This window comes from Martes martes (genome assembly GCF_963455335.1).
Source record: "Martes martes genome assembly, chromosome: 1".
Taxonomy (NCBI): Eukaryota; Metazoa; Chordata; class Mammalia; order Carnivora; family Mustelidae; genus Martes; species Martes martes.
Window position 1 is genome coordinate 140,715,257 of NC_137888.1, and position 144,179 is coordinate 140,859,435.

The 144,179-nt window shown below is 42.1% G+C and overlaps 1 protein-coding gene across 1 annotated transcript; it reads left to right on the top strand.

Annotated features, from left to right (window-relative positions):
• The first annotated feature begins 31,159 nt into the window (after positions 1-31,159).
• Positions 31,160-120,269, top strand: LRRC3B (leucine rich repeat containing 3B). The gene is made up of 2 exons (XM_080821320.1): positions 31,160-31,479; positions 119,013-120,269. Exon 2 carries the CDS (start codon positions 119,177-119,179, stop codon positions 119,954-119,956), a length of 780 nt encoding a protein of 259 aa, XP_080677446.1. The 5' UTR covers positions 31,160-31,479; positions 119,013-119,176; the 3' UTR covers positions 119,957-120,269.
• The last annotated feature ends 23,910 nt before the right edge of the window (positions 120,270-144,179 follow it).

Here is a 144,179-nt window from a genome sequence, read left to right on the forward strand (position 1 = left end):
GCCAGAACATCCATGAAGGTATGGGTACGACAGCTCCTGCCTCAAGGCCTCCGATACTGTGAAGATCTAAGAAGCCTGGCTCTTGCCCCTGCTTCCTACCCAAAAGTTTGCAACTCTGGCTTTTCCCCGTGGATAACCATAAAGACTCCTCCCCTCATCTCTACGACCTCTCTCAAAACCAGCATCTTGGCCTTTCTCTTTCGTGGGCCCTGCTTTTAGTTCCTACTACCCAGGAACATAACCAGGAGGCATTCTGTTGGAAAATATTTATCACTATCTCCTCTGTAGCTAGAAATAAGTGAGTGATACCTACATAGAGCTTGGTACTCTTAGTACTTACTTGTACTTGGTACTCTCTTGGGCACTTTGCAGACTTTAACTCATTTATTTAATTCTCATAATGATCATGAGGAGTAATTTCTTTTTTTTTTTAATTTTTAAAATTTCTTTTCAGTGTACCAGAATTCATGCACCACACCCACTGCTCCATGCAATACACGCCCTCCATAATACCCACCACCAGGCTCATCCAACTTCCCACCCCTCACCCCTTCAAAACCCTCAGATTGTTTTTCAGAGTCCACAGTTTCTCATGATTCATCTCCCCCTCCACTTTCCCCCAACTCCCTTCTCCTCTCCATCTCCCCATGTCCTCTGTGTTATTTCTTATGCTCCACAATTAAGTGAAACCATATCATAAGTGACTCTCTCTGCTTGACTTATTTCACTCAGCATAATCTCTTCCAGTCCCATCCATGTTGATACAAAAGTTGGGTATTCATCCTTTCTGATGGAGGCACAATACTCCATAGTGTATATGGACCACATCTTCCTTATCCATTCGTCCATTGAAGGGCATCTTGGTTCTTTCCACAGTTTGGCAACAGTGGCCATTGCTGCTATAAACATTGGGGTACAGATGGTCCTTCCTTTCACTACATCTGTATCTTTGGGGTAAATACCCAGTAGTGCAATTGCAGGGTCATAGGGAAGCTCTATTTTTAATTTCTTAAGGAGTAATTTCTAATAGTATCCCCATTTTACGGATGAGGAAACAGGCATCCAGAGTCACTTACCTAGCCACAGCTAGTAAGTGGCAGAACTGGGATCCAAACCCAAGCCCATGCCTGCAACCTCTAAGCCACACCCCTTTACTGGACAGACAGATGGAAAGTCAGTTACACAAGTCATTATGCATTATATCCATATTACATTACATGCATGTAAGGAATGATTTAAACTCTCTTTGAGACTCAGCTGCAGTACCACTTCCCCTTAGAAACTTCTCCATCCTCTCTCCTAAACTGAATTGGGTACCTCTTCTTTTCTTTCTCCCCTTATCATTCCAGACCCACCATAATCCTGACCCTCCAGAATACCATGCGCTCCGGAGAACAGACAACTTATTTTACTGACCTTTGCCACACCAGTGTCCAGTACAATGTCTGACACAGTAATATCTGGTCAGTGAATGAGTAAGTGATTGAAGATATGTCTTTCTATTAAATCTATGGGAATCAATTGATATTCTACCTCTGGAAGGCAGACCCTGCACCCCTTATATTTTAATATTCCCCCAAATACTTAGTAGCCATCTCATAATAAAGACCACCTACATGCTAGTTGAAAGAGTGAATAACCAATTCTTTTCTAGAACCCCCTGACAAAATCTGCCCCTGCCTCTGCCCTGAGTCTCTCTTGCCTGATGCTTTAGCCCCCACAGGCTGCATCTGTGTAGCTTATTCATGTTTTAAAAATGAAGGTGACACTCTACTATTGCAGAAATACTCTCCACTCAGATTGCTAATTTTAGAAGGGGGCAAGAGCAGTTGTAGCCACAGCTCTATGCAAGGAGCAGCAGGAGTTTATCATCTGTTGGTGCTGGGAAGTGTAGCCAACATTTATGGCTCATTTCTCCCCTTCTCTTCCCATCAGGTTTTCTTAGTTTCTGAGCTAGATTGTGTCCTGCCATGTTCTGAGAAAAAACAGCACTAAAGCTGACGGGGAATCTGTGTCCAGAAAGACTATAAAAGTAAACCCCATTCCTCCCCCTTTCCATTTCTCATCAAAAAATGTGTGTGCCTATCTTGAAAAGGGTGAACTACCCTCAACATATCATGCCCGATGTTTTCAAGGCACTGGTGAAGGATGTAAAAATATAGGTTTATGTCGTTTTCTTCTTTCCCTTTGTTCCTGATCGCTCTATCGAGGAGAAGATGCCTAGAAAAGCCTTCCCCTACCTTCTCCATGCTGATGGGTGGCTGGGAGGGAGACCATCAGCCAAGGGGGCTGTTGAGTTCTTTGCAAGTGATAACATCAAACTCTGCTGGGCAATCCTGTCCAGTCTCCAAGGTGGCGCACCACAGTCCTGGTCACCTGGAAGTTAACACACTTAGGCGGTGCCCTCCACATTCTCCTAGGGTTGTTCTCTGTGACCAATAGCATTTTATGGGAAAAGAGATGACATGTTGCTTCTGAGATTGGGTTAGATACCTCCTAGAACATATATCTGGGGAGCAATTCTCTCTTGGGTCATTCACTCTGGGGAAGCCAGCTGTCTTATTGTAAGCAGTACTATGGACAGGACTACATGCTTCCTGCCAACATCCGTGGGAGCAAGTTTGGATCTTATATTCCAGCAAAGCACTGGGATGACTGCAACCCCAGGCAACGTCATGACTACAGCTTTAATACAGACTTCAATCTGAAACACTCCTCTGAGATGCTCCCTGATTCTTGCCACCAAGAAGCTGAGTGAGATCATCAGTGTTTGTTATTGTAAAATGCTACATTTTGGGATAATTTGTTATAAAGAAATAATTAACTAGTATAGCTTTTCAGTTCGATCAGGGAATTGAAATCAGACTGGGAACGGCTTTGGCATTTTTTAGCTGTGTGACCTCTGTGGGTTCCTTACCTCTCTGAGCCCCATCCCCAGTTTCTCCCCTAAAAATGTCAACTTCATTTCATGATTCCTACCTCATTGAGATATGATTAGATGGAAAAAAATTCTTATTTAATTTAAAGAAACATCTGATGTAAAACCATTTTTAAAAACATGCCTTTTGGGGCACCTGGGTGGCTCAGTGGGTTAAAGCCTCTGCCTTCGGCTCAGGTCATGATCTCAGGGTCCTGGGATCGAGCCCTGCCTCGGGCTCTCTGCTCAGCAGGGAGCCTGCTTCTCCTCTCTCTCTCTGCCTGCCTCTCTGCCTACCTGTGATCTGTCTGTCAAATAAATAAATAAAATCTTAAAAAAAAAAAACATGCCTTTTATCTGTATTTGGTGTGCAACTAGTTTCTAAATGAAAGCAGTTAGAGAAAACACATTTACCAGTGAGAATCCAATGAGCAGGATGGAAAAGAGGGTAAAAATGAGAGGAGGGTAAAAATGTTGGTTGTCTGGTGGTCCTAAATGGGTCCTAGGACCTTTCATTTGCATATTGTTCATTAACTTTTATTCTAATCCCAGTATGGTTAAGATACAGTGTTATATTAGTTTCCAGTGTACAATATAGTGATTCAACAGTTCTATGCATTACTCAGTGCTCATCAGGAAAGTGTACTCTTAATCCCCATCACCTGTTTCACCTATGCCCCCACCCACTTCCCTTCTGGTAACCACCGGTTTGTTCTCTATAGTTAAGAGTCTGTTTCTTGGCTGGCCTCTTTCTTTCTTTCTTCACTCTTCTGTTTTGTTTCTTAAATTCTGCACAGGAGTGAGATCATATGGTATTTGTCTTTCTCTGATTGACTGATGCCACTTAGCATCATACCTTCTAGCTGCATCCATGTGGTTGAAAATTTGCAAATTCATGTAAATCCCCAGAGAGATTTTGTCTTGCCAGAAGGATCTGGAAATTTTTTGCATGATGGTTTTTACCCTAGTGGGATGTCCTGCATGGATAGAATCAAACAGCATCTTCTCTCCTTTAAAAAAAGAGGCTGTGTTATAAATTTTTAAAACTTCGTATTTTCTTGCTACCTCAACAGATCCACAAACAAGCAGTGAACATTTTACCCACGTGACCAGATGAACTGTGTGATCTGGCTGGTCCCTGTCACGAGTTCCTCTTTTTGTCCTCCTCTGATTGTGAGCTACCAACATCAGAACACACCGATGAAATCCCTCAAACCTTTGGCTTGTGCACTCCACTCTGACCCCCAACAAAGGCACTTGCCCACAGTTGCTCAGTCTCTCTTGGCTCCCCACCTAAATTTGGTTGAGCCTATTCCCTGGGCCCTCCTCTCATCTGGCCCCCTCCCTGTGTGGCCTGCCGCGCCTCTCTCTTCTAGGACTTGTGAGTGTCATAGATCTCTTTCCCTCTCATGTATCTCTCTGGTGGCATCTTGTGTCTGCACTTGACAGATCACCAAAAAACACTATCTTAAGTAACATAATCGTGACTTTCAACAAGATGGTTGGATCAACCCTTGGAGAATTCCTATTGGATGAAGAAATGATTTCCCGTTTTACAGATGGAAATACTGAAACTCGGAGCATTTACCCCCTTGCCAGAGGTCCCTGGCTAGACGTGCTTGGGAATAGAACCACTCTCTTGCTCTCTACCTCTGAGTCTCTTCCCTCATCTCTGAGCGGTAAGAACATATCCCAGGGCAACTGAGACACGGTCAGTCCTTTATTCTTGCTTCACTGGAAGGAGTGAGGCTATGAAGCTGAGCATAGCAATTTGAGTCCGATACTTGTTAAGTAAAATTCAGGCTGAACGTGTTGCCTGGGAACCCTGCCCAGCGCTCTGCTCCTTGTTCTCCACAGGCAATGCGGTGTATGCAGAGCTCCAGCTGCAACAAACACCCTCAACCTAACTGACCCTCAGGTGGTCCAAATGCAGTCTTTGGCCGACTTGAGACCAGCTTTGTCATTCTGAGGTCACCACTGACCTCCTGATGCTTCTGTGCTGTTGGGGACACTGCAGATCTCCTCTGTAGCCCTGTGATGCCACGGAGGCTGCTGAACTTGCCCCCGTTCCCCGGGGCTGGAGACGCTACTATCTCCCGACAGGAGCAGGGGGCTGGAAAACACCCCCCCCATGCAGATGGTCCAGCAGCCCCCATTTCTCAAAGATCATGTTACACCACTTCGCATTTACAAAAGAACTACATTAGAACCTGGTTTGGGCAACCAAGAGAAATCTGGAAAGGATTTTTGCTTTTATGAAAAAAAAAAAAGGCAAAAAGAGAAAACAGTGTTCAGTATTTGTTTTGCAGTGAGCCCTGAGAGAAGAAGCAGACACCCCTTCTAGCGGCAAGGCACCCTCCCCCCATTCCTTCCCAGGGAACTACACTCCAGCATCCCAGTGTCAGGCCAACAATAGCTTTAAACTCTGTCTCTGAGCATCTGTGCTTTATTTCAATTTATCTTGTGCATCCATTAGTAAGATGTGTCCTATGGTATCAGAAAAAGCCCAAGAGGTTATTTTTGGAGGGGGTCTGGGAACGCTCAACAACTTTTCCTTAGGAAAGAATGGTAATTGCTTCACTTTGTGCCATTTTGGCTTATGAAAGGGTTCATAGGTCCCTTCTACTTTCTGTTAGTGGGGGAGACCTGTAGTGGGCTGGCCTTGCCAGCTCTGCACTCACCCTCTGCATAGCGAATGTTCCTTCCTGATTACAGCCCTAATGGGAGCCGGGGAGTCTGCAGAATTAGCAGGCTTTGCAGAGTGGTTTTTTTGAGATGCCAGTTTTGTGAAAGCTTCCTGCGCTTTTTTCTCAGGTTTCCTGAACTGGGATTCCAGATAAGAGGAACGAATAGATGGCAAGCAGCTTATGGAGATGATGAAAAAGTTTTCCTCAATTCTCTTAGGGTCTCTAGTTGGGTCTGAAAATGGAACTGACAAAGAATAATTAGCAAGAGAAAAAGCATATCCATTTCCTTGAATTTTTGCATGCAAATGAGAAGCTTCACAAGAGAATGAAGACCCAAAGTTGCCGGAGCAGGAAGCTTTTATTTTTTAAGACTTTTTTTTTCTTTTTTCTTTTCTTTTTTCTTTCTTTTTTGAGAGAAAGAGTGAGAGCAGGAGCAGGAGGGGCAGTAGGAGGGAGGGAGAGAGAGAATCAATCAGATTCCACACTGAGCACAGAGCCCAACATGGGGCTCGATCTCAGGATTCTGACATCAGGACCTGAGCTGAAACCTAGAGTCAGATGCTTAACCGACTGTGCCACCCAGGCACCCCAAGCAGGAAGCTTTTATATCTTTCAGATAAGTAGAAAATAAATTTGTAAAGAATTGACAAGACAGGGCATTTGGATTAGGGATATTACATGCTGAAAAAGTAACCGGGAAGATAAGAGTGAGTTTAACAAGGTATGTGCTGATTTCTCAGTCCTCAATCTCCCATCTCTGGTGAGAAGAATATCTCCCTCCCTCCAGCTTCAGGTAGGGTAGCTTTCACATGAGGAGATTTATCTCCTGCTTTCAGGGAAGAAGGGCAAGGAGTCAGGGGTTTTGCTTCTGCCATTTTTTAAAAAAAGAAAATCCTTCAGCTTAAGGTATTTAATATGCCAAGGTGCCGTATTTGAGAGTAGCATGTCCTGATCTCCTAACTTACAAGCGCATGTTCAGAATCAGGGCCGACTAAGTACCTTTCCTTTTTACTGGACTGAAGCACATCCTACTTCTTCGAAAGGGCCATAGTCATGAAGTGCAAGCCATTGGTCTGGCCACCAGAGCAGTGCTTACCAAAGCGTGTTCCTTGGAACCCCAAAGTGTGCTACTGTCCTGAGTTGTTCCTTTGTGGTCTACACTCTCATTTCTCTAAGTCTTGACCCAGATGTAATCTTCTCAGAGAAACCTTTCCTAGTCACTATATCTAAAAAAATGCAATGATTCCCGTAATATTTCTACCCTAACTTGCTTTCTTTTTCCTCTTAGGACTTAATAACCTTTAGCAAAGTAAATATTTACTTAATTTGGTTACACTAGCATGCGTGGCAAGAAATTGTTTGTTTTATTTACCTGTGTCCTCAGAGCCTACAAAAGAGTCTGGCACATCATATGTACACCATAAATATTTATTACATTAGTTAATATTGGCAGAATTAAAAGAAGACACACACACCCCTGCTTTGCAATATTGCAGTGTCCCTACTATGTTATTGCTTCTTTAATATTTGCAAAATCTTTTCCTACGTCTTGCTCTGCGATGATCCTCACCTGAGGCTAACGTAGCCAGCAGTGCTATTATTCTCCTTTGTGAAAAGTCAGGCTCAGAGTGGTGAAGCGATTTCCATAAATTCACAGTCAAGAAGTGCCATAGCCCCGACCTGAACCAGGCATCCCACTGTAACATGATTTGACTCTTTAGGGCTTTCTTTCCACTGATGTGGCTAGTGATTTAGGAGTGACTTAGAGAAGAATTCTGAAAACCGAAGGCTTTGATGTTTTCTTGAAGAACAAACCTAACTCTCTTCCTCCTTGCTGTGGAAAGACAATACATTCATCAAGTGCCAGCTATTCTACTAGGATCAAGGATCAACAACATGCAAGAAGCAAATTCTTATTAAGCAATTTCACATTTTAGAAAACATCCAGGTGAAAGCATGGGGTAGCTTCAGGCTACACAGTGGCTTGGGGGTTTCCTCCAACCATACATCATTGGGTTTGTGTCTTTGCTGGACAAGGTTGCAGGTGGCATTTCCAGGCTTGTTCCTTCAGAGAATCAGTCGGGCTGCTGAATGCAAACAGGGACCGCCAGGAGGATTTTTGCTCTTCAGTAGGTAAAGTGCATTGGCTGCAAACGGACATGAGTTCTGATGTCAGCCTTGTCTGTGCAACTTTTGGCAAGTTTACTAACCTTTCTGAGCCTAGGTTCCTTATATGAAAAATAGCATCAATTTTTGTGCGAAGCTGCCTGACCTGGCTCCTCTGCTAACCAGTCGTGTGACCTGGGCAAGGTAATCAGTGTTTCATGCCTTGCCTTCCTCATCTACAATTGGGGATAATATTAGTACTCAGATCACTATGGTGATGTGAAAATGAAATGAGTAAATATGTGGGGCAGCCAGTAGAGGGCATGATCTCTATCAGGGTCCTGCTGCGGGACACTGGCCCTTCTGGAGCTCAGGAGACAGGGCAGAGCGCCTTTGAATCATCTCTGTACAGGGGCACGAATGCTGGGTGGTGTTTATCTACCGAGCCCGTGCCAGGCACACTCTCTGCTTCTCTCCCCAGCCATGAGGAACCATGGTTGCCAATATCTCTCCGTCTTGTCATATTTCAGTGCCTGGTCACTAATGACTAGAGCTCTGGTTTACCCAGGTTAGGAATTAGAAGATAATGAATTTTGTCAGTTCTTAGCCACGTATCTTCTGTTGTTGCAGAAAACAGTTGATGCAAGTTCTAGAAAAGGACGGTGCTCTCGGGCCATACTACCAGCAACTTGTTTGCCTGACCCTGTCTGGCCCTATGCTGACACCTCTGGGACCCAGACAGAGTGTGCCCCAGGCTCTCAGGATGAACAGCCTGCCCTCTGTTTGTCTCTCCTTTGCACTGTTGCAAGCAAACATCCGTGGGGCAAGCACATCTTGGACACTAGAAGTCCAGTTGCTAATGTCAAACACATTTCCAGGAATGCTTCAGAGTGGAGTCTCCCTGGGAGTGACTTCAGTGAGTGAAACTTGGGGCTGACATTTCTGGTGAGCTCAGCATAAAACTGGTGGGAGCAGGATATAGGGGCTGCCCTTGGGCTGGGGCACACTCACTTGGGTGGGAACAAGAAGCTCTCAATTCAGCCCATCACCGTTACCCTCTGGAAACTTGTTATCATAGGATGGTCTTGGCTCAGCTGTTTTAGAAAGACCTAGGCATGGCATCATCTTCTCAGCATTTACTCTTCCTTCAAAAAGTCCTAATAAATTAAATAATAATAATAATATAATAATAATAATACCTATTCCTACATACTCCTTTTCTATGCCTGGACCTTGTGCTCAAGCCACTCTAGTTTGGAGGCAACCCATGGAAAGTCACCATATATCCCCACCACTGAGTTTTGGCCTGTGCCTTCCTCCACCTGGATCTCCTTATCCCCAGAGAATGCTACGGCACAACCTACTTCCCAATGGTGGAAATGAAGATGAATGCATGAATGCATGGACTTGGACTTCACTTTGACGTAGACCGAACAGTACCCGCTGACCCCTCACTGCAACCCAATCCATCAGTGAACCATGTTCTATCCCACGTCATCCCACCTCATACACAGTAGATCTTCCCTTTCTAAACCCGCCCTCTTCCAGCGACACCCAACCCTGGATGGTTCCAAGTGGAGCATATTCCTCATAACTGCCTCTCAAGACCCTTCCCATCCTTCAGGACCAGTCAAATCCTATCCTTTCCCCAAAGGCTCCCAAATCCTCCACCAGAATTTCGCTTTGCCTATATTCCCTTTGTACTTTATTTATAGCCATCATGACATCTGCTTTAAATTGGAGATATTAATTTGATATTTTTGTCAGTCTAGGTGTTAATATTCAACTGCATTATCTACCCTGATGCTGCTTTAGATCCAGTAGGCACGAAATAAGTGTTACTTACTCTGCACTGAATTCAGCTGAATACCATAAAGGGCTGAAGTCCAGTTTTTCAGCTTGGGAAAACTCATCCAGAATGATGCTATCCTGAAGATGGCAATAATGATGCTGATAACTGTGATGCTAATGACTATATTAATGGTATTGAACATAGCTACTATTTTACTGAGTGCATATAATAATAATAATAATAATAATAACAATGATGATAATATCCTGGACTCTTTGCTAAGCATCTTATACATTTCATCCTGACACCAATCCTATGACACAAGATTTATGAGCATTCCCATCCTCTAGATGAGAAAGCTGAGGGGTAGATAGATTAAGTAAGACACTCAAAATCATCCAGATTGTGGGGCAAAGAAAGGACTTAAACCCAATGCCTTTACTTTTAGAGCTCCAGGAAAGATCACTATGATGGTCACACAGAAGATTGGGCGTAGGGAGATGGGAATGGAAGCAAAAAAAAAAAAAAAAAAAAAGACTTTGCAAGAGTTCTAGTGAGAAATGGTAAGTATGAACGCATGCACAATGGAGACAAGAGGATGAATTTGAGACATATTTATAAGGTAACACTGATGGCAGCTGATGACTGATTGAATACAGTGAGCGAGACAGAAGTAGTTGAAGATCATGTCAAAGTTTTTGTTTATCCAAGGCCGTTGGATAGTCATTGGTGGCATCAATAACCTTCATGGAGAAAGCAAGACTTTGCAAAGAAAAACAGTTGGACATACCATGGTCTGATGTGTTAGCACTGAGATGGCTGTGAGGCATCAGTCCTGCTATAACACTCATTTTGAAACCTTGACTTGGTTCCCCTGATAGTAATGTAGGAAAGAACAATTTGAGCCTAACACGAATTTTGTGTTTGCTCATGTGTGATTCCTTCCCCAAGAAGCACTCTGGGAATGCCGAAAACTCTACCCCACTGAACCACGCCACACAGGGATATCAACCTGCCCCCCACACACACCTCCCACATCTACCAGCCACTGTGGGCTACACCACATGTGTCCCGAGTCACACAGCCACACCTGGTATTACAACTTCCTGAGTGATCCCACAATCCTCTTTCTACCACTTCGTAATAATTCACAAAGGACAGAGGTTCCAAAGTACGTTTCTACAGGCAAACTTTAAGTATTTTTCAATATTTCTGTAGTACTTGTGTATTTATTAACCATTTAACATGTGTCAATTGTGACATAATTTTTATTACGTTCCTGTCTTTTGCTGTGTCACTGATGTTTTTGACTCTTGTTCTCCTAACTCCATTTTTCCCCATAAGCTTCGTTGCTTTTATTTTGTAATTTTGTGTAATGTTGCATGACAGCACCCTTGATCGGAGATCAGCAGACAATGGCCCAAGGCCCAAATCTGGACCATCACCTTCTTCTTCTTCTTTTTTTCTTTCTTTTTTTTTTTTTTCAAATATAACATTATTGGAACAGAGACATGTCAATTTCTTTACATACAGTCTATGGCTGCTTTGGAATGACAGTGACAGAATTGATGATCTGTGACTGAGACCCACCCCATGGCCCACAGAGCCTAATCTATTTACTATCTAGCCCTTTAAATAAAAAGTCTGCAGGTGTCTTCCCTAGATCCAAAGGAACATGGAGGGTACAAATGAAGGAATCTAACCAGGCTTAGAAGAGTAAAGTGAAGTTTTCCAATCCAGGGTCAAGGTCAAGATCACTGATTAAATATCAAGACATTTGCAAGAGGATGGAAACAGTTATCTGTACGAGATCCAGAGTAGCCAAGCTAAACATGGGGAAAATATTTGGTAAAAAATATGATATTAGATGTTTCAGAAAAAGGCATGAATGTATTCATCATGGGGAAAAAATAGGACTTTCTTGGGGTTTCCTAAATTTCATATTTTTATATCACTTTAATTTGAATTGCGTATGGTGTATGGTAACAACTCTTCTATGTTTAGGCCCTCTAAGGTCTTAATTTAAGAAAGAAGTTTGTGCCTTCAGGACTGGTCTTCAGAGGTGACTCAACAAAGGGTTGGCAACATATTCTGGCTGTGCTTCTTTGTGTGTCCCCCTCCTCAAACCACCAACTGTCTTTGTAGATGCTGACCTGGCTCTTCTACTTTCCAACATATCTTTTCAGTATAAATTCCAACACCACCATTTTCTGTTCTTTGGGGGAAATTGCTTCACCTTTTCCTTCTACTTCTCATCTATAAATTGAGTTCAGAAGATAATCTGTATAAACTTCTTAGAATACTATCTGGTACACATGTAAGCATTCAAAAAAGGTCTGTTTTTGTAAGTGCCTGCTTAAATTTCCAGTATATTTTCCCCAAAGAATATTCAGTAAAAACTGAAAGAGGACAAGTAGGAATGATATATTTTCCAGTTAGGAGGAATTAAGATTTTTTTTTTCTCTCTCTCAAACTGAGATCTTTGGAGTGCAACCATACTCCCTATCCTAATTCTTATGAAGTGATCCTTTTATGGCTCTTCTACCCATAAGAATGCGAAAATATTTTTTAATTAATTATTTATTTATTAGAGAGAGAGAGAGAGAGAAAGGAGGCAGAAAAGTGGAGGGAGAGAGTCTCAAGCAGGCTCTGAGCTAAGCTCATAGTGGGATCCCAGGGGCGGGGTGGGGGGAGCTCGGGGGCTTGATCTCATGACAGGTAGACCATGACCTGAGCCAAAACCAAGAGGCAGAGGCTTAACCCACTGAGCCACCCAGATGCCCCTCAAAAACATTTTTAAAGTTTTTAGTCCAGAAGGAAAGGAAGAGAGCTGCATACACAGTGGCCAGTGTGTTGGGTTCTGTGCCACACTGCTGTGTTCACTGAAATCATTATGGCAGTCCCATGAGCTTTGTATTTTTCTCAATTCACATACAATTAAACCAAGATTTAGGATAACTTTCTAAAAAACTTGCTCAAGACACATAGTCTGTGGCCCTGCCGTGATTCCAAAGATTATCCTGAGTTTCTTTGGCTTTACCAATGGTTCTCAAGCAGGGGCAATTTTGTCCCCAGGGGACATTTGGCAATGTGAGGGGTCGAAGGGGATCAGGGCTACCACTGACATCCAGTAGGTAGAGGCTAGGATGCTGGTAAACGTCTTACAATTCTCAGAAGAGCCCCAGATTCTCTGTCCCAACACATAAATAGTGCTAAGATGGAGAATCCTGAACCAGATCATGCTGCTTCAGAGATATTTTTGTTTGTTTGTTTAAGGAAAACAAGTGAATCAGGGCACCTGGGTGGCTCAGTCAGTTAAGTGTCTGCCTTCAGCTCAGGTCATGATCCCATGGTCCTGGGATCGAGCCCCTCGTCAGGCTCCCTGCCCAGTGGGGAGCCTGCTTCTCCCTCTCCCTCTGCCCCCCTCATGTTCTCTCTCTCTCAAATAAAGAAAATCTTTTTTAAAAAAGGACAACAAGGGAAAAGAAGATGTATGCGACGCTTGCTGCAATGGCTTCAGTTGATTATTACTCAAAGTTGCGGATAAAATGAGCTTCATTTTCAAATCTTTAAGTTAGATGTTTTCACGTCTATTAACCTCTTCCACTGTTCTCTGAGACTTATTAATATGGCTCTTTGTAAGATGCTTGGAACATTTCAAGGAGAAAAGGAGATGTTTGTTATTCGGCATTGCAAATACCATGTCGCCATTGCCCGACATTAGCCGAGTTCCCTCAGAAGACACTCAAGATGCCAGACGTGATTCTCAAGGCCACTATGAATAATGCTGTGCCAGGCATGATACTTAGAGAAAGTGCTTTGGGGTTTTTTTTTTTTTTTTTTTTGTAAACTGTGATTCATGTCTCTATTGGACTCTAGCAGACATAAAGCAAATGCTGTTGGTGTCTCATCTAAATCCCCTTCACGGGATAGGGGCCCCCCACTAGCAGCCTCTGTGCTCAGGGTGCACAGCTGCCCCCAAACTGGGGTCATACCCCATCCTATTGAGCAGTCAAAGGCCCAAGACTGACTGACAAAGAGCTATGAAAAGCAGGTCTCCTGGCCCCAGGGGGACCAACTCCTTCGTACACTTTGTATTCCAGATCTTCCCAGGGGATCAGGCTGAAGCTAAATCCCAGCAAAAAATCACCTCCTTGCTTAGATTTCTTCCCCTAATTTGTCCCGTTTCCTATACTGCCCTTCTCCAGAGAGGAGTCTCCAATAAGACACTTGCACAGAGATACCCACCGGGGCTCTGTGTCTATGGAACATGGCCCAAAACACACGGGGTCAACAATTTCAAATGCAATGAGTGTTACGGGTACTTCCTTTTTGCTACTTGCCTATTGTTCCTAGCCAGGAGGCTCACGGAGACCCCTGGGCAAGTCAGAGCTCAGAAAGATATCAGAGAGGAAGCTGAGTTCTGCCTACTGATCAAAGGGCTGTCTCTCCAAACTCATCCTTTTCCCTGAGAGGAGCAGTTTGTTTCCTGGGCCTGAAACTAGGCTTCAGGGCAATCACAGTTTTGCCAGATGCCGAGTTCCCGTCAAAGTTAATGGGAGAAGAATTCCTTTTCACCATTCTTGTTGAATATACATGTTTAAGAATGTCAGCACAAAATAGCCCATCAAACTTTGCATGTCTTAAAAAGACTCTCAGATATCACAGACTCTCAGACTCTCAGATTCACAAGATAACTCCTGTGAATAGATTTTTTTTTTAAAGATTTTATTTATTTGATAGGGAGAGACAGTGAGAGAGGGAACACAGGCAAAGGGAGTGGGAAAGTCAGAAGCAGGCTTCCCGCCGAGCAGGGAGCCTGACGTGGGGCTTGATCCCAGGACCTCGGGATCATGACCAGAGCTGAAGGCTGACGCTTAATGACTAAGCCAACCAGGCGCCCTTCTTCCCTGATTTCTGAAGTTTTTGAGAAATAGCTTGACTTATTTATACTACTCGGTCCACAAAAACAGATTATGGTGACCAAATAATTAACAATTAAGACTGTTTCCTAAGTCTAATTTTCTAAGCAGTCCTTGGTGAATGCAGGGTTGTCTGTTTGTTTTCTAGCATTGTTAGGTTAAAAATACATATACATATACATACATATATATGTATGTATACACACACACACCCACACACACACACACAGAGCTGTCAGGGCACCTGGGTGGCTCAGTGGGTTAAGCCTCTGCCTTCGGCTCAGGTCATGATCTCAGGGTCCTGGGATCGAGCCCAGAATGGGGCTCTCTGCTCAGCAGGGAGCCTGCTTCCCCTCTCTCTCTGCCTGCCTTTCTACCTACTTGTGATCTCTCTCTCTGTCAAATAAATAAATAAAAATCTTAAAAAATATATATATACAGCTACCAAATTAAAGGAAAATTGAGGATTATTCTCTCTATTCTGATCACACATTTCCAGAGGGATAATTTTCAGGCTAAGTAAAGACATGCCTTCATTTATTCATTTCTCAGGCATTGTCTAATCCCTTCTGTGTGCCAGGTGCTGTTCTAGGCACTGCAGATACAAAGATGAGCAAAACCGACAAAAACCCCTCTCCTCTTGGACCCTGCTTTCTAAAGGAGAGACAGTTAAGAGACAGAATACACCAAAAAATACATGTTATAAAATGGCATCAGATACTGATAAATGAGAGGAAGAAACATCGATTAGAATAGCACCTCACCTTAATGAAGATGATGCTAATTTAGATAAGAGGGAGATGTACTGTTTCTCTGATCAGATGACAACTTAGCTGAGACCTGAATGAAGCGAGGGTCGGGGGGTGGGGGGACATCCGTCCAGATATGTGTGGCAGAGTTTTGGGGACAGGGAGCAACCGGTGCCGGATCCCTGAGAATGAAACATGCCTGGCACTTTCAAAGAACATGAAATAACACCGGCTGGAGCACAGAGAGCAAGCAGGAGAGCTGGGTGGGCTGTGAGGCCACCACACCCTATCAGAGGTCCTCAACAGCTTGGGCAAGTCAGTTCTTGACAATCCTTCCTATCACTGGGGGATACATTTCCCGATGCGTTTCCGGCCCCCCACGCCCGCCAGGTGATGAAGTTTTAGGACGTAAGTGAGGTTTGGTGAGGTGACTTCCGGAGCCAAAGACCAAGAAAGAATTCTTGAGACGTCTTTGGTGCAAAATGGTGGTTTATAAAAGCACAGAGACAGGACCTGTGGACAGAAAGACCGGCTGCACCGGAGTTGTGAAGAGTGGCTGATTATATACGATGGGGTTGGGAGAGGTAAGGAAAAGGAAGGGTTTGAAAGAACTTTCATGTATTAAAGAAGACACTCAGGATATCAAAGGCTTTGCTATTTGTCTAGTTAAGGTTGTTTTTCTTTTAGTAAGGTATTAACCTGAGAGTTAGTTGAGAGCATCGTGGAGGAATGTCACACTCCTGCTACCACACGTCCTTATCAATGAGCTTTAGGTTTGGAAGAAATTTAACTTTATTTAAGTTAAATTTCAGCCTCCCTCAGTTTTATGGAGGGGAAGGTGATGTTAGGGCTTCAGGAACTGAGTTATGGTTCTTTGGAAGTTAAGCTATTGAAAGCCTCTTCCTTGTAAATCACTAGGACATTTTAAACTGAGGGAGATTCAGGTCTTGCAGGATTGCGATCTCTACAAGTTAACAAGTTAACTATTTGTTTTTCCTTTAGGGCAGCCAGGAGTAATATAGTGACACTATATTACTTAGTGTCACATATATCCCGGGGGTGGGGGATGCGGGGTGTCAGGTTCTGCTCTGTCCTCAACTTGCCTTCTGTTCCCTCATCATAGGTACTAAAGTCTAGTAGCTCCCCACTTATTATGACAACCACAAATATGCCCTACTCATTTCCAACAGCAGGCTGGGATATGGGACTCGTCCCGGTGGAGCCCAAGCTTTACACAAAGAAGGAACAGGATCAGGTTTACTTAAAGGTCACGGTGACTGCTGATAGAAAACATTGAACAGGTGGAGAGCTGAAGATTAACCATTTAGAACGTTGCAGTGGTCCAGGAAAAAGAGAGTGATGGCCAGGGCTGGGAGGTGTCTGTGGAGGTAGCCCAAATCAGCTGTTTTGACACTATTATTTGAAAGAGGAGCTGACAGGGTGCGCTGGTGCTGGAAGTGAAATAAGTAAAAGAGAAGTGTTATGGAAGACTTGAAGGTTTTCTGTTGTCCTTACTGTTGCCATTTTGCTTATAAACAAGTGTTAAACATAATGTAGCTATCTTATCTTCTTCTCGTCATTTTCATGTTTAATGCGTATGTGTGCACAGGCATGCATGTATGCAAATATCATTTATATTTTTTTTAAAGATTTTATTTATTTATTTGACAGAGAAAGACACAGCAAGAGAGGGAACACAAGCAAGGGGAGTGGGAGAGGGAGCAGCAGGCTTCCCGCTGAGCTTGAAGCCCAGTGCAGGGCTCGATCCCAGAACTCTGGGATCATGAGCTGAGCTGAAGGCAGATGCTTAACATCTGAGCCACCCAGGCACCCCTGCAAATATCATTTAAATGCTACTTCTATCCCTGGGTTTCTTAGCCTCATCACTATTATGCCGAGGAACTGTTTTGTGCACTAAAGGATGTTTAGGAGCATTCCTGGCCCTGACTCATTAGATGTAAGTAGTACCTTTTTCCTAGTGTGACGACCAGAAATGTATCCAGATATTCTTCAGTGTCTCTTAGCGGAGCAAAATTACCACCAGTTCAGTACCACTGCTCTAAAAGGGGTAATGAGGCTGTGGCCCTAGTTTTGCCTCTAATGAGTGACCTTGGGCAAGCCACTAACTGCTCAGGGCTCTCTTTCTTGCTGTGCATTTATCATAAGTGTAAGTAAGATGTCTGTTAACTCAAATTGGAAACTCTATAAATTGGTTAACCAACTCCTTTCTGGGGAATTCACTTCCACTGAATTCCAAATGAATAGTGTCTCAAGAAATCTTATTAATATAAACACAAAATTAGTTTTTCTTCTGGGAGTGAAAAAATGTCCCCAACAATTATAAGACTGATTTTCTCAATCCAGGCCATAATTTGAATAGGCAAAAAATTGCTAATAAGCATTCCCAGATTCTGAAATAGTTTCTGCAATTTTCCTATTTGCAAAGTCAATTGAGGACTTAAAACCACAGCTGTCCGTGTGTGGTGTTCTGCGGGCTTTATTGGGCAATTTGGTCCAATAAGGTTTAGCTTTCAGTTGACAATATTGAATTACGGCAGACACTGCTAGGGATTATTTTGCTACATCACGTCTGCTCCTTTGCCCAATTAGAACTGTCAGTAAATAAATGAAATTGTTGGAACAGACGGAATTCAGTGCAACCTCTTCTAAATTATCTCATATAATTTCCATGAATTTTGTGAAACTATTTCCTGTAAATCAGTGTATGGTTTTTCTGATCCACCCTAAAATTCGAGATTGAGGAGTGTTCTTAGTCAAAAGGATAGCCATTCATTTGAACAAAGAGACTGGGATAGGCTCACCTCTCACGGTTAACCAGTGTGGAGTTGGGACCAGATCCTGTCTCTTCCCCTTGGGTTTTGCTCACCACACCTACAGTGCCTGCTGTTTTGCCAGACACCGAGCGAGTAGACCAGCATGCAGACACATAGTGGGCTGTGAAAGTGTGTTTACAAAATCATGGATAAAACAGAAAGTCAAACCCCACTGCTATGTATTTGTGTCGGTGTTGTAAGATGACTAAACGCGCGTCTGTGTCCTCTATTTGGATGACCTATATGCAGGGTTCCTACTTTACGAGATCTATCAATGCTTTTTATTAAATGAAAAAGATAAATCAACTTTCTATATTTATCCCCACATTCTAGCTTCTCCAAGCTTGGCCACTTCCAGAGCCTTTTAAGGAAAGCAGAGTCAGCTGAATGTGCCTGCCTCTTTTTTTGGCTTTTCCTTGAATTCTGGATGGCCAGAAACTTCCTTCCTGGCCATATTCAGTGGTCAATGCTTGCAGCTAATTGGTGAATTAATTTGTGGCATTGATTACTTTAAATTAATCAGTGTATGGTGGCACCTAGGTGGCTCAAGGGCTTAAGCCTCTGCCTTCAGCTCAGGTCCTGATCTCAGGGTCCTGGGATCGAGCCCCATACTGTGCTCTCTGCTCTGCAGGGAGCCTGCTTCCCCTTCTTTCTCGGCCTGCCTCTCTGCCTACTTGTGATCTCTCTCTGTCTGTGTCAATAAATAAATAAAATCTTTTAAAACATTTTTAAAAATTAATCTGTATATGGATAGAGTGGTCCCAAGAGGGCTGGATCTGGTGACTCGGACCAGGGCAACCCTGAGATGACTTTCATTATTCTGGTGACAATCAGGCAATTAAGCTTTAGGAAGATGGCAAGCATGTTACCCGCCATGGAGAAGACCCAAGATTTATTGAGTGTTTTGCCTCTGAAAACCTCTGTTGAGCAACACTCTGCCTGGAAAAATGGTTGGATAAGAAAGCAGAATACATTTATTGCCCAAGGCAGATCAGGAACATACCTTTGAGTATATTATAGCTACCTATAGGAGGTTCCAAAATTCTCATTGGCCAGAGGAATTACAAAAATCCATTACTCCTTTTATTCTTTCATTCAACAAACATTTTAGTATTTGTTTTGGTAGAGCTTAATGCAGGGCAGAAAGGAGAATTGAAAGGTCCGTAGGATGTTGGGCCCACTTTTAAGGAATTCATGAAGTTTTATGGGTCAGATTGCTACAGGTAGTTCTAACTATACTACATGTAGGTGACAAAATAAACGCACACCGTGATAGACAGGTGGTCAAATACTGTGGGATAACAGGAGAACGTACAATTCATTCCAGCTATAAAAGGAGCTGTATGTAGTGAGTATATTACTTAGGATGCCTCAAAGGAAGGTAACATAATACTCATTTAAAAGTGGCTTAAACTGAAGCTGGGGATTTTATTAAGATGCAGATTTTGAGTCAGATTTTCTGGAAGAGTGTCCAAGATTCTGCCGTTTTTGTTTTTTTTTTTTAAGATTTTATTTATTTATTTGACAGAGAGAGAGAGATCACAAGTAGGCAGAGAGGCAGGCAGAGAGAGAGGGGGAGGCAGGCTCCCCGCTGAGCAGAGAGCCCGATGCGGGGCTCGATCCCAGGACCCTGAGATCAGGACCTGAGCTGAAAGCAGAGGCTTAACCCACTGAGCCACCCAGGCGCCCCCAAGATTCTGCCGTTTTAACAAGTTCCAGTTTACGTTGATAGATTTGGTCCACTGACCGCCCTTCGAGTAGCAAGAATTTTTAAAAGCAAGGCTTTGTAGTGTTTCATAGAACAAAAGTTTGGAGCTACATGGTTTCAGGGTGGGTTTAAAAGTTCAGATGACATCAATAAGGATCGAGTTCTTTCCATTCTTCTTCTCTGATCCTCAGCATAATGGCTTCTGTCTTCACACTTTTCTCTCATGGTCTCAAGATGACTACCACGTTTCAAGGCATCACACATAGGCAGGACAAGGGGCATGCCCCTTGTCATTTAATAAAAAGATAAAGATAATTTAATAATTATTTAATAATTTTTAATTAAAATTTAATAATTCTATTATAAATATTTTATAATAAAAATTTAATAATTTTAATTAAAGATAATTTAGTACAAAGACAAAGATAGTACAAACAGAAGAAAGATACTGGTCCTCTTGTGACTCTGTATAAAGAGAAAGGCCTCTACTAAAAAAGTCCTGGCAGCAAGCTTTGCCTCAATTTTCACTGACTGCAGTCATGTCTGATGCCCACCCTTCACTGTAAAGTCTGCTGGGAAAAGCAGGTTTTCAGCTTCTATAGAGAGGTAAGTCCTCCACTGTAAGAATGGTGGGGAAGAGAAGGGACATTTGGTTGGGCAGCCAACTGTATTTGTCAAAATGGGGCTGGGGTTCTATTGGCCATAGAAATCTTGATAGGCTAGGAATACCCCACTTAGTTAGCATGTGGAAGGGGAAATTGGCATCCATCATACAATGTGTCATGTAGATAACATCAGATGCCTTAATTTACCTTAGAATTATCTACGTCTTCCCATCCACCCTCCTGTTGTCTTGATTCTAAGCACTAACATTTCTCACCTTGATTATTGTTCTAGAGTCCTAAATGCTCTCATTATCCCCACTCCTCTATTTATACCCCCCATCCATCTCGCATACAGCAGTCAGACTGCTGGCCTGCAAATGTGACTGTGAGATACTTGTTCAAAACTCTTCAGTGGTTCCTGATAAAATATTAACTCCATAATATAGTCTTCAAGTCTTGTTATAATTTCCTGTCTGCTACTTGTCTTGCTTCACCTCCCAACACGCCCCCTAAAAGTCAGTCTTCGATGCTAAGGAGAATAAGAGAATAATTTTGCTGGAAGCTATGATTAAATCCTATAGGTATAAAGTCATCTACTTAAGAATTCCTTTTAATATCTCTACAGATCGTGAGAAATGATTACGGTGTTCCCATCTACATTTTCTGATCCACTCCAAATGCTAGATGCTTGATAATCACAACAATCCTCAAATACGCCCACAGGCATTAATAGTGAGAACTCCAGGGGCCTTCCACTCACCGAGGGAGTGGGAGTCCTTTGGAGTCAAAGTTCTAATTTCCTTAATAATACCCTTAATTTGTTTTTCCTTCCATGATTTATTAAATTTTACCCAAGACTCAAGGACTTTCAGGCTTATTGTCTTTTCAATATGCATGATTTATTATTATTAATATCTCTGCCCATCTTCTTATTATTTTTATCACTCTCCCAGATGTAAATCAGAGGCTGCTTACTTTCCCTTCCTATCCTGTACTTCCCCAAAGTCAAACATGGAGCCTATTATATCTTAGGGGCTTAGAAAAATGGCTCTTTGCATTCTCATCCTAAAACATTTATTGAGTACTTCTTATCTGGTGTGGTGAGAGGGAGTAGAAGGTCTACCACGTGGTCTTAGCCTTTAGATGATCACACTTGAATTCTCCCTGAAAATGCTAAGTTTGATTATAGCCATATTGAAAGTATGTACATGGAACACTGGAAATGAGAAGGAAGTAGTCCTTGGTGAGTTAGGACAGGCAACTTGGGGAGGATGTTGGTGAGAGACACATAAAAGGTAAGGAGAACCTGGAAGCAGGAGATGGGAGATGCCGACCATAACCCACCGAGAGGTACGCAAGTACGGTGAATTTGGGAGAACCGTGAAGAGCTAAGTTTGGGTGGATCCTTTAAAAAAAAAGGAAAGGCCAGAGGGTGAGGCTAGTGAAATTGGCAGACAGATTACAGTGAGACTTCTAGGCTGTATGATGAAGTTCAGGTTTGATTGGGAACCATTGAAGAATTCTGAGCAAGGCACGTGACCAACACTTTCGCAGGCTAGGGGATCGCTCCTGTTGCTGAGCGGGGAGTGTAGGGAGGCTGGGAGCAGAGCTGAGGACAGTGATACCTTTAGGAGGGTAGTACAGTACCTGGGTGAGAAATGATAACGTTCTGAATCAAGACAGCACTGGAGGAGGGATTGATAGTGTGGTGTGGACCATTAGAGATATATTTAGGGGGCACACATAGTTCTCTTTGGTGATGCATAAGGAGGCTGAAGGTGAATATGTGGTGAGTGGACAGAAGAATAGGACTTTTGGTTTCCTTCATTTTGCAAAGCCCCTCCACTCCCCTTGCTGGAATTGTTGCGTGACTCCTTGCACCCGGAAGTGTGTGGCAGATTCACCCAACAACCTAGAAATGTAACTCAATCTTGATTCCTACTAAATGTTAGCAGTGTCTCTCTCCATGTAACTCTTGAGGAATTGAGGGCTGTGGCTCAAAGAACTTTGGCTGTGTGTGAGTACTGCCCCTCTCCTCTTGGGTATGATCTCTATTTTTATTGAACAACTGTCAGTAGCCCATGCAGCATTACCAACAACACTCCAAAAATAGAATGAAGGCAATTACCTCAGCAAAGATTAATGCAGAAAGTAAAATTGCACTTATGTAATAATCCTTTTCCAGGCACTGAGGCCAGCCTTCCGTTGCTTTCTCTGTGTTTCGGAATCGTAACAGAAAGCCACCGTCCCCATACATGTTGGAGGCATCCACTGTCTCCACAATTCCCTCTTCCTGTGTTCTGTAAATCTGTTCTCAGAGCAGACACCAGAACAGAGGGCTGCTCCCAGCAATGATTTCCCATCAAGACGCTGCAAACAGATGAGAGATAATATTAGCTAACAACATATCAGCACTCGTCTAGTGTTTGGCAACTACTTGTCAGTAAACTTCAGGAAAATGGCTTGCGTTGTGGAGAATGTCAGTCCTAGGAGGAACTAAGAGTTACAGAAGAGATGATTTAGGCCAATCCTCTCATTTTATAAAGGAGACACTGACGCCTGGAGAATTAAATGGCTTGTCTGAGGCTTCCTTTGTCCCTTAAATCTAGAGAAAGGACAGAAACCCCAGCCTCCACTACAACAAGGGCATTTCCCCCCGCGCCCTTGGCTTCTTACAAAGAAACAGGGACCTTAGGGAAGGCTTCCTTGTCACATCCCTAACACCCCCAGTGGGTGGAGAAAACTTTAATACAAAAGAAGAAAATCAACCCCATAATTAGATACAGAACTGACTCCAGACCAGCCAGCAGAAATATTGTGCTGGCTTCCATAAGTGCTACAGAAGGAGGAAAGGAAAGCCTGCATCAGCAACTTGAGGCTTACATGTGGGTCTGATGGAATGATACCATTTCACAAAACACAAGTAACAACAAAAATAGCTATGATGGGAGGCAAAAGGAACAAGAACAACTAATTGCTAAGGCGGGCCACTTTGGCATCCATTGTCAATGTCACCCAGCTTCTCTGCTCCCCCCACCCCCAAATCTTTGGCATTGCAGAATGAGTTGGCTCATTATACCTGTTAAGTTGTAGTAATGAGAATGTTTACCTCTGATCACACCTTGTCAGGCCAGACCTCTTATCTGAAAAGTAACAGGGAGATAGGAGGATAATGGAGATATTGGGGGGAAATGGGATGCCTGAGACACACTGACAATTCTGCCTTATGCTCCTAGGTCTCGATTTTAGTTAGAAAGAGAGAGAGGTTATTTGCCAGATATAGTAGTGTTATAGACACTATCTCAGTTGATTTATGAGATGATTATCATAGTACTCTTCTCCCTTAAGTTAGGGAAACTGAGTCAGAGAAGTTTTGGAACCTTTCCAAGTTTAGACCCAATTTTAAAAACTGTTTATTTTGAAATGGTTTAACTTCTATAAAAGAGTACAGAGCATTCTCATATACCTTTACCTAGTCTCCCCTCATGTCAGTATTTTGCATCACGGTCTGGACCTAACTTTGAGAGCTTTGTTGAGATATAATTTACATACCAAACAATTCACCTATTTAAAGTGTACCTTTCGATGGTTTTTAGTATATGAAGAGATATGGGCAACCACATCACTCTACTCAATTTTAGAACATTCCGATGGCCTCAGAAAGAAACCCCACACCCTTCAACTGTCTCCTCCCTTCCCCACTCCCCTCCTCACACCCTAGACCTAAGCAACCACTAATATGTTTTATGTCTCTGCAGAACTCCTAGCCATTGCATATGAGTGGAATCATATGATATATGATAATTTGTGACTGTACTTTTTACTTACCATAATGTTCTCAAGATCTATCTATGTTGTAACAAATATGAATATTTCATGCCTTTTAAAAGTCAAATAATATTCTGTTCTGTGGCTATAACATATTTTCTCTATCCATTCATCAGTTGATGTTTATTTGGGTTGTTTCCACATGTTGGCTGTGGGATTAAGAACAGTAATGCCAAAGGGTTGCAGTGAAGCACCAGTAGCTATCAGGGCTTGGGGGTGTAATGAAGTTCCCTTATGGGAAGACAGGGGGAATAAGAGGAGAGCCTCCATTCTGATCATGAGACTTTCTAAAGAGATTTTGGAGTACTGGAGGCGGCACTGTGGACATGTACTTATTCGTCTATAAAATGAGGACTTAGTCTGTGTTCACTAAATCCTTGATAATTAGAGCTGGAATTATATATAAAGCAATACTCCAGTCCAACACTATCCCCTTTAAGTTTATTGCTCCAGAAGAAATCTCTGCCCTATATGTTAATATGTGAGTGTGGTATGTTAGAGAGAGCACACATTTTGGAGACTTATGCTCCTGAGTTCAAATCTTGACCCTCAGCATATAGAATCTGCATGCAAACTGGACAAACTGTTTAATCTCAGGACAAGTTCTCTTCATCCCTAGTGGCCTCCCAACTCCACTCCAAGGTCTGGTAATAAACTAAATGACGGGTCTGATGAGAACAGTGACTAGTTTATAGGGTGAATTCAATAAGTAATAATTTTTCATATTTCTACTAGGAGTGAGGAAGAGATACAACAAATAAATGCATTAGCTCACTCAACAAATATATATCAAACCCCTTATTTCTACAGAATTCTATTCTGGTTATCAGTGTACAGTGGTAAAAAATCCAAATTTGTACTCTCACGAAGCCTACATGCTAGTAAATCACAAACACTGGGATCCTGCTTTTACATGACATATCCTATTTTTATTATCTGGAAAAACAGGGTTCCAATTCTATTATTCACTGGGCTTTTAACTTTTCAAAATATAAGGCTCACCTCAAAGTGTCCCCAAGTGCTCTCTCTCCAAACTTTTAATCAAACATACTCTGAGAAACATTTTTCAAATCTTTCTTTAATATTGCATTTGTTGGAATTTTTTTTTTGGTCCCAAGTGATGGGAACTAAATTTGAACTAGTTTAAGCAAAAAGGTGATTTCTTGAAAAGAGAGGATGAATAAAAGAGAGGATGAATAAAGGCAGAGAAAAGCAGAGACATTCTGAACTCCCAAATGGCTGGACCCAGGGACTCAGACCCTACAAGGACTCACTCTGCCTCTCACCTCTGTCCCTTTGTGGCAGCTTCATCATTCACGATGCAGTGTGGCCTGCTCCACATGGCAGATGTCATGCTTGGTCATGTCTCCGATGGTTCACTTCTTGCAGTGTTAGCCATCAGAGAGATGAGCCCAGTCTTCCCAGTTGTCTTTCCCAAAATTCCCAGGAACAGACTGATAGCTCCATCTGCTAGGATTTCTCTATTGGATCACTCAGCTTTGTAGTTACCAGACATTTCCCACAGAAATTATATGGCTAGGGGACTAAGCATGCAATCCTAGAATTTCCTAAGTACCCATACTACATATCAAGATGTAGAACCTCCAGAAGGCTGATTGTCATATCATGGGTACCTTTCTGGCAGGAAGCACATGTAATAGCAGTTCCGAAAGCTAGAGAAATGAACAAACAACAGAGCCAAAAGAGGCCACATCTTATTCAGTCCACACAAGGTGTCCATTAATAGAAATAAGCCAACAATGCATTACTTCTTGCAAATTTGTTGAGCATATTCAAAACAAACACATTAAAATGGATTATTTGCCATTTATGTGTCAGGGAAGTAATAATAATGTCTTTATTACACATATTAATGTTCTTGAGTGCTTCCAAAGTACTGTGGAACTTCAAAACATTTTCTAGTTTCAGAGAATTAATTAGCTCCCCTGTGGAGCAGCTCACGAGCAATATTGCCATTTTGGAGATAGAATGATTGAATTGGAAAGGCAAGGGGTGTTGAATTATTCATCTTTTCAATAAATACGTATAAGCACCCACTCCTTGCATGGCTTGGCTGACAGTTGTGGGGGCATATGCTGATTGGAATAAAGTCTCTGCTCTCAAGGAACTTTAGTGCCCTACTATAAGTCTACTAAGAGGGGCGAACTTGTCAATAGCTAGCCCGAATATGAGTCAACATCAGGCCCAGATGAGATGGATAAACGTAAGAAATTAGAGGAAGCTATGAGATAGAGCTAGAAAGAAAGTTTAATTGCAGAGGCCCATGAAAATCATGATAGGGAAATTGGTCTTTATTATGTGGAACCATCATTAAATACACACACACACACACACACACACACGCAGAGAGAAGTTATTTTGAATTTATAAATGGCTAGTCCTCCAATCCCTTTATTTTTATTAAACAATAAACCCATTTCTCCCATCTCCCCCAACCCTCAGCTCTGGCAACCACCAATCTTAGGTACAATGGTACCTAAGGTTTTTTGGTTTTTGGTTTTTGATTTTGTTTTGTTCCTTTAGATTCTACATAGAAGTGAAATTATACAGTGTTTGTCTTTCTCTAGCATAATACCTTCAAGTTCCACCCATGTTGTCACAAATGGCAGGATTTCCTTCTTTTTATGGCTCAATAATATTCCAGTGTGTGTGTGTGTGTGTGTGTGTGTATGTGTGTGTGTGTGTGTGTGTGTGTGTGTGTGTGTGTGTGTGTTTCTTTATTCATTCATCCATCAGTAGACATTTAGGTTATTTCCAAGTCTTGGCTATTAGAAATAATGCTACAATAACATGAGGGTACAGCTATATTTTGAGATAGTGATTTTGTTTCCTTTGGATAAATACCCAGAAGTAGAATTGGTAGATCATGCAATAGTTCTATTTTTATTTTTTTTTTAGTAATCTCTATATTGTTTCCCATAGTGGGTGTACTAATTCACATTCCAAATGATCTCAGTAAATGGAAGAAAAATTGATCCATTTACCTAAATCATCCAAAGGATGAGTTAAATTCACTGGTTTACATTGCCCAGTGAATTCTGGATTAATATTTATAATATTGTATAAAAACTAGATTGTTTGTGTAATGGGCAATGCTTAACCGTTCAGGTTTTCACTATCCAGGCAAGTTCTGATTCCTATTAGGCTCTCTCTGTGAACTTTAATGCCACGAAGTGAGGAAATCTATGAGAAACTATGGAGAGATGCGCATGGAGTGACCGTGTGTAAACCGAGGTCCTTGACCCTCAGCTCCTGTTGAACAGCAACAGCCAGCAGAGACTGCTGGGCGTGTGAATGAGTCATTCGGGAAGCGAATCATCTAGTTCTGAATCCAGTGGCCCTAAGCTGACACTGAGAGGGCCCGAAGTAAGACTTCCTTCCTGAGCCTTGTCCTAATTCCAGATTCAGGCCAATAAAAGATTGTTGTTTTTTAAGCTAAGAAATTCTAGGGTGGTTTGTTATGAAGAATAGTTCACTGGAACATGTTCCACAAAGGATTCAGGATATTAACGTCTTCTTGCCTTGATCCCATTCATTTAAGGTGCCCCAACTACTCGGATTTCAGAAAATCAACTCAGGTGCTCAGAGAAATGTATTTTTAATTTCTCTAGAGAGTTTCAAATGGAGAATTCAATTCAAAATTCAAGGGATTTCCTTTATATGCAAACTTACTGGATTATATTGATTTTAAAACAATGCTTACTCCTATTTCTAATGATAGTTAAACTGAAAACACATGCAAATGATATTTTCCTGCACATTTTTGCAACATTTGTGACACACACAGTAAGTTTTACTAAAGCTCCACCTCTGGCCCAGAGGGGTCACTGCTATGGATGTGAAGGTCATTGAATCCCATGGCCCTTCAATGTTAGGTTTCCTTCTTAATTCACTAATTAATTTACAAATATAGCTTCTGATACCTCCTCTCTTCTCTTCTTCTTCTTCTTCTTCTTTTTTTTTTTTTTTTAATGGGCTGTCAACACAAGTCAGGGATAACAACCAATCAGCTCCTGGTATTAAACAGCATATTTTGCTGAGCTGGATTTGACTCCTGGTTGCTACAAAACAAATCTAAGTTTATATCAGAGGTGACAAACTCCATGCCCTGTCGTTTATCCTTTTTATAGCATGGGCGACACCAATGGTCAGCAACTCTTGTTGATGATTATGTGAGTCAACTAGAGCAGAAAGCATCCAAGTCTAGAGGTTTCCTGTGTCAATAGTTAGAAATCATTTGTTTTTAACTAAAAGAAAACTGAATTAAGAACAAATTCCTTTGCTTTTGATTATCCTATATTATTTAAAAGATACCTGTATTGCCTGTATTAACAGGGATATGCACTGTTAATACTGGAATGTATATTGCCTTCGATAAGAGCCTAAATATATATAGGTATTTATATTATACATTTAACGAGTGCCAAGAGAAAAACATATTGAGATTTTACCATGTAATAGGCACTGTAGTGTTTCACAAATACTATTTCTTGTAAAACACAACACCATGAGCTGAGTAACATCAACCAGTCACACAGTTGAGGAATTTGAAGCTCAAGCCTAAGATCACATAGCTATCAAGAAGAAACGTCTAGCTCCACACCTACATCTGTTGACTCCAGATATTAATTTTTATTATTGCATCTCTCATCTTGTGCATCTGATTTTTTTTTGCATCTAAAAGTGTAACTGTCATTGTTGACAATATTCACTCATTCACTTACAACTATGGTTTAACGTCTGACCAGTATCCCACTATTTCATCATTCCTATCCTGTTAGACATTTCCATTTGGTTTTGTGTGTTTTCAGTTTTTCACTAGAATAAACAACACTGCAATGAATAACTTTGTAGATAAATCTTACCGGAGATCCTTATTTATCCCTAATGATGAATTTCTAGGAGTAGAGTCTTAGGGACAGTGGCATGCAAAAATTTCATGCTTTCAAGAATAACATCATATTTCCCTTCAGAAAAATTATACCAAATTACATACCTGCCATCCATATGTACCTGTGTCTGGGTCCTAAAACTTCACTTAAAAAACAAAATTAATAAGCAAAACTTAAGCTACAAAAAACCACAAACTTTCCAATCACAGTATCACCTTAGAAACATAGCAGTCATTTTCTCTGATTTCCTACCCATTCTGGACCCTTTTCATAAAGCATCCCTGATCTAGGGTATCCATCCTACAATGGTTAGGAAGGGGGGCCCCCAAATTAAGAACAATTTAAAATATCCCTAAACTCCACAGCACATTTTTCACCTCTCAACAATGAAATACTGTCCAAACTATTCTAAAATGCATCCACAAGGAGACCCTCATTGGAAATGAAGACACCTTGACAGGCTTTCAACATACTTGACACAGGTCTTGAAATGATCAAAAAGGTTTTGGTCATTCTCCACCTGGAAGGGGTTTGCTCTAGGTGTTGGCAGCTGAGTACGAATCTCTTGCTCTATGCATTTGTCCAACAGCTTATTTCCCCTTGCTTCTGGGAATTCAGCAAACAGAGGTGGGCTTGTAAGTTGGAGAAGAAAATTGTTTAGAAACACAAATGAATTACATAGTTTTACATTTCTAGGTCAGGAGAGCTGTGAGTAGAACTCTGTATGTGTCCTCCCCTGCCCCAAACTCTTAAAAATTTCATTACCCAAGTTCCTTTAATTCTGGAGACACTGGGATTTAGCTGTGTTTAAAGGAGAAAACAACCGTCAACTGGTTAAGCTTTCCTTGAGTACCCATTAGCTACACACAAAACAAGGCTGGATGTTGCAGGGGAATCCTGAAAAAGGAGGGAAAAAAAGGTGAGTAAAGCAATAGTAGTCTATAAAAAATCTATAGTATGTGAATTCTGCAAGTGATTGGCAAGGAGAATAGTGACAGCAAAGAGAAGGGGAGAAGTAATTCTGCCTAGAGTAAGAGGTTAGGGCTGTAGAAACGGGCTGCCAAAGAAGATGGTATCTGTAGATGCCGGAAAACAGGTTCATCTGGCCCTAATTTCTTGTTTGTTTGTTGTTTGTTTGTTTATTCATTTATTTATTTAGGAGCAGATCTGATGAATAATTTAAATCATGACATAAAACTTCTAAAAGCAGTAATTTGCTTTAATCTTAACAAACACGCACACACAAACATATACTTTCTTAGGGTCTATCTACACTATACACTCCATTTTGGCTGTACATTCAGAGTCATCCCTGCAATGGGAAGGCAAATTCAGTTCTCCTAGCACTTTCTGCTTTAAGAAACTGGACTGGTTGGGGGTGGGGATGAGGGGCCACAACTCATCCCCAAAACTTTGGGCTTCAGGAGCTGCAGGGGATCATTCTGGTATTCGATCATAGAGCCTTGGAGAGGGATATCTCACTTTATTCAGCTTATCCCAGAACAGCCTAGTACAGTACTCGGCACCCAGTAGACAATCATTTGTCAAATGGATTTTAAGCATCCGCCTTTTCCCCATTAGAGGACAATCAACCCATCACCATGTTATGCAGCTTCTGCCAGTTTTATTCAGCTCTGATCTCAGTAGTTAGAAAAACAGGAGAAAGAATGGGGCCATAGCTTCCTGAGAGTGGAGCTATGCACCGGCGAGGCGGGCGGGGTAGAGGGGGGGTTGTTGGTTGCGAGGAAGGCAGGCAAGGGAGGCGGAGGGAGCGAATACTCCCACCTCAGCTCATCTCCTCCAGCAGTAAACGCTCAGCCCCCGCCCTCCCTCTCCGTTCTGGACCCTCCACCGGGGTGGCCACAGGGCAGCGCGGGCGAGGCGGCGGCAGGTCTCCGACTGTCACGTTCATCCCCTGCTGCTTTTCCAGTCCCCTGCCTCCTCGCCCCTCCTCCCTCATCCCCAGCCCGGGTTTGGAGGCGATTCCCCTCTAGTGACTGAGACGATCGCATCTGGGCGAGCGGCGCTTCGCCTCCCTCGCGTCTTTGTCTCCTCCTCCTGCGAGGCTCCGGGGCCGGGCGCAGGGTCTGCAGCAGCCGCCGCAGAAGCGGGAGCCCAGCGGTGCTCTGCACGGCCGCCCGGGGCCGCACCCTCGCTCGGCAAAGGCGCCGGAGGACGCCAGCTAGCCACGCACTGCCCGCGTCCCGCGCTCCAGCAGCCGCGCACTAACGCCGCCGCCGCGACCCGGAACGAGCCCTCCCGGCCGGCCGGGTTCGGGGTGGGCAGCCCGGCTAGCAGCGGGGTGGGAAGAGCGGCCGCTGCAGTTCTGGCAGCGCACACCCCCAGGCATACGCATCCAACGCCTCCTCCCTGCGCCACGAGGATGGAGCAGCCACCCCGGCCCGGGACTGGCGCAAGGTAAGGTGCAGCCGCCTGTTGCTTTTCGCAAAGCGCGGTGTCGTCCCTCTGCCCGGGTGCCTAGGCCCTCCCTTCCGTAACAAGTAGAGGAGAACTATCACTCTAGGTCAGAGCCATGTCCAAACCCCCGGTCCCCTTGGCGCCGACCCTGGAAGAGAGCCCTCCTGACGAGGGGGGAGTCGACCCTCTGTTCGCGTGCAGCCGGCTGCGGTGCAATAGTCTGCAAACTTTTGTGCCCCCCTCCCTGCACGGTGCTCACCCGGTGCTGTGCAAGTTGCACGTCTAGTTCTCGCGTGCGCCCTTCCCCCAGTCCTCCCCCACTACCACCCCCTGACGTTTGCATCTGCCCATTTCTCTCTCGGTGTTCTTGCTAGTCGACTTTTCACTCTCTGCAGCTCCCGCTAGAGAGGCGAGGGTTTGGGACCCAGCAGTGCTCATCCTGCCTGTGGGGGTTGGATAGGACCAGAGATAATGAAATAGGAGGGGTGGGAAGTGGGGGTAGGAAGAAGGCTGCGGTTACCCTTGGGGCTCAGTCTAGCACGGCAGGAGCCGGTCCATCCTTGCGAATGCCATCCCCAACTCGGTAATGAAACCCTTGGAGTGGCTTGCGGCTGTGTGCCGCGGGAACGGCAAGTGCAGATCCGGGTGGGTTTAAGTAAGTCATCTGGGGAGGGAAATGTTGCTGGAGGGGTGGGGGAGGAAACCGAGGGTCGGGGGTAGATCGGGTTGAAAGGGTACCAAAGAGCTCTGCTTTTAAAGTGGGCGAGGGGCCAGCCCCGAGCCGTCACCTGACGTGCAGGAAAAGGGATTTGAGTCTGGAGGGCTCTGGCTCGGGTGTGTAAATACAGATGGGGGAGGAGCTGGGCACCTGGGGAGGCGCAGAGAGCCAGAATGGAGCCCTGGAATGCCAGGGCCCGAGGGGGACTTGGGAAAGCAGGCTTCTGGGTGCCTGGGATGGGGCGATCTTCCTCTCCAGGAGAAACAAACCTCCAGGCGAGATTCTGAATGCGTTGGCATCTTAGGCGGTGACTGAGTGGTCGGATCACGGACCAGGGTTGCCTTTCCTGGCTCTAAGAGGACTGTCGTCCCCTCCTTTCTCCGGCACCCACTTATACACCCTTCCACCTCCGCAGCCGGGTCCGTAGACCCACACCCATCTTCCCTGCCCGGCGCTTGGAGTCAAAGAGGTCTGCACAGCCGCAGCGTGGGAAGGGGATTCCTGGCCCCCAGGGGAGGCGTGTGTGCGGGGTAGGGGGGAGTCCCCATAGCCTGGCAAGTAGACAGGGGTTCGAACCGTTTGGAGGAGAGCGCAGGGGCGGAGGCTGCAGTGAGAGCCACCTCCCCCCCGCCCCGCCCCTCCGCAAATCGCACCTGGGCGGAGCGAGGGAGTGGGGGAGTCCCACGCTGCTCCCGGAGGTTCCAGAGCGCAGAGCTGGAGGGTGTGCGGGGCAGGCAAGGGGGTGTGGGCATCAGGTGAGGGAAGACTTGGCTTCAGGCTCGGGCCCTCGGGCCGCGGTGGGTCTGTCCACCTTTGGACACTACGTAGATCCTTCTGGTTGTTCCAGACGCTTTGGTGGATGCGGGAAGGCGAGGCTCTTTTCCTCCTTTGTACCCCAGCAATCTGGAATGGAAGACCATCTGCGGGAGGGGACCTAGATTGCTGTTGCAAAGAACGGGCAGTCCCCGGGCTCCGTTTGTCCAGCTGGGGAACAGACTGGGCTACCAAAGGCCTGGAAGCACCTCTTTTAACCCTTCTCTCTCTGGGGAGGTGCACGCCCCTCTCCAAGCAGCGCCTTTGGCTGAGAGTCTGGTTCCCGGTTCCTACTGGCCCATAGAAGAATTTGGAGGTTGCGTGGGTTCTGGAGCTGTTGAAAACCCTCTGGCCCTGCCTGCTCGGGCCTCCCACGTGCAGGCATTTAGGGGCACAGCCTTCTCTGCGGTCGCCCCGTATAAGTCTGCTGCTCTCCGGTAACCAGCGGGGAGAGAGCAGAGCTCAGCGCAGTCCCCTTTTCTGGGCCCCGCGCCTTGGCCAGACTCTTCCGGAAGAGACGTCGACTCGTCAGGGCTCCGCGGAGGAATCCTGAGGTCGGTCACTCCCCTTCTGGGGCACCCCTGGAGCAGCGAGCTCCCAGTCTCCCCGCGGCAAGCTTCAGAACCCCAAGGAGCGGGAACGGGGATTCCCTCAGCGCAGACTCCGGGTGCAGCTCCTGAGCACAAAGACCACACCCTCACAGGCCAGGCATCGCGGGGGATAGAGCATTGGCTTCTGCCGAAATACCTGGATACCTGAGGTAGGATCCCAGAACTAACTCCCTCATCACGGGAGAGTTAGCTTCGGACACCCCAGGGTCCATTTCTTTCCGGATGTTTATTACCTGGGTTTGTGCTCAGACCACTTCCCTTTGCCCATAGAAACAGGTTGGAGCAGGTCCTTCTTGTAACTCTTGAAGGGAGACTTGGACTCCTCACCAAAGTGTCCCTGCTCGCCCCCTCCACCGCTGCTGCGCTACCCGAGACAGGTAGCAGTCATAATCAGCGCTAAATTTATTGAGCTCTTACTCTGTGCCAGGCACGATTTGTGATATTTTGCGTGAACTTTTTTTGGTTTTAGTCTTACAACAACCCTGGACGGCAAAGTCATTTTTTTCCCGTTTTGTGGGGAAGAAAACTAAGCTACGGAGAAATTAAGTTATTTGCTCCTTGTCGTCCAGCCAATAAGTGGTGAAACTGGTTAGTTCTTGTGGGTAGAGAACACTGGGTGTGCCCCCAAGCTCTCAACCCCATTTGGTACTAAAGTTCTTTTGTCCATGAGACAGTATGGGTGAGGGCTCCAGCCCTTTACTCCAAACCCCTGGAGCATACTGTGTAAGTGTCTGTCCTTGCCTGTGACAATGGGGAGACTGATGGTGCATATTTGATCCTCTGGAGTCTGTTGAGGTGCATCTTGGTAGGATGAGATCCTGGTACTGGAAGTAAATTTAGGGAATTGTCTACTGGCAATGGACTTCTTTTCTGGAACTTTTGGTAGACATTCCCTTTTTAAATATGAAGAGAAATGGCAAGATGGGAGATATTCAAAGTTGTGGGGAGATTCTGTAGTCACAAACTGTAGGCATTTTGGGGGGGCAAATGAACCCCTTTTTAGTGATTGAATCACAGAATATTAGAGCTAACGGGACCTCAGAGAGCACTGCTCCCAGTCTCAAGGCAGGAGATTCAGTGATGTGCTCAAGGCTACTCAGTGTGTTCCCAGCATAACTAGTACTAGAAGCATTGTCTTCTGATTCTTGGGCAAAATAAACTATATTGATGCAAAAATAGATTATATCCACTGCTGTTGTTTTTCATTATCTTAAAATTAATTAGGGAAAAACTTGTCTATTAAAAAAGTTCACTTCTCTATTTTTCATAAATGCCTCAGTCTGCATAAGCAGGAAAAGTAACGATCATATAATGGATAAACCATCACAAATGGGCCTCATTTGCAAAAAATTGTAACCCAATACTTATACACCTTCAGATTAACAGAATCTAACTAACCATGCAAACCTTTAGACGACTCCAAATAAAATTAAGTGGATTTTCAATCATTTTAGCAGTCTTTTTTGTCAAATTGAATAGCTCTGTCTGGCCTCACGCCCAAGTATTTGAGAAAACCAGAGAAATCCTCCTGAATACAATGAAATGATTCGGGATTATTTCTTCTGGATTTCTGACTCTCGCGTCAAACCTCAGGCTGATGCAAATCTGAGGCAAAACAGTATCTTTCTAGTGGATATACTTGGGGCTCAGAAAGGGGAAAAATAGTTCATTGCCGCTTCCTCACCCACTGAGCCCCTATAACAAGGGGACCCTCTCCAACAGCTTAGGGATTCCATATACCTCTAGGCATTCTTGTAGGACAGAACTGTGGTTTCTAAGAACATCCCCCGTCTTCTCTCTGTAGTAATAGTATCAGGATGTCCTGCCCCTGGAGACAAATCAAGAAAAAGTCAGCTGGAGTAAACAGAGAGGGGGACTGGGAAAAGCCTGTTTCTCAGAATCACATGAGGGGTAAGAGTTACAGGCAGACAGATGGTGGAAAGTTGGTGCCTTTTATGTCGCCTGGAATAGGATTTCCATCCCTGATGTTGTGGCAAGCCAAGACAGAAGCCCAAAGGCAGGGAATGCTGGTGGAGGAGGAAAAGCTGGGGGTGGGGGAACGGTGCTGCCAAGAACCTGGGATGGGGGTCTATGGAGGTTTGGCTGATAAAGGGCTTTGGGGTAACAGGAATGGCCATGGACAGCCTGCACTGAGATGCTCTTCTGCCCTCTTCCCCGCCTACCCACCACCTCAGTTTGCCATCTGTGTTGGGTTGACCGATCTAAATCCCAGAATCCCTAGTTATCTCAAGCGAAGCATTCACTTTCTAGAGAATTTATTAGAAATGAATATTGTCTTATGTAAGTCAGAAAAAAAAATATGCATAGTTACCCTAAGCTTCAGGGAGAACCATGAAAAATCAAATTATCCCAGAAGAGTAGCCTTCTGAAAGTGGAGATGCTGGTTTAGTTAGATTATAGCAACGTGAGAGGAAAAAAGATGTAACATTGAAATCAGGTATGACAAAATCCAAAAGAAATGGTCTCTCTTTTAGGAACCACAGGAAGAAGAATCCTTTTTGATCTGGGCAGACATCCTGGTTCCCAACACATAGCTTTTCAGGGATGATAGGAGACTTAGCTGGAGTCTCATCCTGTTTATGTGTGGGCACTGCAGGCATCCTCCCTACCCAGTTTACTGTGGCTTCTGTGCGGTGTGGTTTTAAAGGGTCCCCGCATCACTTCTGCTGGGACAATTCCTTCTGCGTGTATTTATCTTAAATCGTATAAACTGATGTCAATTTGTTGGCAAAATCACAATTACGTGTTAAACAACATATTCTGGGGGAAAGGTTATGAAAAAAACGAAGCTCTTTTATTCAGAACACAATGAATAAACTCGTTGATGCAATACATAGCATGAATTAAAATTCTCAGTCTGGGTTAGATATTTGAAAATAAGAACATAATCAAGGACCAGAAAATCTGACCTAGTTTTTAGTAACAAGAGAAGCCACATAATAAGTTTCTGTGGAGTTTGAAAAAGATGTTGACGGGGGAAAAAAAGTATCCCTAAGAAGAACCGGAGAAGTTTCACCCTCATAGATTTTATTTTAAATAAATATCTGAAATCTTAATTTATATTTAAGTTTGAATATTCCATATGATCAATAAATTTAATATTTTATCTTCAGATTGTGGCTTTGAGGAGCTTTATTCTACAAGTGGTTGAGAACTATGAGGAACTAAGAGCTAACAGGTTTGGAACATATGATTTTCTCAAAAGGGAAGAGTTCATCGTAAGGGTGGTATAGTTCATTTAAAATAAATAAATGAACAAATATGGAAAAAGAACAACCCTGATAAAAATAGATTTTCTTTCTTTAAGAGGATCAAAGAACAGATTAGTGAAGTTTATAAAATTTGTGGTTTCAATTTATCCTAAATACTCTGAGCTGCTTTTTATGTTAGCAACTGTCCAATGAAGTGTCACTACACTCTCAGGTTTGTTTTTGTTTTTTTTTTAAGATTTGTGTCTTTTCTTAGAAATAAAATAGAAACAAATACAAAAAAAAACCAAAATATTGTGAGCCTGGTTCAAACACAGAATAAGTAATAAATAATAAAAAATAAATAAACACAGAATAATAATAAGTAATAAAAATAAGCATATTTTCAAATGCAGATTAGGTTCTTTTTTTCTTTCCTTTATTTCTTTCCTTTTTTTTTTTCTTTCTTCCTTTCTTTTTTAGGCCATTGATAGGATTTTCAGTCTACATGTGAGTATTCAATACCTTGCTGGGAGAGTTGGCTGTTTCAGGACAAATATTTCCCCTGGTGAGGGCAGGGAGGAGGTACGTTGCTCTTGTATGTTTGTCCAGAGCTAAAGCGCAAAGGTCATGAAGTCATCCTGGCTTTTCCCCTGGTCTAACCTCATCACTTCTGATTTAGAAAAGCGATGCTGGTCTAGGCCTGCTTACAGAGGGCTCACCCTGTTAGCAGTGACTAAGCAGTATACTTTCCTTTTGCTACTCTGGGAATTTATGCCCTGAGAAGACTCCTTGTCCAGTCTGCTGACCTTCCTTAGGCATCTGGTCATCAGGGATTATCAATTATAATTATATTTAAGCTTGGGTTGGCAAAGATAGGATATCCCCTTACCATGGAATGTTTTGTTGCCCTTTGCCCAGGTGGTCAGTCTGTTTTTTGGTTGCATCTTAGAAACACACCCTGTAGACAAAATTATTTCCCTTCCCTAATGCAAGGAATAGTGTAGACTCTTGGTGCCCAAAGCATGTACTGCAAAACCCAAGAAGGAGGGATGACTGATAGCCAGCCAGGTCAGGAGGGCCAAGAGAGAGGTAACTGAGATGCGACAGAGAGTAGGCAGAGGAGAGAAAGAGGGGAAGGGAGGAAGACCAAGAGGGAAAACAGACCGCCTAAAGGAAGAGAACGCAGCCATTGGACAGAAAGACCAAATGAGATTTGATAGTAAGCCAAACCTAAAGGATAAGATTAAAAGGGCATAGCAGTCAGGGGCTAAAGAAAGGGAATGGGAGTGATAAAGAGCTTTATCTTCTGATAAAGAAGTGTACAAGGAAAAATAATGTGCCCAAATAATTCCTCAAGGTCTAGGTTAACACAAAGGCAGGCCAGCTAACTGCTCAGACAGAGGGCATGGTCTCGTACCTTGTTAATGTGGCTCCTCACTTACCAGGCCAAGGGCTCTTCATCTCATTGATGCCTTGCAGCCCTTTGGCAGTCCGCCAAGCCTAGGGACCCCGGAATGATGTGTTTAAATGCTTAAAAAGCAATGCAGACGATTATAACACTACACACACACATACACACCCCCCACCGTGACCTGCTAATGCATGTGTAACAACGAGATCTATTGATGGGATGGATGGCTACCATCTCTCCTAAGTAGGGATCAGCAGCAAAGCTGCCTCGAGTTAACGGCAACAGCTGTGTTCTGATATGAAAATATCTGATTTATATCAGTGGCGAAATCGCTAGTTCTGCTACTACATGTCAGGTTTGCAGCCTGTATTCGTAATGGAATGAAATACTAAATTGTAGTTCAATGTTAGTAAACAAAGTTGTGACTTTTTTCCCATTCAAGTTTGTGGATCGCTGGAATTCTATTGATAGATGCCCCAGACGTCTGTGACCCCCAAGTACCCCGAACCCATATGCTTCAACGTCTGCAGCTAATACTGTACGTGTGCATTGGAACAGATGTGGGCAAATTGTAACAGGGTCCTCCTAGCTCCTTTTACCTCTCTGGACTAATTTTCACTTTTCTGGCCCAGGAAACTGGCTTTACCTGCCCTATTCCCAGGGATGTGGTTGCATGGCTATTGGCAAATAAGAACACCTTTAGCAGAAAGTCATAGGTCTGGGGCACAGGCAGGCTCTGGGATGCCTTTGTAAGAACTAGAAAACGAGCTTCCTTGGAGCAGCAGCAGCCTCTGGCTCCTGGCTAGATGAATACTGGCCTGGATTTCAGTTCCCAATGGCTGCCTTGGCTCCGTGCCCTGTAGCCTTGGCTAGTTTCACCTGAAGTGAGGTTGAATTATCAGACTGCATTGCATTTCAGCTGAAAGTTTTACGTTCTCCCCTCCGACGAATTTTTTTTTTCCCCTCAAAGCAGCGCTGCCACAATGGCTTTGAAAGGTTCGCTTCCTTTCCCTTCCGGTTTCCTGATTATCAGGAAATGGCCTCAGTGCAGTCAAGTAGATGGAGATCCACGGGAAAGGTCCAGATCTGGAGAATTCTTAAGCTGGATAATAAGGCCGGCAGTGATAGAGAGGGGACTGTGGTCATGGAGTGTTTTCTAAACAGATGGCTCATGTTGTCCTACGTGGTGAGAAGATGACAGGATGTCCCTGATCCTGGAGATCACCCTGTTTCTGCCTGTTCTCTTTGGTGAAGTAGAACATGCTCATGGGAAAAGCTCTCCTAAAAAAACCTTTGACTTTGCAGGGGGCAGCAACATTTCAGAAAACATCCTCTTGATATGCAGGTAGAGTCTGTAACTGGGAACCAGGAAACGTCATTCTGGTTCTAGCTTTGACCTTAACCAGCCTGATGTCTTTGGTCTGGTTAAGTTGGCTGTCCTCGGCTCTACTTGCCCAGTAAACTCGAGGCTTTCTAGAGCCCCTACCAGCTCTGTGGTCTTTAATGTCAAAGGCACATCCGACATGGTTTTATTTATACTCCCTATCACGGCTTTTCTGTTCAGCTGGTTCAGGCTCACTTCTTTGCTTAGGCCTTCTGGCCCTGACATGCCACAGAACCAGTAGTGATAGGTAGACACTCTGCAGTCTGAGAGACTGGTGATGTTCAGAGCACTTCTAGGAGCCCAGAAGAAGGGGATGGTGGTGGTTGTCAGGAGTAGTGGTAAAAAGAAGTGTAGCTGATGGGAAGTAGAACAGAGTAAGGAAAAGGGTAGAATAGTTGATAAGTTTCCTTGCGGCCATAACTGTCAGTCAGGGAAGTTGTAGGAAGGATGAAGGAGGGGGTCCTGAAGTTTTGACTGTGTGCCCGTCTTCATAACCATGTGATGTGTGTCACTTCCTGCTTAAAACTTGAGAATCACTCCTTGTTGCCCAGAGAAAGTTACATCCTTAGTATGGTTTAACAGCTCCAGCCTCACCTGGTCTAGCCTGTCTCATCCTTGGTCACTTTCCTGGGCATGTCCTGTCCCCTCGTGTGTTCCAGCTGAGGGGCTGGTACTGGGGAGTTCCACCAACTGGTCACATTTCCTCCTTCCAACTGTACATTCAGTGATACCATGTTGGTAGCCCGAAATCCCCTCTGGTAGGATTATTGACACCACAGAAACTCACAGACACTACAAGGCAGGGCTTTTATTGCCAGAGAACCTGTTGTTAAAATTTGCCAGCACACACAGCTGCCCCTGCCCCCGGCAGCCTTGTAGTTCCTGCCACAGAAGGTTCACCTGCCTGGTTCTCCCTCCCTCCCTCTCCCTTTCTTTTCTTCTGTCTCTCCCTTCCTTCCGGCTTTCCATTCACCCATCTGTCCAGAGGTAGCCAGACTCGGTTCCAATTCCTCTTCTGCCACTTAACAGCAAGCTGAGTGACCCGAAGAAAATGCCTCAAACTTTCAGAGGCCTCCATTTTCTCCATGTGAAAGCGTTGTGAGGCTTAAATGAGTTCCGATATATAAGGGGCTTGGAACAGCGTCCGGCACATGGTAGGTACTACTTACTTCTTTGCTTTTATTATTGATCAACACATTGTTGACTGCCTACCGTGGTCCAACACTGAATATGCACAGATGAAGCCAGGTGTCGTCAAATAAACACAAGAAAATATTCAAGAGCCCTGAACAAAGGCCAGTGAGTTCTTCCAGGGATACAAGGAACTGACTTCATGGAGCCAGAGGCCTTTGAATTGAATTCTGAAAGATGGCTCACCTACCCCCTCCGAACTGGCGAGACAGACGGACGCATCCCGGAAGAGGGAAGTCACGTGAGCATAGGCATGGGCGCGGGAATAGCGTGAGAGGCTAGCGGGAGCAGCTGAGGTGAGCCCATAGAGGGAGAGGGAGTCTTTGATCATGTTTTGGTCGTGGGTTATCCACAGGGAAGTGAGCTATAGTCTCCGCTTAGCTCCACTCCTCGGTTGCCTGTGTTGAGGATAGATCAGAGCTTGATTTTCCCAAAAAAGTCAGAAATCCCAATTTAGGTGAAAGCTCCTGATGTTTAATGGTTGAACTAATTCAATTAAAAGCAGGACAAAACAAAACAAAACAAAATGCAGAACACATCCGCAGGCTGTAGCCAGCCTCCTGCAGAAGAATGGAGTTCTAGTTCCCAAGCTTGTGTGACGATGATAAAATCTGCACTTGGAATTCCTGATTTTGAATAGGATTCTGCCAGTAACTGTGTGACCAAAGGCAAGAGTCCCTTCAACTCTCTGAGCCTCAGGTTTCTACGAAATGGCTGTCATATTTCTCGTCCCATGTAACTTGCTGTGAGGATCCTTCTGGACTATGGAGATAAAAGCCCCTGCAAAGAACCAGACGTGCATTAGAATTATTCCCAGATCCTGAATGTGTGGCAGAGCCACACATTCGCACAGCTCCAAGTGTGGGTTAAGTCACCCAAAGATCCCTGAATGTCCTCACCTGCCTTTTAATTTTGACACTAGATGGGGGAAGAGAAATGTAGGAGTGCTTTTTCCCCTTCATTCTGTGAAAAACATGAAGGAACTTGACATTCCATTCTGGAAGTCTGTATGTCAGAGACCCAGCTGAAAGTTATCGATTGCTTCTGCATAGACTCAGGACCCTGGGGAAAGGCACGTTCAGCCTCTGTGGTTTGTTCTGGTTGTTTCTTTGAGGCAGCAGAGGATCGTCGGAAAGGAAGTCAGCTGCACAAAGTTTTAGTCAGAGTCAAAGCCTGCACTTGGATTTCTGGAATTTCTCCTCTTTGATCCTGTCTGTTCCAGGCTGGCTTTGATCATATGGGCTTTTAAGGAAATGATCCAGGCTTGAAAGAGTCAAAGCATTTCTAGTCGAGGGGCCGGGCTGGTGGATGTTGGCTTTCCCATAGCGGAGGGGTGAGTATTGCAGCTGGCCGACTTCCTCAGGTCTGGTTAAAAGGGCTCCGGAATGGCAGCTTTATGAAAACCTCAGGCCTATTATCATACATTGAATCTTGCTGTTACTCTGATTTTGTGTTATTTTTATTTGTTTTGCTGTATTGCCTGATTGAACTCGACCATGAGGAGCTTCAAAGAGGCAGGCAGGCCTTGAAGTAAGGACACCTGATTTTTAGAAGCCTATCATTTCTGGATTTTTTACCTCACTGCAAGAGATCTTATGTTTTCTGCTTTAGATGCTGACCTGAGTTTGTGTCACCCTCCTCTAAACCCCAAACCACCTGGGTCCTCAGGACTGAGGTGTCTGGTGCTGCTGTAGCTCTCACCCTCTGTTGGTGTCTGGGCCCTCACCCCTCACCACAGCGACAGCCAATTCGCAGAAGAACCACAGTCCTACTCTTCTGAGATGGATTTGAAACCGCTAAGTCTACTGAATTGACATTGTAGGTGATAGCATATTTGATATTAAAGAAGTATTGAAGCCCTAACCCCTGACATGACTGTATTTGGAGATGGGGCATCTGGGAGATAATTAGGTTTAGGTGAGGTCATGAGGGTGGCCCCCTCATCGTGAGATTAGTGCCCTTATAGGAAGAGATACCAGAAAGAGGGCCCCCTCTCTTTCCTCCCATACCCATTGAGGAATGGTCTTGTGAGGATACAGCATACATAATGTATCTGTATACAGATACATTAAGAACAAGGCCATCTACAGCCCAAGGAGGGATCCTTCAAAAGACATTGGCCATGCTGTTTCCTTGGCTGTAGTATTTTGTTACTGCAGCCCGAGATGATCAATACGGGAGGTTACTCTAGGTTAGTCCATCCAGGACCTACCCACCTTGTGAAACATTTCTTTGAGTAAAGACATGCCTGTGTTTAGACCTCTGAATGTGATGTTCTCCACCAGTCAGACACATAGTAGGCCTTCATTAATAGCTTGTCGAATGAATGAACACTAATGAATGGACTGACAGGCCTCCATTTTAGAAACAAACATTTGGAAGAAAACTCATTTGAGTATTGGGGATTTTCTGCAGTCATGGTTTGAAATGAAGGAAAAATAAACTCTTTCAGCGTATACTGTGTGTGGGGTGTGTGTGTATGTATATACCAAGCTGTTAACAGCTTGCACTTTTTTACTAGCCCACCCCATGGAGACATAATGATAGTAAAATAAACATAGTCAGCATGCTTTCCTATTTACCCAGCATGTGAGCAAGTGACTATTTCCAAGCATTTCCAATTTCATCAAGGTCTCCTCGAACCATTCTCCATAAAGAAATACTGAGTTGGGCTGCTGACCTACCAAAACCTAATTACCCAAAATTTAGTAAAATAAAAAAGAAAAGGCATTTAAAGAAAAGTCACAGAACCTCAATATTAGAAAGGACTTCTGAGATCCCTTTGGATTTCAAATCCCTGGTGGGCAAGTTGCCATGGAAGGATGTGATTTTCCTGACAAAATGGTGGCTTCAGGATTCTTTCTTGTTCCTCCGAGAAATCCCTCAGGTACTGTGAGGTGTTTGCTCTATGGCTTTTGCCATTGGAGAATGGAGAAGCTATTTCCTCAAGATGTTATTCATCTTTATTCATATCTGGGTGCAGATGAGTTCAGAATGTGTGGGTGTGGGATTTGAAGAGTGAAGTGCTTAGGTAACAGTTGGTGTGCCAGTTGTGTAATGAAGAAAATGTATTGACAATATTAAATTGTGGGTTGAAGCTGGCTTTTGGTGTTATAAAAAAAAAAAAAAAAGAAGAAGAACAAAATTTCCAAAAGTGACAGCATTGTTTTTACGCCAGGGGTTTCTAAATGTTGGGACAACAGTGCTGAGAAATACGGGTCTTCAATGTACGTCACTTTCCTCTGCCTCGCCTGGTTTTACCCTATAAGCCCCACATCGCTTTCTTTTAAATTGGAAGGTGTTGCAGTGTTTCTAAATATACATTCATATTGTACTTAACTGAGGGAAATAGATTCAGTAATAACAGGCAAGGTTTTAATTCACTTTGCATATTGCAGGTGGAAGAGCCAACTGGTTTCTAGAAAAATTAATGGTAATTTATTGAGTCACTAAGAAGTTACTGTTCACTTCCCAAGCTCCAGAACCTCTAACGCATCTTAAACTTCTCGGGTTTTAACAGGTGAAATTGTGCATCTTTACTTCTTTTTAAAAAATCGTGTTTTCTCTACTTCACCTTTTTTTGGTGGTGCTAACAGTAGAAACTAATACAGAGAAACCTTTCTTCTCGGTGTGGGTGGAGTGGGTGGGGGGAGGTGAATATGACTGTGACCAGTGCCAGGTAACATTTGTGGATTCCACCTGTAGCAGATGTTTATAATAAATACACATGGGTGTTCAGGGTCCTGGATTAGTCATGCACTGCCTAGTTCACGGGGTTTTAACCATTTTCTCTAGCTATGTATCCTTTTGGAAGTCTGGTTAAACCTATGTACTCTTTCTTATTTTTTTTAATGTAAAATTAACATATTTTGTTAGTTTAAATTAAATTTAAAAATATTTTAAATGTAAAAATTAAAATATGTAAGATTACAAAGAACCATAACAACAACAAAAATACCCATAAAACACTGATTCTCAGAGATTCTTGGAATTTCTGTCAGACTGAACTTATAATATTATGCATGACCTATATCACTGCCAAATCTGTCATTACTATTAAAAAAATAACACACTTCAGTAGTCCACTTCACCATCAGATATGTTTGAACTTGCCTGATCTAGACTTGTAGCCCACATACCTGTCATATTTCAGAAGACAGTGCTAACTTATGAGAATTAAACATTCTCATTTGGACTGTCCAGTTTTGCAAAACTATAACAAATAAATTAAATGGTTGATTTCTTTCTATTTAGCCATGAAGAATAAATAAGCATAGATAGGGACAGCCATTAAGCAACCTAGGTGTCTGGATCACTGAGTGAGGAGATGCTCCTTTCCCTTTTATGGCTGCATGACTACCAGGTGAGAAGTTGACCAGTAATTGTCTCTCTATATTAGGAGGTGCTTTGGTCAGGAGAAATTAATTATTATGACTTTGAAGTTGTGATATGCATAAATGATATTTCAAGATTTCTGAACAACTGTGTTGCTATATATAAAAAAACAAAAACTGTGATTTTTAGTGGTGACGTCACAGGCCCTGGTGACAGTCGTGTAGTCTGTTGTTTGTCTTTAAAACTGAAGAAAATAACAAATTCTGGTTGTTGACCAGTGGGGGAAAACAAAATCAGAAAAGACCTCCCGCAGTTGTGTATTCCCTGCACTATGGGAATACACCCATATGGGGGTGTATTCTCAATGGGGGACCATGGACCCCAGGGGACTGTGGACCCCTGGAGACGGAGGACCTCATCCTCTGTCTAAACATGTGAGTCAATGCCTGGTAACATGCAAAATAACAATGAGAGCAGTTTTCAGACAGATGAAACCCACAGAAGGGGTTTGTAAAGAATGTCGCTGTCTGGTAATTTGTTTAACAAGCATGCTAGAATTCGACCTAAAGAGTGTGGTTGGCTTACTTATTAGTCTCTCTGGAGAGAGATGCTGTTGCCTTTATGCAGTAGAGCATTGAGTCTTCTTTGAGAGCCGGTGGCATAATGTTGTGAATAGTCTCATCAGAGAGAATTCTTAGACTGTTTAAAGGTGGGTCTGGTGTTTTGAAATAAGCCAAAGTCATTTGAAGTAAAGCTGCTAAAGGCAGAGGGTGATCAGGTGTGTAAACAACAGCCTGGACCTTGAAAATTCTGAGGGTTCTTTTCAGCAGGGACTCATTAGCTATCTTGGAAGCCACTCCACCATCGGGGAGGCAGGAGGGATGAGATCTGGAAAAGATTGAGTTTCCAAAATGATAGCATCCTTGGAATCTGCCTGCAGTCCCCGGGGTGACTAATTTATAAAGGAACAGTCATTTCCCTCTATAAAGTAATGTTCCAAGATGGTTTCATAATATTTAATGACAATATTCAATAGTCACATTCTATACCATCTTGAATGGAATTGTGTTCTCCAATAGAAATATAATGCTATCTACTTACAGAATTTAAAAATTTCCAGTAGCCATATGAAATGTAAAAAGAAAAAGGTAAAATTGAGTTTAATAACATTTTTTACTTAACCCAATATATCCAAATTGTCATTTTGACATATGCTCGAGTTAAACTTTATTGATTTTTTTTTCATAGCAAGTATGAAACTAGTAGGTATTTTATACAGCACATTGCACTTTGGACACTGAATTTTCATCAGAAACATCTGACCTATGTTCAGATTTCACAAAACTGACAATTGAAAAAGCAGGTTCACATATCCATGTTGTTTCAAATATACTTGAATGTTTTCCAATAACTGACATATTGGGTTTTAAATATAAATTAATCACAAATAAAATTAAACATTTAGCTCCTCAATCATGGGAGTCACACTTCAGGTGCTCAGTAGCCACGGCGACTAGTGGTTGCTGTATTGAGTGGTGTGGGTCTAGATTACGTAGGGAGAAAATGGGAGCAGGATCCGTAAGCATCGTGTGGATGCTGCAGTTCTGGAAAACTTGGGAGATGCTCATCCTTCCAGTTTTTTGGTCCTTTCTATGAAACAGTTCTTTTGGTCTTTTTGTTAATCCAGTATTTTCCCAAAAGGTCCCCATCTTCTCTGTAGAATCCATTTTTACGACCCTCCAAAGGGTCTTTCCTTATGAGTATTTACCATTACATCCTGGGGCACCGTATGGTCTGTGCGTCATAGATGGAGGTTCGGGAAGGAATGGCAATGATTGAATGAATATATGAACTTAATACCCCTGCTCCAGGTTCTTATGACTAAGCACTTTAACCACAGGAGTAAAGGTTCCTGACTCTAAGCCCCACAGGATGCACCTCTGATTCTGACTCTTATTCTGATTCTGAAGACTTGGGGTAAGGCTCCGGAAACCACATTTTTATCAAGATTTCCTTACTCTCCCTACCTCCCCCTCCCAGGTGATTCAGCCCAGCCTAATCTAGTAACCACTGCCCTGAGCGCCCCTTTCCCCAGTCTATTATTTTTGCTAGTGGTTCATAAAGTGTGTTGCTAGGACCCCCATCATCAGAATTCACCCTGTGTTTTGTTGAACTGAAGCATTCTAGGCCTGCCCCAAGCCAGCCAAGTCAGAATTGCTGCATCTGTAGAACTAACAATCCGCGTTTTTAACAAGCTCCTTAAGTTATCCCTGTGCCTAGTGACTTTAAAAATCACTGCTTCATGCAGACCCCTCCCCAGCTTGGACATATATTCTTGGATCCCACGGTTTCTCATTCATTCTCTTTCCCCTTGTCTGATGTTTTAAAATCCGCTGTCCCATTTATTCCACCTCCCCTGTGTTCAGGTCATTTAACAAATACGTATTTGTTCCAGGGACCAGGGATACAACGATATAGATTGTGAGATTCTGTCTTTGACCCCTGAGGACTTGTGGGTGTAAGAGGGAGAGACAGGTCTATGGAGAACTGAGCTCATAAAGAAAGCATTACAGGCAGAATGCAACATGTATGTGCCGGGAGCAATGAGGTCACAGAGAAAAGAGTCGTATATTCTTGGACTGTGAGTTGGTAAGAATGGTTCAAAGGGGCTTTAGAGACCCTGGATGGATTGAGGGAAAGATCAAACTGATATTGCACCTGACAGAGAGGAGGGGCAGAAGACCTAGAGATCTATTATGAATTAGGATATGAACAAGGAAGCAGAGCTATCATGAATGAGGGATTTACTGTCTGGAGCATCCCAAACAGTTTTTGTTTATGTGGATTATATTATCCTTATTTACTGTATTAGAAATTAAAACTGAAAATTAATAAAATGATTACCATTTCATTAAAATAATAATAAACCCATTACCCGTTAACATAAAAGTGCATATTTATGAAAAATAATTTATTTTCCAGAAAGAAAATCCAATGAGAATAGTGACATCCTTATACATTTCTATACATCTCTAACATCTTGCTTAATAGAAGACAGTCCGATTCTCATATCTGCTCCTGGTTTCACTCTGTTGTGATATCCCATGTCAGAAAACCTTTGGTCCCCAGTATAGTCGTGATAGAATAAGCATAGAAAAGGCAAGTCATATATTTGATATTATATCTATAGTGTTATGAAAATAGAATACATAGTGTCTATAGTCAAATCATGTCTACAGTATCATGGAAAGAGTCGTGTCTTCATGTAAGGTCTCAGAGACCCCCAGAGTCCCTGGACCACACTGTGAGAGCCATTGGTGTAGAAGGCAGCTTGGTGGGCAGGCAGTGGGCAGGGATATGGCGGGCGGGGGGAGGGGACATTCTAACAACGTAGGGGAGGAAGATGAGGGAGTGCACCAAGGCGTATCAGTGGGGAAGAAGAGCGAATAGAGGAGACAGACTCTGGGGAGAACTTAGTAACCAATCGGATGTTGGGATGAAAGAGAGGGGAGAGCCCCTGAAAGCATCCAGGGCCAATGGATATGGTTATCTACCAGCTGCCAGTACAGGTGTGAGATTTCCCCCCACCTATCCCTGAGCCACCCAGGCCTTCTGCTCCACAAGGCCTTGACCTGAGGTAGAAAGGAGGTGGAAAGTCTAGCCCTAGAATATTTTTCTGGAGGTCTAATGCTGAGTTTCACAGTATGATTATACACTGGACGAAATTGGGATTGGTAGAACTACTAGAAGGATTTGAGTGCGGGCTGGCCTAGGCTACATGTTTCACATATGAAAGGCCACAGGGAAAGATGATTATTTTGTGAGTAGCCAAGATGACAGGGGTGAGGTTCAGAGAACGGCCTTTTCATGGGGGCTGGGAACATTTGTGGTTAGAAGAACTCTTAGGAGGGATTCAGGAAGCAAGAATGTGTGTGCGTGTGTGTGTGTGTGTGTGTGTTTATATGTATATGCATGTGGTTATATATGTGTGTGTATATATATGTGTGTATAAATATGGTTTTATATGTGTAATGGTGTATATATGTATGGTTTTTATATATTTCACAACAACAACAACAAAACTGTATTGGCTCAGGCCTCAACACGAGGTATAGAATGAACTGGCCCTGGGGATCTGAAGTTGTAGATGAAGTTCCTTATTTGCCATCAACGGCAATGTGACCTTGGACAACCCACCCAGCATCTCTGGGCCTCAGTCTCCTTCTGGGAGGCACAGAGGGGTATGAAACATCAGGAATTCTGTGATCCACTATGCATATTTCATGGGCCACAAAGAGTGATCTTCTGGAGGACACAGTGATTCCTTCCTTAGTGTCTAAATTTGCCTGAGTAGCATTTTGCTGAGCCTGTTTTCGATCTTGCCTATTGAGGGCCTGGGAAATGAATAGAGAAGCAATCAATCTGGTGTCAGGGGACTGGAGATAGCAGCTGTGCCTCTCAGGAACTGCAGGACTTGTCATTTATTTGGATGTTGTTCCTGGCTTGGCCCGACAGTCTTGGCATCTTCTCGTTTCCTTAGTTCTTGAGAAGGTCTTTTATGCCAACTCTGTGTACACACACATGCACAACACACACACAGCAATATGACTACACTCTACTCAGTATTTCCCCAAGAATCCCATTGTGGGACCGGAAGTCATTTTAGATGTGCATAAGTTTGCTTTGGGTATTTTTATGTACTTTGATAGGTATTAGAAAAATAGAGCACGCATAGCAAAACCATTTTTATGGAAATTATTCCTTAGGATGATAGTTTAAATAAATAGACTGAATTAAAGCAAAAAATAGCACACATGCTAACACATATCAAACCTGGGCATAACAAAATTCTTGAAGGCGGTATGTGTGAGAATGATATGTGGGAAATACTAACTTGATTGCATTTATGAGGCTTTTAACAGATGGAGAAGGCTCTTCTATCAGGTGAGATCTGGTACCTATGTCAGAAGTGTTCTTATTCTTCATTGGTTTGGTGTTTCAGCCTAAATATTCCTCTTGGGAACCATAATTATTTCACATCTACTTTATATTGGTTACGTTAGGTTCTTCCAACAAGAGACTTTAACCTGGATATAATTAGAGGAAACGATCAGGTGATTTAAAATGAAAGGAAATTCTGGAAAACAGCTGGCCCAGGACTCTACACAAATGTCAGTGTCGTCAAGGACCCGAAATAAACAAGCAAACATGGCTGGGGAACCATTCCAGATTAAAGGAGACTCCAGCAAGAGGACAACTAAATATAATGGGTGACACATGATTGGACCCTGGATCAAAAATAAGTTATAAGGGACATTTGGGGACATTTAAGGGATTTGAAAACCAACTGCTTATTAGAAAACCATATAGTTATAAATTTTATATTTCCTGAGTGTGATAATTGCAATAGAGACGACTATTCTTGGTCTAAGGAGATTTATGCTGAAGTATTTAGGGATGAAGTACATCAATGTCTGCAATGAACTCTCAAATATCAAGCCAAATATACATAGATACTCACTTGTGCACCTAATGCCCATGTATATGTAGACACAGATGTATACACATACCACACATGTGTAGGTGCGTACACATAGACACTCATGCACACATCCACACAAGCAGACTCACATATGTACAAGAAGAAAGAAAATAAATGTGACAGAATATTTATTTATGTTTTAAAAAGATTTATTTATTTATATGGGAGAGAGAGAGAGAGCAGGGAGGGGGCAGAGGGAGAGGAAGAAGCAGACTCCCTGCTGTATGTGCAGTCCAATGCAGGCCTCGATCTCATGACCCTGAGCAGAAACCAAGAGTCTGTTGCTTAACCAACTGAGACCTCAGGTGCTCCGAGACAGAGTATTTAACAGCTGGGCAGTCTACAGTGTTCATTGTGCAATTCTTGCACCCGTTCTGAAGGCTTCGACCTTAAGATTTTTCAAGATAAAAAGTTGCAGAAAGATCCTAGACTTTTGGAGGTAGAGAAGTCTCAGAGATAATGGACAATTTTCATTGTGCAGCTCAAGAAGTAGGTGTTGAAGAGTTGGATGACATTTTCCTTGAGCTTACTTTGGTGTGGAGAACCAAAACTGCCCTGCACCTGTCCCACAACAAAGGTTCCCTCCCCCAAGGAACTGTTAGACATACAGCCAATCTCTTATCAGCAGATGGTTCATGGTGACTGCCTGGATTCTTGCTTGCATAGGCTTCATGGTTACAACTGATAAAACAACATGCTTGCACACAGAACAGCCTCTGATTTTGTATAATGAGATTTGTGTGAAGTCCACAGTCTTTCAGTTCATATTATTGAGTGTCTACTATGCTCCAGGCATTATTCTTAGAGGCTGGTGGAGGGTGGTTAAAATTCTACTTCTCGTAGAGATCATGTCCCATCTCGTAGGATGGGAGGGATGGAAGTAGCAAGTCAAGTAATGAAAATTAACTGGGTGATTTCAAAACTTGTTTCATCTTATAAAGAAAAAGAAAATTATGAGGGTAACATGACAGGGAGTGATGAAGCGGGGGTGGGGGTGGGGGAAATGGGATGGTCCTGGAAGACTTCTCTGAAGGGATGGCCTATCATTAAGATCATGAGGGAGAGTACTTTACTTTAATGTCTATGCTATTTATTCCTAATTATCCCGGCCTTTTAGTTGGCTGTCAAGGTCTAGGGTCTTTTGAAACCCTGCTGTCCCCCCCCACCCCACCCCACCCCGGCTGCTGTGTTTCTGACGTTGGTCCATGCCAAGTGACCAGAATGGAGCCAACGCGTGGATGCGCCCTTGGTCTCACGTGTGTCCTCATTCTCTGGTCGGTGGGTGCAGATGTTCTCTGTGCACTTTTCATCCGTATGGTGGGCTTCTTAAAAGGGTAATCCAAAAGCCACAGGGAACCCATCGGCTCATACAGACACATGGTGATGAAAATGAATTATTGTCCCCAAATAATCCTGCAGAGGAAGCCTTCCAGCCAACAATTTTCAATAATGCCACATTGGCACCCCTCTGAATTACTATCTTCTTTTGCTAATTCAATATGACAGGTTTCTAAAGCAATTTGAGCTCAGGTAAAAGCAGTGTCAGAGAGAGTATTCAAACTTGCTTAAAGGAAGGTGGTAGAAATAACTTATATTGGATCCTCCTCGCAACACTAATCAAAATCCATTTGGATTCATTTCCTAGAGGCATTAAATATGCTTTATTTTTTTTTTCTTTTCCAGTCACCTTTTTAGTTTCATCTGATAACTATACTCTATCTTCAGTGCTTGAATTTGCCTCAGAGTGTAGAGACAGTCAGCTGATTCTTTTTTTTTTTTTTAAGATTGTATTCATTTATCTGACAGACAGAGATCACAAATAGGCAGAGAGGCAGGCAGAGAGTCCATGGAGGGGGGGAAGCAGGCTCCCAGCTGAGCAGAGAGCCTGATGCGGGCCTGATCCTAGGACCCTGAGACCATGACCCGAGCTGAAGGCACAGGCTTAACCCACTGAGCCACCCAGGCACCCCACAGTCAGCTGATTCTTTAGACCGGAGGCTGCCGAAGATAGGAAGTGAAGACAGTATTCTTTTGCATTTAGAGAAATGGCAACTTTTAAAATTTGGGCCAAAATTGTGCCCCTCCTAGGAAATCACTCAGGACATAGGCCAGCAGGTAAAAAGGATCCTGTGTGGGATTCAGAATATTATTTTTTTCCTTCCCTTTCTCGTTTCCACCTGGGTGAACCAAAGCTGGCCTTCCAGATGGCTGGGTGTAGGCCAGGCAGCATGGCGTGGTATAAGACATACAGGATTTGGCCTCAGCGAACCTGGTGTGAGTCCCAGCACCCAACACTTACGACTGTGAACTGGGCTCAAAGCCTAGCCCGTAGTAAACAATAAATAGGAGCCCCGTTTTTTCCTCCTCCTCCACCTCGTTTCTTTATACATGGTCATGTACTTCCCAGGAGGGAGACCCTTCCCACCTCCCCAAACCACCTCTTACCATTCTCTCCAAAGCTCACATCCGTCGTGCTGGCCTTCCTGCTGTTTGTAGGACATGGCAAGCAGGTCCCAGCTTCAAAGTTGCTGCACTTCCTTCCATTTGACACGACCCTCCCTCAGATCCCCCCATCGCTTGCTACTCGCTTCTTTCAGTTCTCAGCTTGAGCATCACCCCCAAGAACAGCCTCCTTATCTCTAACACATGGCCCTCCTGGATTCTCTTCATGGCTTCTCTCACTATCTTACGTTATCTAGGTGATTCATTTGTGTTTGATGTTGATTTATCTGCCTCTCACGCTCAGCCCTGAGCTCCAGGGGAGCAAAGGCCTTGACTACCATGGGTCTGGTATGCACTGGTGGCTCAATATGTGTTTATTTTATGAAACTCACCGGAGACTCCCTGAGAGGTGGAACGGCCTCACAGGGTTATTCTGCAGATGGGATGGTCCAGGTTTCTGAGAGTCCTTTAGAAACTTAACCCCATGCAAATAACATTACTAATATTAAGCCTTCTCCACCTCATCCATGAAGTATCCCTTCCATTGCCCCAGCCTTAAGTATCCTTTTCATATTCTTAGTAGCCTTCTCTGTTAAGATCTTGTGCTTGTGACATTGGCAAGAGTTTCGCATAAAACCTAGAGGAATTCAAAGCAAGAGAAAAAAAAAAAATTCCTCCAGCTTGGAAATTGGTACTCAGTGAACAGTTTACAGGTGTAAGCTTCAATCCTCTAGAGTGCACTGAGTGTGCAGCATTCAAACAAAGGCCAGCGTCAGAGGAAGACTGTATCAGGAACTCCAGCTACACACAGCCTCCTGGGCCAAGTTCAGCTTCAAGAAAATGGCTTCATACACCTGGTTCTGAGGAGTCAGGATAATGCAGAGTCTTCAGCTTGGAGGCAAGCCCAGTGGGGTCCCAGACCCTCTTTGTTCCTTGCATTCTTTCACAATGTCAGTGCAGTGATGGAGGAGGACAGTGTTGATAATGAGCTGCTGAGTACATCTTGCCTGTGTATCAATGGTATAAGGAGTTTTTTGTTGTTGTTCATCTACCTACCTTTGTGGAAAATTTTCAACCTTTACTATTTATAACCTTTACAGGCTTCAATCAAGATGTAGTATGTTGGCTTTGAAAGAGCTTGATTTAAATTGTGGAGGGAAAGGAAGGGGTTTCAGAAATCTCCATCCATTATTCATGATGTTTAGAAAGACGGGTTTTTGTAAGTGTGAAAACCATCCTGATGGAGACTGAATCAGGCAGGGAACGATGTTGATTTCATGGTAAAAACCCCTCTCTCTCTCTGCCACCTTGTAGACACCGTTTACAGGGCTGCTTGCCTTTCCCCTCCCGATTCTCTCCGCATTTCCCCAGGAAATTAAAAGGGCTTCTTTATGTTTCAGTGGAAATTGAAATCTCTAGTTTAAGAAACTGAAACCAAATTTTGAAAAATGTTGGGAAAAATGACTTCACCTGTGGCTCTCAAAATGGGTGTTCTACTCCCTGTTTCTCAAAGTGCAAGGATTTTGATAAACTGACTCAGAAAAGGGGATTGAATATCCAGTCTGTTTCTTCCTCTCCTTTCCCCAGAAGGTCAGAATCCTGCCCTCATCTCCTAGGATATGAGCATTTTTTCCTCCCAAGAGAAACCCTCACACAAATGCTCATGTCTACTGAAAAAAAAATTTTTTTTGGTAGCACAAGGACTTTGATGCTTGATGCAAAATATTTCAATTATATTATTTTGAATTTGAGTGACTTGAAGAATGGACATGAAATTTGTAGTATGGACCATACCTTAAATTCAGAAAATTATTTATAATGAAGACCAATATACCAACTGTCTAGACTCTCTTAAATTTGCATCTCTCCCTTAAGACAGCTCACAAATGAGAGTGAGACATTTTTCTCTTTTGAAGAGCTGAAGATTTCTTGTAGGGAGCTTTATTTAAAGAGGAGAGGTGAATTAGCACAGGAGAAATCACAAATTAAATGCAGCCCTGAAATAGAGCTCATTTGGAGGATTAATTTTGGTGTGTGTGTGTGTGTGTGTGTATGTGTTTATAATCGAAGCCACTTACGTTTTCAAGAAAAGAATTAGAAATAGAAGGTAGATCTTACATTTCTGAAGGGTTTCATATTATATCAGCTGACTTAAGGCTGGTCTGTCCCAAGTGGGGCCAACCACCAGACAGAATTTTATCGGAGTTTCATGCAAATGATTCTTTTGTTTGTTTGCTTGTGTTTGAGGATGGAAAGCTTCTGCTGATTTTTGTGGAGAAACTAACGTTTGAGCTCTAGTGTTCAAAAAGAACTCTTTGCCCCTCTGACTTTTCTATATTGTTCCTGTGGGAATGTAGCTCAGAATCTTTAGCTCTGATTACCATGTCAGCAAATATAAGGGAATTTGACTAGATGCCAATTGTGTGACTATTTTCCCCAGACCCGTATCTTCATGTTCCCCAAATTAAAATTTAATACAAACTCTGAGTTTTCATTTTGTGATGTTTGACTCTTTGTCTAATGTCATATATTCCATTATATTTGAAGGAGAATTTCCTCAAAGTCTTTTATCACTTCATGCCTGCATCCAAATTTGCTCCTTCTTTACCCCCTTCCTTTACCTCAGTCCTTCATATTACTTCATATCATCGCCAGATTCATTTTCCTAAAATACCACTTTGATGTGGTTACTGCCTTGCTTAAAGCATGTGGTGACCCTTGGCTGTCAATAAAGTCAAACTCCTTAACCTGGCTTTCAAGGTCACCCTTGGCCCCATTTTATTTCCCCTAATAAATTTCATGGTGCATCTCAACACTCATGTTGGATATCATCGGAACTGTTGCTTGACTATTTAACACACTGCATTTTCTACACCCCGATATAGTCTTCACTGAAGATTTCCTCTCCTCTTCCTTTTACTCATCCATGTCATTGCATCCTTTGTTTTAAGAGGATTTTATTTACTTACTGTAGGTTGAAAGAGAGAGAGAGAGCGGAGAGGCAGAGGGGCAGGGAGAGGGACAAGCAGACTGCGCCAAGTGCAAGCCCGACATGGGGTTGATTTCAGGACCTGAGCCAAAATCAAGAGTCAGACGCTCAACCGACTGAGGCATCTAGGCTCCCCTCATTGCCTCCTTTTGAGGCTTGGGTCAAACCCTAACGCAGATGTTTGCCTTGACCACCCATAATTAAAGTAGTCCCTCCTTTTTAATAAGCTTCTGTCTCTTGAATTTATTTGGGCTATGTTTTTTGCCTTTTCTAAACCGTGTCCAATCTATGTCTTAGGTTCCCAGACCATGTCTCATAACTTTGTGGACCCCTATTCACTGCCTAGCTTGCCGTCTTACACATTATAAATATTCAGTCAATATCTGTTGCCTGCTCTCAAGAGGGAGGTAATGCTCTTTCTGATAAACACAAAGACTGAGTGGCTCCATTTCTACATGCATCAAGCAGGCTTTCTTGCTGAGCCTCGGTAACTCTGTCATTTCACTTTACTTGCAATATATGGACTGTTGTATTCCAGAGCTTGTAAGGTGTCCGTGAAAGAGTGTGTGAAACATATTTAGAAGGCAGGGTCACACTTAGATCTGGAAATGAGGAGAGAGGGGTCACTCAGCTCACCCTATCCGTGGCATGTCCAGAGTGGGACAGGGAGAATAACATACCCTGGGGACAGGCATTAAGCAGGTGCACCGAGGATTTAAAACTGTCATAAAAGCCACTGAGTGGTTCGCGTATTATTATCACCAAACACTAGCATGTCTAAACAACATCAGTGATAAAATACTCTTTCATCCCAAAAATATGTGTTGCTATGGTTACTGTTAAATGTTAATAATATATGTAAACTTCAAATTAGTACATTATTGTTATTTTCTAATAAATGCTGAATTATACATGGATGTTCATTTGGAGAAATCCCAATATGCTGACTAGCACACACGGCCTCAGGGGTCCACTTAATAAAAAGGACTTAACAGATCCGGAATCCTTCCCTTGCTTCAGGCAGGCTTGTGTCTCCAGCCCCTGTGGTATCATGTATTCCACTTAAATCATAGATTCAGAATTAGCAGTGGAGAACAATGATCATATGAATGAATAGATCTCGAGTTACCATAATTCTTTCATCCTCTGTGAGCACTTGTGGTTTTTGTTTGTTGGTTTGTTTGTAACATTTGGATACTTCAGAGTACCTGGTTTTGTTTGGTCCGTGCCTATTTTAATACGTATTTATGTGACACAAATATATTTGTCCCATTTCATAATTATCATTGAAAATCATTTTTCATGTAGAGAAGGGGTATGATAAGAATGATGTAGTCCCAGAGTCATATATACTGAGAATTCTTATGTGTCACATGTGTTTGTTTTACTGAAGAACAATTTCCTAAGAGGTCCCCAGAGAAGGTTCTACTCAATGTCACCTTATTAGATAAGTTTCCTCTGAGCAAACATCTGCAATGAGCAGTCACTCCCCCGCCCCCACTCTCTAACAGCTTACCCCAGATTGTTTTCCTCCATAGCACTCATCACCCCCTGACATATTATATGTGAGCATATTATATTTGTGTGTGTGTGTGTGTGTGTGTGTGTGTGTGTCTACTCTCTTGTTTAGTATTTGTTTTCTCTGCTGCTCTCAATTTCCATGGGGCCAGGAAATTTGCTTTATCAGTGTTGTAGCCTAGACACCACAAAGATAGTCTGACATATAGTCAATGCTCAGTAAATATTTGTTAAGTGAATGAATGAACGAAGTGTCATCATATACCCCACAGAGACCTTTCATTTATTTTCTTCTCTCTGGAGCTCATCTGAGTGGAGAGAATGAGCAGACCTTCAAATGGGTTACAGAAGTGCCTTTTTGCCCAGATTGCTGTCAATGGAAAATTGCCCCCAAATTTTCTACCCATTGGTTCAGCCTAGAGGCCTAACTCAGAAGGGGGTGTGTAATAAAAATTAACATTCGTAAATTTACCATGGTTAGGACCTTCGATATGTATTAGCTCAATGAATTCTTAAAAAACAAACCAAAAAAAAGCAGTTTAATAGGTGAGAAAATGATAATACCAGTGTGATTATCTGGACCTGCCTTGTCTCTGGGACCGGGAGGAAGGACAGCTGGGCCCAGTGAGGCAGAGCCCGATCCTTCATGGGGTCCTCTCCATTTCTCACAGACGCCACGGCTTTGGCACCTGCTCCTTCCAGCACATGCTGCCAGGAAGTGTTAGATGTCACCGCACAGCTGTGAAGCGGGGTGGGAGACAGAAGCAGAAGGAGTCGCACAGAAGAGCTGGGGAACTCAGCGCAGGGCTTCCGAGGGTTCGGAGAGCAGCGTCAGCGCAAATCCCGCGAGAGTGAAAGAGATGGTCCTTGGGGGAAGGAAGGTGTCGAAACGCGTTAGTTCACAGAGTCAAGTGAGCACAAGGAGGATGGGCGAGTTTCCTACGTCCACATACTAAGAACGCCTCCACAAAGATACTCATTATTTTCTGTCTCATTCTTTGAATTACCCACCCCTCGACCTCACATTTCCACATTTTTTTTTTCAAACAACTCATAGAAGTTTTAGAGACTTGAAGCCAACTTTTTGAAAAGTGCATACTTTTTTATTTGAAACTTCAAATTTCTATTATAAACTACTGCCATGACAAAGTTATCACAACACTAGGGAAGTAAACAAAGCAGCTCCTGAAATTTCACCATGCCAAACAGTATTTTCGGGTTTTTTTCTGGGTTCTTCCCTTCCCAGTTTTTGTCCCTCTTTATGCACAATTTTATTTTGGCATAAGCCTGTATCTGGAATGTACTGGAATCTGCTTCTGGAGAGGGTTGCTGTTTCCACTGCCACTAGAGCAGGACATGGCCAGGGCCAAGGAGGAGGTGAAGGGATGACAGCATTCCCATAGATTCACACATAGAGAGAGATCACCTCAAAACCAGAGGCTGAGCTTGTGAGATTATAAAAAAAAAAAAATGAATGAGATGTCAAGGAATAGACTAAGGAAGAGAGAACAGAAATGCTTAACAGAGTGTATTAAAAAATAAACAAGTATAGGTGGGAAAGGGGAAAATGAGCTAGGAAGAAGATATTAATGAGAATTAATGAATTAATGAAAGGAAAATGTCTTGCATCTCCCTGGCACTCAACTTCTGTTAGCCACAGCCTATATCTGGGCAGTTTCTCACGAAATCTAGAATTCCTGTCATTTTTCTTCAGGCAGAGTAACAAAGACAGTGGAAAGACTGATTTGAAATATTCTTAAAGATGGGCTTGGATATACATGTGAGTTCAGATGTTGCAGAAATTGGCCTGTCATTAATAATGTTTTAGGAGAAACTGACATGCCATTTCTCACTGATTTAAGCCTCTGGGAGGATGAGAGAGACGGAGTATAAAACAAAACATGTAAACTGTCAGGAAGAAGAACTCACAGTTCTTCTGAAAGCTGAAAGTGTCCTTTAAACAACAGGAAGATAACCTGAGGTCTAGCAGAGATTTTGAGAACTGTTGATCGTGCTGGGTGTTTTAGACCATTAAATCATCTATTTGATTACCACTCTGAGCCAGGTGTTAGATTTTACTATGAATTATAATATAACCCACTCTGAGCTGTTTGTTTTCGAGAACAGACTATAGCCAGGTGCGTGTCATGAAATAGTCACTCTTGGCCATACTGAAAGCCACCATATTGAAAACCACAGTTCATCTCCTGGGTGGCATTTAGTTCATTAAAAGGCAAATTATATCATGTGGATATTGGAGAAAAAGTTTGTAGTGTCCATACTTGGTGGCACCAGATGGCTATTTTTTCCATGTCTAATTAAGAACCTAAAATAGCCTGCATGATACATTTCCTAGATGCAGAAGCAGTCCACAGCCTGGCTGAATTGTGATGCCTTCCTACTCCTGGTGGTCTGTTTCCAATAATCTGCACAATAGCATCATAGGATCAGACCGAAAATCCGTCAGAAATGTAGAGGTTCTGGAATGAGACCAGCGTAGGCTTTTAGCCCAGGCCGGATCCGTTCAGAATGTTGTAACAGAGGCTTGCCATCCCTTTGTACCAAGGTGGGAAAACATAAGAAGCTCATGGTTCAACAGCAGAGAGCTGGAGAAGAATGTAAGTATGTATATCAATGGTTCTCAAACTTCACTATATGCCAGAAACTTCTGGAGAGGTTCTAAAATCCTCCAAGTTCCACCTACACTCTGCACACGTTAAATCAGAATTGCTAAGGCTAAGGCTAAGCCATCAGTAGTTTCTCTGCCAGGTGGTTTTAATACACAGCTATACAATAAGATTAGCGTAATAAATGCTGCCGAGAAATGTGGATATCCTCTGGAGGTACTTCAGAGGAAAATGAAATAGCAAAGACGTCCCCGGCAGGGAGAAAAGACTATGTTCCAGAGAGCAGGAAGGGGTAGGCAAATACAGAGATGAGAAAGCCTGTAGTGGGAAAGTGCAAAGATTTTTGTTGTTGTTCTTCTGTTTGCTTTTTTCACTGTGGCCTGGAGGTGTTAATGGAATAAATAGCAGGAGATAATATCACTGAGGGTCATTATATGCTGCAAAGGGGCTAGGCTACCAGGTGGATGAAATCTTAGATGTAGTTTCCTAGGAAAAGGTAACCATTGCAGACAAATCTTTGTTTGTTTTCATTCACTTTTTGGATGCTTTATTTTATAGTCTTCCCCCAGATAACATTTTCCCCCACTGAGAACCACTAGCATTTTAAAGATATCATCTAAATGTTTCTTACAATAATATCCCTTTGATGTTCAGGTCACATAAAAGAACCCCATTCTATGGGTGACAGAATTGAGGTGATTATCCAGGTCATATGTTTCTTAAACCGTTGAGAAGTGGCATTTGGTTCACAAGCCCTCCTCTGGCTGACAGAACTAATTTTTGTTGAAAAATGGGACCATTTTGTTATGTTTTAACCTCCCCTCGACTATGGTAAAAGAGAAAAGAAAACCTTTCTTTTCTTTTCCAGAGTCCTGTTGGGTGCCTTGTCCCCTAGGTATTTGCCTGTGAGCCCCATTTCTTCCTGATGAGAGTGGGGTCCCTGGACGGGGGCTAAGACTCCAGCAGGAGAGTGAGGACACAGGGGTAGTAGACCTGAAGTTGTCATTTGCAACTTGGCTGAGCGAGTGGTACGTGCACTGCCTTGCTGTCCAGGGAACCATTTTAGAGAGAAAAGAAAACAACCATCACCACCAAACCCATTATTTTTGACCACTTAAAAAAGTTTGCTCCAGGGTGCCTGGGTGGCTCAGTGGGTTAAAGCCTCTGCCTTCGGCTCGGGTCATGATCCTGGGGTCCTGTGATCAAGCCCCGCCTCGGGCTCTCTGCTCTGTGGGGAGCCTGCTTCCCTTCCTCTCTCTGCCTACTTGTGATCTCTGTCTGTCAAATAAATAAATAAAATCTTTAAAAAAAATTTGCTCCACATTCAATAAAGCTGAGAAAAAAGCACATTTTCCTTGGACAAAGCAGCTGCCATTTCTTTCTTTTTTTTTTTTTTTAACATTTTATTTATTTATTCAACAAAGAGGGACATAACAAGAAGGGAACACAAGCAGGGGAAGTGGGAGAGGGAGAAGCAGACTCCCCCCACAGAACAGGGAACCTGATGCAGGACTCGATCTGAGGATCCCAGGATCACGACCTGAGCCAAAGGCAGATGCTTAACGACTGAGCCAACCAGGTGCCCTGCAGCTGCCATTTCTTGCAGGATGCCCACCCTGCGCTTGAAGAGGGGCTACGGCCACTGTGGCCCACGGAGGCCGTGCGGTGGCACGTGAGCCTGGGCAGATGTGAGCCCCGGGCAGGTGCGGCTTGCCTTCCAGCCACTGTGGTTCTGCTGAAAAAGAAATGAGAGCTTACACTTCAGGACTCCCTTATCTCCAAAAGGCTGCTTCCTAAAACTGCCAATTGTGCATGTTAAACAGAAAGCAGAGGCTCCCAGCAGCCTCTCCAACTCCTCTTTGCAGATGTTTTATTCTACTGTTTTTTTAATGAACATAGCACTGGTGGGCACCAGGTGCCCGCAGGAAAGCAGAAACCACAACCCTCCATCACATTGGGAAGCTCATGTTGCCATTCATTTCCATACTTTAGTCAGTCATTAGCTTATATCTTCACGATTTTTGAGTATAATTTCCTGATATATTTCTGTAAATGGACTTATTTTTTTCATAGGTTTTATTTATTTGAAAGAGAGAGTGTGAAAGAGAGAAAGAGCACAGGAGCATGGAGGAGGGGCAGAGGGAGAAGCAGGCTCCCCGCTGAACAGAAAGCCCCATGAGGGTCTTGATCCCAGGACCTGGGATCATGACCTGAACCAAAGGTAGGCACTTAACCAACTGAGCCACCCAGGTGCCCTAAATGGACTTATTTTTTACTTAAATATATCTATAAAGAATATATGTCCATACGTATCTCTATCAATACTTACACAACTCCCTTAATGGAAAACTAGTAGTACTTCTCATAAACAGAAGTTTAACCTTGGGATCCAATACTATAGAAATAAAACAAAGTCATTTCTTGTTAGTTACTTTCACCTGCTGATGATTCTGACTTTGAGGCCTGGACTTTCGGTGAAAAGGGAAGATTTGCTAGAGGTGTTAAAGACAGAACAGCACCAGGCCCGGCGGTGGCCATGAGTCTGGAGAAGAGGGGATGGAAACGAGACCACATAGAAGCAGAGGCATCCAGTCTTTGGCCAGTGGCCCTTGTTGTCTCTGCTCCAGGGCAGCGGGCATTTTGTCAGTGTTGCCCCAAAGAATTCACTCACAGCCTGCCATGTGTCAGTTTGAATGCACAAATTCCTACAAGAGATGTGGCTGAGAAACATGGTAAAAATCACAACAACAAATCTTTGAGGATTCTTTCAGATCTAATCATTCCATTTTATTCTGCGGGTAGGAAAGGCAACTCCCGATGGTTTGAAAATCCCAAGAAGAATGTACTTGCTGTCAGTGTGAATGAACTTAACCAGTAACATATAGTATAGTAGGTACATTTGGATTTAGTGATTGTCATTTTTTATAGATTTATTTATTTATTTTAGAGAGAGAGCGCGTGCACATGTGTGGGGGAGGGGAAGAAAGAGAGAGAGAGGGAGAGAGACAATCCTCAAGCAGACTCCCTGCTGATCACAGAGCCCCAGGAGGGGCTCAGTCCCACAACCCTGAGATATGACCTGAACCGAAACCAAGAGCCAGCCACTTAACTGACTGAGCCACTCAGGCACCCCACGATTGTCATTTTTAAAATGCAGTACCAAATAAGAGAATAATGAGAATTTGGAATGCAATGGAACTTGAAAATCACTTACTGCATGGCTATAGTTTTATGTGGGCACATTTTATTTTCACAAAGTGTCGATCAGGGCTGAAGTAATGGTAGCACTATGGTATCCATGTACGTGTCTGTGTGTCTGTGTTTTATATTTACTAAACATTACGGTAAATGGAAATTTTCCAAAGTAGTTTCAAAATTACTAGGCAAAGAAAGTAATGAGAGAAATAAGCCTGTAGTCATAGAGCAAACATCATGACCCTATCTTTAAAGCCAGTGACCAATGGAGAAGGAATTGTAATTCTTGCTAACCCTCTGGAGTTCTCTTAAAGCCTTTTGAGAGGCATAATAATGTCCTTATCTTGAGCTACATGCTGCTTTGTTTATGAAGACTATTAGTAGAATCCAATCTAGAGCCTGCTACAATTGCATGACTAAGGCATTCTGCTGATAAATAGATTTACTTGACAGGTTGACCTAGGATTATAAGTAAAACCTAGTAGTTCTGGAGACAAATATACTTGGGTTCATTTCACTAACTCATCTGCCCCATTTGCATCAACAGCAGCTACCTGTATCTTTTAATGGTTTTAACTGTCCTTTGTATCTGTGTCCTCTTGAGAATACCAAATGAAGCAGAGCCCGTATCTCTGCTTTTTTGTTACTAATTACCCATGTTACCTTCAGCTGCAATTCTAGTTGTGTTGTGGGGACAGAGAAGCCCAACAGTGCACGTGCTGAATGTTCATGATGACTGTTAGTTACTGGGCATCCTGTATGGGCCAGGGTTTATGCCAAGCATATCACTTAATTTGTGACATGGCTTAAAATTCACCATCACATCATTGTTGCATATCATCAGCGTTTTATAGATGAGGAAACCAAGACTCAGAAACTGAGGGACCAGCCAGAGCTTGCACAGCTAATGAATGACAGAGTGAGCCCGAGACTGAGGACTGCTCTCGGAGTTACTCTCCTCTGCTTCTCTACACCACCTCCAAATGGCTGTGCCTGGGTGCTCATCTCCCCACATTATTTTGGTTCTGTGATTTATGAGCACTCTGAACAATCACTTCAGGGAAGGATTTGATCGTCCCTGTGAAACAGAGCAAGACTCATGTTGCTGCTGCTGCTGCTGCTGCCCCAAATGAGCTGGCATCCAGAGAGGCTGGTTGTGTATCATAGCCAAGATAATCTCACCATTTGAACAAATTGGCCTAAACATGTCATGACTCAACACAACCCAAGTTTTATTTCTTAATCACATGGTTGTCCAGGGCAGTTTGAAGCTGATAGGAAGGTGGGAGGGAAAAGTGACTTGCCACGAGGAGTCGTTCAGGGACCTCAGGCGACTGTGGCTCTGTTACCACCAATGCATGGCTTCCGTGTTTGCTACGGCTCACCCTTCCAGCCAGCCAGGAGCAAAGAGGTTTAGAGGAGTGTGAATGGGATACTTTTGTAGGCCGAGCCTTATGAGGGGCACGTATTCTTTGCACACCCATTCCACAGGCCAGAATTCAGTCACATGGCTACCCCTCATTACGGGGAAAGCTGTGAAATATAGTCAAGCCAGGTTTCCAAGAAGAGGAGGAAATAAATTGCTGAGAATACTCACATCAAGCGAGCAGAGGAGAAGGCTCCCCAGTCGGGGAACCCAAAGACTGGGTTTTCAGTCCTGGTTACCCATTACTGAGAGCCACTGGACAAGTTTCCCATCTGAAAATCAGAATCAATCACCCCTGCTGCTTTCTCCACAGGGTAACTAAAGACCAAAATTAGAGCGAGGTAAGGTATGTGGATATGCTTTGTATGCAACTTAGCACTTAGCATGGGATAGTAGACAAAGACCTAGATTGAGTTAACGGAATCCAAGCTCACGTTCTTTTTCTTTTGCCAGTTCCTAGCTATGGAAGCATGACTCACTCATTTGAGCTCTCTGACCTGCAGAGCTTTTTCTGTTCAGTTAGGAGGAAAAGCACCTCCTTACCTTCTTTGTAGGCTTCCAGAACATACACAGATCAGTAGCTTATGTGAAAGTGATTAAAAAGACTTAAATGTCAAGGAGATAATTAAAGCATTTAATATTTCATTTTTTGTATCATCGGGGACTTCTCCTTAAGGGCCCATTACCTGGCGAGTGCTTTCTGAGCCCCAAACTCCATGCTTTGCCCTTTCCCCGCTGACTGAAGTAGGTTATTGTTGCATGAAAATATTGGTTTTTTTCCCCAAAAGATTGCAATAGATGCTTGCCGTCAACACACACCATGAGCTCCTGAGGGAACAGCGGGAATCACCTCCATGGCTGAAATTCCCACCGTCCACGTACATAATCGCAGCCCAGTTGGTGCTTACTGAATTACATTCAATTTTAAAACACATTTTCTGGCCAAAAACAGAGTGACCAGAGAGCTGGTACAATAGTAGTTAGTGACTGACTCCCCTGAGATATAACGTGGTCTCTTGCCGCTCCCATTTCTCTCTTTGAGAGTAATTTATCCTCAGGGATCCCATTCCAACTTTCGTATTCGCTAAATCATTTTTCAGAATTGATGGTATCGGTCAAGTAAACAAACTCGGACTTTCTTTTCTGCATTGAGTATTGCCACAACTAGAGGGATTCAATACGTTATTTTCCTCCTCCTCTTTCTCTTTCTTTCTTTCTTTCTTTCTTTCTTTCTTTCTTTCTTTCTTTCTTTCTTCTTCTTCTTTTGTTGTTGTCAGAATCTCCCAACACTTCTTAATTCTGGCCAAAGAGCTCACGACCTTAGAGGTTGCTTTCTAATCCCGGTTTCACAGAGGGCTGATTGACCTGGGCCTTTCATTCATTCCTGGGCTCACCCAGCTTGAATCTAGGAGCATCGTGGCTCTTCAAACGGTGGAAACGGGATGACTCACTCTTTTATGGTTCTGAGTGGTGGCAGGTGAGGCCGCATCTGCTTTTTCAAGCTTTCATAAGTAAATAACAAGAGACAGTAGGGCAAATCAGAGAGAGACTGGCTGTCTTTAGTTCTAGAATGGTTGCCGACGTGGATCCTAGTACTGACTATCAAATTCAGCCTAATCTTGACTTTACCTGCCCGCTCGACAGCTAGCAGGTGTCATTCCTTCAATGGCCCCTCCAGTAAAAGAGAAAATTGCAAACAAATGTCCCACAGAGAGGTCGCCCTGGGCCTCTCAAACTCTCATGTGCATGGGAATCGCCTGGAATCGTTTTAAAATGCAGAGTCTGATCCAGGTGCTGTGAAATGGGGCCTTTGGCATTTCTAACAAGCTCCCCAGAGCTGCTACTGGTTCAGCTACCACACTTTGAGGAGGAGGGAGGAGTTGATGCGGCTGAGACCGTTCTTACCAGGCCTTTGGTTGACGGGGGGTGGTAGCAAGCAGTGAATGGAAAGGAATACACATTTATTGAGCATTTTCACTGACTGGCTGTAAGCTAGGAACATCACATAACACCTCATTAATACTTAATGCCTACAACTATTATTATCTGTATCTTAAACCTCTGGCAAATGAAGTTATGATAATTCTAAAAGCAAACTCTAAGCTTCAGCTTTTTCAAAGTATGTTCTTCATGTAGCACATTTCATTACCTCATACAGTATGACTATTTCCTCTGAATGTATTAAAATTTAAAGAGAATAATGGCCATTCATCAGAAATAGCAAGTGACAACGAGCTCTCCAAGGAATATTTCGTTTCCAACGCTCAGCTTCTGGGAGTTGAAATTCAGGGTGATTAAGATGACCAAACTGGTAGATTCTGCAAGGCCTCATTCTTTATAGAAAATATTTTCAGATGATGTGGTCTCTGCAATAAAGAGTAATAACTAGGTTGCACTTGTGACAGTAGATAAAAATTGCCATCAGGAGGAAAGAGGACCTTTTATTTATTTTTTTTAATCTACAGTATTCTGCAAAGTGCCTCTTCTGGGTCCGGATGAGTTGGTGTAATTCAGGCAGCTCTTGTTCTAAGATTATGTCTGCGCTGCCAGTGAATGGGAAGATAACGGAGCCCATTCCGCCCGAGTGGTACTATGAGCGTGACTACAACCAATTACCCAACAGAAGGGATGGTGAACTATAAAAACAGGGTATATTGGAATCATAGAGCGTTGAGAATCTGACCTGGGATCAGATGCTAACTTGCTAATGATGTTGCATACATAGTACACTGGGAGTTTGGACATAGCCAGATATAAATATTGGAGACATAATTTCATAAAAACATTTTTATGTTTAAAAGGGGAGATGGAACCAAATATCTGTACATAGTTAATGATAGTACTTACTGGGTACCAGGCACTTTGGACATATTAAATCACTTTATCCTCACAACAGCCCTAACCTTGTCTCCACTTTATACATAAAGTAACTGAGTCACGGAGAGATGAGGTACAGTCTCCAATTCAGAAGAGCTCAGATTTTAAATCTGAGCAGGCTGGCTGCTGAGCAAACTCATCATGCTTGTCCTGGGCTCACGTACGGTAAGGACATGGTGTTCAAGTTCAGATTCTGCCATTTGCAGTTACCCTTTGAGTAAGTCCTTTGGTGTCTCTGTGTCAGTTCTATCATCCATGAAATGGGCCTAATGAGGTCCTGCAACCTCCCAGGATTGTTGGGAAGTTGAGATAAGATAATACATCAAAATCGTGCAGATCCTACACCATTGTATGGACAGTTCAAAGATTAGATGGACCCATTCGAATTTCCATTGGTAGATTTTAAACACTATTGTGTAAAGACCCAACTTATGTTTCCCGAGTCTCTATTTTTATATTTTTGCTGCTTCCTCAGGAAGAACTAGTTTTACCTGGACACTTAAACAGAAAACAACAAAGAGAAGTCTTTTTGGACTTAGTTTCTTTAGGTTTCTGAAAATAGATTATTTTGCAGAGGCCAAAAACCAATAGAAACCCCATAAGCTGCTTTCATTCATTCCTATTTTGTGAAATATTTTTCCCTATAGGTTCTTCTTTGAAGTGTCAGCCCATCTGGATTGCAGTGATTCTCCAAGGCCTCTAGAATTTAGCTCTTCCTTTGGAAAGGTGTTTTGTGATGAAATCCATTTCACCATAGAATTTTGCACTCAGATTTAGTCCATGATTTTTCATGTTGCCTTGTCTTGTGCCAGCATATTTCTCATTCTGCAAAAGCTGTCACTTAGAGTTTTAGCGTTCCAGCTGCACACATTTTTTCTCCCTCTGAATTTTGTTAAGAGATAATGTAGGGCTCCCCTCATAATTGCATTACTATATCCCTCCTCCACCCAAGAATTCAGTGGATTTGAGAATCGAGATCACAGGGGCTTTGCTTGTGTTGCTGGGGTCAGGATATCTACGTCTATGGTTCCTGGATGAGCATGATGGAGGTGCCTCCTGATTATTAAATTATAAAAATTATAATTAGAAATTAATTTTATTTTCTTTTTTTTTAGGTCAGAAAGCCATGGAAGTTAAACAAGTGAATTTTAAACCAGAACATTATTCTATTTCATTTAATTTTGCCAGATCAGAATGTGTTTCCTTTTGGGCAGCAGGTCATGATAAGTCTTTCAGAGTAGATGTTAGAGTTAGATATGATTACTCTCTTAAACAAATTAGCAAATTTGAAACAGAACAAGGATAGAGTGAATTTTATGTGTGCAAGGAGGTGACATTTTAAAGCTGATTTAATCAAAAGAGAGCCATCAGACAATGATATCATCATTTTCCTTTACTTATAGCTTCTACGATAGGGTTCATTTAGGAATATGAAGTGGCCAGTATAAGAAACTGCAGTAGTTAATCTGTGTCTGTGTGTTCCTGAAAATGGCTTGACTTCTCTGGTATTGGTCTAGAGCAAACATTGACAGAGAAATATGGTCTGTGAGGACTACTGACTTCCAAGCTATATAGGTGTATATTCCTCGTGTCCAAAAATGCAGACAGTACAGGACATGGTCAAAGACACAGACCTTGATGTCAGAGAGCACACAGTTCAGATCCTGCGTTTTTTCCTTTCTTAGTTGCATGGTCCTGAGAGAATTACTTATCTTGCCCAAGCCTCTGCCTCACCCTTACATGGAGTGAAAATAGTTTCCACCTCAGTGATGTTATGGTGGTGACTATGCCAACGTGTTGTATGGAATACCACGTACTTCTTTAAAAAATAATAAAACTTGCCAAGGTTAAAGTCAATTTTGAGATAATATTATCTTTGGCTTGCTGTTAATCCATGTGGGACCCTAATAGCTGCCATAATTTGTCTTAGACATTTGAAGAATCTCAAAAACACCCTGAATGAATCATGAGTACCTTTTCAAACCAGTCCATAGAGATGCCACCCCAGAAATGTGTGCATTTTTAAGAGAAGCCCCCTCACTACACAACACACACATACGCACATGCACACACACACACACATTAACATTGGCCTTTGTTTAAGGGAAGGTCTCTTAAGAAGAGAATACAAAGTATCATGACTTCTAATTTGGAGCCAAAGGGTAATTCCTCTCCGAAGACCACATTTACTACCTATAGAATCCATGTAAGTATGTGTATTTCACCCAAGACATATTATTGTTTTTAATTCATTATGTTAATACATGCTTATTTAAAGTAAATTGGGAATATACTAATAAATAAGAGGATGAAGGAATGCCACACACAAATATTATTAATGGTTTGGTGGTTTTTATGACTGTAGGTGTTTTGTTGTTGTTAGTTGCTATCATACTGTACAGGTAATTTAATATTCTCCTTTTTCATTATGTATATTAAAAAAATTACGGTGTCTTTACAAAGATTATTTTAATGGCCGTGTACCATCACGCTGAATGGATGTGCTGTTGATTGTCCAGCCGCCTTCGTAGAGTAAAACACTTATGCTTTCCCAGTTCTTTGCTGTCATACTGACCCTTCAGCGTTTGTGACAATGGTCATGCACATCCTGCATAGGCTGCAAGTCATGAGAGCTGGAACTTGGTTCATTCAGCTGCCATCCATGTCCCACGCTGTACTTCCTGATGGTCTTAGATTCCTCCAGCTCAAGATCAAAGCCCAAAGTCAGTCTCTGACATTTCTGTGTCTTTTAATGCTAGAAAGTCAGGAAAGTGCAGAAAGGTCTGGAATGGAGAGAGGTTACTCATCTTGCTCAGATAGCCGTGTTCTCCAGGTTACAGGTTGTGATCTCTGTGACCACTCAGAAACCTTTCGTAATTATCTGAGGATCCTGATGCTCTTCTGCGTGCTGCTGCTCTTGACTTACCACCCCAGCATTCCGATACCTGTCCCAGAAAACCAGGTATATTAACTCTTTACAGGAATATGAATTTCAGATCTTCTAGCCAAACCCCTTCTTTTTCCTTCTCTTGCGTTACATAATTGAAGTCATTTCTTCTAGCTATTAAAGCTAGCCTGCCTTATCTTTTCCCCCCTTGATCATTGTAGTCAGTTTAATTAATTACTGTCCTTAAATTCTCTGGCATGCCCTACCTGTGCTCCACATTTTGGGACTAGTGAGTTTAATACAAGAAAGCTGTTCTTGTTTGCTAGGACTGATAATCTGATCCACGTGGTACCAGCACAGCCGTCATTGAGTTATTGAATGCATTAGGACTGAGTAATAAATAGTTTCTACCGTTCTGTCCCCTGAAAGGGCCCCCTCTCACTCCTTAATTTTCTCTCTCCCCCGCTCTACCCCGGCAGCCCCAGCACCCCCTCGGAAATCTCTGTGCCATGCAGCTTCTCAGCTTTGCTATAGCCGTGGCACTGTCCACGCTGACAAGTTTCTGCTTGTATCTTAAGACAGACAGATGCCTTTGCTTTATTCAAATTGGGTTTGGAGTCTTTACGACTTTCGTGGAAAGAATGCAGCTACTTTGGTGGTAAGGACGGCTCTTGATTCCCACCACTGCCTCTCACTCTTGCCGAACCCGACTGCTTCTTTAAAGGAAGCCTTTTCTAAGGTTGATGGGGGGATAATGAAGCCAACGGACATCTCCATTATTTCTATGAAAACCTGAAGGTGGCATTTCTTATTGCTATTTCTCTTATTGTGCATACCACGGCATTGAAGTCAAAGGGAGCAGAGAGGAAGGAGAGGTGTGAATCTGTGCATCTGTATTACCCAGGGGGCCTTTCTAAGAGCCCCAACACTTGGGCAGGAGGGGAGCTGGGTTCTTGTGCTGGCTTGGCCGTTCCATCACTTTGCTCCTGATGTATCATGTGCAAAAGGATGGAGCTAGACTGGGTAACTCAGCAGGCCCTCCCAGGTACACTGGCCTCAGTAAAAAAAACTCTTCCAAGTCAGTTCTACCAACTCCTCCCTTTTGCGGGCAGCAAGTTCTGGCTTTGAGAAAATAGGCATATGTAATGGGAACACTTATGTACCAGAGTTAGGTGTTGTGTTTGTTTCTGTCCAAGTAGTAATTTGCAGGATTTCATTTTGCAGGTTGCCTTGTTGGTGGCTCACATTGATTAAGTTTTTGCTCCCCGCACCCCAACACACACACATGTACATCTTCATTTGACTGTTGGTTCTCTAGTAAACTTTTGCTCTACATCTAATTCTCTCCAGACTTAGAATTTTAGTAATTACTTAAGAAATCCTGGGTAATTTCATAAACTTTCCATTTAAGTAATCATGCCTAAATTGCATTTAACTGAAAGGGCTTGTGTATTAATTGTGCCTGGTGTTTTTGTTGATTAGGCAATTCTGTATCTGTGCTAATCAGAGTTGCCTTGTGTCTGTCGACACTGATGAAATCTTCCGTCAACTGTGATGATTTAAAATATTGTTGTATCTTGCTTTTCCAAGGTAGGGGAGCAGTTCTCAGCATGACTGTTTAAGTCCTCACTCTGAACTCACAAAATGGAAATGATTATGACTTGAAGTTAATTGCATCACTTAAACAAGAAACCTGGATTTGTCCTTGCCTCCTCATTCCCCACCCCCGTCATTCAGCACAACATTTATGCAGTCAAAATCCTGCCAATTTCCCCCCTTAAATATTTCTTGGGTTACATATTCCTTCTAGCTCAGGACCCTGGTACGTCTTGCTTGGACTATCTACCTCTAGAGTCTTTGACTTGGTCTCCTGATGATGGAACAGCTCCTCCTAATTCAGCCAGGAGGATCTTTCTATGCACTTCTGAACAAGTTACTCTCATGCTTAAAAGTTATCAGCAGATACCTACCATCTACAGAAAGAGGCCATACTACTTTGCAGGGCACAGAAGTCTACTTGTGCTTGAGTACTTTACCATTTTTTTCAGCTTCATCACCTGGCCCTTTCCAATTGACCTTGACACTACATGAACACCAAATCACATGCTTTTTTTCCTCCATTGCTCATTTTCATGTTTTGGTCCATGGCTTGTGATGGAATATTTTGTTCGCTTTGCATATCTAGACTCACAAGTCCTCATCCACACTTCAACAGCAAGCTTGGCCTATTGCCTCTTTCAGGAATTTGGGGTTTTCCTAGCACTCTTGAATTTCAGTTTTGTTATATTGATGATATCCATCCACGTGTCTGCTTCCTACCTGCCAGTAGGCCTACATTCTCTGAAGGCAGAAAGGGCCCTATTCGTCCATTATCCCCAACCTCTAGGACAGTGCCCAGAGTCTAGTAACAATTGACAATGTCATGCTGGACCACCAAGCTATAACCAATGAAGTTGAAGTGTTTTTACACTACAGGACATATTTTTGTATAGATCTCTAGAATCAGACTCTGAGCTGAAGGAACATGTGAAAATGATTTATTAGGAACTGGTTCTAGAAAAAAAAAAAAAAAAACTAGTAAAGGAGTAGGGCAATGAGGCAGGGAGGTAAAGGGAAGGAAGCCAATATGGGAGTGCTATCAGGAGAGTCTTGCAGAGGGTAATTTTGGCTCAGTTCTGCAGGCAACTGAACTTCAATTTGTCCCCACCAGGGTGGGGCACCTGGGGTGTTGGATACACTCATATCTATCAACATTGGCCAAAGATTGCCTGTCCTCAAAAATATAAACTCCTAGTCATTTGGCTTTCAATGTATTCAGGTTGGTCCGTGGAGCTCAAAACTGCACATAGGTCGAAATCACCTAGAAGTCTTATTAAATACAGATTGTTGAGCCCTCCCTACAGTGGATCTGCAGCTGGGCTTAAGAACTTGCAGTTCCAACAAGTTCTCAAGTGATGTTGATGTTCCTGATTTGCACTTCATACTTTGAGAAGCACTGATTGATGCAAAGTGAGTTACAGCAGCGCAAGGCCTGAGGGTCCTCCTACAATAAAGTCATGAGTACAGGCCGCCAGGAACTAAAACACACCAGAACCATCAAGGGATCCAAGGGAATATGGATAGAGCATCAGTGACATCTCCTTCCAGGGACTGGGGCCCTGACTTATGCCTAAGACGATTTGAGCTGCCCAGAGCAGAGTGCTGCCCCATTTCTACTCCAAAGCCAGAACCTAATTTGAGGGACTGGCAAACATGAGTATTTAGGTTCTAAATCAAATTTCACTTGGCTATAATTGAAGATCACACTTTCCAAACTATTTCTTCATATCATCTTTGGTTCTTTTATCCTCCTCATTAATATCTGCTAAAAGTACTTTCTGGAAGCACTATTGGACATTGTCTTGTTAACATGTCTTTCCAGCTGACTTCTTTGTGTGTTCTTTTTAATTATAATTTACCAAGACAAACTTCAAAATATTATCTAATCAGAAAAGAGTAGAGTGTAGTAATCTAGAAGAGAGTTGAGGCAACAACCTAAAAATACAGTGGTAGAAAAAAAGTGTAGTGTAAGAAATGAGTAACTGGACACTAAAATAGGCTAAATCAGTAAGAAAGGACCTAGAAATAAAAAAATAAATAAAAAAAATAGAAATTAGTTTGTTGACTTGCCAGATGCTCTTTGGAAATAAGTGGAATCTTGGCAATTGTGGGAATTTGGGGAACTTTAGGCATGATATTATTTTACTAAAAGAGGATTTCTTTCGCTGTTTTTATCCTGGTTGTTTGGAAAAGTTCATGAAGCTCCCAGAGGCATCTGATGTTCACAGGAGTAGCTCATGATGTACTGGAAAATTTGTCTAACTTGGTGTTTTGAAATAAATATAAGAGGACTAAAAGTTTAGTGTTGTAATTAAATCTGACATCATATTGGAATCTTTGCAAAGGTAATAAATCACTCAGGAAGCATGAAATGGTCCTTTCACTGTACTCTTTGTTTATTAATTTGTATCAGTTTAACAGAAACATACTGAGAACCTACTCTGTATAAAACCACAGGGAAAGAGAGGAGGGGGAAAACCATGGAGAAGGAGGCATTTGCCCTTACAAAGCTTATTGTTGGATGCCTTTGTGAGAGCACTTAGTATGATTTGACTCCTAAATTTACTCATATGTGCAAAACTTAGAAAGACTACAAAGAAAAAAAGACTTCAGGGAAGAAAAACATATAAGAGGAAAAGCTGATGACAAATAGGTAATTGATGGTGAAGAAAATGATTTAAAAAAATCTTCAAATTTATTTAAGTTTATGATAAGAGAATAAATTTTTCAGGTATGCCTAGACAGAATAGGTATGTATCAAAGAATTTGTCTGTAATGAAAGGGTTGATGGGACTTCAAGGGTTTCCTTGGAAGGAAGGATATTACTACTTATCGGATCCCTTCTGTAAATCCATGGTTTTATACCAATTATCACAACCAATCCACCAGACTGTTGAGCAATAGTTATATTGCCATTTTTTAAGTAAAATTTTAAAATTTAGAATGATTTTAGATGAACAAAAATGTAAAGGTAGAACAGAGAGTTCCTGTATATATATATACCCTCACTCACTTTCCCTTATTCATATCTTCCGTTACTCTGCTTTATTTGTCACAATAAAAACTCCAATATTGGCGCATTACTATCAACCAAACTCTGGACTTGAGTTGGATGTCACCACAGTGCTTTTCTTTTCCAGGATCCAATCCAAGATCTACACTACCCTTATCAGCTTCTCGGATCCATGACAGTTTCTCAGTCCTTCCTTGTTTTTCATGATCTTGACAGTTTTGAAGAGTACTAGTGAGGTATTTTGTAAAATTGAGATTGCTATTTTTCAATGGAAGTTTATTAACTATAACATTTTCATCAAAGAGATTTGGTCTGAAAAGAAAGGTATCAGTAATAACTTTTGCCAGCAACAACATTAAAAACTAAGAATGCATTGTTTTGTAGAAATGCCTGGGCTCCTTAAATTCTAGGAATGCTCTCTTTGTGATTTTTTTTCACTGTTACTAATGGCCCCTTTTTGAGAAAAAAAGAAACATACTTTCATTTAGACCAGTATACACAATCTCCTGGCCTTTCAGCTCCTGGAAGATTTGATGAGGATGCTAACCTTCTAAGTGAATACTTAAGGATCACTAACACTTTATTATTCACTAACCAAATGTAGTGCATTATTAAGTTTATTAAGAGTTCTAATTCTTCATTTTGCTAAAATGTCTTATTGTCATACAAAGCTTCATATATCCTTTAATATTAAATTGGGCTGCAAAGGCAGAGATATGGGAAAAAATGACTAGTAAATATAGAGACTTAAAGAAGGCAAACATTTATTTTTCTCTCACCTAGAAACAATTCAGAGTAGACAATTTAGAACTGGAATCAGAGGTGTAGAAATTATCCACTCAGGGTCATAAGCTTCCTTTGGCTCACTATTCTGTCATCCCTAGAGTGTGGTCCCATTTTTCTGGTCCAGAAGGTCTGGTAAAACTCTGTTCATCACATCCACATTACATGCAACAGGATGGAGCAAGAAAAGAGTGTGCCTTCTCCCCTATAAGAAGATTTCTGGAAGTACAACAGAATGCTTCCTCTTTGTATCTCCTTGACCAAAACTTAGTCACTTGAATACTCCGTAACTACAAAGGAGACTGGGTATATGACCTATATTGTAGGTGGTCATGTACCTAGCAAAAATTGAATATCTCTTATCAAAGAAGAAGGTGACACCGGAAATTGGGAAATAAATAGTGGCCAACAGCACACTTGGCAATGATATACCATCCCTCCCACATATGTAGACGCAGATCACTGGGTTACTAACAATTTTCAGTGCACCATAATGGTAGAGTTTTCAGACTCAACAGTGAACCTATCATTAATTTTTACACAAACAGTCTTTTGGACCTGTATTTTTCAAATTACTAGATGATGGGAATGTATCTGGATTGTGGTTAAATCCTAAAGAAAATGGATTTGCTGTCTTGGTAATCTCTTTTAGGAATGGATAGAATAGCGGAGCTGTCTTTTTCCCTCCATAAATGAATTGGAGAGGCTTCGTTCCAGAGTATGTGCTCTGGGAAATGACTAAACTCTTTCAAGAAGTAGCAAGCAAGATGGCTCTGGAAGACCATGACTGAGCCAAAGTTGATTACTCAACAGAGTGATTAGGCATTAAGCTAGACAGGTTAGGGGGGCAGGATCAGAAAGTTCTGAGAACTTTGAAATTTTCCTCCAGATCAATGGAGGAGCCATTGAAGGATGTAAGCAGAAGCACAACAGGATTATTTTTGTGCTGAAGATGCAGTTGTTCTTGCCAGAAACTCAGTTTTTGTGGGATATGTTGTGGTAGTAGAATGCACATTTACATTCTCATAGTTTCCCACATTGCTTTGCAGGACTGGGTCTCCAAGAGAGAGCAGGAGAAGCTATTCGGGACATTTTCCAAGAATCCGGGTGTTGTTGTTGTTGTTGTTTTAAAGATTTTATTTATCTGTTTGAGAAAGAGAAGAGAGAGAGCATGAGAAAAGGAAGGGTCAGAAGGAGAAGCAGACTCCCCCTGAGCAGGGAGCCGGACACAGGACTCGATCCCCAGACTCCAGGATCATGATCTGAACTGAAGGCAGTTGTTTAGCCAACTGAGCCACCCAAATGCCCCCAAAATGCAGGTTTTTAAGTTTACAGAGGATGGCGAGGGTCTTCCTAATATCATAGCATGGGGACCTTTTGTTAAGTTTTTGCTTGGCTTTTTTGTTGTTTGTTTTTACTACAAAAGGGGTAAATAATTGCTGTTGAAAATTTGGAAAATACAGAAAAGTAAATAAACCTCCCTAAACTATTGTAGCCAGCAATGAATACTGCTACCATTTTAGTGTATGATACTCTGGCTCTTTTTCAATGCAGATAGACTGCAAATTTTTGCAAGATAACATGCTGGAATGCCTTCTAAAAGTCTATTTTTAGTCCATGGAGTCTTTAGTAGAAGAGAAAGGGTTTAGTAGTTCCCATCTGGCAGCTGAGGAATCCGGGGGAGACACAAATTACTCATAAGGGTCCTCAAATCCGTTTATCAACGTTTATCAAACATTGTCTGTAGATTGAACAAATTAATACGTCACACACACATGTACAACCGTTGGGTAAACATACGAAGATGCTCTTCATTGAGATTAATAAATGGAAATTCATTCAAAAGCACTACTGAATTTAGAGTAGCTTACTGTCATTAGTTATTTTTTCAGTCAATGAATATTAAATAAATTTAACTTAGAGTAGGCCCACAGATGTACTGAAGTTCCAAAGGGGTCCTTGTGCTCGTGTTGAGGGGTGGGTGACTTGTGGAGCTATCGCTGTTTCCGCCATGTCTTACTTCAGTCCATGTGAGTCACATGCTTCCAGAACACCTCCTTTGCCTTTACTTTTCTTACTTTGCTCCTTTCATCGAGAAGAAGTGAATTGCTCACATTGTTGGAAGGTCCTTCTTCCTTAGTTTCATTAACAAAACTGTACTGGCTTAGGTAGAAAATTAAAGCTTCGATTGTTGAAGCAAAAATACCATCAAAATGTACCAAGATTTGTAAAATAAGGAGATGATTTTTGCTCTTTTACCTCTGATGACTCCAAGATTCATGAGCCCCAACTTTCATTAATTGCTTGATTCTCATTCCTTAAGATTCACTCTCTTAGTGAAATCTGCCCTATTTGAAAAGAGTAAACCAAAAATTTGGAAAATAAAGGAGATTTCTTATTTGCCATTCTGATGAAAAAATTATTTCACGCTTGATTACTTTACTCTGGCCAAAGTTGAGTCTTACTTAAAGTCCTACGGTTGCTGGTCAAAGATGATTTCTTGGATTTTCCATAAGCAGTGTGTGTTAATAGATGCCCTTTCCAAGCCAATTATTTCAGTTTGGTTTTGTTTGTTTGGGTTCGGTTCTGTTTCTTGGGGGTGCACACTGGCTCCCAGGCTCACCCGTTTCAGTGCATTCCAAATGTAATCACATTTCCCAGAGCTTAATAAAATGCTTTTCCCCCCTCTCCACTCCACTTAGACTTCTCTTTTTAGGTGGTTTGAATTAATATTCCTGTCCTTTCTGCCCCTAATTGAATTTGCCATCCGTTTAGCACTTTGTTCTAATCAATTCTATCCTTTGTCCTGTTCATTTTTATCCGTGGGTGCTGTTAATTAATCTATTTCTTTCATCACAGGTGAAGGGAGGGTGGTTTAGGGAAGGAGTTGCATTTCCAGGTGGATGCTCAATTCTGAAGAGAAATCATTTCATTACTTTGCCTTTCACAAGTGAGAGATGTGAAGCAGTCTTCTAGAATATGGAGAGACACATGAGTGCCATGTTTCCCAAAATAACCAAAGGGATTTAGTGTGGAGTCCCTTCCCTCCCACCCTGCGGCTTGATAAAAAGGCTTGGTGGGTGATACAGGGGAACGTTCATTGTATTATTATTCCGGAGGCTTGAATTCTATCCACTATGCCACTTAGATCCTTGGGCAAATCATTTCTTCTTTCTGAGCTTTGGGCCTTTTAATCTATCAAATAAAGGTCCTGCTATTCCAAAGTTTTCTGGGAATCCCATGAAATACCATATGTGCTATAAAAATATCAGGAATCAAAGGTTTTATTAACAAGTTGAAGGCAAAAGTCATTTTGTTTCTTGTTTGTTTATTGAGTCCAAAGAGATAATATGCTGGGTGTGAATTTCTAGTCTTACTCATGTGTCACCTTGAGAAAGATACTTGACTGCTTTGTGTCTCAGTTTCCCCGAGCATAAAATAGAGTTGATCATAACTATTACCTCATTAGATTAGGCAAGTGGAAAGCAATAGTTCACAGAAAGAGCTCATTGTGGTACTGGGCACATCGTTAAAAACTCAGTAACAATTAATGTCTTTATCAGCACATACAAAAAACTAGCAAGGAGAATTCTGATATTTCAGTTCTTTCATTCAGGGTGTATTCATCACATCCTACACCAGGGGCATCATAGTGACTCTGCATTGAGAGAGGTGAACAGAATCTTTTTCTCATGTATCTTACAAAAAAGAGTATCTCTATTTAAAGGACCAAAACTAGCTCCATTTTACTGACAGAGGAAACAGGCTCAGGGATGTGAAGCAGATTATTTTAACCAGGACCATTGTCTAGGTCTTCAGATTGTGTCCTAGAATTCTTTCTTCTGTATTTGCCAACTGGATATTGACATCCTTCCCTAACACAGAACTCTCCTAGAAAGGCCAGGATATAAATGTAACTGAGGTGTTCATCTCCCCAAAAAAACCTTTGCTTTCTGGTTACACAACTGTGTCACTCTGTATATATTTTTAGATTTACAGGAAAAATATTGAATATAATAATACCCAATATATATATTCACATTGATAAGGCAATGTCAGTCTTTTTAAATGGAATCCTTAAATTTAAAATTGAGTAAGTTTTTTGTAGGACAAAATGTATTTTGAAGAGAATATTCTTGATTTTTCAAAAGGCAGAGCTGAAGATATATCAAGGAAGAGGGAACTCAGCTTTTAATGATATAATATCCTGGCAATCACAGTCAGTAATTTTGAGGGGGAAAGGTGGTGATAAGTCATTTGCAATATGCCATGCAGTTGTCAGCTGATTTCTTCTTTTCATTGTTCAGTCACAAGGTGAGTTCTTAACTCTTCGATAAAAGTTGTGATACAAGCATATGGAAATGTCTTCCCATAATGTCCAGTTAACTGTGAAGAATCAAAAAAAAAAAAAACAAGACCTGGGTCACCCGGGTGGCTCAGTTGGTTAAGCGTCTGCCTTCTGCTCAGGTCATGATCTCAGAGTCCCATGTTGGGCTCTTTGCTCAGTGGGGAGTTTGTTTCTCCCTCTGCATCTCACCGCACTCATGCTCTTTCTCTCTCGTGTGCTCTCTCTCTTTCTCTCTCTTTCTCTCAAATAAATAATTAAAATTAAAAAAAAAAAAATAAGAAGAAGAAGAGGAGAGGAAGACTCTTTACTTGGGTGGTTACATTGGGAAGACCACCCACCTTTTGAAAAAAGAACATTAGATTTACCATGCATTTCCTAGATGGGCAACTCATACTGAGTCTCTGCTCCCAACATCCAACCTTGTCAGCCTGGTTTTAACATTTTTATTATTAGACATAAAGTCTCAAATTGATTACCCAGTTTCCATCAGAGGCTGAAACCTCGGCCTCAAATCTGTTGTTCAAATTAAAGTAGCGGTACAAGTAGCGACTTAAGATTTTTGCATTCAACATGTTTGATATTTTCTCCTTTATCGTGTCTTTGAAATCAATCCATTTTGAATAGAATATATCCACATCTTCTTTGAACATCTTAATTCAGAAAAAAATTTATAGCATACTATTTTTAGGGGCCTTTTTGGAAAGTTAGCAATATTCTTTATTATTTTTCACCGCAGTAACTGTACAAGGTGACCGTGAGGAACAGCAAGGCTGCTCGTGAGATGAGATGCTGGGTGGCAGGCTGGGTTTCCTCGCTGTTCTGAAGTTTCACTCCATTTTCCCAGCTTCAAAGCATTTGGAATTCCAGTTCTAGCTTTAGCAAATGTAAACGTTGCCACAAGAAATGAATCTTAGAGATCGCTCTGGAATAGCTGGAAAGCAACTTTCTGTTGCAGTATTTTTTGCACAATTGTCAAATCAAGAAAAATTAAAGCATTCATGGATTACTTTTTTTTTTGGTAGAAATCATATCCTTAAAAAATCAGAACACAAAGGATCTGAAACTAAGTTTACGCTGTCTTTTATTTCTCTTATGCTAAGGTTTTCAGTTCAAGCAGCAACTGTAGTGCTACATCTTTAGATAGCCCTTGCGTGCGATGAAAACCCAATGATATTGAAGGGATAATTGCAAAATATGTAGATAAGGAGAGAAAAATGGCACCAGAGTTGAGCCGCAGTACAAGGAAATTGTACATCTATTAAAGTTTTCTCAGCTGTGTCGGGAGATTTTGAGGGACAGTTTTAGAAAATGGGACAGTGCAGGGGGGCTAGGGGTTGGATAGAGATACTTACAAGTGAGGGCTTGCCTGTTCCACACCTATTCCCAGTGTGTAATCCAGACAGAAGAGAATTCCAGTGGAGTTAGTCCCCTGGCACAGGATGGGGTAGAAGCTATGCCCTCAGTCTTGCTTCCTGGCGTGGATGTGTCTGGCTGCTTTGCCTTCTACTGTGTCTATGGCATACAAGACACCTGGATAGGTAGATAGATACCATACAGGTAGAAATTTAAGCCATTTTATTAAAGTAAAAGAGAGACATGCAGGTGTATTACATTCTTGAAAATGAACCATGGATTATGCACCACATTGGAAAGCTGGCAGGCTGCAGGGGACCCAATCTCATCTTCTGGCATCGTGGAGATTATAAATAACAAATAATAAATAAGTAACAAGGAAATAAATAGGTTTGCTGCTGATGAGATTTTGGACTAAGTCAATTCCATGATTTAATAGAAATTCATTTAAACCCCTTGAATTTTCGAAACAAGCATACTCTGCATTTTACAAGAGAGGTTTGTGTTGGGTTCGTTTGTGGATTCATGATGAAGCCCTATCAAAAATGTAGCTATGGGGCACCTGGGTGGCTCAGTCAGTTAAGCATCTGGCTCTTGATTTCCAGTCATGATCTCATGGTCATGCAATTGAGCTCTGTGTCAGGCACCGTGCTCAGCACAGAGTCTGCTTGAGATTCTCTCTCTTCCTCTCCGTCTGCCCTTCCCCCTGCTTGATCTCTCTCTCTAAATAAGTAAATAAATAAAATCTTTTAAAAAAAATAAGTAAATATGGCTGTGACTCTTACCCCGAAGTTAATTTATGGAGGTATTTTTGAAGCCTGTGGGAGGTTGCACCACCCAATTCAACAGGTTACTATGAATATTTGGTAAACATATTTTGTCATACTGTCATAGGACAAAAGCAAACACATTTACTCATGAATGTGAAAAATATTAAGATGAAATTAAATGAACTGAAATAAAATGTAGGCTTTTGACTAATTTAGCCAGATCAAAATAACAAAAGTAAAATGTTAGGATTATGCAAATGTTACAGTACTTGATTTCTATTCCTTTTTTCTTATTAAAAAAAATGGAAGAAAATAAGGCATGTGGCTGGCTCAGTCAGTAGAGTGTGCAACTCTTGATCTTGGAGTTGTGAGTTTGATCCCTGCATTGGGTGTACAGATTACTTAAAAAAAAAGATGTTCTTTAAATTTTCCAAATGAATTATGTATTTAAAAACAAGTTTATTCAAAGAGTAAAAGCATTTAATCAGTTACTCCAGAAATTGTTCCTATTAAAATGTAGGTTCTCGCGCCGCCTGGGTGGCTCAGTGGGTTAAAGCCTCTGCCTTCAGCTCAGGTCATGATCTCAGGGTCCTGGGATCAAGCCCTGCAACGGGCTCTCTGCTTGGCAGGGAGCCTGCTTTCCTCTCTCTCTGCCTGCCTCTCTGCCTACTTGTGATCTCTGTCTGTCAAATAAATAAATAAAATCTTTAAAAAAAAAAAATGTAGGTTCTCTATGGAAGCAGAGCCCATGTTCTTGTTTTAGTCCCTAGAACCTAGGGCATGGTTTGCCAGTCATTAATCACACAGTTGACCCTTGAACAACATGGATTTGAACTGCACAGTTCCAATTATATATTAATCTTTTTGGTAAATGCTGCACAATATTATAAATGTACATTTTCTTCCTTATGATTTTCTTAGCATTTTTTTCTCTAACTTAGTTTGTTATAAGAATTCCGTATATAATACATAGAACATAAAAAATATGTGTTAATCAACTGATTATATTCTCAGTGAGGGTTTTGGTCAACATAGGCTATCCGTAAAGTTTTTGAGGAGTCGAAAGTTACACACAGATTTTCAATTAAGGGGGGCTGGTACCCCTAAACCCTGTGTTGTTCAAGGGTCACCTGTATTTAACAAATAGTTTTAGATGATTAAACAGATTATAAGTACATATGAGATCTCACAACCGGGAAGTCCCACAAGTATATCAAACTGAGCATTCCTAGAAGGGAGTTCAAATTTACCCCTTCCTTACCTGCTCCAATCTACAAATTACTCCTCTCACATTTTCTTTCTTAGTGAAAAGTCACCAGGTTTGACCTGTGACCTGTGACCTGAAACATGTTGACTGTCAACATATTTGACATCCTATTCATCATCCCTCCTGATTGTCTCTCAAATAGCATGTGCTTAAATATAATCTGAAATGGATTTAGGGACACCTGGTGGCTCAGTCGGTTACCTTCGGCTCAGGTCATGATCCCAGGGTCCTGGATCTAGCCCTGCATTGGGCTCCCTGCTCAGCCAGAAGCCTGCTTCTCCCTTTCTCTCTGCCTGCTGCTCTGCCTACTTGTACTCCCTATCTCTCTGTCAAATAAATAAATAAAATCTTTTTAAAAATAAAATAAAAATAAAGTGAATTTAACATCATTTTATATTGGGCTGTTGTGTTGACATTCCATGACTTGACTTGAAGTCATCGGAAACACCCTGGGGTATCACAAGCAGAAAGGCCCAGAAATCCTTCTCTTAATGTTTTCTAGTATTTGACTTTTGTTTTCTCTATACTCTTATAGAATGTCTCCCCTATGGAGTTTTCCCATCTAATTTCTATTGCATATAGGAAGATACCCATGTAGGTAGATAGATACCATACAGGTAGGAACGTATGTCATTTTCTTAAAATAAAATTGAGACATTCAGGAATAGCATGTAAACACAGCCAGTGATTCTTAAAATCAAATTGGCAGTGCAAGTGCCTGCAATACCCCAGTCAGATGATTTGGAGCAGGCAGGGTTGTGAGTCAGGCCTGTGCCTTTGGCTCTGGGTCTCAGCAGTGGCTCCAGGTGCCGCAACCCCCTTCCTGCGGTGCTTGATACCTTCAGCCAGATGCACAACCTGCCAACTACCTCCCACTGTCTTCCTGGAGTTCCAGGGGGAGAAAGAGTCAGAAAAGCAGCTAGTGGCATAAAAACAATTAATTCTCAACTTCTTTTCAGTTTGCCCAGAAATATTCCAAGCTGTGTGAAGAAACCCTAGTGAGTGTCATTTCCATTTTTACCAAATAGTATGTGAAACTGGAGGTTTGATAATATTGATAGAAATGAAGTTAATTGAAGTAACTGGTTTTCCTTGCAGTGTTGAATATATCTAGAGAGAGACACACTCGGATTGACAGACTGTGTAAATTAATAATTACGTATAAAGTATAGTTAAAGGAAAATTGTTTTCATTTTTCTGCATTTTAAATATGAAAATATAATTATATTTTTAAAAATAGAGTGGAGTCGTATAAAACGATTTAATGGTTGTTTTTTAGGCAAGACCAGCTCTTGTTCTAAAATGTTTTCCTTTCTATTTTTGTGGTGAACATGTCACTTCTTTTATGAAATAATGGTGGTAGCTGGCACAATAAAATGTGACAGCACTATATCAATCCTTGATTTGTTTCATGCTTATATTTTGCACATCCATGAGCATTGGTCTAGAAGCATGGTTTTCGAAAGTGGGAATCTTGGCTTCATTGCAGGCACTGAATAGATGGGCGTATGGAATGGAGATGTTTGTGCTTCAGAATCACAGCCTAAAGTAGGACTTGGGGGCAGTGTCATGGTGGAACTAAAAGGGCACTAATCTAGGGGTCAGAGAGCAGGCTTCTCAGTCTAGCTGCATCACTGACTTGTCGTGAAGATGAGCCATTAATCTCATCTGCAAAATGAAGATAGAAACTATGTCTACCTTACCCACAGGGATGTTGAATGATCAAAGAAAATAATGTGTATGAAGGACTTTGAAAATTTTATGGGACTATACAATAATAAGGCATCATTCAGGGAAGCCATATATTCCTCTGGGGAAGTGGGAATGTGTCTAAGTTGATTTTGAAACTACTTAACCCCCAGTGCTGTGTACTGCAGAGACTGCCCTTCTCATCAGCTTCTACATGAGGGCAAATATGAGGGAGGTTGGGCCAGTGATGGGCAATGGTCACAGTGGTGGGGGTGGTTGGGGTTGGGCAATGGGCCTATCATGAAGCTAGCACTGCTACCAGAGACAGGTTTCTCCACCGTGGTCCTGGCCCACTCTGGAGGAGCTCATGGGCTTATATGTGAATAAGAGATAGTCTTTGTGAGTCAAAGCAGATTAGCTAGTGGGCCAGTTGGTTGAGGAACGCTGGAAGCACCCCTGTGCCAATGTCATAAAAATGTACAGGTTATTTAGAGCATGTGTGGACAGTAATGCTATAATTCCAGAAAAACACGGGTACACATGGAACACATTCTCATTGTTAGCCAAAATTTGGCTACCAAGATTATCAATGGCAAGATTAGGATTTTTTAAAAATGTTTTAAGGACATTCAAAGCACCAGAGAGGGCTTCTTGATGAAACTTGTGAATGTCTGGCAGAAGTAGAGACTGTTGGTCAGTGTTGGTGTCTGAGGAACCAGATTTTACCTTTAGAGCCAGGGGGCCCTCAAAGCCACATGCCAATCATGATGCTGATTCTTGAAGCTTATTCTGGAAGAAAGTTTGGAAAAGCACCACAATCAGAGAACATAAAATCATGGATTCATAGAAGCGAGATAAAAATTATTTTGAAGGTCATCTGATACCCAATTCACATTCTGTTGAAGGTTACTGTGAATGTCTTTGAGATAAGGAGGGAAGACAACCTTCCTGGGATGAATTTCTTAAGTTCTGCCTATGAGAGAAATGTTTGTTTTCTATAGTCTCCAATTAGAAACAAAGGGAAATCTGGAATTCTTTAAAAACCTCAGATCTTCGAGGAATATTTGGGTGGGCTTTCTGCTGACGATATGTCTGTTATCCTACAGCAAATCAAAATAGATATGGCGAGAAAAAATCTTTATGAATACGGCATGCAATTATTTGCTTTGGGGAGCCCAAACTGGGGCAATCAGAACGCTTCACTCACTTTTTCATTCAGTTTTTGGCCCAGTCATCAAATACTTAAACAAGAAGATACAAAACCCTTAAGGATGGACAGTCTGGGACATTGTAAGAGAGGTGATGGCCAGTGGCCTTGGTAAGATCACAGCCAGCCAGAGTGATCTTTTCAATATATAAACCAGACTGTCTTGCTTCTCTGTTCACAGCCCTCCAGTGGTATCTCATGATGCTTAAAATAAAATCGAATCCCCCATTGTGGTCTTTGAAGACCTCCAGGGTCTGGGCCCTGCTGACTTCTCCAAACCTATTTCTATCACTGTGCCCCATCTGCTTTGCTTCAACAAAACTAGAGTTTTCACTCTTCCTCAAAGTAGCTGAGGATGTCTCAGGGTCTTGGCACATGGTGTTCCTTCTGCCTGGCACACTGTTCCCCCACTCTCTTCAGAGATGGGTTTCCTTACTTCTGTTAGTTCTCTGCTCCAAAGTTACCTCCTTGGGGAGGCTTCTACCAACCCCTATCTGAAATAGCACCATTGCACTGCAACATGTTTCTCTTATCCTGCTTTATTATTACTCAGAGTTACTCCCTGACATAGTTTTTTAAGTTTGCCTCCTGTCCATCTTATTCTCCTCCACCCTCACTGAAGCTTTATGAAGGTAGGGACCTGGTCGGCCGTGTTCAGTGCTGTACCCTCAATGCGGCAGGGACAGTGCCTGGCACCTAGGAGGCTCCTAGAAAAGTAGGCGCTTTGTTGCTTTGTTGAATGAGCATATGCGTGAATGAAAGTGAGTGACAGAAAGCCAGGGGTGGTGAAAAAGCCAAGGAATGCCACTTTCAGGAGAGAAGGGGGTCCCTGGGCTTCATTTCTTCCATGGGCCACTACCTGCCCCTCTGCCGTGCTCATGTGCTCTCCATCAGTCTGCTGGTGAGGCTGAGGCAGGGTGAGTCACACCATCAAGGGCAAGAAAATCACCTGGACCTTGTGAAGGGTAGATCCTTATGCAGGAAGTCTGGGTTGGGGTCCGAGATTCTGCGTTTCTAAGAATCTCACAGGTGCTGCCAGGGTTGCCAGTCCACAGGCCAGGGGAGGCCAAGGGTCATCAAAGCTGTTTCCCCCACACCAGGGCACAGGTCCTACTGACCTGCCACCACCCACCCCCTTTCCCCACCTTTGGGTTTCCAGTGAGGGGGAGTCTTGTGCAGTAAAAGGCAAAAGGGAGAACCTGAGGATAGTCGGAATTTGCTTCTCACCCCAGGGCAGTTGAGGTAAAATCCCTCCAAGTGAGTTCTCCGGAAGATCTCATTCCATGCTCTTTTTGATTTTTAAGGAAGTTATTAAAGGTCAAGGAAACTATAAAATAACAAAACTCAAACTAGCCAGAATTGTGGGATTTACATTTTCTTAACTCTATGTGTTTAAGAATAAACCATGTTTTCCCAGGTGTTGTTTTGCATTTCAAGGGGGAATAAAGCTCTTTTGCTTGTCCTAAATCCTCCTCCTCTTCCCTTACAAATTGCATAATTTCAATTTCTGTGTGTCTCATCTTTGCTGAAGAGTCAAAATAACCTAAGAGCTTTTTAGTTCTTTAATGCATTTTGATAACAATTTATAAAGAGTTATTTATCTTTTTTCCTCTGTTTCTACTGACCGTGGAAATGATGCCCACTGTGACAGACTGGTTACACATTTGGCATCATGCTAGCAAGACTAGATAATTTCTTGAACTGTTCAGAGTCCTGAGGTAGCCAGTGAAATATGATGGTGGGTAATCTCCTCTAAGAAATGGTGGCTGAGTGCCGGATAGTATTAAGAATCCCATATGGACAGGGACGCCTGGGTGGCTCAGTTGGTTAAGCCGCTGCCTTCGGCTCAGGTCATGATCCCAGGGTCCTGGGATTGAGTCCCACATCGGGCTCCTTGCTCAGCAGGGAGCCTGCTTCTCTCGCTGCCTCTGCCTGCCTCTCTGCCTGCTTGTGTGTACTCTCTCTCTGACAAATAAATAAATAAAATCTTTAAAAAAAAAAAAAAAAAGAATCCTATATTGACAGTCCTCCTGAAGATTTTCTTGTCAGAGCAAGAAAGTCACTTCTCTCTGCATTTCTTTTAAAATTAACAGGTGGAGACTAAAGAAGATACACTAGAGGCCATATGGTTTTACTTTCATTTGAAAATAAATTCATAGAATTTTAGAAAGGTTAAGTCATCTGTCCAGAATCACACAGCTGACGCTGGACTCAAACTCTTTCTTCCTTCCCATGGCCCCTTGTTGTCACTAAGATTGAGACATCGGAAGTCATGGTTGAATACGGAGGTGTGTCCATCTCACTCTCGTGGAGTCTGTAGTCCTTGTTGTGAGGTTAGAGGCTCCTTCTGTTGTCTTAATGTCTGCATCTATGGCCCTTTAATCGGTGCCTGGGATGTAACAGACCCCCAGGAAATGGCTGTTGAATGACTGAATGTCATTACCCTTTGTTAAGGCAAGCAGTCCATTTTGCAGAGACTTGTCTGGACTCCCAGGATGTGGTGACATCTGTGCTAATGAGAGAGTGGATGTTTCCCTAGTCATCTTCTTTTCCTCCAGGAGGATTTTACTGTCTCCTTGTCCACTATGGGTTTATTCTCTTCTCCACCCCCAACTCAAGAGGCAGAAGGTTGTGCCTGGCATCCTCATCCAGGACCCCTTACTTGAAATCTCTGGCCCTTTCTTGACCACCACCCCTCCCCAAAAAGATACATGGAAGAAGCAAGGCATACCTCATAAATGATTTAGAAACTGGAATTTAGGAACCAGACACCAGTCTATCACCTACCCATCACAATCCAGCAGGAAAGTCCATATTTATATAACTTTAAGGATGTATTACATCAGTACAGGTGATGACCGTGCTATATTTGGCAAGCTGCAGAAGAGAACAGCTGCCCTGAAGATCCATTTCATTGTGAGTTTTGTTTTGTTTTGTTTTGTTTTTTAAGATTTTATTTATTTATTTGACAGAGAGAGAGATCACAAGTAGGCAGAGAGACAGGCAGAGAGAGAGAGGGAAGCAGCTCCCTGCCGAGCAGAGAGCCCAATGCAGGGCTCGATCCCAGGACCCTGAGATCATGACCTGAGCCGAAGGCAGAGGCTTTAACCCACTGAGCCACCCAGCTGCCCCACAAGTTTTGTTTTGTTTTGTTTTGTTTGAAAGATTTTATTTATTTATTTGAGAGAGAGCAAGTGAGTGAGAGAGTAGAGAGCACAAGCAGGGGGAGTGACAGAAGGAGAGGGAGAAGCAGGCTCCCCACTGAACAGAGAGCCTGACTTAGGGCTTGATCCCAGGACCCTGGGATCCTGACCTGAGCTGAAGGCAGATATTAACCGACTGAGTCACCCAGGCACCCCTCATTGCAAGTTATTTTTTTTTTTTCCATTTTGGGAGAAGGGTGTTATGAACACTATCTTTGCCAGATTATCAAACATCACTTGGTCAGCATGACATTCTCTTCTGTTTCACCTGACGGCCTGGATCACCTGTCCTTACTGTTCCACCTAAGAGTCAGATGGAGAAGAGTAGGATGAGACTATGGAAGCAGATAAGCCAATCCTGAGGTAGGAACAATCAATGTCCCCATTTTATAGATAAGGAAACTGAGTTACAGAGAGGTTAAAGCAACTTGATGAAAATTACAGTTGATAACCAGCTTTGTTTTTGTACAACTTTGTACAAAACAACTTTTTAAACAAGTTTGTTTTTATAGAAGAAATGTCAAATGTGCTTGATAGTTAAGCCTATCTTTTTCTTTTTCTTTTTCTTTTCTTTTCTTTTTTTTTTTTTTTGAGAAATAAATGCACAGGGCTTTAGTATTAGCTGTAATTGGTGGGAGATCCTTGAAAATTTTCCATAAAAAGCTGAATCTCCTACTTCTTGTCATAACAAAGATTTTCCTACTTATGTTAATCCAAAGTTGTCAATAAATTGTGACGATTGTCCCAAAGTTTCAAGAACATTCCCAGTAAAAATATTCTCTGAGAGAGAAAAAAATTATACGATAAACTCTCTTGAAGTTTCTAGGTTTAGGAATCCCGCTAAGTTGAACTTTTGAAATATAGGCCTTGTTAATCTACTTAGGAATGGACCATGTCTTTCTTTCACAAGTGAAACAAAAGAAGATTTTAATAGGATTTCCCCTGGATGAAGTCTAATGCCATGGGCAGAAACTACAAATTTCCTAATGCCCCAGAAATAGGATTTTCTGTCTTACCCAGTTGTTGGAAGACTGTCCCAGAAATGTCATGCATGAGGCACTTTTGTAGTTCCTGAACCCCAACTCACAAATGTGCAGTTTCTACCCTGGAGCCCAGAATTGCTCCAACAATTAACTTCTCCCACCTGCAAACAATGCAGACAGCCTGTGGGTAATATGCAAAAGTTGTTTGGGCTTGGGATTTGTAGACCAAATGGTAGCTGTCTGCTCCCTCTTGGGCTCAACATCCTTTGTTTTATTGTGGCTAAAAGAATCAAAGTAGAGTCCAGCCCAGAGAGGGGTCCTATCTTGGTATGTCTTAAAACACAGATTTCCAAATTATTTCAGACAAGTATCCTAATCCAAAAAGATGGTTTTATCTTTCCTATTTCATTATTAATCATAGGATTTACTTTTGGAAGCTAAAACCCAAAGGCTCCATTGGAGAGAGAAAAGAAAAACTGTTCTTTTTCTCTCCCAGATGTGTATTTTTGTCACATACATAATACACAAGACTGTTTAAATACTGTGATCTGGGTCAGGCTTTTAAAAAAAAATAGCTTTTGCAGAGCAAGAAAGCAGTAGGGAAAGGTTGGAAAGTGAGATAATTAATATATAGTTTCTGTTTCCATTGGCATTTACTTGTCCTTTTTTTGTTGTTGTTGTTGTTGTTCTTTTGTGTTCATATAAGTTCTTTTCGCCTTAGGTAATCTAACATCAATACTTTTGGTTCCCACTAAACTGTGTTAACGCAATTGTAGGTGTTGATTTTATGGTTAATGAAAGGGTAATGTTAAATATGTAGCTGAAGCAGGGAACTTGTTTGAAAACTAAAGCTGAATTAAATATATGTATGAGAACATATTTGTGGCACATGAAACCCTTCCTCACAGTGTACAGTAGGAACGAAGGAATACATATAAACCCCATCAGTTCTGCCCAGCAAGAAATGAGATCCCATAATGTTGATGAGCTCAGACTCTTGAACTGGCAGACCTGGGTCAAAATCCAAACTGTGCCCCTGACTCAGGCATGCTTCTCAGAGCCTTGATTTCCTCCTCTGTAAAAGGGAACCATAGCGGCACCCACATTTCCAGGTAGTGTGGCATATGAAATAAGATGATAGGTTGTATGCAAAGCATATAGCCCCAAGTAAAGGCTAATGAAATGTCAGCTACTCCAACTACAATCATCATTCTTTTCACCATATTTTCATTAACGTCAATCACTGTCAGACACTAGAGTAGCAACCAGATGGTTGATGAACTTGGTATGACTAAAAGTATTTCTGCAATGGGCAAAGGCTCTTGAACTGAAAACTTACCAACAAAGTAATTCAATTAATAAATCACCACGTGCAGTGTATTCACCAGATTTAGCCATTAACCAGATCCATTTTACTCTATAGCCAATTCAAACAGGGACTCCCCCAAACCCTTCTCACTCAGGACTCGCCGAGCACAGTGTAGCCAGAATGTCCTCTTTGTCCAAGCCACTTATTTCACACTTACTTTGTTCTTCTTGCACACTGCCTAAGATTGAGACCCGTGCACACATAATGTGTGTTTCCTTACCGTCACCCTTCCCTCCCAGGTTCACTCTCTCTTTCTGCTCCTATGCTCCAAACCCGCCAAGCGCACACACATTGTACCCTGCAGAAGAGATGTCTTTGGTTGCTCTCTTGTCATCTGGTTTACTCCTTTACTACATTTCATTTGCTTTTGTTCCTGGTGGGCAGAGCTATTTCTTTATCCCCAGGAAGTCCTGTCATGGAGACGGGAAAACATGTTTCTTGGCCGAGTGCCACTGGAAAGACCGTCCCCAGCCTAGAGAAAAATCAAACACTCCTTTTGGTGGTGACATTGTTCACTTCAAAGCACCACTGGACCTCTGAGCAGCCCCCACATTGGGGCTCTCACCCCAGGGCATTATGACTGAAGTGGGATGGTGCTTCCCCTTCCCCTTGTGCACCCACAGAACGATAGCATCAAAAGATTGCTGTTTTTCCTTCTTCTACATCAATTAGCTCTGTATTTCCTATTTCACTTTCCCATTGTGTTTACCCAAAACAATGCAACATCTGAGATTTCCTAATTTACACCCTGTATTTCTCTGCACAGGCATTCTGCAGCATGTATTAAGAATGACACACAAAAACAATTCTGTCTGCATTTTTTAATACCAGTTAAACCCGAGCAGCTCAACTCTGAGGTCTTTTATATTCTAGTCATGCTTAGTTCCCAGGCCCATGGGAACTACAGAAACACCATGTGGATACGGGAGGAGGGAGGAAAGGTCGGGAACCAGGAAAGCGAAGCTAAAGCAGCGATGCAGCTTCCTACACCCCATATGGGAAGGGGACAGCCGTTCAAATCACACTTCCACAGGCATGGTAAAAACTGGCTTGGTATAGATGGCACCAATACCCAGCTGGCATCTCTAATCATCGGCAAAGCCAGATTTCAGTTGCGGTATTAGATTTCCTGGGGGCCCACCAGTTTAGACTAAGCAGAAGCTCTAGCAAGGTCTAGAGAAATGAAGAAGGGTTTGGCAAGGATATGCATGGAGCTAGATCCCCCAGGAGCAGAGAGGTTCATGGCAGGGCCCCACCAGGGATTGTAGGATGCAGATCAGGAATGAAAGCTCAGCAGTTTTCAAGGGCCTGATCCAACAAGGAAGGGCAGTGACAGTGTGGACACACACGTGACTGCAACTCAGCATTGAAACTAATCCCAGATTCCATCCCTGAAATACTGCCTACTCAAAGCAGACAACTTCCACTAGTCTGTCTGTCAAGCCCAGAAGTTATCTGTTCTTCTGGCTCAAGGGAGCAGCCTCTCCGCATTTCCATGTTGTATCCCCTCTGCTTCTCTGTGCAGAGCTGCTCACTTTTCCTGAGACACCTGTGGCAGAATTTCTTGTGAATAAACCTCTTCTGAATTCAAACCATGGCTCCTGCTCTTTGGGCACTTTCCTGAGTGTAAGACATGCTGATGTCTGACAGAAGCCAACCCTCAGTCCTCAGGGCTTGTCCCTCTCAGTATTTCCTTAAGATCCTTCTGGCTGAATTGTCCACTGTGGCCTTGTCTAGTTTCTGCTGGTGCATCAGCCAGTTCGGATGGTTTGCTCATTATTCAGGCAGGATCACGGCTAGATGAACAATTCCCCTGGAAGCTTCCCCCACTTAAAAACAAAGTCAGGAAAGTTCCAACTCTCTCTCTGAAGGCTTTGCATTTTCTGATGGCAGCAGAGGGACCAAAGGTGAAAGCCGATTGCATGGAACTGGTCGGTCCAGCTGGTTCCCAGGAAATCAAGTCAGAATCTCAGTCCACGTGGCATTGAAAGGACCATGCAGTGTCAGGAACTGGGCCGTCTAATAAGTTCGAAATGAACTCATTATTCAAGTGATAATCGGAACTTTGACTTTTACTTTTCCTCCAGTCAGAATCTCTCTCCGTTCGATATAAATGGAATACTTGTAGTTGTTCAAATATATTTTTTTACCTTCTTGACTTTGCTAACATTGGTCTTCCTTTCTGAAATGAATCTGGCTCTCATTCTCTGCTTGTCAAGGTACTTCCCATCTTCCTGGTATGTGACTGTGCGTGAGGCGTGAGACTTCTCTGAGCCTTAGTTTCTTTATCTGTGGAAGGGGGACAAGCAGCTATAATAAACCCATATCTCAGTGGGGTAAGAAGACAGAAGTTTATTTCTCACTCACACCACGTGTCTAGCGTCGGTCAGGGAGGGGGTTTGCACTAACCCCGGAAGACAGAAGTAGGAGGCAGGGAGGCCTGAAAACTCACCTAAGTTCTTCTCAGAATTTACTAGTCAGAGTGATCACATGGTCACAGCTAACCTCAGGGTGGAGAAGTACAGCACTACCACTTTCCAGAAGAAGGAGCCCTGAAAGTTTTGTGAAGCCCTGATAAGGCAGCCACATCTCCTGAAAGCCCATGATGAACCCATACAGATGATATCATTATACTTCCTCTCGGCAAGGTCCAGCTTCAGTTAGGTGAGAGAGAGAGATTTTTTTTTAACTAACCCCTAGTTAACCCCTAAACCCTTTATTTATGCAGGTCTGATAAATGAGAGAAAGCCCAACATAGTGGTTAACATAGATTTTGGTTCAAATCCTGGTTTTATCCTTTACCAACTTTGTGACCTTGGGCAAATGAATTAACTTTGCTGTTCTTCAACTTCTTCACCTGGTAAATGTGGACAATAATTGTACATTCCTCAAAAAGTGTTATGCATGTTAAGTGAACTAGTAATTGTGAAATTGCCAGATGTAGTACCTGATGCCTTAAAAGGATTTGGTGATTCAAAAGGAATTACACCATCACACACTGTTCTATCACTGGCTTTAAAAATATATATATATTTAGACATATTGACTTGACTCTATGTGTGTGCACGTGTGCATGTGTATGTACATGTATATCCACCATGTTTTTAAAAAAATAGTTATATATTGGGGCGCCTGGGTGGCTCAGTTGGTTAAGAGGCTGCCTTCGGCTCAGGTCATGATTCCAGGATCCTGGGATCCAGCCCCACATCGGGCTCCCTGCTCAGCAGAGAGGCTGCTTCTCTCTCTCCCTCTGCCTGCGGCTCTGCTTATTTGTGCTCTCTATCTCTCTGTCAAATAAATAAATAAAATCTTCAAAAAAAATAGTTACTTTTTTTTTTTTTTGGCTGTATCTTAATTTACTCAGGCAGTGGTGAAAAATTCCTATGAGACAATTCGGGAAAACCTTAGTTTCATGAATTTCTACTCAGTGAGCTGTTTCCTGCTTTATTCCTATCAAATGGAGGGCCCAAAGACTGTGTCTAATGCCATTCAGTGGGAAAGTGTGTTCAGATCTATCAGTCATTTAGTCCAGACTCTGTTATGATCTTGTCTGGTGGCAAGCATGCTCTGAGACTGTACTGCCAATAATTCTGCCAAATAAAAGATACCATGTTCTTAGGCTTAGGGAAAAAAAAAAGATTAATTTCCCATTAATGGACTCAGCTATGGTATAGGATTCATTCATGCAGACTCTGCCTCTTGCCTTGCTCAGGTAAGCTCAGGCTGTCCCCTTCCCCGTTCTCTCCCCAGGGCTCTCCTGGTATGGATATGCTGTACACATTTCTTAAATAATGTTGTTGTGACTCCTTGGTGCCCAATATTTTGTATGGTTAATTCAAAACTGCTTCTTTTTTTTTTAAGATTTATTTATGTATTTATTTGACAGACAGAGATTACAAGTAGGCAGAGAGGCAGGCAGAGAGAGAGAGGAGGAAGCAGGCTCCCTGCTGAGCAGAGAGCCCGATGCAGGGCTCGATGCAGGGCTCAATCCCAGGACCCTGGGATCATGACCTGAGCCGGAGGCAGAGGCTTAACCCACTGAGCCACCCAGGCGCCCCTCAAAACTGCTTCTTTAAACATTGAATCCGAAGCCCAGTCTCTTTATTCTACTCCCACTGGCTCATTCCTAGTCTTGTTCTCTCCAACATCCCCTACCTCCCCAACCTGGGTCTCTTCTTTGAGTGTTTCATGGCTTCTCTTCCTATATGTCCCGATCTCATACATAAGAGTAACTCTTAAGCTCAGAGAAGCGATCAGCTCTTCATGCCAGGTAGGAAAAGGAAAAGTAGTGATCATTACACGCTGAGCTTCACAGGTAGAAGTCTCTGGAGGGAGGATTCTGTATAGGAGAGTTCCTTAAGAAGTACCCCGAAGATCCACATTTGTGAATGGGATGGGATAGACTAGAGAGAGAAACTGAGGGGTATGCTCACCCAACAGCAACCTCAGCCAACCCCTCAGGCAGCCCTGAGTCTAGAATGGCCCTTCAGAGCTGTCCCAGATAGAGCTGAGAAGGCCAGGCCTTTGTGCTCCTACATTGCTCAGTCACTGGACGTGGGCTGTCCCTGGAGGGCAGAGTGACCCTCTGCCACAGAGATGAGCCCCCAAGGGACTTACAATGGGGAGTTCTCTGCCACCAGCCCTCTCAGCAGGTGGGACAAGCCCTCCATTAGGGGAACATCAGGGTGGCACCTCCCAGTGCCCACCACGGAGCAGGACAGGACATTGGTAACCACAGTCCTGCTCCTTCCTATTCCCGAAGCTTAAGGAGGAGGGCATTGCCTTCTGCAACAGAGTTCCATCCTCTTCCTGCCATCCTCTTTGTGCTGGGGAGAGTGAGTTTAAAGGTCTTACTGTAGTTTTCTTCCCTTTCAGTATCCATTAAGGTTTTGATACAGTCCTTGCTTGTTTCTGCCTTTGCTGTCCTTGGCATCGTCTTTCAAGAATATTTTCTCATTTTCTTTTTGCTGCTATGACAATCAGTGCGTCCTCAGCATTATAATTGCTCTAAATACGGTCTCAGCATCCCGTTTCCTCCAGTTCTGAGGGGATAAGATGCTTCCAAACATGAGTTTGTTTAATAAAATTTGGGCTACTCTGGGTGGCAGGCTGCCACTGAGCATATAATTCCTTTCCCTCTTATTTGAAGAAGCTACTGCTGGAGGCAGCTTCCCACCCCCCCTTTCTTCTTTCATCCCACAAATCATTTCCATACAGCCCACTCGATATTGCCTGGCAGCACCAGGGACCAGAATAGCACAGAGGATTTGAAACCCTCCTCCCTCTTGTATACTTGCGAGATAAGCTATTCCCAAGTGGCAGAATCGATTCATTTGAATTTCATCTCCCTTCATTTCCTTTGCCTTCTCTCTGGTGCTTGTGATAATGAGCAGTGAAAATGACCCAGAACCTAGGAGGCAGATGGAAGTGGGTGAGAATCCAGGGCTTGAAGACTCAAGAGTTAGCTTTGGTTCCTTCTCCTCCCACAGCTTTATCTCAGATGGCCACTGAACAGAGCCACTGAACAAGAATCCGCTCCACAAGTGGCCTCTGAAGAGATTTCTGTCCGATCCTTCTTTTTGTTGACACTACAAAGACACCTCCTTGTAGCTTTCATCTCAGTCACCTCACAAAGAGGCTCAGGTACCATGAGTGCACTTGGGGAGACATAACATGGGAATTTTACAATCACAGGTTAATAGAAAAGGGATGATGCTTCAAAAATCTGTCCACAGCCCTTTCCAGACTCCTGGGCATCTGTCCTTCTCTGGTCAGCAGATAAGGAGTAAAGCACTCACCTGCGGAGGAGAACAGGGAGAAAAGATAGTACTTGCTGTGCCTCTGTGGGGGATGGGGAGAAGTTCAGCTTAGTTGGAGAGTGTCTGTCAGCACCAGCGGAGGATAATGACTATTTCCATCCCTCCCGCACAATCCCTGCCCAGAGTACACTTTTCTAGGACTCCCTCCTAGCTCTGGCTCTCACAGGGCAAGAATGGCATACCTCTGTGACAGTGGGATCAATGCCAGACCAAGGCAATAAAGCGAGGCAGATGACTTTTTTGGTGTCCCAGTGCATAGAAAAGTTACGTTTACCCCGTAGTGTAGTCTATTAAGTGTGCAGGAGCATTGTGTCTACAAAGCAACACCTATGCCTTAATTAAAAAAGACTGTTTTGCTAAAAAAACAATGCTAACCATCATTGGAGCTTTCAGAGAGCTGTAATCACTGATCACAGTTCACCGTAACAAATAGAATGATAACGAGAAAGTTTGAAATTTTGAGGGTTCCCAAAATGGCAAATGCCACTGGAAAAATGTCACTGATAGATTTTCTTGACTCAGGATGGCCACAAACCTGCAATTTGTAAAAAAAAAAAAAAAAAAAAAAAGAAAGGCATTATCTGTGAAGTAGGACAAAATGAACTACACCAGGATCTGTCCCTACTTGGTCAACAATAGCGAGCCTTCCCAGAACCTGACTTCCTGTGACCAGGGTCATCTCTGGTGTGGTTTGTGGGGAGTACAGGTGTCACCCTCCTTTAGCCTGCTAGATGTCAGGGTTCCTGAACTTGTTGCTGTCTTCTCCGTGTCCCCAGTGTGAGAAGCTCTGTTTTTATTCTGAACCTGATTGCATATTAGTGGCTCTTTTTCTCCTCCTCCATTTCCACATGGACTGTCATGCAGATAAGTGGAAAAGTCTGCACTGGGAAGGGGAAGGTGGCTCATCCCCAGGACTCCAGTCTCCTCCAGCCCAACCTCCTGTGTCAGGGGCTTTAGGTCCTTGAGAAGCTAACGTCTGGCCCTTCATTGAGCAAATACGTCCCAAGCACGTCCTCTGTCGCTGGCCCTACGGGAGCTCCAGAGATGCTCACAGCTGAAACACTCATAGGGTCCAGAGGCCTGCCACAAAGCAGAGTTTGGCTCTGCTCTACCCAGCCCTTTCATCTGTGACTTGAGGAATTGCTGAAGTGGAAAGAGAGAAGCAGAAAAAGAATGCCAGGGGCGGGGGTGAAGGAGCTGTGTGCTCACGCTCAGACCAAGTGTTACTAAATCAGGCAATCAGGGAGACCAGTCCAGCCTCACCGCCTCTTCTGTTATCACATTCTGAGACTCCGTGCAAAGCAAAAAGCAACAGGTTGGGTAAAAATAATACATTCTCTCCTGACCAAACATTTTTTGAGCCAAATATGTATAAGAACTGGTTAATACAATTGCAATTTACTCATAATTCCTGAAACCATGCTGCAGGAAATGAAATTTGTGACTGCATGTCAATATCATGGCGCCCCCCCTTTTATTTTCTTTAATTGTGCAAGTATTTAGAGGAGACAGGATGGGATTTTATATTATCTTTTTCTGGGAATGGTTGTCTTATTTCTGTTTGACTTTCTTAGCTTCACCTGGACTGATTCTTACCTTTTTTTTTTTTTTTCAACTTCTCTTAACGTGGCTGGTTGGTTCTCTGAGTTGGAGTAAATGCTAGGATGGAAAATACCAATTCAGTTTTATTTAAACTGGCATATGATATCTGAGCAAGGAGATGAGGGAAGCCTTCCTGCATCCTGCAGACAATTAAATGAGTTTGGAAAGTTTTATTTGGTTTGTTGTTGACAAGAGCTCAGTCCCTGGGTGGCTGTTAATTTTTCCGGGTGATTCCCAAAGGAAAATCAAGCCAACTCAGGGCTACACATTTCCCTGTAGAATTTCAATGAACCACACAGTATGAAAAAGAGAAAACCATAGATCTCAGTTCTGATTCCTTTTTTTTTTAATTTTTTGTTTTGTGGGTTTTTTTTTTTTTTTAACTATGAAAAGAAGATAGATTTATTTATTTATTTATTTATTTACATTTGAGAGAATCCGATGTTTAACTGGAAAGATGAAGGGCTCAGGCGGAGAACAGGAAGAGGCAAGAACATTTCTAGAATAGATACAATGCATTGATCTGAAAAGGGCTGCGTCTTTCATCTACTGGCATAATTAGGTAAATAGGAGGCAGCCTGTTTGATGAGCCTTCTATTAGAATAATTGCCATCAACAGTATCCTGGCAAGTTCTTTGTATGACTTTCTTGTTCTACAAACACTGGTTTGTTTTTCCATTCTGTCTTCTTTTTTAGGGAAGACTTAAGTTTTTTGTTTGTTTTTTTGAAAAATACATATCACAGGATGAAATAAATGAGGACATTTGGATGTTCCATGATCCCCAGGTGGTCCCTGAGAAGATGAAATTTGAAACTGAACATTAGAGAACTTCACGGAATGAAGAATCTAAATCCTAAATCGAGGGTATATTACGTGAAGATTGGGCTGATTTATACACCACTGAGTTTCTGCTAACAGATTGGAGGGGCAGCAATTCTACTTTCTTTGATAAAACAGCAGTTCAGGAAGGGAAAACCTGAAGTTCTAGAAGGAAGGATAATATGAGTGTCAATTAATTGTCTGTTCACCTTTCACTTCAAACCAGGGTCCAGGTCAGACTCAGGTCATTGGCCTGGATTATCTGGTGAGAGTGTCTTTGCGGCCCCAGGTCTGGGCAGGCTCCCTAACGGGTTAATGGCCAAAATGAAATTAGAGGAGGTGGAGCCTCAGGGTTCTGCCCTTCAGCACTATGTTTTGGAGATTGGGTTCAATTCCATGGGAAACTTTTGCAGACCAAATAACAGGTAAGAAACTCAGAGTGTCTACATGAAGACTATAGCTCCTGAATTAATAAAACATTATTTATTTCAATTCTGTTTCATCACGATTGCTAAGATATGACATTGCAATTCTTCACTGCAACTCTAGAAACTTCACTTTCATGGTAGTTGTCGCTTTGATGTTTGCTTTGGTGTTTGCAGGATAGATAGCTTCCAAGAGCCTGAGAGATCCAGCAAATACTAGGACGGCTACTCACATATGCCCAGAACTGCCACACAGGCTCTCGGTTCAGGACTATGCTAAAACAAAAATCCCTCCCCAAAGAGAAATAACTAACATTTATTGTGTACTGACTATGTGCCGTATAGGTCCTTCACCTAAAGAATATCACTTCCTCCTTCCTGCAAACAGAAGCAGTAAATACTTCTGTTATCCTCATATGCAGATGGGGAAACAGAGGCAAGGCAAAGTTATGGAAGGAACTGGGATTCCGACTGAGCCCTTGCTCCTAACCACAGAGCTATACTGATAGAGCACTGAGTCTGTGCTGGTCACTGGGCCGGAAACTAGCAATATGTGAGCCAACCATATGAAAACGTATCATTCACTTTTGACCTAGAAATGGGAGAGATATCTTCCATCTGTGTATCAGTTCTTCTGGGCTACTTGCAGGTTATCATAACAAATTGGAATATGATTGACTATCAGGGTCAGCAAATATAATCACATAATTTGGTTTCTATTGATAACATAACTGCTGATGCTCTTTAGCTTTGAGCAATTATAACATTCTTGAAAAATGTCCCTAGGATACTTTTACTGAGAAACATACTCTTCTATTAGTTGTCAGTATATATACAGTAAAAAATAGCAATCAGTTGTCACGTTAAGACACATAGATATTTTAACTTTCTTAATTGTTAAAATAGTCAGCTGACTCTTAGCTAACAAGCACCCCCAAACTCAGTGTCATTTGTGTTGCTCACAAATTCATGGGTAGCTGGATGGTTCTTCTGGTCTTGGCTGGGCTCACTTATGAGTCTGTGGTCAGCTGCAGATCAGAGTTGACTCTGATGATCTAGGCTGGCCTTTTCATGGGCTGGAAGCGTGGCCGGGTATAGGCTAGAATGACAGGCTAGGATGACTGCCCCTCCTCTCCTTTATCTGATTGCTTATCATCCAGCGGGCCAGGCAGGGATTGTTCACAGGGTGGCTTGAGGTGGTGGAGGGTTCCAAGAGCAGAAGCAAGAGCATGTGTGGCCTCTTGGAGAGCCATAGGCTTGGGACTGGCATAAGGTCACTTTTGCCTCATCTGTGGTCAGAGGAAATTCCAAGGCCAGCATAGTTTAAGGAGTGGAGAAATACACTCCCCTTCTTTTTTATCTTATCTTCTATTGTCTTATCTTATCCTATTTTATTGTATTTAGAGAAAGAGAGAGAAGGAATGTGTGTGAGTGGGGAGAAGGGGAAAGGGAGAGAGAGAACTTCAAGCAGACTCCACACTGAGTACAGAGCCCAACATGAGCCTTGATCTCAACACCCTGCGATCATAACCTGAGCCAAAATCAAGGGTCAGTGGCTTGACCAACTGAGCCACTGAGGCACCCCTAGACTCCATTTCTTGATGGGAGGAATTTAAGTTCACCTTGCAAAAGGACATGAATAAGACAGGATGGGGAATAATGAAGACCATTTTTTTTTTTTTTAAAGATTTTATTTATTTATTTGTCAGAGAGAGAGAGCGCGCGAGTGAGCATAGGCAGACAGAGTGGCAGAGGGAGAAGCAGGCTCCCTGCGGGGCAAGGAGCCCGATGTGGGACTCGATCCCAGGACGCTGGGATCATGACCTGAGCCGAAGGCAGCTGCTTAACCAACTGAGCCACCCAGGTGTCCCGAAGACCATTTTTTGAAATAATCTACCATACCACATGAAATTAAGTATTTTGTGCTCATTTTATAGATGAAAAAAAATTGAGGTTCAGTGTTAAGTAACATGTCCTAAAAACTGGTAAGTAGTAAGTTACTAGCACCAATTCGTAACTAGTAAGTGGTTGAATGACAAATTAGGCAAACTTAGGCATGTCTAACTCCAAAGCCCTTTCTTTGACCACTCTATAAGGTCTTTAAGGATCATGTTATTAAATGACCTTATCAAAAATGAAGTTGGTGCCTGAGGATAAGGAAATAGGACAGTGTATAATTCAAAGATAAAAATAATCCATTCATTTTCATTTACTTAAAGGCATGAATAGTTTTAATCAAGGGCCACTTCTTTAATTGAATAAAACCATCCTAGTGATAGTTATGATTATTCATTTCTTCATCTCTGCCTACAATAGACGTTAGTTGTCATTTACTCTTTCTCAGTAGTAATATTATACAGCCTGAGAGGAATCAAGTGCAAATGGAATTTTCATTTGCAAAACTTGTCACTATATACCCCTCCAAATATTTGGGTAAACTGATAGTGTATTAGTGATAGCAATTGAGTAGAATTAAATGTTGTTTAATTAGATCTGAATCAAGCCAATAACTTCTGTGAGTGTTTATGCGATAAAAGTAATGGGGTGTGGGGAGGCCTTTGGCAGGGGGACCAAGTATGTTGGCAAATTCTGAGCTAAAAGGTTACTTTGCTGTAACTTCTCAGAACCTTTCACAGGCTGATGCCCATTGTGACTCTCAGAGAGGGTATCTTTCACACTCAGGGGACTATAAAATATTCACTTGCTAGAACTCTCGGATACCTGGTATTCCACAGGACCCTTGGGAAAGCTGAACTGGATTCTCATCCCTTTGTATTCAGAGTCAATAGTATTGGTCAAGCATCTGCTATGAGTTGGACACTATCAGAACCAGGCATTATCAGAAACCCATGAAAGAGGTGGGTCTTTTTATTTATAGTTGAGGAAACTGATCAGTTAGTTTTCTTGCCCACAATCCCCCAGCTGGTATCATAATTGGGAGTTAAACCTGATTTTATCTAACTTTGGACCTATAATGTTTCCTTTACATTATGCTGAGATTTGGAAAGTTTAAAGGACTGCCATGGTAACTTGGCTGGTTGGAAGAGACACATACTTTTATAATCCCTGTAACTCCTGACAGAGAAGAGGTTATCTGTCAATGCTTAGTGGCCAATCCCTTTATTACCTAGTTATTATGATCACGCTCATGGCAAAAAAACTGACAATAGTAGAAAAAAGTGTAAGATAAAAAGTAAAAAGTCTTTTCCATTTGTTCAGCTCCAGAACCATCCCTAGAGGATAAGACTATCATTTTTTATTGTTCTCCTATAACTTTTTAATTATACATGTTTGTTGTGTGTATGTATGTGTGTAAGTCTATTTTGTTTTACACAGATGAAAATGTACAGTTTTCACCTAATATATCTTTGACATCTTTTTTTAAAATCAGGGTATGTAGATTGCTTCTTTGTTATCGGTGTACTATTTTTAAGCAATTTTTTTGTGATGGATTTTTAAAGTATTTCTAGTTATTTTTGAAAATTCATTCTTTTTAAAAAATTTTCTGTTATAGCAAACAGTGCCCCAATGAAGGAACAATCTTATCCATACATCTTTGCAGTTATGTTTTTATTGGAAAACAAAACCAAAAGCCATGTAAGGCATTGTTTCCCCTGGTGACTTCTCCTAGGAAAAATTGTGGACTATTGCCAAGAAAATGTTATAGGGGCTGTAAATAAAAGGTTCTTTAAAATACAAATTTTAGACCAAGTATAGTAGTCTACTTCTTTGGTCTACTCTGTTCTCCCCAGGGAGCAAATGGACTGAGCCAGTGGTCCTATCAGATGCTGCTGTGACTAAGATCCAAAATGACTAAAACCAGGAAAGGGTGACTCAGACACTTCAAGCTCTTCTTGCCTGGTGGAACAACTCTACATATTTTGGTTTTGATGCTATGGACACATATTCAATACAAAATGGACAGATGCAACCCACTCTTGGCCATTTAAAGACTTACCCATCATTTTATGCAATTGGCCCTTTCAGTGACGTAGACAATGAACAGAATTCAGATGAGAAGCTTAACTCTAGAAATTCCACCTCTATGAATTTATCTTAAGGAAATGATCCAAGGGGCACCTGGGTGGCTCAGTCGTTAAGCATCTGCCTTCAGTTCAAGTCATGATCCCAGGGTCCTGGGATGGAGCCCCACATCGACTCCCTGCTCAGCGGGAAACCTGCTTCTCACTCTCCCACTCCCCTTGCTTTTGCTTGTGTTCTGTCTCTCGCTGTGTCTCTCTCTGTCAAATAAATAAATAAATAAATAAATAAATAAATAAATAAAAGGAAGTGATCCAAAAGGGAAAATCTATGAACTAGAAACATTTATTTCAATTCCACATTTTTTATGATAAATTATTAGCAAAAATGGGAGAAAATAAAAATATCTAGCAAAAGAATAATGTTTGGCTAGATTTAATATATAACTCCATTCACTGGCACATGATGCTGGTATTAAAATAACGAGGATCATGACAATTTAGAATCTTAAAAAAGTAACAAAATTGTCACCTGTGCTAAAATGGCAATTAAAAATTACCTAGAAGAATAAAATATTTGATTTGCTAGCTCTTTGAATTCTAGGCAGTCTTTTTCATTTATAAAACATTATATCTATTTTATAATATTATTTGTAAATGTAATAAGTTAATAGTTCACAGAAGACACTTTATGTGGCTGTCTAGGAAGAATCTGAAGTTTGAACCAAAAGTCTGTTTTAGCCTCAGTCAAGGATTGACATATTCTTTTAAAAAGACAGATTTGACTAGGCTCTCTCCTAACTTTTAAGGATGTTGCCTGTAAGCAAGATAACCAACCACATGTCTCATTTTGTCTGGGACAATTCCTGTTTGAGCATGTTGTCCAAGCATGGTTGTTACCAGCACTGATTTCACTGTCAGAGGTGACTTTGCTTGCATGATAAACCTTGCGGACTCCGACACTACAAAGGAGATGCTAATCATCCCAATTTTATCATGTATCTCTAGTAAACATCATTCCTATATGATAAGTTAGCCTTCTGTAGCTTAGGAAGTCTTTCACAGAGCAATGACTTACATGGTGCCCAAAGCCAAAACAGAATATACATACAGCATCAGTGAAATGTTAAAGATCTTGCCCACCATATCATGTGGTAGCCCTTTCACAGGATCTTTGAAAATTTCTGAAATTTGAAAACGTTTTTCTCTGCTTACTAATCATCTTTCACTATATTAATTAGTAATAATTTTGTAATTTGACATTTTTATCTTCTTCCTTTGATGCCCAGGAAACTCAGAGCTAAGCCAGGTCTTTAGTTGAAGCAAAAATTATTAATCCAGTGCAATGGAGAGTCAGTCACAACTCACTCTGTGTTCTAGTCTCCACTTACTACAGAGTTAGTTTCCTGTGGCTGCTATAACAAATTACCACAAACTTTGTAGTTTGAAGCAATGCATATCTGTTCTATAGTTCTGGAAGCCAGAAGTCTGAAGCCATTTTGATGGACCCAAATCACTTTGTCAGCTGGGCGCGTTTCCTACAGAGGCTCTCAGGGAGCATCTGTTTTCTTGCTGTTTCCAGCTTCTGAGGGCTGCCCGCATTACTTGTAGCCACATCCCTCCGATCTCTGCCTCGATGTTATATTGCCTTCTCTCTCATAGCAACTCCGCCTCTGTCTCCTTCTGATAAAGACATCTGTGATTCCATTTAGGGTTCATCCAGATAATCCAGGATGATCCCTGCATCTCAAGATCCCTAACTTAACCATATCTACAAAGTCTCTTTTTTCATAAAAGGTAACATCCATGGGTTCCAGGGATTAGGACCTAGATACTTCTGGGGGGAGGTGAGAGGGTAGGGGGGCAGTATTTTTCAGCCTACCACAATCTGCCTTCTGGTCCCAAAGATTCACATCCATTCCCCCATGCAAAATATATTCATTCATATCACAATATCTCCCAAATTCCCAACCCATTTTGACATCAAATTGAAATCCAAAATTTCATCTAAATATCATCAACTCAAAAGCCCCAAATCTCGTCATCTAAATCATCCAATGTAAATACGAAGGAGATGCTGGGCATGATACGTCCTGGGTTGAAATTTCTCTCCATCCTCAAAGTAAAGTGTTTGGTCCAGTGCTTTACACATAGTAGGTGTCCACGAAATGTTAACCACCATCGGAGTTATTCCCTTTATTGCATTACGGATAGGGTCACACTCTGGCCCTACACTCTCCTATCAGAGAGAAGACGAGGTGTAAGGTTATGATGGCGAGGACAGTAACAATAATAGCAGTGGTTGAAGGGACAGTGGTAGTAAACTCACATGGAAATTTTATCATGTAACAGAAACTTTTCTAAGTGTTTTATAGCTGCTGTCTCAATTCACCCTCATTAAATCCCTTTGAGAGAGAAACTATTACCTCCTCCCCATGTTCGATTGAGAAGACTGTAGGGTAGAAAGGTTATATAATTTGTAAGAGGCTAAGCCATGATCTCCATGCTCCCCGTTTAAAACCAGGTCCACGCTACACTGTGTTTCAGTCGGTGTGCTAGTCCTTTCATAGTCCTGGCATAGATGAAATACAATTTCAAAAAATTGTTTCTCCTTTCACCTTGGGTTTTTATTCTGTATCACTATAAGGAGATAAGCCATACTTTAATGAGTATTCCTAAAACTCTCTTGCTTTATCAGGAAGGGATTTTTCTCTTGAAGTTCTATTGTTGTTGCTTATTTTTTAGGCATAGAATCTCCCATTCCAATTTTCTTTTAAGAAACTTGAAACTTTCCAACAAGTTGAAAAATTGGTACAATGAATACTTTTATATTCATCACTTTCCATTTGCCGAGTGTTAATCTTTTGCCACTTTTGTGTCCCTCTTTCCATGTAAAAATATAGTTTTGTTTTTCCTGGGTATTTTGAAAGTTGCAATTGTCATGACATTTTACCCCCAAATACTTCAGTATGTACCTCTTAAGCATTCTTTCCTTCTGAGTCAAATCATGAAAAGCCTCCTAAATTTATATTTGATACAGTAACATCTATTTTGAGTTTGTGTTCGAAAATTTTCCCTAATTGTTCCAAAATGCTCTTTTCTAACTTTTTTTTTTTTTTTTTTTTACATCCAGAAGTCAGTCTTTTGCATTCCTTTAGTTGTCACATGTCTTTTTCCTTTAATCAGTAATGGTTCTGCAGACTGTTTTTGGTGTGTGTGTGTGTGTGTGTGTGTGTGGTGTGTGTGTTTTGTTGTCGTTGTTTTGCTTTGTTTCCTTTCAGTGACCCTTAGAAGCATCCTCATCAGTCACCTCCGAAGTGTCTCAAGTTCTGCACTAGTCAGTTCCTTTCCTCTTGATTAGGTTCAGGCTAAATATATGTTGGCATGCATACTATTACAGGTTATGTGAGAATCATATCCTAGTTGGTTATGTTTAAGAAAAAGACATGTACATCTCCGGAAAAGGAATGATCTGATATTTGAGGAAAACAGCCAAATACTGAAACCCACAATAGAACATAATCTTTAAGTGTTCCTTGATGGTTTCTGAAGCACCTTTCACATATATTTATCTATTGTGTCCTCATTACTGTGAGACCAATGAGGTGGATATTATTGATTGTAGTTCTAGGACAACAAAGGCTTAGAAGTGTGAGTGACTTGCTAAATTCCTGGAATTCATTCCTCAGAAGCTGGGGTTTGAATCCAGTTTCTAGACTTTGGTTTGGATCTCAATCCTGTACTTTTCCCACCAAGTCAATGGATAAGGTTAATCAAAACAAGATTTTTTTTGTTTTTGTTTTTGTTTTTTAAGGGTATAACAGTCACTCATCCTAATCAGAAATCCAACTGAATTTGACATAAGTTAGTGTTTTCTAAAAGCAGCTTTCAGGTTGCTTCAGGACCCTGGTGAGTTTTAGGGAGCCTACATTTATGTAGATTATGTGTTAAGAGCTTGCAAAGCTCTCACAGTTAAATGTCATGGGCACTTGCTGAGAAGTAATAATAGAGAAGCAGAAAGAAACTGAGATGGATAGGTTCCCACTCAATCTCCCTACAAACTTGGAGCATGTTGAATAATAAATACAGATGTTCGCAAAGACAGTCTTATCTTTATTCTGTGTTTAATCCCACAGAGAGATACATACTAGGTCCAAAACAAAAGCAAACAAACAAAAAGGAAGTGGTTTTTGTTTGTGTATTTCTTTGCTTTTCTCTGTTTTTCCAGTGGGTTTACTGGTGGGAAGAATATGTCAATCCACCCTGGAGACCTATGGGCATTAGATCATGTAGAAAGGAGGCAATGTGTTCATAAGAGTTGGGTTTTTTTTTTTTTCCTTAATAAATTGAGGGTTTGCTTAAGGAATTATTTTGTAAAATAGGTTGAAAAGAGGAAAAGCAGTACCTGAACTGACTGAAATCTGGGACAGATGGATATCATGTCATTTTGATAAAAGTTTTGTATGTATACCCTTTAAAAGATTCTTAAAGGAAAAGGAGTTTCTCTTCTTGTTATTAACTTTCCCCAAGTTTGTAGGAAACAATCAGCAGAGGACTGGTTTGGCATTTAAAACTCAGTACTTGTGTGTACAGACTCTCCATATCAAAAAGTGGCCAGTAGAAAAGATACATAAACCAAAGAATGGTGAATGGGATCTATTCTGTAGGACAATTGCATCTAGGTTCTGTCCTTCTGCTAACCAGCTGTATGACTTTAAACAGTCTCCATTCAGTGAGTTCCTCAACTATACTAAAATAGAACCAGTGATGCTTATCATGTATATCTAAAAGGACTGGATAGAGATAATTACATAGGAGCATATCCATGGACTTGTCCCACAAGCATCTAATGTAACGGTAGTTCACAAATGTAAGGCAAATGTAATTTTAGAACTTTTGGTTTAGAAATGTAGGGGAGGAAATTTTTTCTCTACATTTGTGGGTTCATTTGGCTGGTCCATTAATTAAATTGATGTAAGATGGGTGCTTTGGTGGCTCAGTGGGTTAACACCTCTGCCTTCAGTTCAGGTCATGATCAAGCCCCACATCAGGCTCTCTGCTCAGCAGGGAGCCTGCTTCCTCCTCTCTCTCTCTGCCTGCCTCTCTGCCTACTTGTGATCTCTGCCTGTCAAATAAATAAATAAAATCTTTTAAAAAAATAAAATAAAATAAAAAAATAAATTGGTGTAAGATAAGTTAGTAGGAAAAAAAAATAAATTTAATTACATACAGGGAGTATGAGAGGCTCCCTGACAGTCAGGCAGTTGAGGTGGGCATGCCATTCTGAGCTAAAATGAAGGGGGTAGGGGTCTGGGGTTTCAAAGGGAAGAAAGACCATTCACAGAAAGATGGAAAGAGCAAATGTTTAGCAAACATATATTGGTGGGGCCATGAAGAGATAATGGGGCACAGAAAGGAAGTTGAACAAACAGGCCCTGCCAATTTCCACCTATCTCACCACACATCGTCCATACTCTTGGTAGTTCTCTCTGGTGCTGCTGTCTTCCTAAACCAGGCCCTCTCTGTGAGTTCTTAGAGGCAGTTAAGAGGGTGGTATAAAGCTCTTCCTGGGTCTTTTAGGATTTGACTGTCTTCAGCTCAAAATAAGCATCACGCCAGAGTAGTGCCCCCTGGAGAGACCTGTTCTGAACCCCTTCAGAAGCATATGCCAGCTGTTCTCACTCCTCCCATCCTGCCAGTCTTCCTGTCTAGCAATATTTCTCCAGTGTAAAACACATTTGGTCCTTACTCCTCATCTTAGTGGAATCAGTTGAGGAGGGAGAAAAAAATTATGGTAGTTTCTCTCTAAAGAGGTGTGTGGTGTCGTCTGACCACATGAGCTCTGGAAGGCAGAGGACTTGAGTTCAGATTGTGCTTCTTTGACTCAGCATCTATGTCTAGAGGACAAGTTACGTCACCTCTTTATGCTTCAATTTGCCCATCTGTGTGAGGGTCATAACTGCTACCTTTAATGATGGAACTGAGGATTATACAAGGTGATATATGTATATCCAAAATAAAATGCAACTCATTTTCTGCTTCCACCATTCCTTTCATCTCAGTTCTGTGCAGATGATCATCTTCCTCTAGTCCCTGAATGAAAGCATCAGTCAGCCCCCATGATTTTGTGCCAGTCTCAGGTAATAGATTGTCCTACCATTACTTTAAGTCACAAACTCATTAACTTAAACTGAAGTAAAAATTAAATATGCTAATGGAAATGTCTAATTCAAGAGATTAGTCAGTACTCTGAATTTCACCTAATATTTAGCAATTCTCCCTTCCCCTTGTTTCGGCCACAAAGGAAAGGGAAAGAAGTTATGGTGGGTAGCTTGATTTCTCCTCTCTGCCCCTCCACCCCACCCCTCTCCCAGGCCTTCAGCGTCTGGGTTTCAGCTGCTCTGCTCAGAGGCTCACTAGAAGGTGGAATGAGATGCGCCTGGTGCTTCTTTCCCAGGGCTCCTTCAAGCCCCCTACCTACTCATATGACTCTTCTGGTCCCCGTGGTGGATATATTCCAGATAGTCACTTCTCCCAAATCTAAGCATCTGCCCTTCAGTTGCTTGTTGCTCAGGACCCTCTGCCTTACCAAGGAATCCTATGGGACCATGGAAAGGACTTGAGATACTTTCCCTGGGAATCTCCTTCCCTCAGGTGGCCAATCTAACCCATGGGAAATAGTTTTCTATCCTTTTTCTGACAAACTGGGAGTGCAGTCTCACCCCAACATCAAAACATTACCCAACTCTACCGCCAAACAATGGGTCAACCTTGTTCTTGTTCTAGGACATTCTTCACCTCCACATAAACTCCAGGAATCCTGTAATAACTCTCTCCTCTCCTTGGGGAGATGACAGGATAGGTACCTCTTGATGCCTTTTACCCTCAAAGTAGGCAAGGACATACGTGTTAGACTCAAAGAATGTTGTCAGCAACGTGGCAACCTGACCCCTCACTTTGGAATTCTATGGCCATTTAACGAGGGACCTAGTCAGAACTTTAATTTTATCATGCATTATTCATGTTAGATGAGTTCATCACTTAATAAATACTTGGCGTGGAATAAATGCCAAGTAAACAATAGCTATTTTAATGATGAAATGAGAATGGATCCTAATGATTTTGATAAGACTTTATTAAATTCTTACCATGGGCAATAAGAGAATATAAAAATGAGTAAGACATTGGTCCTACCCTCTGAAAACCCGTGGTCCGGTAGCAAAGATAAATGGATAGCTTTAATTACAAAAGCAAGAGTTTTGAGATTTCAGGAGCTCCTGATTTTAAACATTATGGGTCTGCAAGCAGATTAAATTCCTTCTAAATATAAGGATCCTTAGTTCCTCCTGTATCCATCAGCCTTATCAGTTCATATCCTTAACTAAGTGATGATAACTGCTCTCATAAAGCAGCCACATAAAGGACTCCCGCACCGGATCTTCCTCGGCTGGAAAGCTATTCCAGGCTGGAGAGGCCGTTGCTTGGGATGACTTCTGATGAATCTCATATTTGTGCAACAAAGTGCTGTTCATCATCACTTTTGGAATTGCTAATCTCTGTTTATTGAGCTAGGTTTCTGTGTCTGGGCGAGGAAGCGTAGTGGGACATGGGATTGGAATAGGAGGACTGTTAAAAACCACAGGGGGTCATAAAAGCTTTACAACCACTGGAAATACATGGTCAGAGGGTTATTTTAACCCGACGTTAGAAGAAGAACAGAAGCTGCATGTGGGCAGTCCAGGAAGGACACTTTTGCTTCCTTTTGGAGCAAAAAGATGGAGGTTTAAACAGGGAAGTGGGGACCCAAAGCTCAAACGAAGGGGGACAAGGAGGATGAAAATGAAAACTGTTCTCAAAAAATCAGGAGGGAAGAACTGGTGGTGTATGGCAGAGGAGGAAGGTAGTTGGGTGGGGATAAAGGGTGAAAATTTTACTTTTAGGGATACCCATTTTGAAGCCTGGGCTGAATCTTGTGGTTGTAAATGGAAGGGTAGAACTGAAGCTCCTGGCAGAGCTCAGTGCAAAAGACGTGAATGAAGGTGTTGTCTCCGTGAACAAGATCTCAAAGAGTAGCAATAGAGAAGACATCTATACAGTTCATTCACCTGAATCACTCAGATCCCAGTGGTCCCTAAATTTTCGGTCAGGAATTACATGTTGATGTCTTATACAGCCCATATGTAGTCTATAGAAAACCTAAGCACATAAAGAAATCCTTATATATTCTACAATGGGTTATAAAGCTAATTTTGGAAATACTACATTGAAAATATCACATACTCAAACTGTTGTCTTTATGGAAGTAAATGAAAACTACCCAAATGAGAACAAGCAGAGGCCATTTTTCCCAAGCTTTCTATAGCAAGGGAGCCAGCCGCCATCCCCCGCATTTGGCAGAGACTCACAGGCAGGCAGGGGAGTGGAAAAGCTTGATAGTGGGAAAAATTCTGGAAGGCTTCAGAAGTGCCCTGGTTGGGGGCTCCTGGCATAGGGAAGCTGGAGGCAGTCTAGCTAGAACCAGAGCATCCCATGCGATTGGCGAGGGGAGCAGATTTGGCTTTCCCTGGTTAGTCCTAAATTGGAAGTAGGAGTGAAAATGAGGGAAGCTGGAAGTTACTGATCTGGCTGAGTTGGGAAAATTGCTATTGATGTTGTAATTCGTCTTCCTGGGCTGGTTGTAGCAGGTTGGGGGTTCAAGTTCTATTTTTTTTTTTTAAGATTTTATTTATTTATTTGCCAGAGGTCACAAGTAGGCAGAGAGGCAGGCAGGGCGGGGAGTGGGGGGATGGGGGGTAGGGAAGCAGGCTCCCCGCTGAGCAGAGAGCCAGACATGGGGCTGGATCCCAGGACCCTGGGACCATGACCGGAGCAGAAGGCAGAGGCTTTAACCCACTGAGCCACCCAGGTGCCCCTCAAGTTCTATTTTTATGCACAGTCTCACCATTGTCCCTTTGTATCTTCAGTCTCTCATGTCGAAACATGTTCAGCTTTTTAAAAGTTTTTGTCATGTTATTTGCCCAACCTTCTTAGCCACTGTTGTCCAACTATTTCACATGCTCAAAAATTGCCTTCTGAGCCATCATGTTCAGATTGGTTTTTTTTTTTTTCAGTTTATCCCTGGTCCTTTTGTATTAACTTCTCATTTTTATGTAAACCAAAACAAACAAAACACCTTTATACCACAGAAAGTTAAATCCATCAGAAGGGTATTAAAAAACAAAAGCAAAAACAAACTCCTTTTCTCCCCCTGTCCACCCCGAGTTCCACTCCTCAGTTAGGCACAATTAATAGTTTCTTATGCATTTCCTTCCATACGGATCTTTTCAGAAATGATCTATGCATATGGAAACTTATAAATTCTATACCTATAGCTGCACATTTACTTCCTCTTTTTAAAAATTTTGCACAAATAAGATGATGCTATAGGAAACCCTTTCTCCAAGCTGCTTTTTGAGGTCACCTTTGGAGACCTTTACATCGGTACAATTCAGTCTAAGTTGTTCTTGTCTTTTAAAATTTGAATAGCTATTCCGCAGTTGCTCATATGAGAAGAGAACCCCAAGTCTCCCCTTGTCAAGTTTTGAGAGTGTTCTTTACACCTTCACTGACAGTGGATATGCTTCCTCGTTTTAACCAAGATGTTAGGTACTTTAACTTGAATTTATTTTACTGTCAGTGAGATCAAAGATCTATTCATGTGATTTATTGGTCATTTGTGTATATTGCTTTTCTGCCCATTTTTCTGTTGGATCAGGTTCTCATCCCTTTGTACGAACTTCTTGTATACTAAAGAAATTAACCCTTTATTTTATCGCCTGTCCTTTCATTTTGTGTATGGTCTTACTTTTTGCCATATGTAAGTTTTAATCTCAAGTACTTAAATTTATGAGGTTTGGTTTTTTTCCCCATTGATTTGAATTTTACCTCCCAAATCGAAAGGCTTCCCTGTGTCGCTCTGTTGTGCTTTTTAATCAAATCCTTGTGGGTAGCAGAGTTGCATGGAATATAATTGGGAGAAATCGGTGTGCCTGGTATTTCTTCCTGGATTGGTACACTCACTTATCTCAGAAGAGTTAATGAAAGCTTTGGGTTAGAAACCCTGAGTGTCCCTGAGTGTCCCCTAATGATGGGAAGAAAAGGACAGGAAGCAAGATAGAGTTGTTAATCAACCACTGAAAGAACTGTCTTCTCAGGCTCTCTGCTAAATGCACTTTTTTTTTTTTCCTTCTGGAAACAGTACTTGATGGTTGCCACCCAATCTAGGCATTAATTGCTGTGGCTCGGAAACCTGTGTGACAAGGAAATGTGAGAAAGCCATGGGTCTGGGGATAAAATGGCCCCCTTTGGGAGCACAGCTCATACCTAAACACCACATCCAAAAATACCATAGTGTCCTACTGTCCTGCCCCAGACATATTGGAAGGGAATGAGGGAATGAGGATAGGGTAGTGTAATGAGTTGAGAAGTGGAGAGGGGGAGTCAAGAGGTAGATGAGATGCTGTTCAATTTGCTCTGCCCCTTTCGCTGGTCTTGTTCCTTATCAGGAGGACAGGAAGTGATGCTGCTTCTGTTCTTGCCATCACCAGTGTGACCCCTGCCCTTCTTGGTGCTCTGTATCCTCATTCTGAAGTTAGTAAGGAGGCCCTCTCTTTTCCCAGAAGGATAGTTTGTTTGCTATTTTGCATTTGTGGAGAGACCTGACTGAAACAGAGAAGGAGGATGTTTGAGATTTAGAATGTTTGTTTCAGATTTCGCTGCTCTTTAAACCTGTACTATGCTGGGTGATAACCCATGAATACCCACATTTTTACTATGAGGCACATCTCCCCATGTCTTCCCTTTCCAAGAAAGCCTCTTAACCTAGCAACAATATAAGACAATGTCAAGCTGCCAAATCCCTTTGGAAAATAGTAATTTAGCATAAGAGAGTGGAGAGGCAGTTCTTCCATCCTCCTTGCTGAAGGTGACCTTGAGTCAATAACTTTGGCCCTCTGTCTGCCTCCTGGACATCGAAGGGCTCAGTTCTCTATTTCTTACCTTTCTTCTCACTTTGTCTTGGCTGAGTCATAGCAGCCCCATCATCTAGCCAACCCCAGAGCTTTTATTTCTCTTTTATCAAACATCATAGAAAGAAAATGGTTGCTTAGTTTGAGTCCAACCTCTCTGAATACAAGAGACACTCTGTATTTGTGTTCCTAATAGGCATTCTACTCATTGTCTAGATAGATCATTTGGGCATGAAGAAGTATTACACTCTGATGTTCAGAACTCACGATGTGTCCTAATCATTTCTCAGCTGTTACCATGACCTTTGGACGGGTCATTCTGGAGAAATCAAGATTAAGTGTCAAGGAGCCTACTGAAAAGAAGCTCCATTCTTTCTTCCATCAACTAAGAGCCTGCACTCATGATTTTTTCCAACGACTGCCATGTCGACATGTAAAATCAATAGACATTGGATGAACGAATGTATATATTAAAAATAAAAATAGTCACCATAAGGAAGAAAAAGCATAGCTAGATCCTTCAACATTTTATTGGACCATTCATCCTATAGATATTTATTTAGCCCTTACTGCATGCCAAGAACTAAGGCAGTATTTGAGAATATATCTAGAATAATAATAGTAACTATAGCCAACAGTTTTGAACTCCTACTGCTTTTTGAGGCATTGGGCTAAATGCTTTATGTAGATTATCTCATATAATTCTCAAATCAACTCTGTAATTGGGTTATTTTATAATTTTTATACAAAGATAAGGAAAATGAGGTTTGGCAAGGTTAAATAACTTGCCCAGGAGCACATTGCTAACAAAGATTACAGCTGGGACACAAACCAGTGTAGTTTTCATTTTTTAATTGTTTGCTGTTGTTTCTTCATGAGGTAGAAACAAGATCCTGCCCTCCTAGAACTTTTAGTCTCAATAGGTAAACATTTTTCTTCAGATAGACTCTGAATCAGTCTCTGGAGAGATGTGGAGTATCTCCCAGAGAAGGCCTTTCACTTTTCGACAGGATCTGTGCTGTTGACGGGAGTTGGTTGATTACATAGACTCTTTTTATTTTCTCTGTTCAAGTTCATGTCTCCCATCTCCTGTGTCTCTCTGTGTTCTCATCCTGGCATCCTTTGCCTTATCCTTCTGCCCATCCTCTTTCCTCTCTGAGTGCTCTCCCCTCCACACCTGTTTATTTTTTCTCTCTCCTATCTAGACAATCACTAGAGTGCCCAAATATCAAGCAATGCACTGTTGAAGGAAAACATGGAAGGGAGGGAAACTCACTGCAAATGAAATGAGCTATTGATGGATGGCTTTGTAAGCCTAGGGGTCCTTCTTTAGCGTTCTCTGGCATTTAAGGGACTCAGGATTCCAAAAGCACATCCACTCCATTCTGCTGGTGCTAATCTCATTTTTTCCATGATTAACAGCCCCGTTCATTATGTTTTCAGCTCACATTAATCTTCTCTTCTGTGAGTTTGGTAACATTTGGAGTCATTTCCCTCTGTATTTATCCATCTGGGATCTTTAGAAAAGATAAGTTTGCAGAGAGTCATTTGTTACTCACAGCAATGAGAGGAAGGATCATTCTCCTTATTTCTCACATCCTGAAAGAGGACCCTCTGAATTCAGACATGGAGCTCCCTACAACTCCATAGGGTACTCAATTTGGGATTGAGCTGCAGCGTAACAGCACCAGAAATCACAACAAGCAATGCTCCATGGATCCTGAGTCCTAGGTGGACCCCTAGAATGGACGAGATTGGGAGAAAGTTGTGGGGGTAGTGGAGAGAGGAGATTAAAAAGTCAGAACAAAGCCTTTGGCCTGAGTCCTGTCTCTACCACCTACAAGCTATTTGACCTTGGTCGAATCACATAATCTCTCCAAAATCCGCTCACTTCCTCTGTGAACTGTCTCAAAGATGCCTGTCTTCTCTACATGAAAAAGTAGTTTTGAGCGTTCACTTATATTCTCATCTCTGTTTTTGAGTAAGCTTGTATCCTTACTTATATCACTTAATTTTTGTCATTTTGGAAGCCTTGTCCAATGATATTGTATGTTTGTATATATATACATATATATTTATGAATAATATATATATTTCAATGATCATATATTTATGATTAGAAAGAAAAAAATAGGCTATTGGGAAAGTTTTAGTGGCTAATATATTTAAATTCTTATCTCATATATTATTTTAGAAAGTCTTGAAGGGGCACCTGGATGGCTCAGTCAGTTAAGTGTCGGACTCTTCCTTTCGTCTCAGGTCATGGTCTCAGGGTTGTGAGATTAAGCCCCATGTCCAGCTCTGTGCTCAGCGCAGCATCTGCTCGGGAGTCTCTCCCCTTCCCTCCCCCTCCCCCTCCGCCCCTCTCTCCACTTGCTCTCTGTCGCTTTCTTTCAAATAAATAAAATCTTAAAAACAAATAAAGAAATGGATAAAAATAAAAAGCCTTGGAGGTGTGTGTCATATTTGAAGATCTACTGGGGAGAGGATAGTTTGTTTAGAAAACAGAGAAAAACAGGGAGACAGCCCTTTCGGAGAACCTGGTCTATCAGCCCCTAGGGACATTCTGTTGTAAAAGTTGGAATGCATTTATTCCTTTCTTAATTCAAGTAAGATGTTTCTTTAGAGAAAATATTCAAACTGGACATCCATTCAAAAACCATGACAATTATTGCTATCTATGGTCATTAACCATGAAATATTGGTGTTATTTCTCATTGCTGCCGAAGAGCAGGTCTAAATTGCATTAATGCATTTGTTACTATAGAAAGGGGGAAGGTCTAATTAAATTTTATTGCTGTCTAATTTAGAAGGGGTTCAGGATGTTGAGAGGATAAGTACAAACAAGAGAAATCTGGACTGTTTGCTGTAATTCTGCAGAACTATAACCAAGGCAACAGGATTCGGAAATGTCATTTATTGACGGTCCTTTTGCCCAACACCTGGGATTTGAGCAAGAGACTCCCATTATGCAGATAACTCCCAGTGCTATCGATGAAAATTAACTACATAACCAACTCTCCTGCCCACATAGAACACCAGACGCCTGAGAGCACTTTTAATTGCAGTGTACCTCCCTCTGCAAAAAAGCTAATTACATCTGCTTCCCTTTCCTTTAGGTACCCAAGCAAGAACAGGAATAATGAAGAGACACGTGTGTTAGTTGCAACCTTTTGAACCAAGCAAGAAGGAAATCAACAGTGTGGACAGGGCTGGAACGGTTGCCACGCTTGCTTGTTGGAGTGAATGAGGAATGGGCTTGTGATTATGCTGACATTTCAGCATGAATCTGGTAGACCTGTGGTTAACCCGTTCCCTCTCCATGTGTCTCCTCCTACAAAGTTTTGTTCTTATGATACTGTGCTTTCATTCTGCCAGTATGTGTCCCAAGGGCTGTCTCTGTTCTTCCTCTGGGGGTTTAAATGTCACCTGTAGCAATGCAAATCTCAAGGAAATACCTAGAGATCTTCCTCCTGAAACAGTTTTATTGTATCTGGACTCCAATCAGATCACCTCTATCCCCAACGAGATTTTTAAGGACCTTCATCAACTGAGAGTTCTCAACTTGTCCAAAAACGGCATTGAGTTTATCGATGAGCATGCCTTCAAAGGAGTGGCTGAAACTTTGCAGACTCTGGACTTGTCTGACAACCGGATTCAAAGCGTGCACAAAAATGCCTTCAATAACCTGAAGGCCAGGGCCAGAATTGCCAACAATCCTTGGCACTGCGACTGTACTCTACAGCAAGTTCTGAGGAGCATGGCATCCAACCACGAGACAGCCCACAACGTGATCTGTAAGACTTCTGTGTTGGACGAGCACGCCGGGAGACCATTCCTCAATGCTGCCAATGACGCTGACCTTTGTAACCTCCCTAAAAAGACTACTGACTACGCCATGCTGGTCACCATGTTTGGCTGGTTCACCATGGTGATCTCCTATGTGGTGTATTACGTGAGGCAAAATCAGGAGGATGCCCGGAGACACCTGGAATACTTGAAATCCCTGCCGAGCAGGCAGAAGAAAGCAGATGAGCCTGACGACATTAGCACTGTGGTATAGCCTCTGAGCCGACCAGCGCTGAGAAAGAAATTTGTTGGCAGTTGCGAGAGGATAAGTGGTTTACTTCTCCCATCCATTGTAAACATTTAAAACTTTGTATATCCATTTCTTTTGACTTATGCCACTGTTGAACTTTTAACAAACATGACAACATAACGAATCATTTTAGTTTAGGTGACCCACCCCTTACTTGTACCCCCAGTGGTATATTCCTTGAGTAAGCTACTCTTCAAACATAAGTTAGATCCATCTCACTATTTAATAATGAAATTTATTTTTTTAATTTAAAACCAAATAAAAGCTTAACTTTGAACCATGGAAAACAGAGTGACTTATTGGTCCAGAAAACAGTACGGCCATTCTGTTGCTTTTGAGAGAAATAGACAACCCTTATGACCCTAAAGAACTACCATAATGAAAGATGTGTTATTAAGCCCTACTATACACCGGGGAGCCATAGCTGAATTATCGACCAAGGGAAGTATCTGTCAGACTTTAAAATACTAGCCTTAGCAAACCCAAGTGATAATGCAGTGTGGCATCCTACAGAGACCTCAGTGGGGATGCTGCCAGGTGCTTACTATCCAAAAGTTGAATATATATATTACATAAATATATATATGTATAGATATCATATAGATATATACATATCTATCTATATATACATAGCTGAACACAGTATTTTTACTCTAGAAACATGGAAAAGAAGAGGACAGTGCACATTCTGTCCTTAGGATCACCTTTTGGGGGCAGGAGTATATGAGTAACACAGAAATAGAGATGCTGAAAGGGAAGATGCTAATAGTGAAGCACCCACTGTGTGTGAGGCATTTTTATACTATGATTATGGCTCTCAACCCTCACTACAAAAGGAGAACGTGACAATTGCCCCATTTAGAGGAAACTACAGGTGGAAGGAGTTCAATGGCCTACCAATTAGAAAGTACTAGACCATGAATTTGAAGTATATCTTTCTCTCTCCAAAAGCTGGGACCCTCTCATTATGTTCCTACTAGGTTGTTTTGTAGAGGTATGAGTTACATGCTAAAAATGTGGCCATGTTAAGTGTATAGTTCCACAAGTTTTGACAAATGTATATACTTGTATATCAAGATACCATGCCTCTGCTACTGTTCAGAAATAGGAGAAAGCTCATTCAGTTCTTGAGTAGGAAATTGTGTGGGATTTTTGGGTTTGAGGTGCCATTACAGATAACCGTTGGAACTTGGATGGGATCTCATCAGAGAGTAATATAGGCAAGGAATGTAGCTGAACCAGGGGGAGCAAAGAGGTAAAAAGTGTAGGCTGGTATTTGGGATGAAGAAGTCTATGTAGGGGAGTAATGAGAGACAAAGCTGGAGGCCCATCAGAAGGATCTCAATTCTTGGGAACAAGAATGACTAATAGAATTTATGGAGCACCCAGGACGCACCAAGTACTTTCTTTGGGTTGTATTAATCAAACCTTCCAATTACCTTATGAGATAGTCTTTTGCAAATGAGGGATCAGAGATACAGGAGTTTCGGTAATGAGTTCAGGATCCTTGCCTTATAAGAAGTAGAGCAGATGCTGAAATCCAGTCCGTCAGTTTTAGAACCTCTTAACCACTGTGCTGCATTACTTTACAATCATACAGTTTACTACTGAAGTTTCAGCTTCCCCAGACCAAGGGGTTTGCAGATTATCCGAGGTGATGATCTCATTAACAGCACAAATAGCCCTTTGTGGGGCTTAAGTAGGAAGGATTGATCCTTGGCAATTTTGACCCACAGATCCTTCTCCAACCCACATCAGGTTGTCTTTGGGACCTCCAGGAATCACATTTCTGCCCTTGGAAAGCACAGCAGCTCCCATCCATATCAATAATCTCTTAAAAGCTTACTGGCATGGACCATGAGAGTCGGCCAATCCAAGACCTTCAGTAGAGCATTCAGAGCAACGTGGCTAGGCTACACTGGCATATACCCCAGGACCAGAGGATTGGCAGACCCACCCTAGCCTTACTGAAAAAAATGTGAGGCCTCTTCTGAAAGTCTGGGATGTGAAATTCAGAATATGGGCACTTCGGCATCCCAGTGAGAAAGAAGCCAGACTGTCTGCTTTGCTAACTGGGTTTGAACAGCTTCCAGAGAAATCGGAGCTTTGCTGAAGATTTAACGCCCCCTGGAGGACAACTTTAGAATATATCTTGGTAAGCACGACCACAGAGAGATGCCTAACTGAAAGCACATTTTTATTCCCCTGAAGAATAGGAAAGTAGAGCCATTGCTAAGATAACACTTTAAAAAATTAATTGCATTTATTTGAGTATGTGAGTCACATACGTTTTAGGAAAGCATTCACAAATCACATAACATTTTTCAGTTTGCTGCTTCCAAGATAGCCTTTATATTCATATTAGTAAGAGTTTATTTTCCTAATGGTTAATTACATTAGTCAAGTGAAAGTATCTATAGAAAAAAATCCCTGAAGGGTGTTGTAGGATAGTCACCTGCTGGTTCAGAGGTGGCAATGTGAAATTCCCACTTTTGCATTGGTAACTCTCTGCAGGTAAGAAGTGCATCCTAGGTTAGTAATCATTCCCCCGCCTGGATTCTGTGTGTAGATTTTCAGTTAACGGTGCTGTAAGTGCAAGTTAAGTTTAAAAACAAAACAAAACAAAACAAAAATCCCTGTAAGGCAGGTTGCCATGAATTGGAGTAGTTACACCATCGAAGGAGAAAATTAATTCTTAAAAAACAAACCAATAACAGGCTATAAGACACCTTCATAAGCAGAACTGGAAGGAAACACACTTCCCATCAGTTTGTAGGGATGTTCCATCCTCCTGGACCAACAGCACACGATGCCAAGGGGTGGTTTCCTAAGGCCCACAGCTGGCTGAACAGAAAAAGCCCTAAAATGCCTACTTCAGTTTCAATCTCAGTACACTCCTTAAGTTTCTGAACCTTGTGCATATTTATATACATGAGTTACCTATTTTAAGAATATAAGGTTTTTGAAATTCACTATCAGCTTATTATCGGAGCTGTATCCGTACCATCTTGCCTTTTAAATATTTTAAATAACAGCCTCTCTGCTCAACCCCCTCCTTTGGTGTCTCTCTGCCAATCTCAGCCTCTTCAGTTCAAAAATACCTGGGAAGTTTCGTCTCATCATTGACAATGTGCTTATCTCTGAAGCAAGGCAAATCATAAAACATGCCAGCCCAACTGGAACATTTTTTAAGAAAGTGATAAAAAGTTATGTAATGGAAGATATAACTTTCAAGAACACTTTGGCAAATTGCAATGCACTGATATACAAATTCTGCCAGGTACGCGTTGTTCTTTTTTATGTCCTTCGATGATTACCCACAATAATTCTTGTTCTGACATCAACAAGCAGAAGGCAGTCTGAGATGTGGGTAGGTTTTCCTTATTGGCTCGAGACTTCCAATTCATTCAGTAAGTTCTCTCATCTATCTGGCACAGCTAGAGAATGGAAAATTCTGCCTAATGAAATGTTCAGGTTACTAGAAATAGGCGAACTCCTAGAATTTTAGGGCTGGAAGAGTCCTAGAGAGGATCTCATGCGCTGATTTTACAGGTGCTAAAATGGAAACCCTTCAGGCTTGGGTGTTGGCACATGCGTGCCCATATCCCCCACCCAGTGTGGTTTACAGGTCACCAACTGCCTCTCCCAATGCACTGCTCCGCAGTCTTCTAGGAAACAGAAAAATGTAACAATATAGATACCATGAAAATGTCCCGGCTCTCAGCAACAGTTTCTTTGAGGATTCAGAAGGCACTTGAGGTTCCTACATTGTCACAGAGTTGTCATGAAGAATATCTGTGATTCTAAAAAGCTTCTTGCTCCTTCAAGATGGGATGAAATCATCTGTTTTCCTTTCACGAACAGCCCCCAGATAACATGCTCAACACTAGGCAAGATCTGGCTTCTCCGGGGAGAGATGGAAAAAATGATTTGGTGCAGCTTCCTAGGGAGGTAGGGTTGGTTAGCATGTATTTCCTTGAGTAGCAGCATAAACCCGAGTGGTCAAGTGCAGCCCGGTTGGCAGGAGGGGAGTCCCTGCCTCTACCTGATGTTCTTCTCTCTTCCGGGAAGTGGTGTCCCTGATTCTTCAATTTGGCTTCTCTGACCCAGACAAAGCAGACCAAAGGCAAACTCATTTGCCATAGATTTGGAAATGCCCTCCCCAACCCTTTTCCAAATCCAAATAGGTGAATCAGGATTTAGGGAAGAGAAAGACCTGAATTCCTTATCCCACATTTGCCCACATTCTCGTATGGATGGTCCCAGATGCACCAAATGAATTAGTAGATCACGTGGATTCGTCAGGGGGCACTCCTTAAGGTCTAACATTTTTTCCTGCCAACTCAGGGAAATTACGATCTTGAGGCCACAACATGGACTTAGGGTCCAACTGTATCATGGGTGGGAGACAATAGAAGAAAACTCACCCCTATTTTATGGCTCTAACTTGATGGACTTAGGGTCCAACTGTATCATGGGTGGGAGACAATAGAAGAAAACTCACCCCTATTTTATGGCTCTAACTTATTTAATATTAAAAGAATCAGAAGCTAGTGTAAATTGTTTAAGGTGTGTGTGTGTGTGTGTGTGTGTGTGTGTGTCCATATGTGCATGGGAGTAACATGGTGGGGAATTGGTTCCTGAAGGCATCAGGAAAAGAGGTAGTGAAATCACTAAAAACAAAATCTTTACACAATCTGATCTAGAGATGGCAGAGCTTTGGGATTTCCAGGGAAATTACTAGATGTATTTTCAAGGCTGTCCCCAAGTTCAGAGAAAACATGTATGCTTGTCACTAATGGCAAGGTTTGATTTGATCAGGTTTGAGTTGATCAGGTTTGAGAGTTATGCTCTTTCTTTGACTGACAAATGTTCTGCATTTTGCTCACCGTTTTCAAAAAAAAAAAAATCAATGCTTTTACTTTCTTTGCCTAGAGATAGATGAGCACCGAACCAACAAAAATTTGCTGAAGTTGACCTGGAAAACTAGGCCTGAAATGAATACGTTGTAGGTCTCCCTGGGGTTGAATCGAAATTCTTTTCTTTTTTTTCTTTCTTTTATATTTCATTTACTTTTCCCTTCTGAGAAGAGCTTGCAAAATGGAAGACAATTTAAAGTCTGGCTGTTGCTCGAAAGATTAACAAGCCATCTGTTGAGCTAATGGCATTGATTGTTGAATAGATTTTAAAATAAAATGGTCTCCAGGGATTGGGATGGGGCTAATTTACACAAATCCAGCTTTCTTAGACTTGTCCACATTCCTTCTGGAAGAAAGATATATGAAAGATGCTGGTCTGCTCTCAGAGACTTTCATCCTCACAGACCGTCTTGCCAATTCCCTGGCTCTCCGCGGAGCAAGCTGCAGTGACAAGAGGAGAATGTGAAATGAAGAACCACGGAGAAAAACCAGGGAGAGCACTCCCTGGAAGCAGGCTCTGGGGAAACAAACAGGACTGACCTAAACTGACATTTTCAGCATTTTATCATTCACGAGAACTTCTATCTTCCCATTAAAACAGGAACTGAGGAATCCCTATGTGTAAGTCACAGATAAAGAACCTCTTATCAAATAAAAGAATGTTTTGTCATATAAGTCCCCTTTCCCTAATAACAGTTATCATTTACCTGGCATAGTGCCAGTCTCCGTTTCTCCCTTCCCTAATACTGACAATAGCTCTTCCAAGTTGATATTATCACTGTTCCCATTTTACAGATGAAGGAACCAAGACTCAGAATGTATCCCGCCCAAGTCCTCACAACTGACGTGCAATAGTGGAACAGATCTAGCTGTCTGCCGTCCTTTGCTCTACCTAAGCCCCACTGCCAAGTTTTCGCTTCGCCCTTTAGTTTTATGAAGTCTTAAGTCTCACAATAATAAATGAAGAAAGACAGGACAAGTCATTTTTTCTTAATTCGCAAAAGAGAGAAAGGAGGTGCAAAAAAAAAAAGCAAGCCTTAGTTCACTCAGCCAGGTCACAACACTGGTGTTTAGGGACTACAGTGTTCATCGCCATTTTCCACCCATCCCTCTGTGCCCACCTCTAAAATCCCATGTATACATAAAGTAAACCACGCTCCCGGGCAGGGCCAATGTGAACATAGCTCTGAGTCATGGGGATGATGACCACAGTTCCACAGTTGCTCCCAGAAGGGCAGTAAGGTGGGTGTCCATTGTTTTGCGGCCGCCATATTTGTCCTCAACCCTACCATTTTCGTGTTCACCCACCAAATTTCAACTGGCACTTCCTGCATGCATTTTCCTGAAGGTTCACCCTGGCTGGCACTCACACAGAAGGTTCAGGATACTGGGGAACCTCCAGCCTCTAGGAGCAGCCCTCACCCCCTGATAACTTGCACTTGCACATAAACGCCCAGCTCCCTTGCTCTCGGAAGCATGGGTCCCACTCTGTGTTACTGTTTCCCCAGAAAGACGAAGCGCCCTGGCCCACTGTGCTAACGGACTTCGTGACACCCTCTCTACCTATGCTATCTTCCCTCTCTTGTCTTATTTCTCTACTGCCCTGTATTTCCTTCACCTCCCAAATAAACACTCTATACTCAAATCCTTGTCTCACTGTCTGCTCACTGGAAAAACCTAAACTAAGATCCCAGAGTATACCCTAGATCAGTGCTTTCCAAACCCCACTAAGGATCAGCAGACTGACAGTTTTTGAACAATATAACTACCTCTGTCTCACTCAGACCTGCTGAACCAGAATCCTTGAAGGTGGGCCTCTGGTCTCCTCCCCAAGAGACCTAGAGTGACCACTCAGGGTAGTAACTCCTACCGAGAGGACATTCTGCACTGGAAATGTCTTCTCAGACGTTGTGCTTGGCGAAACTTTGCTGCCATACAAAAGCGAACAGCTGTCCTCTCACGGAGAATGAGTGTCAAGTGAACCCTTAATAAAATTTCCATTTTTTGCTGTTTTTTGCCTTACATGCCAGAAAATTAAGAGAAAAAAAAAGTCTGTGCTTCTATTTTAGTAACACATCGGATCTCCTAATCTATCCAGCTATAGTTTAGTTTCCACTGCTTTTAACCTGCTGTCACATATAAGTAGTAGGTGATCTGATTGTTTTAAATTATTACTCACATGTTTCTATTTTATTCCAAGTATGTCTTCAGGACCCCTCAAACCCTTCATTTAGTGACACAGGGAAAACATTTATGTTTATTTGCTGCCTTTTACATTGCCCGCAAATTTAGAGATTGTTTCCAACTCATTTCCTGTTTGGTACTGCTTAAGTTCTGATTTTTTTATAATTTGTTTCCCCTTGCTTTTATGTGCCCCAAATGTTTGATACCCAATCATCCTTTTCTGTGAAACTATACCTTAATTAATAGGATTCAGGATCAAACACAAGTTCGAGCCTCAGAATCCCACAGGCCTCCAGTGGCCTCTGCTCATGAGATCCCCTCACCCACCATGGCAAGAAGGAGGTGGAGTGTATGATCGTGTCATTTTCCAAATCTGTGGACTGAGACCCAGAAATGCTAAGTGACCTCCCCAGCATGTCTCTAGGTAATAAGTGAAAGAGCTCAGAATTGCAGGGAGTTCTCTTGACACCAAAGTTCGTGCTCTAGCCACTTCTTATTTATGAGGCATGAATACATTTAGAGAGGCCTCAGATAATTGTAAGGAGAAGGGTAACAATCTGGTTCCAGAAAACACTTGGTTTTAGGGGATAAAAAAAAAATCCCATATTCATCTCTCCTCAAACTTGGCAGATAATATTGTCATTGTCGCTGGCATTATAAAACCATAAGCACTATGTTAGTGTTTTATTGTTGGTTTTTTTCCCCTCCACTTATTGTTTTCAAACGATGCCACATGCTACTGGCTAAATTGAGTTCCCCTCAAAAGCTGGAAGTTGAAGTTGAAGTCCTAATCCTGGTTATTTCAAAAGGTGTCTGTACTTGGAGGTAGGGACTTAAAAGAAATAGGGGCACCTGGATGGCTCAGTCGGTAAGCATCTGCCTTCAGCTCAGGTCATGATACCAGGGTTCTGAGATCAAGCCCCACATAGGGCTCCGTGCTCAGCGGGAAGCCTACTTCTCCCTCTCCCACTCCCCCCTGCTTGTGTTCCCTCTCTCGCTGTGTCTCTCTCTGCAAATAAATGAATAAAATCTTAAAAGAAAGAAAGAAAGAAAGAAAGAATTAAGTTAAAATGAAACCTTTAAGGTGGGTCTTAAACCAACGTGACTGGTGTTCTTATAAGAAAGAGGGGTTTAGGACACAGAGAGAAACACCAGAGATGCTTATGTCCAGAGGAAAGGCCATCTCACATCCCAGCAACCAGGTGACCATCTGTGGGCCATCTGGGAGAGGCCTCTGAAGAACCCAAACCTGCAGACACCTTGACTTCCAGAACCGAGAGAAAATAACATTCTGCTATTTCAGGCACTCAGTCTGTGGCATTTTGTTATGGCAGTTAGAGGACTAATACGATATATTAACCCTTGATTTCTGGGCAATATTTTGGAAGGTTTCCTTATGAGACAATGTAGGAAAATTTTAGAAAATGCAATTAATTAATGCCATCCCATATCTGGATCTTTTTTGTTGTTCTTAGTTTTTGGAAACTTTTTTTTTTTTTTTTTTTTTTTTGGAAAAGGATCTACCTCTTAGTTCTGGAAATGCCCCATACTGAAAAGTAAGTATAACAACTCTGAGAAATGAGGACTTTCATGTAGATATATGAGAACAAAAGAGACAAAATGAATAAATTACCAGATAGTGCTTCATTTCCAGCTAAGACTATTTTAAAGGGGAAAAATAGCCATAGGTAATAAAACATCTTAATTGGAAGAATGATATAATTATCAGCGTGCCCTATATTTAATTTCATCCCAGTTCCTACTCCACCCCCTGCCCTAGCTTCCTCAGAAATTTTCATCAGAGCAAAAAATCTCAAATACTCCATTATGGTAAAACTTAAAACTGGGAAGCTTTATCAATTCCTTTCCAACAATTTCACAGTAGATGGGCTCAGTTTACAGTCCAATGATCACTTCTCTGATTAGGGGCTCTGAAAGCTCAGACCAGCACGGTAAATGAGGACTCTTGCCTTTCACCTTTCAAAGACCAATAAAAACACTGTAATTAGAGTTGGCTGGCCATTTGGTGGCTGCGGTACACAGCTGGGTCCCCTCAGCAAGCAGTGACTGTGGTTCAGCCAGTTAGAGACTCGAAAGACTTGGGTAGGCAAGAACCTTCGAAGCCAGCGACTGTGGGAAGCCTATTAGAACACTGTTCCCTGTGCCACAGATTCAGCTACTGTGAAAGCCTACGTGTAGAGAGGTCCAATTAACCCAGGGTTTTAATTGGCCTTGTGATGTGGTTAAAAAAATGACAACAAAACAAAACAAACAAAACAAAGACGTGTTTTCTTTTGCTTGCAAGATGAAAATAACCTCAATGTTTAAAAGCCTGAAAATACAGAATCCTGTTGAAAATGAGAGTAATTTAAAGAACACGAGGAAGAAATATAAGTTCCTCCAAACCTCACCACTCAGAAGTAACAGGTCAACATTTTGAACTTTCTTCTGGACCTCTCTCTCTTTACACACATGTAGAAAACTCTGTAACAAAGCGACATCTTATGCACCTTTTTCAGACACATTGAACAGCTCTCTGTTTTCCCCTCTGTAATGCCCAGGCCAAACCCCTTAGTGCCAACATAGCTCTTATTAACCTGTCCTGTCCAGTTTTCCAGAATGTCCTCTTGTTTCCACCCCCACCCCCTAACTCCATGAGGTTCCTGTCTCTCGGCTCACGAATTCCTGAAAACTTCCCTTGCCTCTCGTGAGGCTCTTTGAAGAGTTCAAAGCTGGTATGCAGTGTAATCAGCCTTGCATTTCTGGCAAGGCTGGAATTGCAGGGGGGTGGGGGGGTACAGCAAGGGATGGTCGGAGACAAAGAACCAGATATTTGTTGCACAAATTCAGGTGGAAAAAGCTAGTCACCCAGGTAGGGATTGTGGCAGTAGTGCCAGAAAGCAGGTGAATTTAAGAGCTGTTTGGGAGATGCGTTCCAGCAGGCAGTAAATGCGGCTCTCCTGCTCCTCTTCCTCCTCCTCATCCCCACCGTCATGAAGCAGCTGTTATTACTACAGCTGTGCTCCATCCCTAAGGTTTAATGATTATACACGAAAATAATGGACTCAATGAAAATACATGGACTTGAAGCTTCAAGAAACTAGCTTAATTGTTCTAGCCAGGCCACATGGTTTCATTGTCAGGCTCAACCTGATGTAGCCAAAAATAGGTTTGATTTCAACTTCATTACAGATGACATGACCTCCTATCTTTTCTTCTGGTTGTCAGAAAAGGATAAAGTTCATTTATTTGAAGACCTCTTCTTAATGAAGGCTTTAAATCAAAAACCGCAACCGCGTATCCCCTTGCAGGGAAATGACTCAGCTCATGTTAATGTCATTTGTTAAATTTCTTGTCTAATCCTTGACATGAGAATAGTAACCAGCCGGAATCTCCGTCATGCTAGTTTCTCCCCCATCTCCACATACGTAGAAAACTGTTTTCAGGGAGGCCTGGGCAATCTCTGCACTTTCATTCAGGAGATTAGGCTGTGAGATATTTGTACCCTGAACTCACAAAAGGAGATGTTCTTTAATGGTGGGTGGAAACAACTAGAATATTCTTTCCCATGCCACTCAAAAGTCACATCATGGTCCAAACCAATCAAAAATGTTGTATTATCAAAGGATTTTTGTCAAGTTGTCAAAAATAAGATGAAGTACATTGTTTTTAAGACTCAGTATAACAAAATATTCGCTGGGAAATTTAACATGGTCTTGCGGAAATTTAACATGTTAATTCCACAAAATAATGAGAGCAACCACTTATTGTTCAACATGTATTGAGCAATTACTATGTGCCAGGTATCTGGCTTAGGACCTTTCATGACTTTCTTGGCTACTCTTCAGAGCAGCCTTCTGAAGTAGATACTATTCTGATTCACATTGTACAGATAAGTAAACTGAAGCATGGAGGGATGATGAACTCATGTGAGGTCACACCTCCAATGTATAGCAGGAACATCAGTGCAAGCCATCCCCACAGAGGTGGCCACATAGCCACGTGCTAGCTTCACAAGGCTGCTCCATGCCAGGAGGACACGGTCTGTGTGTTTTCATCATCATGATAATTAACACTTGGGTTACTTCATCTGAGCCTGAGAACATGATGCATCATTATGGTCCTCATTCTCTAAGTAAGAATGTATAACAGAAGAACCTTCAGTGAGTGACCAGGGTCCCTGAGTTGGTAAAAGAGAACAGGGACAATGACCTCAGTCTTCTGATAGACAGGGTGCTGCTGCAGGTGCATTTCTAAGCCCCAATAACAACCCATTCCAAGATGTCAGGGCTGTCACACCGGATGTTAGTTACTCTCTGGCATGGGGAGATGAAGCTGGACATTATTCACATTAAGGGACATTAGATGTCATCACAATTAATCATTTGTATGTCTTAGCCAAGCTGCCATGATTTAATAACTCTTATTCATCATAACTAATAGGCTATGCAATTTAATAGCTAGGTGAATGTCTGATTATCACCTAGATTACAGTACTCTGCCAGTACTGAGAAGCTACCAACCATTTTAAGAGCTAATAGCTATAGGGCCTGGGTGGCTCAGTCAGTTAAGTGTCTGCCTTTGGCTCAGGTCTTGATCCCAGGGTCCTGGGATCCAGCCCCATGTCATGCTCCCTGCTGAGCAGGGAGCGTTTTTCTCCCTCTCCCTCTGCCCTCCCCCTGCTTATGTTCTCTCTCTCTCTCTCTCTCCCTCTCGCTCGCTCTCTGCATCAAATAAAAAAAAATCTTAAAAAAAAAAGAGTTAATAGCTATAGTCAAGGTAAAGTGTCTTCCTGAAGACAATAAATTATAATGTTTCATGTGATGGGTAGATGCTGAATCCAACATATGAATGTTCCAATTTCTTCTCTATGACAGGTTGGGTGCTCTAACCATACATACACTCTTCTCTTTAAGAAAGTATGCAGTAATTTTTTTAAAAAGATTTTATTTACTTATTTGACAGAGAGAGAGAGCTAACGCAGGTAGAAGCAGCAGCAAGCAGAGGGAGGGGAGAAGCAAGCTTCTCACTGAGCTGGGAGCCTAATGTTGGCCTCAATCCCAGGATCCTGGGATCGTGACCTGAGCTGACGGCAGACACTTAACGACTGAGCCACCCAGGCGGCCCTGCAGTAAATTTTTCTTAAACATGAGATTTTTTATTTTTCCTAAACATGAGAGATGTCTCCAAAACACAATTTTGTGATTCATCTGGAAAAAAAAAAATCTGAAGTAAGAAAAATAACAGCTTTGGGAATGAAGTAATCCTGTATGATTTAAATCTTTTTTTTCCCCTAGAGATTTCGCCCTGCCTAAATTAAATGACATTTTGAAGTGCCTTTTCATATGTATATATGAATTAGAAGGTGTAATTCCAAAAGCGAATAGGAGGAAAACAAGTATTCCTGTAATAGATTGGTCCACGCTCCCATCACATCTTACCTAGGACTAAGTGATTTGCAGTACCTTTATTTGGACAGAAGTAGCAGAGTCCAAGCCTCAAAGGGGCATCAAATGCTTCCCCTCACCCTCCTGTGCTTCTGGTACGTGCCATGAGAACAGCATATATCTCAGCCATGGGGCTAAGGAGCATGATAGACCCATGAAACAGATTTCCTGAACTTCCTGAAACAGATTACCTCGTAGCTTGAAGAGAGTCACCCCTGCTGACTTTCAGAACTGTGAGCAGGATAAACAAAAATATTTCCTCCTTCCTCAGTCTGTTCAGGCTGCTATAACAAAAATACCACAGACTGGCTGGCTTAAAAAACAAACATTTCTTTCTCACAGTCCTGGAGTCTGGGATGTCCAAGATCAAGGTGCCAACAGATTGGGTGTCTGGTAAGAGCCCACTTCCTGGTTCATAGATGGCCATCTTCTGGTTGTGTCCTCCCACAGCAGAGAGCATAAAGAATCACATTCTCTTTGAATTCTTGTAACAGCACCAATCTCATTCATGAGGACTTTCCCTCATGACCTCAGCTCATTTAATTTCCTCCCAAAGCCCCACCTCCCCAAACCATCACCTTGGGGGGAGAGGGTAATAACCTTAAAGTATACCTACAGGTAAAGGACTGAGCAGAAAAGTGCCCCCAAGATTCTGTCTACTGCTGTAAGTGAATGGTCCTCAACATCGATGGGGAGAAACAGACCAGGATTACTGCATTCCAAGCCTGGAGGGCATACTTTATTTTAAAAGGAAACACACTGTGTGTGTGATGTGCGTAGAAAAAATCCATACTCTTCCTTTGTAAAAATTCTTTGGGCAAACCCTTCTTCAATACCAAAATGCCACCTTCGTGTGTCAATCTGATTCTCACAGAAAAGCAAATGACTGTAGGGATGAGTATTAGAAAATGTTTTGCTTATTTCTAAAAACCACCATATGTAAGATTGATTAGAACCATGCCAAATCATATGTCTACATTTTATTGTAAAGTATCTTCTTGAGATTGGCTTGAACAGTTCATAAAACTCAAAGGACACATAGTCCATGGGGAATGAAGTGTGTTGAGGTTTTGCAAGGTAATTAGCACTTTGCTTAAGAACCAAGATACTCACTGTACCCAAGGGCTTCCCATCCGTGGAAGTGCAGCTCATTGAGAAGATAAGTATGTGGCAGGAGAGTCAAGAATTTCCATTTCACTTTCTTATTCATATCCTGATGTCAAAATTCACTGTTAATTGGAAATATGGCCTTTTATGATTTACAAAGTATCCCTCACAAGTTGAGTCACTGTGTGTGTCACAGCTATAGAGTAAGATAGAACCAGCTTTGAATCCTGATTTTTCCATTTCCTGGGAATCACTTGGGGTGACTTAAATACTATGAACTTCAGGTTTCTTTGACCATAAAGTTAGAAATAGTAATAACTACCTCCTGGGCTTACTATGAGGGTGAAATGATATTGACTATGTCAAGTGCATGGTATGACACCTAAGTAGAAGACCTAAGATTAAAGTTCAATATTGTATGTTGCTTCGAGATCTGATAAAATGGGGAGGGACACAAATGGCCTAAGTGCTAGTTCCCCTCTCCACCATTCCACTCCCATGGGCAAGATCCCTAGCCAAACAACCCTTCTTATCATGGGGACCAGACAAAGTCCTTGCTTACCCCAAATAATGAGCTACAGTTTCCCGCCTGCTCTTAGAATTATTCAAGCAAGCCAGCAGTTCCTCCCAGGGGAAGGAAGGGCACTTCACCCTCTTGTTATTTCCAAACCTTCCTCCCACAGCCCCTGATGCTTCACTCCCCAAGCACAACCCTGTGCAACTCTGCATGGCACACAGTGTTCTCCTGCCCTGAGTGTGCATATAGGCAACAAATAAGTAGCTGTTGACCCTATCTATTCAGTGTTGGCTGTCTTGTGTTTGGCCATCCCTATAGTTCAGGAATTTCTCCTTTAACAATGTGGTGAAGAGACCATCAAAACAAATATACAACCCGTTGCAAAATACAAATGGTAAATGATGGCATAATTTTCAAGAAAAATAAACCTTAACATTGTTCTCCAGCCTCTTAGAAACCCCTTAAGTTGTTTTCCCTCCAAGGAGAGAGGTGACCATCCTCTGTCTTTTGTTATCCAGAGCTGACATTTGGACACTGAGACCAAGGGAGAGGAGTGAGTACCATGGCTGGAAAGAAACCAAGGAGCCTTTGGCCTGTGTGATTCCTGCTCAGTGTGACCCATAAAATAAAGAAAGCAGGAATGAAAAGTCAGGTTCCACAGTCACTATAATTCTTTCAACATTTCTAGGCTGTCTTGCCCAGCTCTGAACTCATGGGATGACCCACAACACGTCCCAGTTTTGGGCTGTATCTCAGCACCCTGGGAGCTTTCTGGGTAGCCCAGTGGGTGAGGAGAAGCTTGAGTGCCAGAGAAGAACTCTGAGAGCTCTTAAGAAGCTGGAAGTGAAGATCTTACATCCTCAGTTGCTGGCTGCCACTGCTTCCTAAGAAACATTTCACCCTGAGCATTCAACCATTACACTAAATAACATGGAGGAACAGCACTGGTACCTGTTGCCATCAAAGCACTTGGTGTGATGCCTTACATTGAGAGGGCTCCCAACAAACATGGCTGAATGAATTATTGACCAAATGAATGAATGAATGCAAAAGTCAAGTGAACTTACTATGCACCTCATATATGGTAAGAGTGTAAGAATTATAAAATATGGTCCCTAAGCTTAAGGAGAATATGGTATACTTGAGGAGATAAAAACCAGAATCAAGGAGCAAGAAGGAACTCAATGTGGAAAGAAAGAGTTGCTGATGGTTCTGTGAAGAAGGTGGGGAGGGGAGGTGTTGAGGGGTAAGAGGAGTCTGAAAAGAGAGAACTGGGCAAAAAAGAGAAGTCAGCTGGTAGTGGAGTGGGGTGAACAGACGTCTGTGTTTTCTCTTTGTGGAATACCTTCCATGTTTCTTGCAACTTATTTTCAGAAGAAACAAGAAAAAAGGAAGAGGCATAGGCACATAGATGTCCTACAGGAAATGCTTGTGAGCTTTGAAAACAAATAGCCATGCTCTAAGTATGCAAATTAAATGAAAGGATTTCCTGTGAAAAGAGTGAGCAATTTTATCCCATTTAGCTTTCTTTTGAAGGACAACATTATCAGTTTTGCATGTTCTCCTCTGTGAGGTTTAGTGTACTCAGTGTGATACTAAAATATCATTGATACAATGGAAATGAAGCCCTACTTCAGGATAAATTCAAGAAAAGTGTCAGTTTCCCCTTGACGTTCTTTTTCATTATGTGCAGAATAAAAAGGGAGCCATGGTGTAATGAAGACTTGACAAAGCAATGTTGAGATGACAAATATCTGAGGCACAGAAGTTGAAATGTGACATAAAATACGATCACTAAAAGAAAATAATGGTACCTTTCAAACTGGCGGAAAAAAAAAAAATCCCATTATAGAAATAGGAAACCAGGAGTCATGCTTTTAGGAAAAGGCTTGAAGCCAAATTCTTTCACTCCCTCTCTGGGGGTGTGGTTCTATGTCAAAATATTGGAATCAGAAGTTGAAATATAGCCTGAAAAGCCTGGCTTAATGGACAAAATCACATTAGCAACCTAAAAGGAGTCGATAACCTTAAGAATAAGATAAATTTTTATATTTTGAAAAATCGTCCCAACTCCTTTGTAGATAGCAAAGATACAAGCCACTTACTGATATTTTTAAAATGTTTTATAGCTGATGTAAAAAGCTTTTGAGGACCCATCTTTAACCTAAGCATGCACACATACACACACATACACACACACACACACAGTTCCCTAGTTTTATTTTGAAATAGAGGCTTCACATTTAAACAAAACTAACAATATCTGTTGACGTGTGATGAATATGCCTCAATATCTCACAATTTCTAAATAATCTGAAGTATTTTCTTTCTTTCTTCAGCTAGAAACCCAAGATGACTAACATTGTGTGGCATTGACTGAGCCTTTTCAGTGTTTAGGGATTTGTGATTTGGGTTTAGAAAGTCTCATTGTCATGGTAATGTGAGATGATTTTATATATTTACATATCTAACTCACGGAAAGCTCTGAGTGCTTTGTTAGTCATTATAAGACCAAGTTATTAGTTTATAAGAAAGAAAATCAAAATGAAATTACTATGAGAGATAGTTTTGTTTTGTTTTGTTTTCAAGTTGTCCAAACTTAATATTCCAAGAAGGAAACTCAACATTTCGGTATTGTGACGGGTTTGGATTTAGGTATTCCTGAAGAGAACCATCCATTCTTGGAATAAAATATTCTCTCATCCTTTCCCCTCCTGACTTTGCTGCTTCCCCACCCTGAGTGCCTGGGAGCCGAGCTCAGCCCCTCACTGTGGGAGCCTTGGACACTAAAACCAGAGGATAAAGAGCATTATCAACCAATGTCTGAGATTGCAAATTGTATGGGACATTAGGAGAGACAGATGGAGACTAAGATTTGATCTGATTCTTGGTAAATCTGGCAGTTCCCCAAAATAATAAACGGACAGTGGAGACCCTTGAATGAACAAGTGTTAATGGGGAAAACTTTAGGAAGTGGGAAGAAGACAAAAACGAACAAGGAAGTCCATCACTAGCAGCTCCTTTCAGAAGCTTACAGGGTATGTATTGCCTGTAATGTACATGTACATTACCTACGACTGGGTGTGGGGTGGGCTGCCGTGCACCCATCTGCCTACCTCAGCTTTCTATTCCTTTGGGGTAATCCCTCAAACCCCTTCTATGAAGGACTATTTAAGCCCTCTTTGGGATCCACTGAGTGGAGAAGCTCTTCCCTTCCTTCCTGATCACTGCTGGGCAGAAATAACCCCCTCGATGCCAGCCCTAGGTGGGGGAGCTTTCTACCTGAGACCAACTACCCAGTAGAAAATACAGGTTGAGGGCACCTGGGTGGCTCAGTGGGTTAAGCCTCTGCCTTCGGCTTAGGTCATGATCTCAGGGTCCTGGGATCGAGCCCCGCATCATGCTCTCTGCTCTGCAGGAAGCCTGCTTCCTCCTCTCTCTCTCTCTCTCTCTGCCTGCCTGTCCACCTACTTGTGATCTCTGTCTGTCAAATTAAAAAATATATACATATAGGTTGATTTCCACCAACCTGCCAATGTCTCTTCCCACAGATCACAGTTAGAGGGCCAACCTATGAGCAAGGAAAGGAGGTGGAAGGAGTTCTGTCTGCGGTTAATATTCCAGTTATGTTTTCAGTTACAGAACTGATTGGATCAATGTGAAAAAGTAAATAGAGGAAATCAATTGGGGTCTGGTATATAGGAAGACCGATAAGTCAAATAGATAATGGAAAACTGCCTTGTGTCAGGCCCTGTGAGTCTGAGGCTCAAAGAATGGGTGCTCACCTTACTCCAAAGGGAGAAGTCTCTGTGGCTGGTCCACCTTGTCAGCACCTGCAGAAATTCCACAGGGAATGGAGGTGGGGGGAAGAAAAGAGGGCCTAAGGTGAAATGTTCTAGGCTCTGTGGCCTTGAGAAAGCCCGGGGAGTCCAGATCTTGGCTGCATGTTCGAAGCACCTGGGGGAAGCTGAGACGTCTTGACTCTCCCGCCACATGCTGGACCAGTTAACTCAGCATTTTGATGGGTGGGACCTGGGCATCAGTCCAGGTGATTCCAGTGTGAAATCAAGAGTGTGAACCACAGCACAGGGGCACGGTCATGTCAGACAGCTCCTAGGAAGCATGGATTCAGTTCCTCCAAAGCTTCAGTGTTTGGGGCCAGCCTATAGTAACACACAGACCTACAGAAACTCTGCTTTGATGGTTCTCAAACTGAGCTGTGTATCGGCATCACCTGGGGATTTTTTTTTTTTTAATCCCACCATTCAGGTCACAGATCAGACCAGTTAAATCAGAATTTTATGGAGGCAGAAGACAGCCATTAATACTTTTTGAAGTTTCTTGGGTTATCACAAGACCCATTCCTGAGCTCAAGTGCTCCCCACAGTTCACTCTGCAGAGAAATCACCTGTGGATGCTGACGAAATGCAGACTTAGGCTCACTAAGTCTGGCCTAGGGCCCATGATTCTGTCTAGCAATCTCCTGGGGAATGTTGATGCTGCCAGCCCATGGACAATACTCAGAGTAGCAAGGCTTTAGTCCATTTTCTTGTCAGAAAGCTACTGGGGAGACACCTGGGTGGCTTAGTTGGCTAAGTGTCTGCTCAGGTCATGATCCCGGAGTCCTGGGATCGAGCCCCGCATCAGGCTGCCTGCTCAGCAGAGTCTGCTTCTCCTTCTCCCTCTCCTGTTCCCCCTGCTTGTGCGCTCGCTCTCTCTCTCTCTCTCTGTCAAATTTAAAAAACAAAACAAAACAAAAAACAAAAAAACACCAGGGGGCATATATACTAGTCTGTAACTGCCTTAGGAATTTTGGAGACAGAGAGAGAGGAGAGAGAGAAACAAAAACAAAAAATCACCATTTCGTGATATATACATTATCAAACCACTCTTTATTAGAAAGTTATGTGTCAATTATACTCCAATAAAACCGGGGGAAAAAAACTGTGTCCCCTCTCAATACCACACTCGTTCATAACCAAGTCTAAATCCCCTTTTTACAAGGAATAAAATGGGCTCCCATATTTGTGGTCTGTGTGTCCTTGTAATATTTTTGCATTTCGGTCCCACTTTTGCCGGTTATTCTGTGAGCAACAGAGCAACTTCTTCTCTTTAAATGACTGGACTGAACAGACCATACAGCACTGAGCTTGGAAGTCATCTTTCAGAAGGTGTTTGTAAATGTACATAGCAAACCGAAGGGAAGGGTTAGATTCCCACGAGTGGAGATGTGGTCCACAAAACAGAAATTAAAAGGCAATTCATGGTTCTCTAGCTGTCAACTCTTCCCAGGAACATACTCCTTGCCATGTCCTACTTTCTTTGATAAAACTGTGTGAAGAGGGACACCAAACCATAGTTAGTCCACACTTGCCTAGCCAATGAAAGGGGTTAGACCATTTGGATCAATAATAAATGGAATATTCCACACCTTTGGACCAAGAAATTAACTGCACAAGTCTTGGTTGGGATGATTTAATGTAATAGAAGTAATTAAGGTAAAAGGTGTATATATTTTCACTGAATGCAAGTGCAAATTAAGTCAGTGGGGTAAGGTTGCTGCTCTTTATTCATTAAATTATTCAAAAAGCCTAGGTCAAGTCCAGTGCTAAACTCTATGCAAGCAGAAAATCAGACAGGGTCTCTGGTCTTAATGAATTTATCATCTAGCGGTGAGGAAGTTATAACTAACATAATCAGCTACAAAATGAAATCTGGAGTCTAGAGCCGAAGCCATATTTGTCTGCCTCTCCTTCACTGCTTGGTTTTCATCTGGAGTGTGTTCATCTCTAGGACAAAGATCTTAAGTGGAACGTTAACAGAACACAGATATTCAGGAGGGTGCCATTAGAAGAAGTCTATAAATAAGATTAAGTTTGAAAAAGAGGAAAACCTAGGAGAAGCTGTGCTGTGATTTTCAAATATGGGCAGAGTGTTTATTCAGAAGTGGGTTGGAGCTAATTTTATGAATCTGTGGAAAGATGGCTCAGGGCCACTGGGTGTCACTTAGCAGGAGGCAGATCTGGCTTGGAAAAGAGTGGCCCCCCAAGGGGAAGGCATTTGCTCAGAAAACACCACACCGCACGTGTTTTGAGTTCACTATGCCCAGTGAGTTCCCACCTGCTAGGGACCATCAAGCTGGTGCTGGCTGGCACTTTGTCAGGAAGGATATAGGGAGGACCATGGCTATGAATAGGAGCACAATATGATACTCGGGAGAAAAGCACAAATTTAAGATGCTCTCGAGTTTCTTAGACCCTCTTTTGGCTCTAAACCCACACATCTTAAAAAAAAAAAAAAAAAGAGGCAAAAACACAAGGGGCACAAATTTAAGACGCTCTTGAGTTTCTTAGACCCTCTTTGGCTCTAAACCTACACATCTTTAAAAAAAAGAAAAAGAGAGAGTGGGCTACAATTGATAGGCATTCCCAAGGGCCTTCAAAGTAAAATGTTCCAGGGGACAGCTAGAGTAAAGGACAGGAGGAGACTCCAATCAAGATTGAGGAATGACGAGTAAAACTGAGGGGGGGAATGAGGCTGAGAAATAAAATATAAGAGGCAAAATAAAGCCTTGGAAACATGATCTGCCCCACCTGGGTCAGTGGACTGGAAGACGATGGCGCGTAGGAAGTGGTTCTGGTAAAGGATGTTGGAATAGACCACGGAATGTCCTAGGGTTTCACAGGCACCTGCATTTGCTATCAACTGTGACTGAAGCCATCCAATCATTCTGGAAAACCAGACACATCAGCTTAGCCCAGATCACGGGACTACCTGGTAGGCCTCGCGCCCACGAGATGGGGACAGTAGTGAACTGCCTTTTCTGCTCTCCGTCCAGTGGAAAGGTGAGAGCACAGCTTGTGGAAATGCCCTTCTTCCCTGACTGACAGGCCTGGTGAATCTCAGCCAGTAATTAGTGCTGAAATTCCCCCACCCGGCAGGTTCCAGAGAGGTCAAGGCTTGGTGCTGGCCTGAGTGAGCAGGGAGAGCCACGTTTTTGCAAATTTCTAAAACATCTCATCTTATAAATAGCATCTCTGCTAACTCAAAAGGGAAAGGATTTTAAACTTTAACATCCTTCTTGTCATTTTCATACTTCACTCATTCCCTGCAAGGGAAACTTAAGTTCAGTTTCCTAATGAGATCCTATTTCGTTTTATTTCTCATCATAATTACACGCGGGTTTCTAGTGATGCTAGGAACCATTTGTAAAAAGTTACTTTCCTCAAAATCACTGTCCTACCGTTCTGGAAACAGTCCCATTTGCACTAGAATTAATAGCAAACCCTTCACCCATCCGCCAGCCTTTTTAAGATTCTTACTGAAGCCCAGATTTGATTCCAAGTCATTGAAATTTTCTCCTTTAAATCACCAGTCAACAAATTCTACTTGAACATTGTAGGATTTGGGTTTAAACATTAGGTTTAAAAAAAAATCAGGATAGGAGAAGAAACCATTCCTTGGCTCAGCAAGTTGATCTGGCTAATCCAACTGCAAATCCTCCTGTTAGGGGCAGATTTGCAAAACTTCAATCAGCACAAAGGGAACCTTTCATAAAAGCTTTTCTCTGTCACATAATGTTTGGCTGCCTTATTCTAAAAAACCCGTCTTTCCATCAAGATACATAACACACCGTTGATTCAAAGTCTTTTGATTCTGTTTAAAAATGTTGCTGCATTAAAAAATAAGATGAAGGAAGAGGAGCCATTACAATAATAATATCCAGATACAGTTTGAAAAAAAATGTTTTATGCCTCTAATTGTGTATTTTGCCCTATTACTTCCCTTCTGTGCGCTTATCATTATCCTTTTTTATTTCTTGCCTCTCTCTTTGCTGTCCCTTTTACTGGCCTATCCTTCCTTTTTTCCCTCTTGCTTCTCTGTGCAGAGCCTCCCTAGCACATACTCCATATGAAATTTCTTGAGAAACGTTTTCTTTTTTCTGAATTTTCAAAGAGATGGCTCCTTCTCATGAAATCCTATCTCCTTTGTGATGGGATGTGGTGTTTGGGTTACAGGATGCTTCAAGGCTTCTCAGCTTCTTTGGATCTGGAGATGAAGGGAGGAAATGGAAACTGGTGACTGGTGGAAAGTTTTCTATTTTTGTCTGTGAAACTTCTAGTCGACCAGCTCCACTTGTAGGTGATTTTTACCGGGAGGATAAATCCACTGATACACTTTCTTTTGAAAGAAAAAGATCTACAGCAATTAGAATAATTGCATAGAAATAATGCATTCTCAGGGACAAATTGTTTTCATTTGAGAGGTTTCTGGGATTCTGCAGTATTCTTCTGACAGAATGACTGGGTGGTGGAAGGATGGAGATTGGTGTAACTCAACTAGAGATTATCCACCAGGAAAAATAAGTGGTCATCTCCAGAAAGATCCATTGTGATAGAATTTGGCACCTGTAGTCAACTTCCCCAAAAGCTATAGCTCAATTCAGGGTCAGTTACAGCCAATTTTCCTCTTTGCAAAACCATGTTGCTGGAAGGAATTTTTCGTGTCAACTAAATACATTGATTGGGTTACTCTAAATGCTATCTATTAATTTTATTTCAGCACTTATCACATTGTACTGTGAGCATGACCCTAGGGTTGTTTTTTTTTTTTCCCCCTCTCCTTCAAATAGCTGTTCATTAATTGAAGTCAAAGGCCATTTTATGTTTATCTATGTGGCCTATACCCATTATATAGGAGACATGACATGAGTTAGGCTTTTTCTTTGGTGAAAGATTTTAGTGAGATTTTTCTCTCCTGGGAAAAACATTTTTTAAAATTGCGTTAAATCATGTTAGCTAGATTCCTGTGTCTCATTGCTATTTTTTAGTTCTGCTTGAAGGTCTAGGATTGGGATTTCAGTAAAGTCCATTTTTCAGTCATTCTTGAAGGAGACACACCATTGGGTGGAGGGACCAATGGGACCAGAGCACCAGAGTAAATGGAAGAGCCCAGCATGCTACAAGTTAAGAAGAAAAAAAATTTTTTTTATTTATTTATTTGACAGAGAGAGAGAGCACGCAAGCAGGGGACATGGGAGAGGGAGAAACAGGCTCCCCGCTGAGCAAGGAGGCTGATCTGGGGCTCGATCCCAGGACCCCAAGATCATAACCTGAGCCAAAGGCAGATGCTTAACTGACTAAACCATCCAAGTGCCCCAAAAGTCCTCTTTTAAACCAGCAGATGTTGATTGCAGCCTCGGGAACTGTTCCTTCACCAAAAACCCAGCAACTGTGCACCAAGACGTGTTCTTGCTCCTGCAATACAAAGTAGTTTCTTTATGTGAATGAGAAATAACATCATCGTACACACTATGCCCAACTGGGTCCCTTAGAGCACTGGCCAAGCACACTGTCAACCAAAGGGTTCTCTGAGGCTAAAGAAGTTAAGATTTTGAGGTAACACCATTTGGTGATGACAGCCTCTTGGGAGCTCACTCATTTGTTAGTTCATATGCTGTTTGTAGCCAATTGCTTTGATGGAACAAAAAAAGTAAATGAAGTAAATAGACATGATGGTGAGAAGCCAAGGTCCAGCTGTGTCTGGGACACATTGCCTCTTAGTGGAATTTAGCTACAAACCACCAGGCATTTTGGAAATAATGTGAAGGGCATGATATAAAGCAAGAACAGGAATCAGAGCACCTGGGTCCTACTTGTAGCTACTAATTAGTAGTGTGGCCCCACACAAATCATTGTTTTCTCTGTCAGTGAGTTCCCTCAATGAAACCAAGAGACAAGGGCTTATCATTCTGGAGCCTTCTCCCTTCATGGAGGTCACGGATTGTCTATTCTTAAGTTCTATCTCCTTCCTATAGTTTATGAAATAAAGTTCAATTTTATGACTCTGACCCCAGCCTATATTCATGTTTTCATCCGCCACCCACACTCAACACACAATCCATTCTAAAGAAGGCAAGAGGTGAATACACTCAACCTGAGATTCACAAAACCAATGACATATGTTGGTGTCCCTACATAAGTCCTTAACAGGAGTAAGTCTTTTCTTCTCCT

Bases quoted from the DNA above. Each gene is read 5' to 3' on its own strand.
- LRRC3B (XM_080821320.1), top strand. From the start codon at position 119,177: ATGAATCTGGTAGACCTGTGGTTAACCCGTTCCCTCTCCATGTGTCTC.